Here is a 129700-nt window from a genome sequence, read left to right as displayed (position 1 = left end):
CGGTAAACAAGCGGTAGTAACGCGGTAAAACGAGTAAACAAGCGGCGATAGCGATATTTAGGAACAAGGCCTAGGGATTAGACTTTCACTAGTGGACACTCTCAACATTGATCACATAACGAAACGAGATAAATGCATACTCTACACTCTTGTTGGATGATGAACACATTGCGTAGGATTACATGAACCCTCAATGCCGGAGTTAACAAGCTCCACAATAATGCTCATATTTTAGTAACCTTTAGTGTAAGATAGATCAAAAGACTAAACCAAGTACTAGCATAGCATGCACCTTGTCACCTTCATGCATATGTAGGAGGAATAGATCACATCGATATTATCATAGTAATAGTTAACTTCGCAATCTACAAGAGATCATGATCATAGCATAAACCAAGTACTAACACGGTGCACACACTTGTCACCTTTGCACACGTGCGAGGAGGAATAAAACTACTTTAATAACACATCACTAGAGTAGCACATAGATAAATTGTGATACAAACACATTGCAATCATAAAGAGATATAAATAAGCACCTCACTATGCCATTCAACGGTGAATAAGTATTACGTGAAATATGGCCTAAGAGACCCACACGGTGCACACACTTTGTCACCTTTACACACGTGGAACAAGGAGTCTCACGGAGATCACATAAGTAAAACTCACTTGACTAGCATAATGACATCTAGATTACAAGCATCATCATATGAATCTCAATCATGTAAGGCAGCTCATGAGATTATTGTATTGAAGCACATAGGAGAGAGATGAACCACATAGCTACCGGTACAGCCCAGAGCCTCGATGGAGAACTACTCCCTCCTCATGGGAGCGGCGGCGGTGATGAAGATGGCGGTGGAGATGGCAGCGGTGTCGATGGAGAAGCCTTCGGGGGCACTTCCCCGCTCCGGCGGGGTGCCGGAACGAGAGACTCCTGTCCCCCGGATCTTGGCTTCGCGATGGCGGCGGCTGCGGAAGGTTTACGTGGTTTTCGTCGAACGCCCGAGGTTTTTAGGTCGGGGGGCTTTATATAGGCGGAGAGGCGGCGCGGGAGGGCTTACGGGGGCCCACACCCTAGGGGGCGCCCCCCTGGCCGCGTCGGGGTGTGGTGTGGTGGCCCTACCCCCCTTCTGCGGCGGTTCTCGTGTGTTACGGATGCTTCGGGTAAAATAGGAACACAGGCGTTGATTTCGTCCGATTCGAGAATATTTCGTTACTAGGATTTACGAAACCAAAAACAGCGAGAAAACGGGAGCGGCACTTCGGCATCTTGTTAATAGGTTAGTTCCGAGAAAATGCACGAATATGACATAAAGTGTGCATATAACATGTAGATAACATCAATAATGTGGCATGGAACACAAGAAATTATCGATACGTTGGAGACGTATCGGCATCCCCAAGCTTAGTTACGCTCGTCCCGAGCGAGGTAAAACGATAACAAAGATAATTTACTGGAGTGACATGCCATCATAAACTTGATCATACTATTTGTAAAGCATATGTAGTGAATGCGGCGATCAAAACAATGTATATGACATGGGTAAACAAGCTGAATCATAAAGCAAAGACTTTTCATGAATAGCACTTCAAGACAAGCATCAATAAGTCTTGCATAAGAGTTAACTCATAAAGTAATAATTCAAAGTAAAGGTATTGAAGCAACACAAAGGAAGATGAAGTTTCAGCGGTTGCTTTCAACTTATAACATGTATATCTCATGGATAATTGTCAATGCAAAGCAATATAACAAATGCAATATGCAAATATGTAAGAATCAATGCACAGTTCACACAAGTGTTTGCTTCTTGAGATGGAGAGAAATAGGTGAAGTGACTCAACAATGAAAGTAAAAGAATGGTCCTTCAAAGAGGAAAGCATCGATTGCTATATTTGTGCTAGAGCTTTGATTTTGAAAACATAAAGAGAGCATAAAAATAAAGTTTTGAGAGGTGTATGTTGTTGTCAACGAATGGTAGCGGGTACTCTAACCCCCTTGCCAGACAAACCTTCAAAGAGCGGCTCCCATTTTATTTTATTTTTGGATGGCACTCCTTCCAACCTTTCTTTCACAAACCATGGCTAACCGAACCTCGGGTGCCTGCCAACAATCTCATACCATGAAGGAGTGCCTTTTTATTTTAGTTTTATTATGATGACACTCCTCCCAACCTTTGCTTACACAAGCCATGGCTAACCGAATCCTTCGGGTGCCGTCCAACAATCACATACCATGGAGGAGTGTCTATTTTTGTTAATTAATTTGGGACTGGGAATCCCATTGCCGGCTCTTTTTGCAAAATTATTGGATAAGCGGATGAAGCCACTAGTCCATTGGTGAAAGTTGCCCAACAAGATTGAAAGATAAACACCACATACTTCCTCATGAGCTATAAAACATTGACACAAATCAGAGGTGATAAATTTTGAATTGTTTAAAGGTAGCACTCAAGCAATTTACTTTGGAATGGAAGGAAATACCATGTAGTAGGTAGGTATGGTGGACACAAATGGCATAGTGGTTGGCTCAAGTATTTGGATGCATGAGAAGTATTCCCTCTCGATACAAGGTTTAGGCTAGCAAGGTTATTTGAAACAAACACAAGTATGAACTAGTACAGCAAAACTCACATAAAAGACATATTACAAGGATTATAAGACTATACATCGTCTTCCTTGTTGTTCAAACACCTTACTAGAAATTATCTAGACCTTAGAGAGACCAATTATGCAAACCAAATTTTAGCATGCTCTATGTATTTCTTCATTAATGGGTGCAAAGCATATGATGCAAGAGCTTAAACATGAGCACAACAATTGCCAAGTATCACATTACCCAAGACATTATAGCAAATTACTACACGTATCATTTTCCAATTCCAACCATATAACAATTTAACGAAGAGGAAACTTCGCCATGAATATTATGAGCTAAGAACACATGTGTTCATATGAACCAGCGGAGCGTGTCTCTCTCCCACACAAGCATGATGTAATCCAATTTATTCAAACACAAACAAAAATAGAAACAAACAAACGAGACGCTCCAAGTAAAGCACATAAGATGTGACCGAATAAAAATATAGTTTCAAGAGAAGGAACACGATAATTTATCGATGAAGAAGGGGATGCCTTGGGCATCCCCAAGCTTAGACAGCTTGAGTCTTCTTGATATATGCAGGGATGAACCACCGGGTGCATCCCCAAGCTTAGAGCTTTCACTCTCCTTAATCATGTTGCATCATACTCCTCTCTTGATCCTTGAAAACTTCCTCCACACCAAACTCGAAACAACTCATTAGAGGGTTAGTGGACAATAAAAATTAACATGTTCAGAGGTGACACAATCATTCTTAACACTTCTGGACATTGCATAAAGCTACTTGGACATTAATGGATCAAAGAAATTCATCCAACATAGCAAAAGAGGCAATGCAAAATAAAAGGCAGAATCTGTCAAAACAGAACAGTCACGTAAAGATGGATTTTATTAGGCCACCAGACTTGCTCAAACGAAAATGCTCAAATTGAATGAAAGTTGCGTACATATCTGGGGATCATGCTCGTAAATTGGCGTAATTTTCTGAGCTACCTACAGGGAGATAGATCCAGATTCGTGACAGCAAAGAAATCTGTTTCTGCGCAGTAATCCAAATCTAGTACTTACTTTACTATCAAAGACTTTACTTGGCACAACAAAACACAAAACTAAGATAAGGAGAGGTTGCTACAGTAGTAAACAACTTCCAAGACACAAATATAAAACAAAGTACTGTAGCAAAATAACACATGGGTTATCTCCCAAGAAGTTCTTTCTTTTTAGCCATTAAGATGGGCTCGGCGAGTTTTAATGATGCACTCGCAAGAAATAGTATTTGAAGCAAAAGAGAGCATCAAGAGGCAAATTCAAAACAAATTTAAGTCTAACATGCTTCCTATGCATAGGAATCTTGTAAATAAACAAGTTCATGAAGAGCAAAGTAACAAGCATAGGAAGATAAAACAAGTGTAGCTTCAAAAATTTCAGCACATAGAGAGGTGTTTTAGTAACATGAAAATTTCTACAACCATATTTTCCTCTCTCATAATAACTTTCAGTAGCAACATGAGCAAACTCAACAATATAACTATCACATAAAGCATTCTTATCATGAGTCTCATGCATAAAATTATTACTCTCCACATAAGCATAATCAATTTTATTAGTTGTAGTGGGAGCAAATTCAACAAAGTAGCTATCATTATTATTCTCATCAAGTGTAGGAGGCATAGTATAATCACAACAAAATTTACTTTCCATAGTAGGTGGCACCAAAAGACCACTATCATTATCATCATAAATAGGAGGCAAAGTATCATCAAAGAAAAATTTCTCCTCAATGCTTGGGGGACTATAAAGATCATGAAAACCAGCTTCCCCAAGCTTAGAACTTTCTATATCATTATCAACAATGGTGTTCAAAGCGTTCATACTAATATTACTACCAGCATGCAAATAAGATTTCATAGGTTTTTTAATTTTCGCATCAAACAATCCATGTTTTAAATCAGGAAATAGAATAAGAAGCTCACTCTTGTACATTATGCCAAACTAGTGTAAACAAGAAACAACAAGATGCAATTGCGGGATCTAAAGGAAATAGCTTCGAGCACACACACAACGGTGCCGAGAAAAATACTTTACACGAGACCGTAGTATGAGAGCCTTTTACCTTTCCTCCCCGGCAACGGCGCCGGAAAAGTGCTTGATGTCTACGGGAGCTTCTATTCTTGTAGACAGTGTTGGGCCTCCAAGAGCGAGAGGTTTGTAGAACAGCTGACAAGTTTCCCTTAAGTGGATACCCAAGGTTTATCGAACTCGGGGAGGAAGAGGTCAAAGATATCCCTCTCATGCAACCACTGCAACCACAAAGCAAGAAGTCTCTTGTGTCCCCAACACACCTAATAGGTGCACTAGTTCGGCGAAGAGATAGTGAAATACGGGTGGTATGAATAAGTAGTAGCAACGGCACCGAACGAGTGCTTTGCCCGGGACGGTAAACAAGCGGTAGTAACGCAGCGGTAGTAACGCGGTAAAACGGTAAACAAGCAGCGATAGCGATATTTAGGAACAAGGCCTAGGGATTAGACTTTCACTAGTGGACACTCTCAACATTGATCACATAACGAACGAGATAAATGCATACTCTACACTCTTGTTGGATGATGAACACATTGCGTAGGATTACATGAACCCTCAATGCCGGAGTTAACAAGCTCCACAATAATGCTCATATTTTAGTAACCTTTAGTGTAAGATAGATCAAAAGACTAAACCAAGTACTAGCATAGCATGCACACTTGTCACCTTCATGCATATGTAGGAGGAATAGATCACATCGATATTATCATAGTAATAGTTAACTTCGCAATCTACAAGAGATCATGATCATAGCATAAACCAAGTACTAACACGGTGCACACCTCTGTCACCTTTGCACACGTGCGGGAGGAATAAAACTACTTTAATAACACATCACTAGAGTAGCACATAGATAAATTGTGATACAAACACATTGCAATCATAAAGAGATATAAATAGCACCTCACTATGCCATTCAACGGTGAATAAGTATTCCGTGAAATATGGCCTAAGAGACCCACACGGTGCACACCTTGTCACCTTTACACACGTGGGACAAGGAGTCTCCGGAGATCACATAAGTAAAACTCACTTGACTAGCATAATGACATCTAGATTACAAGCATCATCATATGAATCTCAATCATGTAAGGCAGCTCATGAGATTATTGTATTGAAGCACATAGGAGAGAGATGAACCACATAGCTACCGGTACGGCCCCGAGCCTCGATGGAGAACTACTCCCTCCTCATGGGAGCGGCGGCGGTGATGAAGATGGCGGTGGAGATGGCAGCGGTGTCGATGGAGAAGCCTTCGGGGGCACTTCCCCGCTCCGGCGGGGTGCCGGAACGGAGACTCCTGTCCCCCGGATCTTGGCTTCGCGATGGCGGCGGCTGCGGAAGGTTTACGTGGTTTTCGTCGAACGCCCAGAGGTTTTTAGGTCGGGGGCTTTATATAGGCGGAGAGGCGGCGCGGGAGGGCTTACGGGGGCCCACACCCTAGGGGGCGCCCCCCTTGGCCGCGCCGGGGTGTGGTGTGGTGGCCCTACCCCCTTCTGCGGCGGTTCTCGTGTGTTCTGGATGCTTCGGGTAAAATAGGAACACAGGCGTTGATTTCGTCGATTCGAGAATATTTCGTTACTAGGATTTCGAAACCAAAAACAGCGAGAAAACGAGAGCGGCACTTCGGCATCTTGTTAATAGGTTAGTTCCAGAAAATGCACGAATATGACATAAAGTGTGCATATAACATGTAGATAACATCAATAATGTGGCATGGAACACAAGAAATTATCGATACGTTGGAGACGTATCAATGGCCGGGATGCTTGGTAGTCTTGATTGCATGCATTGGACATGGAAAAGTTGTCCAAAGGCATGGCAAGGCATGTATTGCGGTAAAAGCCGTGATGCAACCATTGTGCTTGAGGCCGTGGCATCGGAGGACACATGGATTTGGCATGCATTTTTTTGGTTTGCCGGGCACACTCAATGATATCAATGTGCTCAATAGGTCTCTTTTGTTTGCAAGCTTAGTTTCCGGGGATGCTCCTACTTGCAACTACAAGGTCATGAACAATGAGTACTCAATGGGATACTATCTCACCGATGACATTTATCCCGAGTGGGCAACTCTTGTGAAATCCAAGAGAAAAATCGGGTGCCATTAACCAAAAAAGAGGCTCTTTTCACCAAGGCACAAGAGGAAGCCCGCAAGGATATTGAGAGAGATTTCGGTGTTTTGCAAGCAAGGTTTGCCATAGTTCGGGGTTGTTATCACCAGAATTTGACCGAGTCAGAGGTGGGCCGCGATCGAGATGGACGTGGAGAATATATATATAGAAGTATGTGGATCGGCCTTTTATACCAAGTTGGGCTTAATTGCCCGTGTATCTGTAACATATTAGATCGCATCTTAGTTTAGAGATAGAATCTTACTCGTGCACGGTTTAGTGCACGCCCACATTAGAAAGTCTGCTGGACTATAAATATGTACCTAGGGTTTATGGAATAAACAACAACAAACATTCAACCACAACAAATCTCGGCGCATCGCCAACCCCTTCGTCTCGAGGGTTTCTACCGGTAAGCATCATGCTGCCTAGATCGCATCTTGCGATCTAGGCGGCCTAGCCTGCCTACGTTGTTCATGCGTTGCTCGTATCGAAGCCTTTTTGATGGCGAGAAACGTAGTTATCTTAGACATGTTAGGGTTAGCATTGTTCTTCATGCTTGCATGCTTTCGTAGTGCAACCCTTGCATGTCTAGCCGCCCTTACGCCTATCTTAGGCGTAGGGGCGCACACCCGCTTGATCGTAGTTTAGTAGATCTGATCCGTTACGATTGCTCCTTGTTCTACAAGGATTAGTTTAATATCCGCAATAGTTAGGCCTTACGAAGGGGGAGGATCCGGCGGCACGTAGGGTGTCGTTCGTTGGCCCTAAGCGAGGATGTTCCGAGGATCAACCTCGTGTTGGTTTTTAGGCCTTGCTTAGGATCGGCTTATGATCACCGTGCGTGGCCGCGAGGCCCAACTCGGAGTAGGACGATCCGATTATGCGGTGAAAACCCCACATCGTCGTAGATCTCATCGGCTTTACCATGATCAAGCGGGACCACCATATATTCGGACACCTCGTCCGAATCATGGGTGGATCGGCTCTTTGAGCCGATTCACGGGATAACTCGAGAGCCGATCGAGGCTCGTATTTAACGTTTACGTGTGTGCCCTGCGAGAAACTAAGCGAGGCATCATCCACACCTTCACGACCGGGTATAGGTCAGGTGGCATGCCCTTGTGATAAACATCGGTGCGTGCGACCGAGAAGGCTTTGCGGGCCGTCGCTCGAGAGGACTAGGGCCGGCCGCAACCCTAGTTGTTCCCGGCTCTACGGTGTTGCCCGTCTCTACCCGCCGGTGGGTTTCGACGTCAACACATTCACGGCACGCCCGGTGGGACGGTCGACGACATCCACGACATCGCCATCTACATCCGAGATGGCGGAAGACACTCCGGTCACCTACGCGGATCCGCACGATGAGCTCAAGAAGAAGCATGACGAGATCAAGGCAACCCTCGAAGCCGAACTCATCGGCTCCTTCCACCGAACCCGCTCCCATGGCGTCGGGTGGAAGGGTTTCACACCTGAAGGCGCGCTCGATGGAGTGGACCTGTCCGCCCCGTCAGAAGAACGCACCAGGTCGCTGCGGCAGGAGATCAACTACATGGTGGCTCATTCGCTGCACCGCCACTCTGAGAGCCTGGTGAACACCTTGGAGCGTGTCGCTCTGCGCGTCGTTCAGGAAATCATGAGTCACCGGTACTCCCCGTCGGGACCGGCTCTGGGGACTTTCAAAGGAGAGATGCCGCTCCAGCCCCGGCCGTTCGCATGGGTAGCACCGGAGCTGCCGAACTCATCGGCATACGTCGTCTACAAGATTGGTGGTGATCCTAGTGACTACCAATTCCTGCCTGAGCCACCTAAGGAGGTCCCGCACGGATACGCGTGCGCATACGTGCCAGACAGCAATGCCTTGGCACACTCTCGAACCAGGCTGCAATAACGGCGGCCTGCGGAACGGCGGGAGGAACGTCGGGAGCCGATCTCGAGAAGCGATCGTGGCTGGCTAAGTACGCCGCCCCGACAAACCTGCAAAGCCCAGCTCCTGCGGTTGGCTTAGAACCGAGAAAAACAAGCATGGCTGGTCAAGTATGCCACCCCGGCGAATCTTCGGGGTTCGACACCTTCGACCATCTCGGCGGATCAGATTTGTGCAATTCGAAAGATCGGTTCGGCATGATGCCGAAAAGGAAGGCGTTCGGCTACACCAAGCCGTACCCCAACAGCTACGAACCGATCCCGCTGCCACCTAAATATCGGCTCCCGGACTTCACAAAGTTCGGTGGATCGGATGGGTCCAGCTCCATCGAGCATGTGAGCCGATATTTGGCACAGGCTGGGCACGATCTCGGCGTCGGATGAGTTGCGCGTGAGGTTCTTCTCGCGGTCCCTCACGGGATCGGCTTTCGGGTGGTACACATCGCTACCACCGAACTCCATCCGGACACCGGAAGCAATTGGAAGAGCGAGTTCCATGCGGTACCATTCGAAGCTTCCGAGTCTAGCATTGCCGATCTAGCACAACTACGTCGAAGCGCGGAGAACGCGTGACGGAATACATCCGGCGCTTCGAGAATCTTAGGAACCGATGCTTTTCGGTTCGTGTAAATGAGAAAGAAGCGATCGAGTTGGCGGTAGCGGGCCTTGCAACACGGCTCAAAGACACGGCCTCCCAAGCGGATTATCCCTCGCCGGCGCATATGGTTCGGAAACTTTCAGCATATGAACGGCGCCACCCGGACTCTGTACCAAGACAAGTTCAAGCGTGCGGTGGCCCCGGTCGATGCGGAGGAAGACGAGGTTCCTGCGGGAGACCAAGAAGTAGCGATGGGTGAGTGGACTCGGGGAGGAACCCCGATGTCCCGCAAATGGGTAAAGCCACCGAGGCCCGCCCGGGGGATTTGATTTTGACGTGACCAAGGCCGAGCAAATCTTCGACCTCCTACTCAAGGAAAAGCGAGTTGAAGATACCCGAAGGTCTCAAGTTCCCCACGGCGCAAGAGCTGAATGGAAAGCCATACGCAAATGGCATAACTCGCTCTCCCATGGCACCAACGACTGCGGGGTGTGGCGTCGGCACATCCAAGCGGCGATAGAGAACGGGCGTCTAATTTTCAACCGGTACGCCATGAAGGTCGACACACACCCCTTCCCCGCCGTAAACATGGTGGAGTATGCTTGCCATGCGGGGTGCCAGCCGGGTTTCTGTGCAATATCAACATGGTAGATCTTGGACACCACGGCGGCAAGGATGGAGATGAGGGCAGCAGCTCTCATAGCAAAGATACAGAGGGAGCCGCTCCACGCGATCGGCTCCGCCAAGACGGCAAGCGCTACGTCACAGAGGGAGAAGTGAAGAACATAAGATATCAGCGACCTCTCTCTGGTCACCTCCTCAACAAGTATGTGGGTCAGTACGACCAACGCCGGCGGTCCAGCGATGATGATGGAAGAGTTCGTCTGGCCAGAGAGGCCAGAAGACACCGTCGGCAGAATCGCGATGAGGAGGAGCACGAGCGTTGTGCCAAGGGAAAGGCAAGGGAGCAAGACGACGAAGATAGGCACTGGGATTGTCCTTTCTTCAGGCACTGCTGGGGATTCGAGGAATGAGCCGATTGCCAACAATCGGCAATTGCCCGAAATGCAACCGGAAGAAGAAGGAGGCAGCTAACGTGTCCGTGTTCGAGCGCTTAGGACCTCTCCCGCCACGGAGCAAACGAGCTGAGTCCCCTCGGTTGGAAGATCTCGAAGATTCGAGAAGACGAGGGAGAAGAAGAAGACGGTACCACCGGCCAAGGTGGTGCCACGACGGACTCAGCCGTTCCCGAAACGCGAGGGTTCAACGATTGCGCGGCCCGGAAGAAGCCGAAAGGTTATACTTGCATACATTGAGAAAGGCAAGGCCTGACACGGCTGCAAAGGTTCGGCGAACCCTGGATGAGGAGGGTCGTTCACGGAAAATGGAGTGGCGCCCCAAGCAAAGGAAAGCCGATGATGAAGCATCGGGCTGGCACAAACATGGTGCTCGTTCTTCCGGCGGAGCTTAGCGCTCCACGATCACACGATGCATTCAAGGTGGGCGACGGCAAGCGTGCCAACACGATGAAGTCGGAGATTGGGCTGGTCTTATCTACCGGCACTGAACGAGTAACAAGAACACGTCAATGAGCAAACATGGCGAGGCTGATCCTTGTGATCGGCCCCAAAAAATTCATGAAGGGACATCACAAAACCTTCGCCGAGCAAACGAGTGTGGAGGCCGATTCCGGCAATCGGCCAAAATTATCCTCACCCACCGTTCTGTTTGGGTTCAACATGTTATCCAACAAAGCCGATACCATCAATCCTCTTGACAGAATCGGCTCGGGGGGCACCCAGGTGGATAAAATACGAGGATATGCAACTAGAAGCGTCTCATCCTTTGGTGATGGGTATTGGAATATGGGGGCCGATGCACTAGTCGGCCAAATTTCTGAGAATTCGAAATTTTTCGAGCACAGCCGATGCAGCAGACATCGACTTGAGGATATGAAAGCCGATGCGTCGCCATCGACTCAAGAGGAATAACTGTTACGATCAGAGGGTTAATGGAGCGCTAATGAAAGAGCTCCTCAATGGAGTAGTCTGAGCGCTTAGATCCTCTCTTCAAGAACGATGCCAGGAGCAGCCTGGACGTGCGGATCTGGTCAAGGATGGATTGCATGAAATCCGCCCGCCAAAAGAAAAGAGCCGATCTAGCCGGCAAGTTGCAGGAAGGACTGAAGAAGCTCGGGGGGCAGCTCGCCTTGAAGGCTCTCTGCTTTGAGAAGCCGATTTATGTTCAAATCGGTTGGCTCTGCATAAGGAATTTCCCCACACATGATCAAACCCAGGTCCATACAGCTAATTTGCGTATCCTCGTCTCCGTTCGCGCTTGGCCGAGACTCGGGGGGCAATAGGCCCGGTAGATGCTCTATTGAGGAACCGATTGGGGTACCATCGGCTGATCTCCTTTGCAACCTTCTTCACAAAATGATGAGCGCTCGCTAAGAAGGATCGCTGAAACTGGTGGGAGAAATTTAAGGGCTCTCTTGGAAGTCCCACAGTATTTACCGGAAAGAGAATCATCAGTTGAAGAACAGGAGAGTAAATATCGAAGGACCGATGCGTTGCTATCGGCTCGTTACGCATTGGCAAAGGGGACGAATCAGCAGGATCAGTACAAAGGACAATCGGCTAAATTGTCCTGAAGGAAATCGGCAAAATCGAATTGGGGAAAGTTCTTCATTGGTTGATTTCTTACATAAGGAGCTGATTTCTCCCAAAAGGAAGCACTAGGGGATACATGGCCCCACCTACTGCTACTAGTCCTATGCTAGATGTCCTATCTATGGGCCGTCGCTGCCCTCGCCGTCGCCGTCGTCACCGCCGTCGGCGCTACTCCCGGCAGGCTCTTCGTCGCTCCAATGGCCGCCGACCGGACCTTCGTTGTCCTCGTCTTCTTCGTCAGCGTCGTCTTCATCACTGTCGAAGTCGCTGAGGTTTCCCGGCCAAGGGCAGAACCGTTTGGCCGGGGGCTCGTCGGAGGAGGTGTCGTCCTCCGCCTCCTCCTCCTCCTCCTCTTCCTCCTCCTCCTCCTCCTCGGGAGAGGAGAAGTCGCAGGAGAAGCGATCGTCGTCGCTCTCCTCCTCCGCTACCCCATCGACGAGGAAGCGGAGGTCGCTCTCCCCGTCGGTCAAGGACTTGTCGTCCTCTGACCAAAGGGAAAAGTTATGGCTAGACTCCTCCCCGGCCGCAATGGCACGACGGGTGTTCGCTGCGTGGACCTCCGCTGGGCTCGGCTCCGGCGTCGGCTCGCGAGACGAAGAGGACTGGGCGGAAAGATCCGATGAAGCAGAGGAGGAAGAGGACATGGTGGCACGGGAGGGCTTTTGGACCGCTAATGCGAGGGAGATGCAGGGCGAAGCTGTTCATAGCGGTTAAATAAAAGGGGATATAGTGGAAATTCAATGCCACAGCAGTTCCGAGGAAGTGGTGCTTGAAAGAAAGAGAAAAGACTGCCAAGTCACGCGGAGAAGTTGAGAAGGCAAGTCATCATGATAACGGATACTTGCGACGTTTACGCCACGACATGACCCGATGAAAGAAAGGCATAATGATTTTGGAAATGTCATTTCCAAAACCAGGGGGGCATGTGTTATCACCAGAATTTGACCGAGTCAGAGGTGGGCCGCGATCGAGATGGACGTGGAGAATATATATATAGAAGTATGTGGATCGGCCTTTTATACCAAGTTGGGCTTAATTGCCCGTGTATCTGTAACATATTAGATCGCATCTTAGTTTAGAGATAGAATCTTACTCGTGCACGGTTTAGTGCACGCCCACATTAGAAAGTCCGCTGGACTATAAATATGTACCTAGGGTTTATGGAATAAACAACAACAAACGTTCAACCACAACAAATCTCGGCGCATCGCCAACCCCTTCGTCTCGAGGGTTTCTACCGGTAAGCATCATGCTGCCTAGATCGCATCTTGCGATCTAGGCAGCACAAGCCTGCCTACGTTGTTCATGCGTTGTTCGTACTGAAGCCTTTTTGATGGCGAGCAACGTAGTTATCTTAGACATGTTAGGGTTAGCATTGTTCTTCATGCTGCATGCTTTCGTAGTGCAACCCTTGCATGTCTAGCCGCCCTTACGCCTATCTTAGGCGTAGGGGCGGCACCCCGCTTGATCGTAGTTTAGTAGATCTAATCCATTACGATTGCTCCTTGTTCTACAAGGATTAGTTTAATATCTGCAATAGTTAGGCCTTACGAAGGGGGAGGATCCGGCGGCACGTAGGGTGTCGTTCGTTGGCCCTAAGCGGGATGTTCCGAGGATCAACCTCGTGTTGGTTTTTAGGCCTTGCTTAGGATCGGCTTATGATCACCGTGCGTGGCCGCGAGGCCCAACTCTGGAGTAGGACGATCCGATTATGCGGTGAAAACCCCACATCGTCGTAGATCTCATCGGCTTTACCATGATCAAGCGGGACCACCATATATTCGGACACCTCGTTCGAATCATGGGTGGATCGGCTCTTTGAGCCGATTCACGGGATAACCCGAGAGCCGATCGAGGCTCGTATTTAACGTTTACGTGTGTGCCCTGCAGGAAACTAAGCGAGGCATCATCCACACCTTCCCGACCGGGTATAGGTCAGGTGGCACGCCCTTGTGATAAACATCGGTGCGTGCGACCAGAAGGCTTTGCGGGCCGTCGCTCAGAGGGACTAGGGCCAGCCGCAGCCCTAGTTGTTCCCGGCTCTACGGTGTTGCCCGTCTCTACCCGCCGGTGGGTTTCTGACGTCAACAGGGGTCCAGCTCGTTTTTGGGACAAAAAAAACCTTGGAGAACATCATGAAATGTTGTGTGATTCTACACAACATGATCCTCGAGGATGAGAGAGAGGGTTAAACCTGCCTTGTTTCTATGACAATGTTGATACCCGTGTGCAACCGGAAAGAAACAGTTCTCGCGTACAAGCTTTTCTTGAAGCACATCGTCAGATTGAGAATGAAAAGACTCATGCCCAGCTCCGGGATGATCTAGTAGAGCACCACTGGCAGTTGGATGGCCGGCGGCAAGGCCAATGATCTACCATTGTTTTACTTTTTCTATGTCCTATTTGATTCGAAATATTATTGTTATTTGCAAAAACATTGTTGTAATAAGTTGAATGATTTTATTATGTGTTTGAAACTACTATTCGGTGTTGTAATAATAATTAGAATGATTATTGTTTCTTTCAAACTGTTGTTGAGATGATGAAATTTGTGATATGTCATATGACAGTTTCAAGGGTATGGGTTGGGGCAAAGACTAAAACCCTCAAACCCAACCCTTACCCAGTTTTTCAACCTCTACACGTGTCAAAAAATGCCCATTCTCAATCCTTAAAACGGTTTGAGGGTTTGAGGGTTTAAGGGTACTACTAGTGATGCTCTAAGAGATCTGTTCTGGCCATTTTGTTGGTCCAAAACCATATGCAATCAAAAATTTAACGGTTTAAGAGATGATCGATATTTTAACGGCTAAAATTTTAACGGTTTAAGAGGTCTGCTAGATGCTCTTAAGCGCTGCCTTTCGCTGTTTCAGTGCACGGACAAATTGAGTTACAGCATCTCTAGCTGATCCTAAACCGCAAACCCCAAACAAGCGTATCTAGGCCACTCTAAATTTGTTTTGGGATTGAAAAATGGTCGCGCAGTACAGACAAACGCGGACCGCATAACAGCATATTCGGGAATAGGCTGTTATGCGGGTCGTATTTGGCACGTTTGAACTGCGCGGCCATTTTTCGGCCTGCAAGAAAAACCACAACAAAGAGTTTTACAAAATATCACAATCAACCAATCGATACAACAAATATTTCATAAAATAAAACAATAATTCAAGTTATTACATAAAAATTACAAACAATACAAATTAGAACAAATGTTTTGAAACAATATGAATCAAATGATACAACAACAAATTGAACAAATAATAAATGGTTGAAAATATAAAATAAATCTAGTTACCGTGCCTCTGCCAATGGTGACGAACGAGATCTTCCTGAAGCTGTTTTGCATCATTGTCACTCTAAATCAGCTGGTAAGTTTCAAGAAAGACTTGCACAGTATCCGAATTTTTTGAAGGTTTGACCCGGATGCCAACATTATCAAAGAAAAATGATAAATTCAAACCCCTCTCATCCTCGATGATAATATTGTGTAGAATCACGTCATGATATCTTTGAGTGTGTCCATATCCTAAAATCGGATTGGTCCTCAGATTATTGCAAATCTAGCTTGCAAAAGACCGAAAGTCCGCTCAATATCTTTTCGAGCTGCCTCTTGTGCTTTTGCAAACTCAACTTCAGCTTTGTTCTCTGGCTCCTTGATGGTTTTCACAAATATGACCCATTCCGGGTATATACCGTCAGCAAGGTAGTACCTTATTATGTACGTAGTTGCAAGCTGGGGCATCAACTAGCCAGCTGGGTAAAAAGATGGGATATATGAAACACATTGATATTAATGAGAGAACCGAGCAAACCAAAAAAAATTGTGCCAAATCCAAAGATCTTGCCTCAAGAACGATTGTTGCCTCAAGAACGATTGTTGGTTCTTTGCTCCGGCCGCAGTACAAGCCTTGCCAAGCTTTTGGACAAATTGTTCATGTCCAATGCATACAATCTATGTTGCCTAGCATGCCCGGCCAACCCGTTGTTCGTTCTCCGCCATTAATTTAGCGGTATCTTCATCATTGGGAGCTCCAAGATATGTTGGTCCGTACATGCGCATCATAACCTTGCAAAAAGGATGGACAGATTCCATCGTCATATGTTCGCCTATACGAAGATAATCATCGGTATAGTCCGCTGGAATGCCGTAAGCAAAGATGCGCATGACGGCAGAATTTTTTTAGTGCGCACTAAATTTCATGAGCCCGGCCGCATTTCTCTTGAGCTTGAATTAGCGCGTGTTGTTCTCACACATAGCAACGATATTGTTGAACAAAGATTTTTGCATTCGGTACCGGCGGCTAGATTTGGCGGGTATGTTGGTATCTCGGCAAAATAATCGCGCACGAGCAGGTTGTGGCTGAGGGCGCGGTTCCAGGGGATGCACAGCCGCCCCATGGTTGACCCCTTCCGCTTCTTTGGCCGCACGTCCGTGAGCTCCTTTGCCGCGAGTATCACCGCCGTCTACTCCAAGTCGTCGTCGAGCAACTCCTCCAAATCGGAGTCATCGGAGGAGGACGACTCCTCTAATAGAAATAAGCACGCACGGGTCCATCTGTAAGGCGCAACAACCGCGGCGAATCATGAGAATAGCGGCGGATCCACGGCTGGAAGGAGCTAGGGGGGGAACACGTACCGGTCGACGACAAGGCGTGCGCGGCAGCGGAGATTCCGACCGATTGCTCGGGGATTCGCATGCGCCGGCGGGCGGAACGGACGCGGCGTGGCGCGCGTGTTCCTATCGGTAGGAATCAAAGGGGCTGCCTGCGTAGTCCGGGATCTGCAGCAGTGCTTGGCGGGAGGAAGAGGAAAGATTAACGACTAAAACTTTATTCGCGCCAACGGGAAAACGATGGGGGGTGCGCTTGCACAGCCTCTCCAATCCGAAAAGTTGGAGTTTCCGTGACGCGAATTGGGGTAGCCCAGAAAAAAATGGTATTGAGGTCCAATATGGTGTTTAAACCGTCCATTTTTTTCTTCTCTAAACTCGAAAACGGAATGCGGGATCTGATAGAGATGCTCTTAGTACCAAGCTACTCTGCTGCTCTTGCTGAACAAAGCTACTCTGCTGCCGTTCGTCCGGCTCTAGACGTGCGCGGGTGGTGTGTGTAGGAGGTGGCGGCGGAGCACCCGGAGCACGTCGAGGAACCCGACGACACCCACCAGCTCCTCCTCGTCGCCAAGCACCCAGACTTGCGTCACACGGTGCGCGACGGCCTGCGCCATCACCGCCACCAACGAGCTCCCGCGCCTGCACGAGATGGGTTCCCTCGCCGCGCGCCTCCCCTTGCGCCCCGAACCGTGCCTGCCTGTCGGCCTCGCGTTGTAGACCGCCTCGTCGTCCTCGTCGTCCTCGGAGGAAGAGGAAAATGGGGAGGATGACGACGACAACGAAGACGGGGACGACAGGTCATCGTGGCCATCGAGGAGATCGAGCATGCCGTGGAGGTTACGGCGGCGGAGGCGGGACCTGACTACGCGGAGGGCGGCTTCTCGCGTCGTCGGGACACAGCCGACGAAAGACGCGAGCTCGCCGGCCGAGAGCGCGGCAAAGGCGGCTGCCGCGAGGGACGGGTCGAGGGAGCAGAGCGTCGACGGCGAGATCTCGCCGTCGATGCGGCCGCCGGACACCACCGCGACGGAGGCGGTGCGGAGGAGCGGCGCGACGGCTGAGAGCGCGCCGTCGGTGGCCGCTACGGAGAGGGCCGGGCTGACGACGCCGAGGTCGGAGACGGAGCGCGAGGCGGTCGAGGAGAAGAGCGCCACGGAGCCGAGGAAGAAGCGCACCACGTCCTCCACCGTCAGCCAGCACATCCGGTTGTGGTGGATGGGCACCACGAGGCAGTGCGCGCCACCCAGCAAGGCGTCCACCGCTTCCAGCACGCTGTACGACGGACACGACAAGTTCAATCAGATACCGTACACTTACGTGGAAGCCCAAGAGAGTGGCACGCGACGCGACTGTGCGACCAACCCGACCTGACGTGGGGCTGGACGCAGCGGACGGGCGGCGCGTTGGCGCCTGCGGCGGCCACCAGGAGGTCGGCGAGCGTGGCCTGGAGCGCGGCTGCTGGCGAGGCGAGGTTGCTGTCGGCGCAGAGGAAGACGACCACGTCGGACATGCGCACCCTGCCGGCTACTGCCGCCGTCCCCGTGCCGTCCCACACGGCCACGCACGCGTCCGGGCCATGGCCGTCGAGCTCGGCCACCGCGTGGGCGACGGTAGACGACGGCGGTAGCCACCGCAGCGCCGGCTTGCCGATGCAGAGGTCGGAGACGTCGTGCGTCAGGAGGAACCTCCCCGCCATGGTTGCATGCAACAAGATGCCACACCCAGCGACCGACGGAGTGGGCGAGTGGCAAGCTAAGCTTCAGTGATGGATGGTCATGGAAGCAAAGGGAAAATGGTGTTGCTCACTGAGCTCACGCAGAGGGGGAGTATGTAGGAGTACTGCACAGAGTGCAGGACATGACATGACATGTTGTGTTTGGAGAGAATACATTTTGGCGCACGTCAGTTAAATTAACCTTTGCTCCCGCCCACTTTCTCCCTACTACAAACTTGGTCAGCTACCCATTGCAGTACTTTTGAAGAGAAGAAAATCAGTTAAAGTTGCTCGTCTAGGCGACTAGGAGGCCAGCACTTCAACTTGGATCTAATTTTCCTGTTCCACTTGTTACTTGTGTTAGTGAAAAGAGAAGATCCGACGACCGCGATCAAGATGCGAATCCGCGCCGGCCAACGCAAGAATCTCGCAAAACAATGTCAACTTGATCGTACTTCGCTGCAATTAGCTACTAGTTGCATACAGTTATCACAGATCTGAGCAGAGCATCCGTGCACACAAAACAGGGCGTCGCTTACCCGAGTGGCGGCCATCGATCCTTCACATACTAGTACTAAACACGCCACATCACTTTACCTCTAACTAAAAGGTAAATAATGATTAAGCTTATCTATACGTTTTATTATTAGTCATATATGTTATGCAAAGTTTGGCGGAAATTCAATTTGTTTGGGTCCTTTTTTCATGTGCCTAAACTTAGATAGAGATTTAATTTTCACTATTAACATGGAAAGTTAATTTTCTGTGATAGGCATTTGGACTCTGTTTACTTACAGAAGGTTGTTCTTTTTGTTTGCCGTGGCACCGTAGGAACGCACATTTTTGTGTTAATCTATATAAAATTAAGCCATTTATTTTGAGCGCTAGCTATACTAGTCAGGGAAAAAAGGTTAAGTACGATGGTTGCTGTTCATCTGATCGGTGAGACGAAATAAATTTAAGTAGAGTTGTCATCATGAAGATTCTTTGGGGATAACATGGTGCCAGGTCAGTGGAGATGAGAGAGAGAGCCAGCACGGAGATATGAGTCAGCATGTTATCCTCTTCTCGCCACAATATATATATAACCCTCTCCATATAAAAAAATAAGACACAACCCTCGATAATTATCTACACACAAAAGTTCGAGTGACCAAAATAATAGTCGAGCCCCAGCCTACTCCCTCACGTGTGGACAGTAGAGGTGGGAAAGAGTCACAGGAAGTCACAATCATGCCTAATGATCACAACATGCCCAATCAGATCACATGAGTCCACCACCCACGGATCACCCATCAATACCTGATCTGAACCGTCAAAGACCCATCCATCCAAGAGCCCTCAACTCACCTGCCCCACTGCTGCTCCTGACGAGTATCAAAGTGGAGCAGCTAGCTTTCCCCCAACCTCTCGCCGCTCTATATATTCGAGCCTCTTGCCGGTAGAGCCGCGTGCGAATTGCGCGTGTGATTTGTGACTTTGGACTTTGGTGTGGGGTGGGGTTGGGTGGGGTGACTCTCTCCTCTCTTTCTCCGGTAGATCTAGCCGGTGGCATGCTACAAGCTGTTTATTCTACTATGTTTCCAGGGAGAAGAAGTAAGTATTGCATCCGTTTCTCACAAGTGGGCTTCCTGGCTTTTCTCTTGGGCTAGCCTCTTTTTTCCTAACATTTAACCTCTCCTCTATCTCATGTCTTGACTTTTTCTGTCGAGTTTTTCAGTGCTAGATTTTCCAGCCAGTTTTCTTTCCTAATCGTGGGTGGTGACGCCCTAGTATAGTCTTCATCGTCTCCGGCCTCGAGCAGCGCTGGGAACGAACTCAGAGAGCAGTTCTTTGTCCCGCTCGAGTTTTTCAATGCTAGATTTTTCATCCAGTTTTCTTTCCTAATCGTGGGTGGAGTATAGTCTTCATAGTCTCCAGCAGCGCTGAAAACAAACTTGGCGAGCAGTTCTTTGTCCCACTCGCATGTATTAGGCAAACTACTTCTCTTTGTACATGCATGGACTAGAGCAAAGATAGGTGCCTCAAATGTGCATGTGCAGCACGAGTTTTTCTTTGACCAAAAGGCTCAATCCTAATCTAGATAGCTAGAAAAACTAATAACAATATGACAGAAGATAATGCATCATATCAAGAGAAAACACGAACATAAGATTTCCTGACGGGGCACCTATGCTCCTCTGACATGTACTACTACTACTGCAAGCTAGTTGGGTTTTTTTTTTTATACACTGCAAGCTAGTTGTTGAGTATGCTGAACTGTGCAAATAGTAGACATAGTCGAGCCAACTAATCAGAAAGAGCATCAGAAAAAATTGGCATAACCCACTTTGTTTGTGGGACATCCACAACACATAGCAACATAGTGAGAAACAAATTCGCATAGGCCGGCATATCTAAGCATTTTAAGACTCAAAACCCAACCACCATAGCCAGCACATCGAAGGCAAAGGCAGCAGATGCACACACGACATCAAATATGTTTCATTCTTGGGATGCAGACAGATGTTTAATCATTACAACCAAACATGAATTACAAAAATTCTATCGGCTCTGATATCTTGGCTGGAAGGAGCGACCAACGTTGCAGCATGCATACAGATGGGTTCTTCTTCCAGCTTCGGCGGGTGACAATGATGTACCAGGTAGCTGCTGCTACAAGTGTGCCAGCTGCTCTTTTAACATGGATGTCCTCTTCCTGGTTATCCTTCAACAACAACACACGCTGGTTGTCAGCTCTAGATCAGAAGATTTAATTATGAAACAAAAGCATTTGCTTCAGTTTTAAATCAAGCAAGGGTGTTCATAGTTTTACCATGACCGTGTTACTTTACTTGCACACCCAGACGACAACTCAAGAAAACAAAACAGTGAGAGCGCACAAATAAGTTTCAGTTCTACGGCAGACTAATGGTTAACCATTACAACAAAACATGGATTGCGAAAATTCTTTCAGATCTGAGATCTCGGCTGCCTGGCGCAACCAAGGCTACCGCATTCATACAAATGGGTCTTCTTCCAGCTTCCAACAAGAGAGAATGGTGCACCAGGCTGTTGCAGCTGCTACAGGTCTGCCAGCTGCTAACCTGGATGTCCTCTTCAACAACTGATAAGTGTTACCATGACCTGGTTACTTTACTTGTACATCCAGACCACAATTCGAGAAACAAAACAGGTGCTTATTTTGATTCTCAAGCCAAAGTAAATAGCAAGGATTTAAGTCTCATTTAATCCCAGCCTATACAGGAAAGAAAAAAAGAAATCGGGTGCATGTTATCATCTTTAAAAGGCAGCATTGTGTTTGTTGGATCAAGAAACCACAGATCAACACCAAATGATTTATATAATGATTGTGGTTAACTTCATATCAAACTTACATATTCATGTAAGTTAAAAACCTGGTACCGCTAGGACAAAATGGCAAGGTATATACTAACTAAAGACAACAACCAACAAGTACCGAAAATTTCATCATGGCATTCCCTCTTTTTTGGACATTCAAACCTGGACAGAAAATAATATACTTCAGTTCAGACAATACTAGTGCATACAGCACAACCCATGTCGCATACAAACATCATCGAGAATTTCCGCAGAACCCAAAAGAAACGAATGTTGATGCACACCAGAATGCACCATCGACGGCTGAAACAACACAAAAAGGGAACCGAGGGAATCACCTGACAAGCCACAACTGCCACAGTAGGTAAAGCGGCGCTGCTCCCTTCGCCTAGCTCCAGCACTCCATGCTCAGGACAAGGCCTTGCGAAATAAATGTACAAAGTTAATACTGTGCAAACCAGTACAGATCAATGCTACTGAAGATTAAAAGAACAATATGCATGGAAGGTGAAACATAGCAACCAAGGATAGAACATTTATAATTAAACTCAAGTTAAAATAGTCCATGGAGCATATTTCTGAACTAAAATAGCATAGGTGATATATAAATGTAGCACCGAAAATTTATAGGAAATGCAAAATGCATCTCTGTCTCATGGGAACCAAGTGATTCAACTACGCAGTCAACAGCACATTCCAGTGCCAGAAAAGCACCACATATTCGTAAACTACATAATGAATAAAACACACCAGTAAAGAAGAGCTATTATCTCGCGAGATACCATATCTCTTAACAATCGCCAAAAAATGCACCATTCAACAGAACCTGTATCCCAGTACATGCAAGCCAATGTAATCCACTGAGAGCATCTTTCTGCTTATACCTGAAACTGAAATCTAATGTTCCAGTTTGCATGTGTCAAGTGAATAATTCTTAAACTGCACATGATGTTTCAGCTAACACTCAATCAGGTGTAGAAAATACTAAACATTTCAGCTTAGTTAACTAGTTAGGTGCTCATACAGTAGTATAAATGTCTTTTCTCAATTTCTCACTGAAACTCACAGCTCACTAACACCAAAAAATTGCACGATTAATATGCTAATCAGAAGCAGACTAAATGTCCTTTCACAATTTCTCAAACTGCACACAACTAAACAGTGAATGTCAAGCAAAAGTAAGATGCACAACATGGAAGTCATAAGAAAATGACAGTTACCATCAGAATCAAACCATAGCAGCACCACTCCATAGTGTCTAGAAAAAGGAAAATGACAGTTTGATATGCAAGAATCATCCCCACCTCCTACATCTACTGCTGCTTGCTCGTGCTGCTGCTGTCCCCTGGCACCACGCCCACCATCGCTCTCCCGCAGCTGCTGCTGTTGTAGTACATCTGCGCACATGTGTTATGGTTTCAAATGTTTTGGATGAAAATTACAGATGGGCCAAGTGGGAAATTCTGGCCCAAACAGCTAGGACAAAATAGCAAGGTATATACTAACTAAAGAGCTGATGTCCTAAATAACCGAGTAGCTGCTTTGAGGGCAATAGAGTCCCAGAAGGTACAATAAGAGTTGAAATTTGTGAAGACTCAAATGGACACGTTAATTAAAAACTTCGAAGGCAATTCATCACTGGCCAGAATTCAAAACTTGAACAGTACAACTCAGCAATGAGGAAAGCAGAACTGAGTTTACTTATAATTAAAATGAATACAAAAGTTCTTATGTACCACAAATTTGAGACAAAGTATATGTTGAAGGGCTGGGAAGGGGGGGAAGTACTGCTACTGTTGTTGAGATACTCAGAATCCGAAGTTAACTAGTTAGGTGCAAAGGACAGCTCACTAACACCAAAAAAAGTGCAAGATTAATATACTAATGAGAAGCAGACTAAAATATCCTTTCTCAAATTCTCAAACTGCACATGTACAGAAGGTTCGCATATAATATGATATTTTTTAGAGCAAGCTATAATTTTGCAGCTGCACACAGAAGGTACAGAGATATCAAGTGGCTAAATATTTTGCACAAGGGCAGGTCTAACATTGCTGACCATGAGCGTCCAAGAGAAAGGAAGAGCTAGATGGACTGAACCCTACTGGTACATGTCATTGGCATTCTCGGGCAATAAGCAAATCCATTTTTGCACTAAACAAACGTTGGTTTGCTTAGCAACTATCAAATAATAATCATCATTCCATCAAGATAAGACAGACCAAGTGTGATAAATTTAAAATAGCTCATCGACACTTAGCACAAATACATGCCTATCTAGCTACACACCATACATAGCCTACAAAGGACCAGAGCAAAATAGGGACAAATCAAGTGATGAAGCCATACCACAGATCATGCACAAGGCTGCAGATTTCGAACCAAAGCCTTCTCCGAGGGCGCCGACACGGACGAGGCAAGGGAGGAATGGTTTGCCTCTGCTTCGGGCTGCTCGACGATGAACTGTTTCTGAATTCAGGTCGAACTGGGGCACATCCTCCTTCCAGCAGGCCAGCTCTTCTTCAGACATCTACACACCATCTCGTGAGCAGTAGACAACAGAACAAAAAATCGCAAATGGCATTAGTAGTGTAGCAACACGTTCTTGGAGCATAGCATGGTTTTTTTTTTGGAAGAACTAGCATAGGAAGAAAAGAATGATTAACTTACCGAGGAACTCGACTTGGAGGCGGCCATGACCAGGAACGGCCTGAATCCTTCAGCTGCACCTCCTCCTGGTTTAGATCGATCTGGAACAGCTCCTCCTTCTGGTTGGCCATGTCCAGACGTCGTCGATCACCTCGCGCGCCCTCGTCGCTGTCCAGACGCCCAGCCGCAGCAGCTCCGGCGACGACACAGGGACAGGAGCTGGGGGGAGGCCGGTCTTGACCTCCTCCTCTTCATTTTCTGCACTGGAGCGGGCTTGAGTAAGACGAAATCAGGTGCTGCTGGCGGAGAGGAGAGGGGGTCGAGAGCTTACCGTGGTCAGCGAGATCGACGCGGACGCCGTGAAGGAGATCCAGCGCCGTCTTCATCCTCTGCCGATGTGCTAGTTTGTCGGCATGGCCGGCCGCGACTGGTGCATCTCCAGCCGGTCGAGGGCCTCTCATTGCCCCTGGACGGCGGCGGCGGCCGACGAGGGCCAGCGTCGGGCGGTGGTCTTCGACGCCGGACCAGCAGCCGCTCCGCTAGGGTTTCGCGGAGGCACGGGGCGGCGCGAGTCTGGGGGAGCAGGGAAGGTGGTGTGGTAGATGAGAAGGGCGGCGTGGCCGGCGAGGTCGTCGGGGAGGAGGAGGAGGCGGCGCCGGCGTGGGGACGGAGGGAGAAAGGGGATCGCGCTAGGAAAGGAGAGGACAGAGGAGACGATGTTGGATGATTTTGACTACCAAAGTTCGGCTCACGCGCCAACCCGAATATTTTCGGGATAGGATTTTGTCTCCCGCCTTTAACTCCAAAAGTTTCGCCCCAAAGATCCCGCTGGCGCCAATCCAAATAATTTTTGGAAAGCTCCCGCTGATGCTAAGATTCTAGAACCTTCCACGGGGTCAGGTCTATGGAGCATGGGATCACAAATTCTTGTAGGTGCCTCTTCCGCGGCGTGGGATCTCAAAAAACCATTTGCTTCTCATTTCCTTCAGCCTGTACTCCAAAATCTTCATGAAAAGCAAACTTAGAGTAAGAGACATTTTACTATGATATCAAACACCACTAATGTAAAATTGACCGTACTCACTTATTCCGAGCCTAAAGTTAATTCACGAAGCATTTGCGAAATCATGCACTGATCAGTCAGAAATCAGCTACCGAGGGACGATACCCGTTCGCTCGCTCGCACCCCCGTGGGCGACGAGCGAACCCTAACATGCGCCACCCCTAGTCCTCCTCCTCCCTCTTCCCCCGGCCGTCGCCGCCGGCGTGGGCCGCCGGGCGTTGCCCGCGCGGTGCCGGCTGCGGCGGGGCTGACTTTTTCCCGCGGCACGGCGGGGGCTCCTTGGCGGCGCGGTGCGGCTCGGCTGGCGGCGGTCCGGCGCGGCGGCGTGAGACCCGCGCATCGGGTGGGAGGAGGGACGGCGGCGGAGCGGCGAAGTCGGACGGCGCGGGCGGGGCCTGCTCGGCCCAGATTGGGGCCCAGTTGGGCTGGGCGGGCTGCCTGCGTTTGGCGCGCCGGCGGTGTTCCCTGGAAGCGGAGATGGTGCGGCGGCGGTGGATGGGTGGCGGCAACGCTTCGGCCGGCCTGCTACAGCTTGGCAGTAGGGCTTTGCGGGCCAGTTTGGGCCCGGCCGGGCCAGATCGGGCCTGGTTTGCCCTATTTGCCATGTCCGGTCGGCGACCGCGAAGGCGGTGGAGGTAGTTCCCTCCCGCTCGGCCCTCCCGTCCCTGCTGCATGTCGTCTCTTCCTCTAGGCCCTGTTCCGGTGACCACAGTGCGACGTCGAAGGTGACTGCAAGACCGTGGTGCCGTATGCTGGTGGGTGGCATGTTTGGTGGAGCACGTCGGAGCGTTCAGGGTGGTGGGTTTGGTGGTCGGGAGAAATCCTTGTCGGCATGTCCGACTCCGACGCGGCGACGCCTGCGGGTGCCGCCTTCCTTCCTGAAGGGCGTCGGATGTATCCCTCCCCAATCCCTTCCGCGTACCGGGGGAAACCCTAGGACTAGTCCGGGCAGCAGCGGCGTCTTCGTCGCTCCCTTGTTGAAGGTGCTACTTGGTATGCAGCGTCTCGGCGTGCTAGGAGCATGGTGGTACTTCTCCGGAGTGCGCAACGGTTGCGGGGTCATCCTCGTTTTCGTCAATCCGCCGGTGTCGGCATTAGTTTCTTTTTCTTTGTCTTTTCGTTTGGGCTTGGTTGTACTGCGACCCCAACTGTTTCGTTGCATCGGGTGGTTGCTATATTAATATAGCGGGGCGAAAGCTTATTTCGAGGAGAAATCATGCACTTAATGAACTTAAATACGTTTTACAAACAAAACTTCAAAATGATGTATATGTTGACTATTTTTGTCTCCTCAAAGTCCACTTTTATTATTTCCTAAAGGTATATTTTGCACAAAACATTATTGTGATATCCGGTTGCGAGGTTTTTTTTTTTAGAACATCCGGTTGCGAGGTTGTTGTGCGGCCGGTCAAGTACAATTAACGAAAGTGTTTATAAAAAAAAACCAGTTATCAATGGTTTTACATCCTACTACTCATATGTAAAATTGGGTTGATCATGTTCAGGTAGCTAGAAGGATGCGATTATTTTTCAGTGCGAACCATGATCTCCCGTTTCGGGACACTCACATGTTTTACTCTCTTTTCTACTAGATTTATTTTCATTGCATCAATCGAAGGCAAGAGAAAGGCCATAATCATCGAGTGACGTGTCATTGTGTTGCAGGGTTTTCGAGTTTCGGCTTCAAGAAACTTATCGACACCCACCGATAGCTTTAACTCATTTCAAAATAATTTCATCTCAAATGTAAATGCAGTTTGATACAATTTTGAATATAACTACTATGACAAAACGGTAACTTTTCAAGCAGCAATTAATGCTTGCGTTGGTCGGAACTGATCATAAGTATTTTCTCTGGATCGGCCATGCACGTAGTTTAAAAAATTGTTTTGACCATTATTTTAGTCAATAAAATATGAAATATATGTTATAAAAAATATATCATTGTAAAGCTTTTTCGAATATGAATCTAATGGTATGGATTTTGCAGACATAAAGTTACATTTTTTGATCAAATTAGTGCTCAAACTTTATCTTAAACTGCATGCGACGCATGTTAAACCGATCCGGAGGGAGTACTAACCATCTATATCCATCGAGCTTAGGCTGGTTTTCTAGCAAGGAGAACAAGCTAAGGTTAGCGTCACATCGTGTACTGACATAACTGTGACTTCTACTAGTGAGCTACCTTGCTAGTTAGTCAATTTTGCAAGCCAAATTTGACCATTTTAAAATCGGTAGCATGGCCAAAGCTGGAAAATTGGTATGTTACTTTTTGTGTAGATATCGATTGATATAAAATTGGTCGCAATTGGACACTACGCAATAGTTAGGATTGTTTTACCGAGATCGGGTGTTTTCGAAATTGCGAGACTTTATATGGGCAGAGAGAGAGAGATGTCTGGCATTGTCCCGCCCAGAATTTAGGGGTCTATGTCGCTCTATTCCCGCTCTTGGTTGCTTTCCCGCCGAAATCTTCGCCCAGGTGTTTTCCCGCCCAAATGTCGGGACACCGTTCCCATCGCGTCAGTTCTCCGAGACCAATCTTTCGTCACGGTTTTTTAGAATCTCAATGCAAATTTGTGTACAAGATTTGTTTAGCATTAAATTTACTCTAATCTCCTCTCTCATCCTTAATTAGCTGCCACATCAGCATTTTTGTGAGACCGATATGCATGATACTAGCTATGATACTAGCACTATGGCTAGCCTAAGGGATACCGGAGGAAGTTGACATAAAAACAATATGGATGCCATACTTCCTCGGACGATGTTAATACCTCCCTCTCGTCATTTTTAATGCTCTTCTCTTTATTTCTTCTCATATTTTAATCATATACGTATTTGATGAAGTTTTAAATGCAACAAGAATCACTTGATTCGGAGTTCGAAAGATGGGTCTAGAAAATGAGGGAGTAGTCCGGAGAACATAAAGTAATGGTATTCCAGAACTGTAGACGAGGAAAAGTCAGGTTTCCACCCAAACTTTGGAATGTTGTTATTCTTCGAGACTAATTTGTTATCTAGGCTTGGTTTCTCGCTCGTACTAACCATGCATGAATCAGACATTGATACTCTGGCCTGCCACCACGCACCACGTGCTAAGGCCATCTCCAGCGGGCCAACCCAAATCAGCGACCCAAACGGTTTGTTTCTATCCGTTTGGGTCGGCTTGCGGACAGTTTGGGGGTGGCTATCCATTTTGGTTGGGTGGTGCATCCAGCGGCCCGACCTAAAGTGCCACATAATCCCCGCCCGTTGTCAACGATGACGCTCTACCTCTAATGGCGATGGGACGCTAATGGTCGTCGCCGGCTTCCCGCACGCGCCGTTGATGATTCCCGCGCTTACGGTTGGTTCCCGTCCACAGCGGCTCTGGTTTCTCGCCCGCGCTTGTTTCCTGTTCCCACCACGACCGGAAAACTCCACGCGTCCGGCGACCATTTCCCACCCAAGACGACGGCTATAAGAACGCCCACCAGCGTGGCGACGACCACCACACCCAATCGACGCCAAAACACATGCCTCGCCGAAATATCGCCAACTGAGGTCGAGATCATGGTCATGGAGATGGCCCGCGTACATGCGGAGGACCAGGTGTCCGCCTTCGAAAACGAAGGCGACGTGGCACAACAAGCGCCCGTGGAGGTGGTCGAGGCGGCAGGCTTAGCATGCATTGCAACAGACGGAGCAAGCGGTGGCCAAGGAGGCCGCCGCGGTGGCCATGAGTGTCGAACGCCACGAGGCGGCCATGGCTCTCTTGGGGTCGGCGGCGCGGAATGCCGCCAACATTGGCGTGCAAGAGCGTTGATGCACATCGGCGATGACTAGGGAGGCAGCGGTAGTAGCGGTTGATGCCGCCGCAGCGAACGAGGCAACGGAAAAGGCGGCGCGCGACAAGGCCTACCACGCCGCCAACGATGCAGAGGAGGAGGAGGACCGTGTGGCGGAGGCGGCGGCCTTAGCTATGGCTTGGGGCCTCCTAGGCAAGGAGCAGGAGGAGGACGAGGACGAGGAGGACGATTGGTAGGTGCGCCGCTGCAAGAGACCTCGCCCGTCGGGACGAGGAATCGTCCCCGGCGAGGGCGGCGGCGGTAGTGTTGCGCGATGAGGCGCGGCTGGCTGTGGAGGCAGCTGCGGCAGAGGCGGACAGGTGGGCGCACTGGGCGGTCGAGCTCAACGCCGCCTTGGCCCACCGTCAGGATGAGCGGGAACAAGCACGCCATCGTCTCAGCGGCGACATCATTGACAACGTCCCGGAGTCTAGGAGCTTATGCACCATCGGCTTCGAGGGACCCGAGCCACGTCCTCTCCGTCTTCAACAACTCCGCACACATTTTTGTAGCTACCCAAGATTCGATGGCCAATCTAGTCTAATCAAGTCGCCTGTTCGGTGTTGTCCCCCCGCCGGCCTCGTCGTTGTGTGCCATCGTCGTTGGGTGCGTGAGTCTATATGTGTACCAGTGACTTATAGCACACATGTAATTATAGGCATGAAATGCCACTCCGGTCAAGGAAGATCTAGGAAAACTAGGGTGTCTAATGGCATTGTGTAGCTTTGGTTTTGATGGCCTATACTTTTCATTGCCGCAACCCAACCGCCTCCACTAGGATTTATCCCGCGGTCAAATACCTACTTCAACTGTCATGCCCTTCCCACCTTCACCGGCCTAATTAATGCATTCCCAGCCGCCATCGTATCTTCTTCGTTGTTGCGACAAGTCCGTCTCCACCATCCTAACTGCCTCCGCCTCCCCCACCCCCAATTGGCGTTGTTGCCTCGCCGCCGCCACCCCTATCCATCCATCTAGGCTTGCATGGCATTGATCTTCTCCCAACAGTGTGTCACGCTAGATCCAAAACCCTAAGTTTCAGGACATTGTTCCCATCATGGCAGTTATCTAAATCCACTACTTTTTTTTGTTATGCATAGGCCGCAACACACGTACTCTCTGCATGGTCCATGCAGGCCCAACTTCATGTTTCCCGCCAAAAGTTGTATTGTGTGCCCTATCTTTCGCATATGGTTTCCTATATGGCCAGTTCCGGCGACATTGGAAAGCTCTCATTAAGCTATGGCTCTCAAAGTTGCATGCATGCCAACAATTTGTAGTGCACATGGAATTATAGGCGTGAATGCCACTCTGACCAAGGAATATATTTAGGAAAGCTATGGTTACGGGGGAAGCTAGGGTTTCCATTGGCCGTACATAAAATAATGGTATTCCAACATGGATGCAATGTGGTCCCATGTGCATAGCGATGATTAGAATGCACATAAGAGGGTGATCATGAATGACATGCGTGTTCACGGGCGTGGGAACAAGGGCTACCAAAGGAAGGTTACACAAAAATAATATGGATGCCACCCTTCCCGGGAGATCGTTAATACCGAAGGAAGAAATTTAACTCCATCTACTCGGATGGGAGGCGAAACAACTAATGTGTTTTTTACATGATCATTAGGATTATATTTAGAAAATTAAACTATTAGTAATTAAGCTAGCTAAGAGCATCTCCATCAGTCCCCCCAAAGGCCACCCAAACGGCTTTGGAGGGTGCCAAATACAAAATCTTTCTCAGCCCCTCCCCCCAAAGCCCGTTTTCATCTGGCGCATGCCCTTTTTTTCATCGACCGGTGACCCCCAAGCCACACCCAACCTAAGGGAGGCGAGCCGGGGCGCGTGATGGAGCTAAAAAGCTGGTGGTCCAACGGTATTGGTGAGACAAGGTAAAATCCTCCCTCCACAATTTTCTCCCACATTTCCCCCACTACCCCCCAATTCCACGCACTGTCTCGCCCTTCCCGCCGTTTTCCTTCTCGCATTCGCTCGCCTCCTCACCGCATCAACCATTCAGAGTTGCCGTTGATGAAATGCGCCGACCCTCGCTCCAACGGCGTATCACTAAAGAAGACGAGGCATCCAAAGCAACGTTCACTCGACGTTAGCAACACCGACTGGACGACAGGCGTCGCTGGGTTTTGGTCTCGAGCGACCAACTTGTGGAGGATATCAAGGACAAGGTGTCGATGAAGAAGATCTTGTAGGGGGTTGCACCATCGCCACGCAACGGCCGGTACTGCTCTGGTCTTTGGGGGAGCCATCAAGCAATTCGTTGGCGACCATGGCGCTTGAAATCACACAACAAAGATTCAGAAACCATTATTATTACAATTGTGATACAATATGGGCATATACCATCGGTGTAAAGAAGAAAGTCCAATACAATACTTTTGAAGTGACACTTGCTTCACAAAGAGGACAATACCACATGAAGACTATGAACTTATAGTCAGAATATGGGTATATAATGTTGGTTTGGTGGCGAGGACGGGGTGGAAATCATTCCCCTTAGGCATGCTTCATAATATGGGTATGTAAAGGTGGTTTAAATAGGAAAATTCAACACACAACTTTAAATTGGCACTTGCTTCACAAAACCGACTATCCCACAAAAGATTCTAGACTATCCCGCAAGGCGGTGTGGTGTAGGAGCGGCATATGAAGGCGCGGCGGCACGGCGGTGCGGCGCCAGGATGCTTCGCGGCGTGATGGTGCGACGCACCTGCTCGAGGCAGGGGTGGGACCCGATCTAGGCTTGATCTGACTTTGATCACAAACAAGAATATTCCACATGAATATTAAATACTAAATGTGCAAAACTCCCATTTCGACGCCATCGGGCCCACTTTTTAAGAACTTTGCCTGTTTTAGGGGGGTTATATTTCTATGACCAGTTTGAACACAATCAGAGTGGAAGTTACATAGAATCACCACTTTTGATTAAAAGCTATGGGTCGACATCCTTGGGCATACCGAACAAAAGTGAGCTTGAAATCACATGACATGGAGTCATAAACCATTATTATTTCCAATTGGGCCATAATATGGGCATATTAGGGTGGTGTAAAGAAGAAAGTCAAACACACTACTTTCAAAGTGACACTTGCTTCACAAAGAGGACAATACCACGTGAAGATTGTGAATTTATAGTCCGATTATGGTCATATGAGGTTGGTTTGGTGGCGAAGTGAAATCGCGCGAGGAAGGATCAGAAATCGTGTCCCTTGGGCATGTGTCCTAATATGGGTATGAATATGAACTACTTCAAAAGATGCTAAGTTATTACAAAAGATGGATTGGTGGAGAAGTGGGAGTTTGTGGGGGGGGGGGATAAATAGAGAGAGAGAGAGATAGAGAGAGAGAGAAAGCAAGGAGAGAGTCGCCCCCACGCCACAGTCACAACATAGAGGATGGATTTCGATGAAAACATGGGGAGTAGATGTTGCGGTGGCTAGTCGGATAGGGGACACATGCAATCACGAGTAAAGATCGGAAATCTCCCCCCTCCTCAAGCATGTGTCCTAATATGGGTATGTAAGGGTGGTTTAAATAGGAAATCCTACCACTACACAACTTTGAAGAGGCACTAACTTCACAAAACGGACTATCCCACAGAAGATTGGAGACTTATAGTGCAAATTCCCACTTCGCCACCAACCCAACTCTTGTAACAACTTGTCCACTTTTGCAGTTGTTCATGTACATATAACATATTATAACATATAAATTGTAAATTCACATGGAATCACCACTTTTCGATGGAAAGCTAGGGACAGATGCCACAAGCCCCAGCGAATAGGGGGGCACATGAAATCATGTCAGGACATCTCTGTATCGGTCCCGTTGGTCATGTGTCATAATATGGGTGTGCAAAAGTAGTTTAAACAGGAAAAGTCATTACACAACTTTGATTTGGCACTCGCTTCACAAAACCGACTATCCCGCAAAAGATACTAGACTTATAGTGCAAAACTACCAATTTGAGACCACCGACCCTACTCTTGTAAAAACATGGCGTCCTTTTGGTTCGGTCTTGTTCCTATGACATATTATAACATAAAAATAGTAAAGTGACATGAAATCACCACTTTTAAGGAAAAATATGTGGTGTAGACATTGAGGGGTCTACCCGACAGAGGGATAGAGGGTCACATGAATGGTATATATTTTTAGAAATTATGCATGGTACTTTATTAAATTTATGCAGAAATAGATAAAATCTGTTTTTTTATCTTTTTTGTTTGATAAGATTTGTCCTCACAATGATAAACCCGTGATGTACCAATGTTGATGATTATTATTTCATGTGTATCATTCGTCATAATAACATTTCTATGCCACGTACTCCCTCTTAGTCACTAGTCACGCGCCCTAGTGTCCTGTCTCTCTTTCCCTTTCATAAACTTTACCATCTTTGACACATCTCTCTCCTACGGAACCTTCCACCCTTCACTCCTATCTCGACGGGAAGTCTCCCATTGTCGATGTGGCCTCCCGTCACCTCGGACAATCTTACCCTCCCACCGGTCACCGATTCACCACACATCTAGGTCCGCCGTTCTTCCTCCGCGCCCTGCTCCTCTCCTCTCCTCGCTACTCACCTCCCTCTTCCTCCGCCTACCAGTTGTCGCTGCCGCCTGATCCGTCGTCTTCTAACCCAGGTAACCTACTTTACTCAAAGTCCATTGGATCGATTTGTGGAGGGTGCTGATCCAAGTTTTAATCTGCTGCGCCCTGCAGGAACGTGCCCCTAGCACGTCGGCGCCTGAGATGAGCACCACCAGTGGAACCGCAGCGAAGCACGCCGGGATGACGCTGACGGACGCGGAGGCCAGCCCCAAGCGCGCGAGGAGCAACCACCATCCCTCCCTCTCGCCCTCGCCCCCCTCCAAGTCGCGGTTCCTGACGCCCTCGCCCTCTCTGTTGTCGGCTTATCTGGCGCGGACCCCATCCATGGGGCTTCCTAGCGTCGGCGCAGTGGCCAATGGTGGCGGCAGCATGCCGGGGTTCTTGGGGAGGAAGAGCAGGTACGTCCGCATGGACGACGTTCTGCCGTAGGAGCAGGAAGGGGTAGAAGATTCCGGCGGTGGTGACGGTGTTGTTAGATCCTCAGTGGAGCTATTAGAGTCTAGCATTTCAGCTGTAGAGCTTCTCCAAGCGTCGACTCGAGTGGTGACTCCTTGTTTTACGCAAGACTTGACATTGCCTTTATGTCGGTGACATGGTCATCATGCCGACACACGTCGCGCAATCTCGACTCCGTAGGTCCTCTCCACCTGCACGCTATGATTTCCCATGTTAAGATTTCCGCGCCTACCCGTGTTATCCCGGGACTTGTCGCGCCTTGATGTATTTTTTCCGTGGACCCTTTTGTGGATTTTTTATATCGTAAGTTATACCTACGTGAAAGTGTGATGGTGTGTGCGTATATATATGACACAGGTGCAAGTTTGTGACACGAAACACATATGATAATGAGATGCTACTACATGCATTCACATGCATAAGTGAATTGTAAGTCCGTATGCACACAAACTCGTGGAGCAAGACATAACCAAAATGAACGGATTTTCGGAACAAAATCTTTGTATGCCTGTTTTTTTGGATTTTCGACGCTGAAGTGGATATTTTAGGCTGAGAGAAAACACAAACTTCATGAGCCGTTGGATTGGAACAAAATGAATGGACGAGATGGAGTTGGGGAGCCGATGCCGCGGATCGAGGACCTGGCCGGGCGAATCTGCGGAACCAAAATTTTGCAACCCCGCGGAACCAAAATTTGAGTCAAGAGGCGCGAGACCAAATTGTGGTCACGGACCAAACCAAAACCAAAACCAAAACCAAAACCAATCGACCAAGTCCCATACTGTACGCCCAACCCAACGCCGATTCCTCCTCCACCCACCGCTTTCCTCAACCTCGTCGCCGGCCTAGATCCCGGCCAACTCCGGCCACTCCCTTGCCCGCCGACCACCGCCCCAGAACCCCCTCCTTCCCCTCTCTCTATTCCACCGAAGAGAACCACCAAATCGAACCCTAGCTCGGTATCCCGGCTGACGGCGCCATGGCGTCCATGGCGACGGCGGCGCCCGGAAGCGGGTGGCGGGCACCCGGATCGACGAACTGCATCACCGTGCGGTGCAGGTGCGCCGGGTAGCAAGCCCCGACCTTCAATGGTGGCGCTGGCGACCTCAGGGCCGGCCGCGCGCCGGCAACCGCGTCCCTGCGCTACGGACGGCTCCAGCGCCGGCCAGACCTCCTCCTCGTTGTTCCCCTTCATGGCCATCCTGCACCGCCGCCCTCGCGTCCGGCGGCAGCAGCCACGCCGTCTGTTCGTGGCGGGGGACAGAGGGCTAGAGCGGGAGGTGCTGACTGTCCTCGCAGAATGGGCTCGACCAGGACATGCTCGACGACGAGCTCGTCCAGCCTCGTCTCGAGGGAAACGTCCTCGAATCTTACCATGATGGCGCCCTGCAAGAAGAGACATGGCGACCTGTTCATCGGTGCTCCCTGGCTCTGTTACGGCGTCGACTACTGCAGGAGGAGCAAGGTGCGATTTACCTTCTAAGACAGCTTTTTTATGGTACTGCAGGGACAAAACAATGTTGAGATGAGCTTGGCGCTTAGATTTCCCATTGCCCACTCATGATTTTAGTAAAGGTCTCGATATATACCCTGTAGATTGACAATACAACTCCATATACATCTTCCTGGACAGTCCGTTCCATGTTGTTGCTGCTGAATCGATGCTTATGAAAAGATGATATTCTTTTTGCCAAATTATTGGCTGACTTGGAAATTGCTGCAGGGCCGCCTTGAGCATGGGAGTGAAGGAAGTGTTGCACCTCCATGGTTGCAGCAGCGACGAAGCAGTGTTGTGCAGGTAACTTAAATGACATGGGCTAGTCTTGTGGTGAGGTCCCGGACCTGGGAGTTGGGTAGCATTTAGTTGATCTCCATTTGATTCTCTGTTCACTTGGTAGGTAACTTTGGATTGTGTAATGCTTGTCTTCCCTGTGTTGGGGGACAGCCATTACTAGCAAGCAAGCAAGCAAGCTGGCATGCAGGCAGGCAATGGTGTCTTGTTTGTGTAACAATGGCCGAGGTGAGCTTGTGCTTCTTACCTTGTCTGAAGTTGGTGGTGTTGCTATGTTTGGAATGTTGAACCTGGAGCTGGAGTTGTTTGTATTTGAAATTTTTCAATAATGTTGCTGGGTTGTAATTGTTTGAGAGCTGACGGGGACTAGATCTCCATTTGTCTGTGTGGTCTTTGCAGCCGATGATTGTAGTAATGACATGTGTTGATAATAATTTCGAGTTTTTTGCTAGCTGTAGAACTGGACATTATAATTCGTTTGGTCCTACTTAGCATCATGCAGGGCAACTTGTGCTCATTTTTTCCAGTTTTGTTTGCTGCTTACTATGCAGTAGATGTATATGCACTAGCTACTATGTGCTTAATTTTTTTTTGATTTTGCTTGCTTCTTATTTATTTGTCCTTATTTGGTTTGATGGTTTACTGTTTGCTATGGACAGTAGTAATAACCTGTACGTTTTCTTTCAGGTTCAGAGCGCATCAGAGGAGGTGGAGCAAAGCGGTGGTACAGGGAGGTGGCCTCTGAGGAAAAAACATGATGAGTCACTGTGGTGAACATCATTGGCGAGACTTGCACAAGTGCACCACGTAGGCGCTCTGGTATCAGCTTTTCTTTCTATTTCTTTGTCTGAAACCTTGATTCATTCCTGTCTACGCATGCTAGCAACGGATTTGTGTTGATTGTGTGTGGTGATTTGATTTTGTTCAGGTTACCTTGCTGTTTCAGTGGTGTTGCGGTGATGGTGCTACCATTCGGTTGTATTCTGGTGGTGGAGGTGCCCTCAGCTGGTGCTGCGGTGGTGGTGCTGTGCCCTGGAGCTGCTGCCGGTGGTCCATGGAGCTCTGTGGCTGCTGCTGTCCTTGGACGACAACGATGATGCTGGGGCTGGGCTCCTGATGGTTGAACCCATGCTGCGACAAGGATGACTGAGGGCATGGACATGAATTCAGGTCATCATCTTGCACATTTTGTGTGTAAATTATTGCTTGCAGGCTGAAGTGTAGGCTAATATGCATTCAGAATCCAGAAAATTTGCATTAAAAATTTATCAACAGTTGTGCACTATGTGTGTAATGCTGCTACGGAATATGGCTTATTGTTCATTGATACCGGGCATATCCAGCTCTACCTTTCTATCATTCACTGCTTAGGCTACTGCCAATCGCCCTTTCTTTTGTGTAACATGTGAGGTGATGCTAACTTCAATTTTGTAGTTTCGTGTCTCTACATGAGGATCTGAAGGCCAGGTGCAGGAGCTTGTCCTCAAGGCCCATCGCGATTACCTCGACGTAGGCGGTCAGGAGATCGTCAACATCAGCAGCAAAGGTCTGCTCTTTTCTTCTCCTCTGGTTCAAGTAGTAGATAGTACATATTAAAGTGCTAGATTTGGTTCAAGTATTTTTTGCTGGATCATGAGTAAATGAATGGATGAAGAATACAAGTCTGTTTATTAGCCAATATAAACACACTTGAACTCTTTCCCAGCCAGCTTAGAAGAGCAATATATGCTCCTGTGGTGTTTAAAGAGCACTGCTATTTCGTTTGGTTAAAATGGCTTTTATCCAATATGGAGGCACCATCTCTGTTTGTTTTGCTGCCAGTGGGTTAATAAGATGCCTCAACGCACACAGCATTTTACCTCCGTTTTGCTGTAGCATATTTGTTATTGGTCTATCCAAGTTGTAGGTTTCATTTCCTCACTTTGCAATTGGTCAGTGTTGCAAGTGGACTGACTTGGATCCCTGGTATTTGTTGCAAATGGGCCTGATTGCTGTTGGTCTGTGTTTTGGTTCAAGCACTTACATGCATATATTGGTTCCTCTCAGGTTTCTCAGTCTTGTGTGAATTGCTCATTGTATTTACTGCCGTGTTATCAATGTGGATGTCTGAGAATTTGTAATAGGCCATTCTAAAGAATTTATTGACCTGCTGTAGCCGATACATTAGGTCCTTAGGTAAATTTTGTGTTGGCAACTGTGTATCATGGTTGTTCTATGTGCCAATGACCAGATGCGTTGTTTTGGCGAGTGTTCGGTTAATATGCATTTGACTGTTTTTTTGAGTCTTGTGTGTGCATGCCCTGCCAAGAAATTCAAGTGTGGATTTTATTTGCTGGGCTGTGTAGTTACCTTCATTGTTTTGAGTATTAACCGGTTGTTGTTGGAAATCTACAGAATTGGTTCACTGCCTAATGTAAAAGATGCTGTGTTGTTTGTGTTTCAGGTGAAGAAGAAGAAGATCGATTCTGCTATATTCTTCTACTTTCTGAATTTGTGCAACCCGCTTGGGGAGGGTGTTGGCGGACGCGCTTTGTGGCGGCATGTTGGGCTTCTTTTGGTAAAGCTGGTGGTGCTGCTGGCCGTTTAATTGGTTCCTGAATGATGTAGGTGGTGTGTCTTTTTTTTTCTCGATAAAGGATGCTTTATTACAGGCGGTGTGTCTTGTGTGTGCTATGAACCTGGTTACTAGTTGTGCTGCTGGAGTCTTATTTTGTAGGACTTGATCATGTGTTTAACTGTCAATGTTCAGTAATTGAGAAAGCTCATTGAGGTAGGGGTTGCGTTGGTTACTGGTATTTGATTCATGTGCTGGTGACATAGTGTTTATTTTCTTTTGCAAAGCAAATGTTGATTGATTGATGGATTTAGTAGAGCAGGCAGTAAGATGAGATGCATTTGCTGTTGTGTATATCTGGCTGGATGGCAGCTGAGTTGGTGTTGTGCGAATTGCTAGTTAAAAGCATTGGTGTAGATTAATTTGGAACCCACGTTGAGTGTATGAATAAGAGGTGAGCGATGCAGTAAAAAGCAGCTTTGGTTAAATAAAAGCAGCCTGTATATAATGATTACCTTGTATCCTGGGAGATGGAATCCAGTCGAGTCGAGAAAAGGAAGGCCTAGCAAGAATAGGGAGCTGATGGATCCAAAATTCTTTCCATGCGCGCTGTTAATAGTCGGACGCTAAATGTTTGTTTGGGAGAAGAAGAAAAAAAAAAAAAAGGAGAGAGGGAGAAATGCGGAGCGAGGGATTTCTTTTGTTTTGTTTTGGTTTGACCGCAGTAGCAGAGCCCCTCCGTGCTTCGGCCGCGACTCTCTCTGCTACTTTGACCGCGACAGCGACAGGTGCCTCCTCCAGCAAGAGCGACGTACGGAACGCCCAGGACGACCCGCCGAATACGACCGCAGACGTGAGGTGCTCCGGGCCTGCCAGGAAGAGATGTCGAGAGCACTACACAGAGATGCCTACTCCGGGCCCAACCGTCCTCTTTCTATCCAAATTGTTCTTCGGTGCGCGAATCCAACTGGCATCGTATTCGTAAGAATCCGAGCCGACTTCTTTCTTCACCAAATCAAGTCGACTTCTTCTTCGCACATAACAAAGAAAACACAACCAGAAATCGATACAGGCGCTGCTCTGCACAGAAAAATCGGCGGAGTTTTCTCGCAAAAAAAAAGGAAAAAATCGGCGGAGTTCATTCCTCTTGCTGAACAAGCTACTCTGCTGCCGTTCGTCCGGCTCTAGACGTGCGCGGGTGGTGTGTGCATTGTAAACTTCTATGGGAGGAACGATACCCTTGTTCGAGGGTTCGGTTACGTGTTATATTGGTGGAAAGAGCCTCCACCGTGGCTTGTACAGATTGGATACGTATCCAATTGGTGTACTACACCATATTGGATACATATCATTATACATGTCTAATACCCCCCCTTAATCTGAGCCGGACTAAGGTTCAGATTACGCTTAAACTCATCTAGTTTCTTAACACATAAAGGTTTGGTAAAACCATCGGCAATCTGATCCTTGCTAGAGATAAACCTAACATCAAGTTGCTTGCGAGCAACCCGTTCTCGAACAAAAAGAAATCTATCTCAATATGCTTGGTGCGTGCATGAAACACTCGGGTTTGCAGATAGATATGTAGCACCAAGATTGTCACACCATAGACTTGGACGTTCACGAAGAACCACACCAAGTTCACGAACAAGAGTTTCAAGCCAAATAAGTTCAGAAGTGGCATTGGCAAGAGCTTTGTATTCAGCCTCCGTGCTAGACCTGGAGACAGTAGGTTGCTTTCTGGCACTCCAGGAAATGAGATTAGGACCAAAGAAAATGGCAAATCCTCCAGTAGACCGTCTGTCATCAAGGTCACCAGCCCAGTCTGCATCTGAATACGCACTAAGTAATGTAGAGGGGGACTGCGAAAAGTGAGTCCAATAGTGCGAGTGCCATGAATATATCGAAGAATCCTCTTGACGAGCCGTCCAATGAGAAGTTGTAGGAGCATGAAGATACCGGCAAACCTTGTTTACCGAGAAGGAAATATCGAGGCCCGGTCGGGGTCGGATACTGAAGTGCACCAACAATGCTTCTGTACCTCGTAATGTCCTCAGAACCAAGAGGAGAACCATCATACAGTGTTAGCGTGTCTGTGGTGGATAGTGGTGTTGGACAAGGAGTACAGGAACTCATACCAACGCGATCCAATAAATCTGTAGCATATTTTTCTTGATTCAGAATAAGAGCACCAGACTTCCGATGAACTTCAAGACCCAAGAAAAAATGAAGATCACCAAGGTCCTTAAGAGCAAATTCCGAGCTCAAATGATGAAGAAGGGCGGAAATGGCTTGATCAGAGGAGCTTGTCACAATGATGTCATCAACATAAATAAGAATGAACATAGTGATACCTTGCTTGTCAAAAAGAAAAAGCGAAGTATCGGCCTTTGATGGAAAGAAACCAAGCATGCGAAGCTTGGAACTAAGGCGAGAGTACCATGCTCGAGGTGCTTGTTTAAGACCATATAACGCTTTGTCAAGCTTGCAAACATAGGTTGGGTTAGCGGAAGACTCAAAACCAGGTGGTTGTTTCATATAGACCTCCTCTTCCGAACACCATGTAGAAACGCGTTCTTTACATCTAGCTGCCGTAAACTCCATCCTCGGGAACCGATATAGAAAGAACAAGCCGAATGGTTGCAGCCTTGACAACAGGACTAAAGGTGTCTTCATAATCGATGCCATACCGCTGTTTGAAACCCTTGGCAACAAGACGTGCTTTATACCTGTCAATTGTACCATCCGCATTTTTCTTGATACGATAAACCCATTTGCAGTCAATAATATTGCGACGAGAGCTTGGAGGAACAAGGTGCCATGTGTGATTAGCAAGTAAAGCATCATATTCATCTTGCATGGCAAGCTTCCAACGTGCATCTGTAAGAGCCTCAGAGAGATTTCTTGGTTCTCCTGTAGATGTGAGTAAAGCATAGCGAATAGTACCATCGGTATATTTTTCGGTTGTCGTATACCTCGTTGGAGACGTGTTTGCACCCCAGTAGCGAGGAGGAGGCTGCACGTAAGATCCAGGCCGTGGAACCCGAACCAGGTCGTCGGGCGGAGCGGAGCTGCTACTGGTAGGTGTAGGCACCTGGTCGGGTGATGATGAGGGAGCAGAGTCTCCAGGCGACGTGGCGGACGCTCGTTGGAGCGGAGAGTCCACGGTCGGGGAGCCAGGGGACAGCTCCGGGGACCGCACAGCAGGGGAGGGAGCCGGCCCGGGAGACCGCGGCGACGTGGCGCTCGCAGACAGGTCAGGCGGAGGAGATTCCTCGCCACGCGCGAGAGGAGAGCGGGAGCGCGGCGACGGGACGCGTGCAGCGCGTCGACTGCCGCGCACAGGCGAATCTGAGGCAGGCGCATCAGGAGGGTGATCCAAGACAGATTCTGCAGCATTGGGATCGGCGCCAGCTGCTGTTGTTTCAGGTGCTTCGGCTGTAGCATTATTTGATGTGCTGTTTGCACTGTTTTCACCAGAATTTTGCCCGAAAACCGTGTTGTAACTCGCGGAGGATCAACAACAGGAACAATGTGCAAATATTGATCATTAGCATGCACACCCCTATCATCTGAAGCCAGTGATGGTGTAGTGTCTGGGAGGAGCATTATTTCTTCGCGGAGGCGACGACCAGCATTGGGATGAAGAGATGCAAACGGGAAGATATTTTCATCAAATACAACATCTCGAGAAATATAAACTCGCCCTGTGCTGACATCTAGACATTTTACTCCTTTATGACGGGGGCTATACCCAAGGAACACACAACGTTTGGAACGAAAGGAGAGTTTGTGTTTGTTGTATGGGCGGAGATTAGGCCAACATGCACAACCAAAGACACGTAGAGGCTCATAGTTGGGCTTGACTTGAAGAAGTTTTTCAGTGGGAGTGGAGAGATTGAGCACCTTTGTAGGAAGCAGATTTATGAGGAAGGTGGCAGTAATGAAAGCATCATCCCAGAACTTGAGTGGCATGGAGGCGTTGGCAAGTAAAGCAAGACCAACTTCAACAATATGACGGTGTTTACGCTCGGCGGAGCCATTTTGTTGATGGGCATGGGGACATGAAACATGATGAGCAATGCCAACGCGTTGAAAAAAGCCATTCAGTTTTTCATATTCACCACCCCAATCAGTTTGCATGGTGATAATTTTACGATTAAATTGGCGCTCAACATATTGTTGGAAATCAAGAAACACTTGATAAACATCAGAACGCTTCTTAAGCAAGTAGATCCAAGTAAATTTACTAAAATCATCGATGAAACTTACATAATATGCATGTTTGCCTACGAGAGAGAGGGCGGGACCCCATACATCGGAGAAAATCTGTTCCAAAGGAACTCGTAGAAACACTAGTGGATACGGGATATGGTAGCCGATGACTCTTGGCCTGTTGGCATGGATCACATATGTAAGAATTTATTTCGGAGAATATGAAAGATTATTCTTCCTAAGAACTTGCTGAACAATAAAAGAGGATGGATGCCCTAAACGACGATGCCACGTGGATGATGATGGCTTGATGGTGACTAGTGCATGCTTGGATGACCCCGACGAAACTGGAACAAGGGGATATAAGCCACCATGACAGGGACCTCTAAACACGACTTGCTTGGTTGCCTGATCCTTAATCAAGAAAAAGAAAGGGTGAATTTCAACAAAGGCATTATTGTCTAGGGCAATTTTATGTGCAGAAAGAAGACTCATAGAAGCATCTGGAACATGAAGAATATTACGAAGTTGGATAGAACTATGGGGGGTGTGCAATGTAGAATGACCAATATGAGCAATGTCCATACCTTGTCCACTAGCATTGTGAACTTGATCACGCCCTTGATATGTGTCATGGACACTGAGTTTGTTCAGCTGGCCTGTGACATGATGTGTAGCCCCTGTATCAATATACCAATTGGTATCGACGCCATATGCACCTTTGGTGTCCTTCGAGGTATCATCATCATCATTGTCATCCCCATAACGCCACCAACATTCATCGGCGGAGTGACCCTCTTTCTTACAGATTTGACAGAAGACCCCTTCCTGCCAAGGTGATGCAACACGTCCACGCTGGTCCTTGCGCCCCCCCTTTGGACGACGCCCTTGAGGTTGGGGCCGCGCCGGCTCTTGGCGTCCTTGAGGCTGTTGAGGCGGGCGAGGGGGTCTGTATTGGTTGGCTGGGGCATAGGGCGGATTTGGGAGGGGAAGAAGGGGAGGCTGGTAGGAGGGCGGGGGATAGTGGGATTGGTAGGGCATCATGGGAGGTTGATAGGGAGAATAAGGAGGTGTATAGGGCTGTTGTGGAGGGTTGTAGGGAGGTGTATATGGCTGCTGTGGAGGGTGATATGGGTGTGGCTGCGGCGAGGAATATCCATATGGCATAGGAGTAGGTGGTGGCCGAGGCTGCGCCTGACTTGGACGGCGAGGAGCAGCATTAACCGAAGACATGAACGAGGAGCCTGATGATTGTCCAGTAGAGAGCAACATAGTATCACGAGTCTCACAGGATAACAATTGGGAACACATGTCATTGAGAGAAGTGGATGGAACAGCATTGATAGCAGCCACAAGAGCATTGAAATTCCCATCGAGACCATTAAGGATATAGTCTTTCAACTCATCATCATCAACAGGCTTGCCAGCAGCAGCAAGTTCAGAGGCAAATCCCTTCATCTTGGTTATAAATTGTTGAGCGGTCATGTCCTGTTTCTTTGTGTTGGTAAGAGCACCGCGGAGAGTTGAAACCCGCGACTTGGATTGAGAGGTGTATAGTTCTTGAAGGGCACGCCAAACATCAGAGGCATGTGTACAGCCAAAAACATGAGGAAGAACTTCTTCGGAGAGAGAATTGACAAGAAAGCTGACCACCTGCTGATCGCGGGTGATCCAAGTATCATAGGCGAGGATTGGGGATGGACACCTTTTTCTTGTTTTCATCTTCGACCTCAAGAACCTCGGGCGGAGCAGAATCCGACCCGTCGAGTAGACCCATGGCACGGGCACCACGAAGGGTAGGGAGAACCCGAGCATGCCAATACGAAAGTTGGCACGGGTCAACTTGGTGGCCGGTGGCGCGCCGATGATGGCTGCAGCTGTTGTAGACGAAGAGGACGCCATGAAGGAGATCGGCGAAGAAGGGTTTAGGGTTGGGACGGTGTGGGATCTGTCGGGTTGGGGAGGTTTTGGGAGACCTGGAAGATAGCGAGCAGGGGGGATCAAGGAGAAGACCTGATGTCAACGTCCGGAGCTTGGAGTATCGTGGAGGAGACGACGGTGAGAGTAGATCACCGGCGGCGGCGGCTAGGAGGGAAGGGAGGGGCCTGATACCATGTAAACTTCTATGGGAGGAACGATACCCTTGTTCGAGGGTTCGGTTACGTGTTATATTGGTGGAAAGAGCCTCCACCGTGGCTTGTACAGATTGGATACGTATCCAATTGGTGTACTACACCATATTGGATACATATCATTATACATGTCTAATATGCATTAGGTGGCGGCGGAGCACCCGGAGCACGTCGAGGAACCCGACGACGCCCACCAGCTCCTCCTCATCGCCCAGCACCCAGACTTGCGTCACGCGGTGCGCGACGGCCTGCGCCATCACCGCCACCAGCGAGCTCCCCCGCCGGCACGAGATGGGTTCCCTCGCTGCCCGCCTCCCCTTCGACCATGAACCGTGCTTGCCTGTCGGCCTCCTGTTGTAGGCCGCCTTGTCGTCGTCGTCGTCCTCGGAGGAAGAGGAAAATGGGGAGGATGACGACGACACCGAAGACGGGGACGACAGGTCATCGTGGCCATCGAGGAGGTCGAGCATGCCGTGGAGGTTACGGCGGCGGAGGCGGGACCTGGCTACGCGGAGGGCGGCCTCTCGCGTCGCGGGGGCACCGTCGACGAAGGACGCCAGCTCGCCGGCCGAGAGCGCGGCAAAGGCGGCTGCCGCGAGGGACGGGTCGAGGGAGCAGAGCGTCGACGGCGAGATCTCGCCTTCGATGCGGCCGCCGGACACCACCGCGATGGAGGCGGTGCGGAGGAGCGGCGCGACGGCCGAGAGCGCGCTGTCGGTGGCCGCGACGGAGAGGGCCGGGCTGACGACGCCGAGGTCGGAGACGGAGCGCGAGGCGGTTGCGGAGAAGAGCGCCACGGAGCCGAGGAAGAAGCGCACCACGTCCTCCACCGTCAGCCAGCACATCCGGTTGTGGTGGATGGGCACCAGGAGGCAGTGCGCGCCACCCAGCAAGGCGTCCACCGCTTCCAGCACGCTGTACGACGGACACGACAAGTTCAATCAGATATCGTACACTTACGTGGAAGCCCAAGAGAGTGGCACGCGACGCGACTGTGCGACCGACCCGACCTGACGTGGGGCTGGACGCAGCGGACGGGCGGCGCGTTGGCGCCTGCGGCGGCCACCAGGAGGTCGGCGAGCGTCGCCTGGAGCGCAGCGGCTGGGGAGGCGAGGTTGCCGTCGGCGCAGAGGAAGAGGACCACGTCGGACATGCGCACTCTGCCGGCGACGGTTGTCGTCCCCTTGCCGTCCCACACGGCCACGCACGCGTCCGGGCCCTGGCCGTCGAGCTCGGCCACGGCGTGGGCGACGGTGGACGACGGCGGCAGCCACCGCAGCGCCGGCTTGCCGATGCAGAGGTCGGAGACGTCGTGCGTCAGGAGGAACCTCCCCGCCATGGATGCATGCAAGAATCAAGATGCCACACCCAGCGACCGACGGAGTGGGCGAGTGGCAAGCTAAGCTTCAGTGATGGATGGTCATGGAAGCAAAGGGAAAATGGTGTTGCTCACTGAGCTCACGCAGAGGGGGAGTATGTAGGAGTACTGCACAGAGTGCAGGACATGACATGACATGTTGTGTTTGGAGAGAATACATTTTGGCGCACGTCAGTTAAATTAACCTTTGCTCCCGCCCACTTTCTCCCTACTACAAACTTGGTCAGCTACCCATTGCAGTACTTTTGAAGAGAAGAAAATCAGTTAAAGTTGCTCGTCTAGGCGACTAGGAGGCCAGCACTTCAACTTGGATCTAATTTTCCTGTTCCACTTGTTACTTGTGTTAGTGAAAAGAGAAGATCCGACGACCGCGATCAAGATGCGAATCCGCGCCGGCCAACGCAAGAATCTCGCAAAACAATGTCAACTTGATCGTACTTCGCTGCAATTAGCTACTAGTTGCATACAGTTATCACAGATCTGAGCAGAGCATCCGTGCACACAAAACAGGGCGTCGCTTACCCGAGTGGCGGCCATCGATCCTTCACATACTAGTACTATACAGTACATACGTCTGACAAGTCAACAACCCGTCCATCGATCCTTAGAGCATCGTGATACCCATTTTGAACACAACAAAAAAAATTCATTTATTCAAAATGGGTCGTCTCTGCTCCTTGTCCCTTCATTGTTCCGATGCGTGCACGGTAGACCCATTTAAACAAAAATTTCTTCATTCTATTCAGTCAATGACAACCGAACCCACGTGTTATGGACAACAAAATTAGTCTCAGTATTTCCCAAACAATTGCAATCAGTGCTAGTGCTACTAGTAGCTAATATTAGCTTAAACATATTCACTAAACTTGGGATGAATCCTTTATCGAATGTTGCTGGAAATGTTATTAAGCCTACACAAATTGCTTTTATGCCCCGTAGCCATATTTTAGATCAGTGTAATTTGGGTGCAATCAAAAGTATTCATGGCCGAAGACGGCTCGGCTAAAACGGCGTTTCGCTACCCCGGTTTCGTCGTTTTATTCGAGTGGACAGTAATGACCTTCAGGTTAAAAAATGATGGAGCCACCTATCAGAGGGTGGTATGGTCTTCTTGGAGTCGTGCTAGAGGTCTACATACTGCCAAGTTATCTCACTTAGCTGACTTACGTTTCACTTCGAGAGAATGAGAAAGTACGACCTCAAGATGAATCATCTTAAATGTGCCTTTGGCTGTGTCAGGAAGATTTCTAGGCTTCACCATGCATGAGAAGGGCATAGAAGTCGATCCGGAAAAGATAACCTCCATTTAGATTATACAAGAACCAACTTGCAAGAAGGCAATGCAGAAATTTCTAAGCAAGGTAAATTGTCTTAGGAGATTCATTACTAACTTTTCTGAAAAAGTTGGTGCATTTACTCACATCCTTCGGCTTAAGAATGATGACGAGTTCACTCCGAGGCATAGCAACAAGATGCATTCGAGAAGATCAAAACTTACTTATCCTCTCCTCCGGTCATGTAGGTGCATGTGTACGGAAGGCCATACCGACTTAAAATCGTAGTCGAGCAGAAGGTCATTGGCGTCATCTTAACCCAATAAGTCAAGGGTTCTGTTTCAGTGGTCATCTTCGTTGTGAAGGGTATGGCGGCTGAGATTTGTCGGTACCCCTGTCGGGGGGATGATCCCGGGTACACCAGACTTGGTGATCTAATAAATCAATAAAAGGAAAAGATAGATAGGCTATAAAGAATAGATTAAATAAAAAGAGAAAAAAGCCTTTTGGTGGTGCTTGTTCTGCTATTACAAGGAACTGGTCACAGTGGACTCGTTGATTAGGACGATGATGACAGCTTATGAACTGTTTCCTTTTTGAAAAAGTGTTATAGTTGGAGTTGATGGATTTCTAGTACTCTTTTGGTGGTGATTGATCTGCTATTACAAGGAACTGGTCACAGTGGGATTTTATTATTTAAATTTTTTTATATGCATCCGTATTGGGGAAATGCACTTTGGCTTATAGGAGCATTTGCTCTCATTGTGTGAATCCACATTTCGAAGTGTCAAAAAATTCTAAACTAAATTTTGACATGTACATCTATACATTTTATGTTGGTACACAAATTTTCAAAAAAAGAAAAAAAAAGTATGTGGCTCCGTAAAAAAGATAAATTTTGATGTTGTAACACGACTACGTACAACACATTTTTTTATCTTTTTTGTACACACCACACAAAATGTTTTTTTCCACGAAAATTTGTGTACGAACATAGAATGTCACGATGTACACCAAATATTTTATGTCAATTTTTTTTGACATTTTGAAAATTAATTTTTAAATATTTTGTATAATGGAAGGATATGCTCCTATGAGCCAAAACGGAACCTCCAGGTAATTAATATTTTCTAGATATTAGTATATTTCTTTTATCAAAAAAGAACATCGGCCCCGCGCTCAGTCTCTTAGCTTAAACCCACCTCTCTCGTGACCCACATGTCAGCTAGAGACAATAAAAAAGAGGAACACCTGTGTGACCCCGCGTGTCAGTTGGACTCCCTCACGCCTGGCTTTTCTCCCTCCGCCCACGCAACGAATACAACACAGCAGAAACACCGGCCGGGCGGGCGGGCGGCGGAAAAGGGGAAGACGACGACGCCAGAGCGACCCGGCTTTCGGTGGAGTGGAGTGGAGTGCCGAGTGGAGCGGAGGGGCTGTCGCGGTCGACGGTTTCTCGCGCTCGCGCGCGCGCCTGGGTTTTGTCTCGGCTCGGTAGGTACGTTTGCTCGATGGTGGCGGCGCCGAGGTGAGGAGCGCGCCCGGCGGCAGCGGCCTTTCTTTGGCGGTGAAGAAGATAGAGAAGCAGATGGTGGCGGCGGCGGCGGCGTGCTCCACGCGCAGGTCCTTCAGGGACTCGCTCAAGGTGCTGCAGGCCGACATCCAGCACGCCAACACCTTGTGAGTCTCCTCCCTCCCCGCCCTCCCCTAAGAAAATCCCCTTCACTTTCCCTGCCGCCCGCCATGGATCGTCCAAGCTCGTCCGGGGCGTCTTGCTTACGATGCCTCGCGCGCGGCTGAATCCCCCGTCTGCATCTGCAGGGCGTCGGACTGCTCCAGGGACTACGACGGCGCCTGCCTGCAGATGCGCATGTCCTACAGCCCCGCCGCGCAGTTCCTCCTCTTCCTCGTGCAGTGGACCGACTGCAGCCTCGCCGGCGCGCTCGGCCTACTCAGGATCCTCATCTACAAGGTTCTTTCCCTTGTCCGTGCGTACTGTTTCGTCTTATCACAATTCACGGTGTCCTCTGGCGACTCTATGTTCTGTTCTCAGGAACCCATTCCAGCCTGAACCTCTGCTTTTGTTGGCTGTGCCTGCAGGTCTATGTGGATGGAACCACCACCATGTCCACCCACGAGAGGAAGGCCAGCATCAGGGAGTTCTACGGTAAAATCTCACACTCCTACTGTATTTTTATTCTTTTTCAAAGCTCAGCTTTTTTCCGAAAAGGGAACACAGCCCAGCCTATGCATCAAACTCAAGGGTCACTGAGTGTCGATACATGAATCAACCACTCAAAGAAAGATACAAATATCATCTTTTATTATGCTTTCAAAGCTCAGCTGAACCCAAAGGTGTTTGGTGTTTGGGCTTGAGAACTGAGACTACCAGATACTCACGGACATTGTTTGCTGCAGCCGTGATATTCCCCTCCCTCATGCAACTGCACGGCGGCATAACCGACGACGACGACCGGAGGCAGAAGGCGGCCTGCTCGGAGCGTTACAGGAGGAGAGACGGCGCGGCGGAGGAGAGCAAGAGGCCGGTGGACGCCGAGATCGACGAGGAGTGCGGGATCTGCATGGAGCTCAACAGCAAGGTGGTGCTGCCCAACTGCAGCCACGCCATGTGCATCGAGTGCTACCGTCAATGGTGAGAACCGGATGGATCCTCTGGCGTGTGTAACTTTAAATTTCATCCCTTGTTCAACCAGAACAGGGCAGGTTTTGATTAATGCCCACTCAAAAGTAGTAGCTTAGTGGATACTTCATCTTGGTGTTATTAAGTGCTCACCGGTCACCACTAAAGTGTTTTTTCTACAAATGGGTAGTGCACTAAGTAAGCTAGTTTTACCTAATTTATGGACTGTACCTGGTCAATACAGCAAGGCTCTGCAGGTATGCTGCAACCTCTTCATTTGCTTGCCAAATTTGTTGTGAAGGGCTACACACTAACCTAATACATGGTCAATTTTGTTGTGAAGGGATACACACTAACCTAGTACATGGTCAATAGTAAGCCTAGTGTCACCAATGGAGCCTTTTTTGTTCAGAGGGGATATGGCTATGCACTAACCTAGTGTCACCTCATTTATGGATTGTACCAGATGGCTGATCCTTCTTACAGCTTACTGATATTGGACATAAAAAAACTTAGGAGGTTAGTGTTTTCTCAAAATATGCAGAAGGTAGTTCATCGCCTACACGTCGGTACCTTGCTGATATTTTGAACTTCAAAAATTGCGGTGGAGCTTTTAACAGAATATTTTTAGGGAACTCTTTTATCAACTATATGATCAATATAGTGCGTCTCTGCGAATATGCAGCAACCTCTACATTTGCTTGCCAGTTTTGGCCTGATTATTCTGTCACTTACTGCTATTGAGCATCGCCAGGTTAGCCCACCAAATGCAATAGTTACCTTCGTGAGATCTTAGTGTAAACATAAGATCCATTTAGCTTCTGCCAGAATGATTGCTGGCAGAGTATTACAGCTCTTCTCTCAAGCATGGGGGTGCCTTTTAACAGAATGAGTATTGAAAACCGCTTGTTAATTACATGAGCCCATGAAATGCACCAAACTGTTACCAATTTATACCTTAAACTGCATAAATAGATGAGCTTTCTCTGCAAATGAACAATTGTATGTTCACTGAACAGTCAGCTGCCAAATGAATGCCGCAATCACTGAAGCATGTTTCCTTGTTGCATGCAGGCGCTCGAGGTCGCAATCCTGCCCCTTCTGCCGTGATAGCCTCAAAAGAATCAACTCCGGTGACCTATGGATGCTCACAGATCACCATGACGCCGTCGACATGGCGACGGTGACTAGGGAAAACATTAGACGTCTGTTCACCTACATCGAGAAGCTGCCTCTCATCACACTGGATAACATCTTTGATGCCTATGATTCTCATGTAAAATAACTAGAGCTGTTGATAATGATATGACTTGCTCGCAATTGTTTTGCTGGGATCGTTGACGCATGGCTTATTGATTCATGCAGAGGATGTTCCTTGTCCTAGGATGTGGCTGACCATGGAGCAGCTTGTGAACTCTGACAAAGAGACCTTGTGAGCTCTGACCAAGGTGCCGTAGAGTTGTGCCCAGTTTTTGTAAATGCTTGTACAGCTGTATAATTTGCATGGAAATGTCGGGATAGTCGAACAATATGTTCTACAGCATGCTTTGTACATATTTGTAATTTGGGTGAGAATTTTTAGTGTATGCAACTTATTTATGTAATTATGTGGCTATTTTAGTGCTAATGTGATTTGTCGATTCAACTGCATACATTGCTGCCAGTCAAATTTCAGATCCCTTTCTTTCTCCATGTGGTGTGATAACTGCCAGCGAACTTTCAGGTTATTTTAGTCTTTCTGATGATGCCGTAAAAAAATGTTCTGTAGAAAATTACTGGCTAGGGCAACTAAAACGTACCTGGAGATTAAGTGGTATATCAAGTTTTCAGTAGTACACTAGTACTACATAGATACGGTCGGGTAAGCTAAGCGTACTGACTACGCAACAACTACCAGACCTTGTACCATGCTACGATTGCTACAGACTTCACAGTACGCTGATTTAATGATATGGTGGCTGGATTTGATGGACCAGACATAGCAGGTGAGTGGTGTACCACAATCAGATCCAGGTACTCCGTTAAAAATATGAAGTGTTAATCCAGACAACAGTTAAAAATAAGTACTCCGTGGTACTATGAAGTGTTCATCCAAACTTCAAGGCCCCTCATGAAACCTAGAAATTTCGCACATAATAGTTCGATTCCAGCAGGAATCAGGAGAAAACCCCACATTCTAATAAAAAAAAAGTAAACAGAAACAGAGAATGCTTGACACTGAACAATCAGGTTGTTTCCCTTTTTGTCTCCATTAACACGAGGCATCAAGCCATCATCTCTCAGTGAAACGTTTTTACAGTATTATTCCCATACATCAAGGTGCTGTAAGATTAGTTACATGCTACTCAAATACTTGCGCATGTTGAAAGACCATAAAACTAGCCTAGCCGTTAGGTACCACGCCGTCATATGAATCCTCACTACTTCAGAGAAAAGGTATCATGCATCAGGTCGGCTGTAACCCACAGGGACGCACTGGTGCTCTTTCCGAAGGGTTAGCCATGTAGTGTTAGAAATCCTTATTTGTTAGCCTGAAAAGAAACAATCGCAGGGCTTTATTAATGATGCACAGGTTGACAGCAAAATGGTGCAAAGAAAGAGGAAATGCTTGTTGGTAATCATCTCACCTTATCTAAGATTCGCAGAGTCCATGAATCACTCCTGCGAGGTAAGTTAGTTTCAACATAGCTTGAACCATGCTGGGCCTGGTTTCTTAGGAGAGGCAACCTTGCAGGCACTGCATCATCATCGCTGTCGTAGTCAATTTCGCGTTCAGGACCAAGGGCCCTGAGTACCATTGCAAGAATGATTGATAGTGCCTGCAAATAATCAGGCAATTTATATTTATAGATAAAGTTAATTATGCCCAAAGCTATTATTTTCTCTGGAAAGTACAGTGGTAGTTGGCCAAATCCACAAATGTGAAAGGTAATTAGATGATATCATCTGAAGTCATACTTGCACAAAGCAGGCAGCATTCCATGTAAGATAAAATCTACTACATGCGGCCACCATGCTTATAAGTCGGTAACAGTCCCTTTCAACCTTAGCATAACTGCTATACAGTATTACTATAATTTTACACTGTGTGGTGGTGTCTAATTTGAAGCATAGCAAAATATCGGAATCAGTACATGTGCTGGTGTATTTTTACAAAGTGTATATTTGAGAAAATCACAGCTGTTTCGTTACAAGAGTAAGAAGCAAGAAAGAATGAAGGATTGAAGTTCAGTTCACATAATCTCTCACCTGAGCACCCACCACCGAGAGGCCTACCCATTCACATATCTGAAAATTTGATCTAACAAACTCTTTGAACTCGGCAAAATTCCCAGATGGATCCTCGGGGAAATCCTGAAGGTTTGGAAACCCATCACAAATCAAATAGCACATAAGTGGGAACTAATAAAGTATAGCAGATGAAGCGGTCATTTACCTCCTCCCAGTTGCTATTCAGAAATACATCAGCGGTGGTCGCACCTTCCAGTATTACAAGTAAGAAAACGAAGATCATGTGCTGCATGTCAGGTTAAGGTAAAGTAGTTCACATCACCACGTTATAGAGCTCCAAGAACATAACCCATAATTGTGACTCGGATGTTTCAGTAGGAGCCAGCACTTCCATAACAGAACTTGTCTACTAGAGATATGGTTTAGCAATTTCATTTTTTTGTAATATCATTTATTTGAAACATGGAGATATCCTGGAAAACGAAAGTTTCTGCTTTGTTTAGAGATGTGAAATTTCCTGAGGAATTCTGCCAGTAGCAGCTGCCATTTCAGCATAACTGAACACCCTAATCCAACTCCATGTATCATACAGTTTCAAGGATACGCAGGACAGGCATGCACCGTTGGCAGTTTCCGCGGCAATATGACCAGAGCAAGTGAGCAAGCACATGACGATTCCGAGGCCAAGAAGAGTGTAGATAAACCTGCACAAACAAGTGGTATTTTTTCAACAAAAACCACCAATCCATATCAAACAGATGCAAAGCACTTCGAATGCCTCAACATCAAAATACGATGATGTAAATGCCTCAACATCAAGTACGATACGGATAAACCATCCAGCGCACGCATGTCGCCTTCTACGTCTTGGCATGACTACACTACAGACGTGCTTAGGTTTGCGAAAGCGATTGTTCAGCACAATCACTATTCTCCCTTTATTATCCATCCACCACAAGTGGCCGAGCCCGTCCCATTCCCACCACACCATCCTTTTCATTCGGACCATCCGCTGCACCACCGTCTTGATCCAACATGACGCCACATCCCAGCCGCCACCTACATTGAATTCCAAAGCACCACAGGAAAGGAAAGCCGGTCGCCGTAACCACCGAACGGGACTCGTTGCATCGCGTCCGCTGCTTTTTTTCTCTCTTTCTTTCTTCCCCTGTGCGTCGTCATCGTCACACGCTGCACCGAAATTCTTGCCGCGGTAGTGGTCAGCAATCAGGAAAAAAGCGGGAGGTTCGGTTTGGTTCCTACGCCACCTCCCAATCTCGCTCGTTCTTGCACGGAACTGATCCGCCATGGCTGGCAGACGCGTGGTCCGATGGAACAGTGCCGTGGCGTGGACACATTTCGGGTGCGAATTCGGCGGGAGCTAGTAGATGCGTGTAGCGGAGCCGCGAACGAAATAGTGATAGAAATCAGGAGATGCGGAAGGGGGGAATTCAGGGAACCGCGAATCTGCGCGCCGACAGAAAGCAGAGAGGGCGGCGCTGCTCAGTCAGCGAGGCATGCTACGGGAGATCTGTCTGCCGAGGGAGGAGGAGGAAGAAGGGGAAGGTGGTACCAGGGGACGGGGAGGTGTTGGTGGAGGTGAGCGGCCTGCGCGGACCAGGCCCGGAGCATCCAGAGCGCGTAGAGGATGACGGCCATGCCGGCGAGGCCCACGAGGGAGTTGGCCGCCTTGAGCGCCGTCTGCACGCAGCTCCGCGCCACCCCGCGCCCCGCCATCCGCCGCCGCCGCCGAGGTAGAGCAAGAAAAGGAGCCGGCTTTGACGAACAGCCCCCGCTCTCCCGTGCCGGCGTAGGGGGGACTTGCTCGCGCTTGGTTTGGTTTGTGGAGCGGGGGCGGCCGCGGGCTGTGTGGGAGGAATGGGAGCGGGAGCGGGGAGACTGCCGGTGCTTGTGGGAAGTTGACGGCGGCGGTGGCGTGGGGTTTTGGGGAAAACAGGGACGGGCAGGCGGTGGTGGAGCGGAGTGGGAGCTGCGTGCGGCAGGGCACGAGTCAGTCGCTGTGGGATAATATGTGGATAATAATGTGGATTGGAATTTCCTTTGACAGGGAAAGGAGTAGGATTAAAACAGGAGTATTCGTTGACAAAAATGCTCAGCTGGAAATGTGGATATGTGGATTGGAATTTCCTTTGACGGGGAGAGGTATCATTTGTCACGATAGTAAAATGGGTAGGCGCTGTGTTTCGATTGGCTTGGAATTGAATTGGAAGAAAAAAATCAAATCCAGGATGGAAATGAATTGGCTACCAATTCGAATTATGTTGTTTGGGTGTGCTCGGACTGTTTTGTTCGAATCATAGGGTGGCACCAGATTCCAATTCATGTTTGGATATACAAAACATAGAATTGAATGATTTGTTGTGTTTGGACAATATAACATTTCTACATGTACAAAAGATATCATGTGTATATTAGAATGTATAGATATTATTTTCCACACATAATAAACCATTAAAATAACCGGAATAAGGGGAAACTACAACACACACGACACAAAGTAGTTTTGAAGTACACACAACAATTACCTCCGCGTCGTTGTCGCGAAGGGAAGGCCAACCTCCCGAGCTTCTGTGCTCGCTCGCGTTGTGACGGAGGGGTACGGGCGTAGCGTTTCTGAGCTCCCTCCCTCTGAATACATCGATTTCCCCTGCCCCATGTGTGGACCCGGTATACCCGAAACAACAACACACGTTATTCCTTCTACTTCGTCTCCAACACATGTGCTCGCAAGACATCAGTTGAAAGCTCTTGTTATATGCGTGTCACGCAGAACTCTGGCGAGGAGTTCGCCGCTAGCTAGAGCAACGCTGGCGGGATCTCGTATCACTGCCCACCTCTGATCGAAACACCGACGTTGGATGGCAGCACCCCTGATTTCGGAAAGCATCACCTCCTATTCTGGCTAGCAGCAATTTCCATGGGCGCTCATAGCACTGTCGCTATCCCTTGGAAGCACCATCACTATCTCTTAGAAACACCTACCATAACAGCTCACGGAACCGACGCCATTCCAATGGAAGCACACCCGCCATTAGTTGGCAGCGCCGCCCCTATCCCATGGTAGCACTGCAACCCTTCCATCGCAATAACCGCCGCCCTCCCTTTGAAGCATCTCCCGTGAGGGTTCGCAACATCTACCCTATCCCATGGTAGCACCGTCGCCCTTCCACGGGAGCACCGCCACACTTCCTTCGAAGCACCTCCCATGAGAGGCACCGCCAGCGATGGGGAGAAGGTAAAGAGCAACATCGCGGGCGAGGAGTGGGGCACCGGAGCACATGAGTAGAGGTGATGTGCTGGTAAGAAGTCCACCAGATGAGGGGGTACGCGTTTGACGCAACGAACGGGAGGATCGAAACCGCGGGGATGCGTGTTGGGTAGGAGGTCCACACGATGGGAGGAGCATAGGACGATGCCCGATCGGAAGGCTGCGTCGCTCGTAGCCTCCGAAGGAAACCAGTCCTTCTCCTAGTAAAATATTTCGTTGACAATGCGCAATTGCATTTCACCGATATCAGAAAACTTCAATCGGTTCATGGTTTCTAAATTTGTGCTAGAACAGATATAGGAAATTTATACCGGCCATTTTAAAAAATGCATGCCAGATTTTTTTTTTATCTTCGATCACATAGGTTCAATGTAGTCCCTCTGTCATACTCCCTCCATTTTATCATACTAGTTCTCTATATTTCACGAGCTAAAAACAAGTTTTAAAACTTCTTATACCTAAAACTAAATTGGGAGCACTACCCATTGGTGTCGTGCCACTCCGTTATTCACACGCCTGGTGAGGCTTGTCTGGACTAGTAACACTTCCCACCATCCCCCCTCCTCGGTTCATTCCCGCGAATGCGAGAAGAGCTCGAGTATGCAAAGTTATTTGCAAGGATTGACTGTCTCTCATCGTTGACCCCTCCCCCCCCCCCCCCATGGAGAGGCGCTATCGGCTTCACACTTCGACATGGTGAAGCCCTAAGCCACTCCCCTCCCCCATGGTTTTACCTCTTGCTTCTCCGTAGGGCATACATCCTCTGGGTGCACTAAACAACCACAGTCGAAGCAAAAGTGTGGGATTTTCTAATAATTTAGATTGAACCATGTGCCCTCTACTCTTCTTCACACTACTTCGCTCTAACACCACGATGGAGTGGTTGATCCACTCGCACCGTTACCCTAATCCTGAGATCATTTTCCCATTCCAGCCCTTCCTCATCCACGTCTACCGAGATATTTTCAGAACCAAGAACATCTTTTTAAAGACAAGACATTTCTGCGAATCCATGAAATAAATTTCTTTGAACCCATTAATAAAATTTTGAACCACGTGAACATTTCTTCGAGTTTGTGAACCTATTTTTTAACCATATGCATTATTCAGTCCATATTTTTTTTTAAACTATATAAACACATTTAACATGGAAACGAACATTAAAAAATAAACAAAAATGAGAAATAAAAAAGAAAATAAGAAAAAACAAAATAAAGAAAAAGGAATATAAAGAACATGAAAAGGAAATAAAAAAATGAAATTAAAAATGAAATAATAAAAGGATAAAAACCAAGTGAGACAAATAATAAAAAAATTATGCGAAATTTAGAAAATAAAAATACACAAAAGTGAAAACTCTTTCGACGCAAAAAAAAGTCGTCGTGACCGTGCCGCAAGGTCCTCCTATATAGGGCCCGGTGCGTCCACTAGAGATACAATGCGTGAAGCAATTCCGGTCTGGGCCGCGTCTAAGCATGGCCCGTTTAGTGAGCACCAGTATTTCCCATTTTTTTTGTTTTTTGTTGTTCTTTTTCTCTTCCTTTCTTTTTTCATTTTAAACTTTCCTTTTTAAAAGAAGAACATTAGTATTTATATTTGTGTAACACATGCATATTTTTTGAACTAATGAAAAAAATATTTGGAATAGTGAACATTATTTCTCTCTATGAACACTTTTTTGTTACGAGAATTTAAGAAAAAAAGTTCACAAAATTTTTGGAAAATATTCATATAGTTAAAGAATAGTTTGCGAGTTAAAAATGTTTGCAAGAGAGGAAAGCATATTTTTAAAATTAAATTAGAATGTTCGCGTGCTTAAAAAGTATTCTCATTCTTAAAAAAAAAATTGTTCACGAGCTAAAAAATGTTCACGTTGTTATGACGAATTATTCACAAGTTCTATAAAATATTTGCACAATTTTGAAAATGTTCGTAAGAATCGAAATATATTATCTTAATACAATTAAAAATTATTCATATGATTTTTTGAAACCAAATAAAATAAAAATGAACAAAAAATAAAATAATAAAAATAGTAAGAACAAATAAAATAGAATAGTAAAATAGGAAGAGGGGGGAAAGAAAAGGAAGGAAAAAAGAGTGATAAAAAATATGAAATGAAAAGAGGAAAAAAAACCAAGGAAAAGCCCATGAAAGAAAAACAGAAATTGTACCCGGGCCGGCCCCCCACCAAGAAGCCTGCAGGCGCCGACGCGCCGCCGGCCACCCTCGTTCTTCCCCACCGTAGCACCTCGACCGCCACCGCCCTGCCCACCTCCTAGCGCCGCCTTGGCGCCTTGCCCATGCAATACCTACCCGCGGGCCCACCCTCAACATCTTCTTGGTGTCCGCCTCGCCGGTTGCTTCAGGGCTCCGAGCTGATTTCGAGGCCAAGGAGAGAGAAGGCAAGTCGGCAACCTCTTCTCCCTCGTCCAAGGCCAGCCCCTATCGCCGGCGTCCTTCAAGTCGTCCTCCCCGGACGACCACCATCTAGCAGTTGGATTTCGCATTTTGTCCCCTCCAATATTGATTCGGTGGTATAGATGTTTACATATAGTACAAACTTTTTTGTGAATGATGCATGTCCATATCTTCCTTTAGAACATGAACATACATGGTTAAGTGAAGTTTCACTGGAGCTATAATCGCATAGAAGAACTGCAAATTCAGCAAAAAGAAATAGTATTAAGGGCTCGTTCGGAATGTTGGAGTAGAAAACAGAGGAACATATGGAAACAGATTGCCGAGCCATACGAGGAACCACATCGGGATAAAATGGGATTTTTTTTCGCCCCTATTTACTTGGCACCTCTACAATTTGCCCTCAATTAGTTTGAGCTTTCCTTTTTGCCACGGTTTAGTTTGGTATTACTCCGTATTTTGTCCTTTGACAGGCTAGCCCCACAAGCTATGCCGAAAATACCCCCAGTGCTAGATCGATTAATCCCCCCAAATGCCGATATAGGCTTCAATTCGTTGGGTTAAACTGCACACTGCCTAGACCTACTTCTTTTGGGCTCCTAGAGCACCGTCCACCGCCTACCTAGCCGGCGCGCTGCCCGCAGCCTCTCCCGCCCATCGCCGCTACCGCCCCCGCCCGCTCGCGGCCGCCTCTCCACCTGCACGGACCGGTGCCGGTCGACATCTCGGCCCATCCGCCGCCGCCGGTGGACCACCTCTACATCTTGCCCGCCGCCGCTCCCGGCGAGCTCGCCAGCCGCCCTACTCCACATCTCGCCTCCGGCCAGTCCATCTTCGGAGTTCCGCCCTCCAGTGCAGCTCGACCACGCCTGCTGGTACCTCGTCACTCTGACTTTGATTTTGCGAAAATTGTCATGCGTGGAGTGCAAAATTTGGGCGGGTAACTCACTGTGTTGATGATGTGGAGATGTGATTTTGTGACATTTGTGTTGGATGCAACTTGATCCCGTGTAATAAAATTCAGAAACCTGCACATGTGGTTGTTTGATAATTTTATTTTGCAAACTACAGCGTAAGCATTCTCCCCACCGAAAATTCAGAAACCTGCAATTTGATACTGTGTAATAAAATTCAGAATGGCCTAGTTCTCATTTTCTTGCTTATATATGTGTAAAACAAGCAACAATACAATATTATGCATTGACAAAGGCACAATTGAATTTTAGGGGCTTTACAGTCTTTACACAACACAACACAAAAGATAAGCTCAATTTCCATAAGCCAAAAACAAGGGTCCAAGACAGTTTCTCTGAGCTTCTCCTCACCGGAGTTTATCCCCACATAAACTGCACACTGCCTAGACCTACTTACTTCTGGAATTTCTACAGCGTTACCTTCTACAGTTCTAGGTTTCCTTTTGTTTGTCCTGAAACAGATAGTTTTATTTTTTGTAATATAGTACCCATGTCAAGGTAGCCAGGTACTACCTAGGCAATAGCTAATCTAGCAATTCCAGTTCCAGAACATTAATACTATGGTATTTGTTGAACGCTTTTTATTATTGTTCAACCCAGGTGCGGAATTACCTAGTCCTTCTTACCCACCTTGCTTGTTCCCTGCAGGCACTGCAAAGATGCCTCAGGTAATGGTCGTGGCGCGGAACTTCATGGACATGGTGGCCGCACTGCCTGCCGCCAAACTCGACATGCTCTATGATTCCGCATTCATCTGCGAGGCCGTGCTCAGGTCTCCGATCCGTTGGCTATGCAATGCGTTTGTGAGGTCTTGTTGCTGCCATCATGATTTTTCACATTTCCACCTCTGCAGGTCGTTCCCGCCGCTGGCAAAGAAGTACGTAATTCAGATGTTGTATGTGTCGGCACCAGTACCCGCTGCAGCTATCGAGGAGTGGGTGCTGGATGAGTATGCCTCCAAGCACAAGGTTGCCATCGATAGGCTGGTCCAACTTAGGGTCTTTGTCGAAGTACGTGATAGGTAAGATCTCATCCGCCTCCATCCAGTGCTGGGTATTGATGGCTGAAACTTTCGAGCAGACCATTTAATCATCCTGGATTTGACCAACTAGCAATGCACCAGATAATTTGACTCAGAAGCTAGGTAGAACTATGTTGTTTGTTTTACCTTACTGAGATAGTGGGTGCGATAGCACATGTTGTATTTTTTGGCAGACATGGGCGATTTGATCTGTTATGTATACGAAGTTTCTGAAACTTTTTCAGAACAGCGATTCTTCATTTGCCTCTTTATTGAAATAAAATCTAAATAGAGGTAGTAAATGATGTCGTGCCCCGTATTTTTTCAGTCTCCAGTGTTTTCCCTTGATATTTTAGGTCTCTATTAGTATGTATGTTTATAGGCATACTTACTGATAGGAATTCTTTTGTTTACAAAGTTTTTTGTTGAACTATGTATTTTTAGTTCACCTGCTGTTGTACTATTCGTTTGGTCTACACTATGAACTATGTAATTACTAATTCACTTGGTTTTTCTGTGGATACAGAAGAAAGGAGGTGAGCTACAGGATGAACAATAAGTTCCAGGCGAACATGCAGAAGTATTTGGTCAGCGGGTAAGCTTTCTTAAATACTTTTTCGAGAACATGGACATGGTTGTTTGTTTAGTCAGGAAAATATCTACCATGGTATTACTGAAGCCAGTGATACAGTTCAAGGTTTACTACTTTGGCTTTTGTCCTGTAAGTTCCTCCTATTGAGCATATGAAGTTATGATACAGTTGATCAAATTACTTTTTTATTTTGCTGCAGTGGAAGTTTACCAAGGGAACCGGTACCAACGAGTATTACTTCCAGATTGCCTACAGTAACAGAACTAGAAATCTATGCTCTTGAGCAATGGGAGGTTAGAACAACATAGCTTAACTCAAAATCATGTTATCGATGTATGTTCACATTGTCATTTTCCTTTTTGCTCATGGGATCACACTCTTCGAACAGTTGGAAGACTTTTTGTGTCTAGTTACCCTTGTAAAGACTTATACTCGTTGATCTATTTTATGGCAAAACAGTGTTTTTTGCTGCAATTGATCAACTCATCCCAAGTTGAGAAAGGGACAAGTTTCAGCTCGTCTATGATGAGAACGTTCCAGAGAGGTCTTCTGAGTTCAAGGTTGAATAATTGCCTCCTTGCTTTGACCCTGAGTTATTGAGTTATGTATAAACTAGTGATAGTCAAATTTCCATTCAATAACATGGCATCCAAATTTAGCTCTTTCCCTTGCTAGTACAGTTAGGTATTAAATCCAGTGGCAGTGTTGACATAGTACTGCCCTAACAAAAATTAGAAAGTAAATTTAAGACAGCAAAATGTTGTTGGTTTAGTTTGGTTGTGTTCCTTTTTTCTTGTAGAAAATGGTATTAACTACTGCTCCTAACAACCGATTGGTTTCAGCATCTTGAGATTTTTGTTTTTTAGTTCCATGTGGAACTTCTAAAAGCTAATACTTCTTTTTTTCTGCTGCATATTGCCATATTCTCTTGACTGGTTCTATATCTCTCACTTTTTTGGTATATTTATTTCACTGAATCCGCAAGAAAGAATTCAATATCATGAGTTCCTAATTTGAATATATTTTGCAGGGATAATGAAGCTCCCAAGTTATCTGAGAATGGCTTCCAGTTTCTGGTGTGTGTTTGGCTCTCAGTAGATCCAGTTATCTGACAGACTTTCATCTTTGGTTCTCATTCTTTTCTATTTAACCAGCTAATGGAGACAAATGCACAACTTTGGTACATAATGCGGGAATACATTTCATCAGCAGAGGTACCACTTTATATAACTCCTTTGATTGGAACGAGTTTTATTTTGTACTGACTATTTCTATTATTTAATAGGAACGTGGAGTGGACCCCACGGAGTTGATATCGTTTCTCTTGGAACTTAGTTTCCATACACTGGGAGATGTAAGAACCATTCGAAAGAAACGTTACCAACCTTTATCTGCAATTACCATGACTTCCTATTTTTCATAGCGCCATTTTCTTCGAAAACAGTAGTTTATATCTATGGCATATGAAGTGGACCATCTCAAAGACACAGCAAATTTGTTGTATTTGTTTTTGTCTATCTAGCAGGATAGGGACCAAGACCATCAAATTTTTTTAATTCTGATTAAAGTGTTTAATTAGATATCATGTTGTAGCGCTTGAAAGAAGTTAAAGGGCTGTAGGACTAAAGTAATCAGATTAGATTGGTTCTTTTGTGTTCATATTTTGCTGCCTGGTAAGCTTGAGTACAAATTAACAACCAATTTCATGCGTCCCATTTGGTCATGCTTCAGGCTTATAGCTTGAATACTCTGACCGATGTCCAAAGAATTGCCATTAGGGATCTGGCTGAGCTGGGGCTAGTCAAATTGCAGCAGGTAAGAATTTTGATTTATTTAATTTTCCCTGTTCAACATGATGAATATGAATTTCAACATTTAATGAATAACAGGGTCGAAAAGATAGCTGGTTCATACCAACAAAATTGGCTACAAACCTTTCATCGAGCTTGTCAGATTCATCTGCCAGCAAAGAGGTTTCATTACATCCCATGGCCTTTGCTATTCCTGTTTTATGCTCTTCAGATCATCATAAGTTCCATCTGCTTGTTATCTAAGCAACATTCGATGAAGAGGGTCTACTTTCTACGTCAGAGTTCATACTGTATGTTGTTGTGGCAGGGCATTGTGGTGGTGGAGACAAACTTCAGGCTGTATGCCTACTCTGCTTCCAGATTGCACTGCGAAATTCTACGGCTTTTTTCGAGGTACATTACATGTCAGATGAGTGAACCTAGCTCACCCCTTACTTTGGGCTACTGCTTAGTAGTTTCTGTTGACCGTGTCTCTTTGCTCTTGTTTGTGGAATGCTTTAACGGTTACGTGTTCCTAGGGTGGAGTATCAACTTCCGAACCTCATCGTGGGAGCTATTACAAAAGAAAGTCTTTATGGCGCTTTTGACAACGGGATCACTGCTGAACAGGTATCAGCTGAATTATACACTTGTACAGGACTCATTACATAGACAGACACAGTTACGCTTCTATTGTTTTTCTGTTAGATAATCGCGTTCCTTCAGCAAAATGCCCACCCTCGTGTTATCGACAAAATACCTATAGTCCCAGAGAATGTCACAGATCAGGTAAGCAGCGACCCATCCCCCTCGTACATAGACCAGATACCATCTGTTCAAAAGATCACAAAGTGAAGAATGCCAATTCTCCGGTGCAGATCAGGTTGTGGGAGAACGACCGTAACAGGGTTGAGATGGTCCTGTCACATGCGTACGAAGATTTCCCGAGCAAGGTAAACCCTCCATTTATCAAATTTGGGCAGTCCCATCCTCCAAGTTAAAACACCAAGCATATTCCCGAAAAATACACTCAGCATATATATATCTGGATGCCTCTTCATTGCGCAGGACATGTTTGAGCAGTGCTGTGACTACGCAAGGGATAATGGGTTCTTGCTGTGGGAGGACGCGAAGAAGATGAGGCTGATAGTGCGGGGAGAGTTTCACGAAGAGATGCGGGTGTTCCTTCGTAGGCAGAGATGAATGCCTTGTTGATCCAAGGAATTAGAGAGACCAGTTGGAGAGAAGAAGTTACATCTCTCTCTGTACAACACTTGACGGCTTGAATTCTTCAGACAACTCTTGAACGATATTCAGTTGCAGCAGGCCGATGCAGATGTGGAGAGCACTACTGAGCTCAAGAGTCTCAAAGCAGTGTAATCTTGTAGTGAGCTGATAGGCTTAGTTTTTGTTTTCTTTGCGCTTAGTTTGTTTTTTCTGTTGGCTGAATCGAATTAGGCAAAGAGAAGCTGTTAGTCTAGAGTACTCTTCCTATGATTTATAGCAAAAATGTCGCAATATTTTTTTCAACTTGGAATAATCTCAGAATATGTTTCTTCTGTGGTTTGATCAACTGAAAAACTGCCTGATCATTATTAAAAACTGCCTGATTTGATCAAAGAAAACGAAAGAGAATCCAGCAGAAAGAAGAAAACCGGAACAAAACCCGTAGAAAAACGGAAGAAAACCAGCTGCGCCGCTAACAGGGCCCATTAGTGTTTTGGAATGGGCCGGTATGACATAACACCCAAGAAGAAACCCCATCAAAACTGGCCCTAGGGTTTTACCTCGCAGCTCGCAGCCGTCTCCTCCCCGCTCTGCTCCGCCGTCTCCTCTCCTCGCCGACGCCATGGCCGGGAAGAAGCGCAAGTCCTCGGAGAAGCAGCCCAAGGGAAGCCGCCTCCCGCTCGGAGCCGACGCCGACGCGGTGGCCGACGCCGGGAAGCGCCGCCGCTCGGGCGCCGCCAAGCGCCACCAGGCCGAGGAGGAGGCCTCCGTGCCCTCCTCCATCAGCGCCAAGATCCTCCGCGAGGCGCTCAAGCAGCAGCACGAGGAGGGCCTCCCCGACTCCCGTGAGCTTCCCCCCTCCGACGCCCCCGCAGCAGCACCGTCCTTCGTCCCCATCCCCGTCGACGACGATGACGACGACGAGGAGGACGTCGACGAGTTCGACGGCTTCGACGCGCAGAGCGAGTACGACGGCGGCGTGGTGCGTGCTGTTGCTTCATCATCACAGTAAAAAAAATGGGACAGTGTTTCGGGTGCGCGACTTTGATCCTTTTGTTGTATTTGCAGCCGGAGATTGACGAGGAGGACGAGAAGGCCCTCGCCGCCTTCATGTCCAAGGACACCTCTTCCAAGCAGTCTCTTGGCGACATCATTCTCCAGAAGATCAGAGAGAAGGACGCCACCGTCTCAACAGGTGGGCATCCATTCTCAACTTTGCTCGCTCTTATCTGATACTTGGACAGTACTATGTCAATCATTGCACCAATATGAACAAACCAATTAAACGCATTACTCACCGAAAAAAAATAGAGCCAAGTTGACTATCAGATTACTGAGCCCATGTATCCTTCTGCAGAAGGACGGCCTGCTGTCAAGCTGGACGACAGAATAGTCGAGCTCTACAAAGAGTACGTGCCTCGCCTCTCACTCAACCCATGTACAGCGACACAGCCTCCTCCATTCCTCTCTACACAACGCTCATTGTTGACCTTGCCGTATGCAGGGTTGGCCAGCTCCTGAGGCGATACACCAGCGGGAAGATTCCCAAAGCGCTCAAGCGCATCCCGTCGCTGGAGTGCTGGGCGCAGGTGCTGCAGCTGACCCAGCCTGAGCACTGGTCTCCTAACGCGGTGTACCAGGCGACGCGGCTCTTCTCTTCCAACATGAACGCCAAGAACGCCGTGAGGTTCTACGAAGCCATCCTGCTCCCGCGCATTCGCAATGATATTAAGTACAACAAGAGGCTCCATTTCGCGCTTTATCAGGCTATGAAGAAATCTCTATACAAGCCTGCTGCCTTTTTCAAGGGCATTTTGCTGCCACTCTGTCAGGTAGTAGTTCTCTTTAGATTAGAGGATTTCCTAGAATGCATGGCGAGTTCATTAGCATATGTTTCCTTTTCTCTTCACTCTTATGATATAATTTCTTATGTTATGGCTGTAGGAAGGAAATTGCAATCTGCGTGAAGCAGTAATTATTGGTAGTATTCTCGAGAAGTGTACCATTCCTCCACTCCATGCGAGGTTAGCTGAATATAGTAGTATAAGATTCTTGTCTAAGATGGTTTTGCAGTTGATATCTTATCTCTACTTCACGTTCTATGCAGTGCGGCATTAATGAAACTAGCAGATATGGAGTACTGTGGCACAACTAGGTAAAGTGTGACACCTTAGATTTTTTTTGTGTGTGTGTTTGCATATAGTATAAGAACTTCAACATTTATTTTTGCCAATGAACTTTATACTTCTGTGACTAAGCATTATATGTTTTAGTAGTTCAAATAACCAGTTAAATATCATTTCTTGGTATGTATACAAAATGTTGCTACTGTAACAAAGATTATAGCTGGTCAGATGTTACCCAGTGTAGATACCAGCAGTACTTTTCCGTTATCTCTCCTCTTGTTTGTGTCTGTCTGCCAATTTGTAATTTTATACAACAATTTTGGCCGAATGGTTTTGCATAAGCTGGTGCTCACAATTTCCCAAATAGAGGCCACAATACCACAGGATTTTCATCCATTGCGCTCTTAAAATTTAGGAGTATACTTGTATATGCTTTGGTTGAATCCTTGATGTAGCTATCTGGATGAGCATTGTAGCTTCTTGAGTTTATGGCTTTATGCCACGGGAGGGAGCGATCATGTTGTGGCAATGTTAAGATTTCAGTTATGTAGCCAAGTCCTCCTGTCATGGAATATGATGGACTGAAATGTTCTATTACTTCCTAAGTTGCATAGTTCGAGTGATGTTTAGCTGGCAACTGCATTGAATGTATAGCTCTTGTGTCTTGTAGTGTGGGTTAACTGGTACTATCATATTTTTATATAGATGTGGCATCTACCTGCAATTTCTTTTAATAGCTTATTACCTTGAACATGCTGTAACCTATATACCTCTTGCAGTTACTTTATCAAGATATTTCTGGATAAGAAATATGCTTTGCCGTACCGTGTACTTGATGCAGTTTTTGCCCATTTCATGCGGTTTCTTGACGATGAGAGGAACATGCCTGTTATATGGCATCAGTCACTGCTCGCCTTTGTGGAAAGGTTAGTGATGGACGTGTAAAGTTCAAAGGCATATTTTGGTTAACCTGAAAGGCATCGCTCTTAATGCAGCAAACACAACCACTATGCTTGTAGTATAGCTATTGTCTTTATCTGGTTTACTTCATGGTAAACCTTTTTCGTTAAACCTGAACTGTGGAAAGTGTGAAGTTACAAATTGAGCAGTGACCAGCTTCTTTGCTATTTATAGCTCAGGGGCCTGATGATAGATATATTCTCATTATAAGTGTTTCCTTGGTAGTGTCCTTCAAAAGTTTTCACTTGCTCATTCATCTGTTGATAATATTTTTTATCAGATATAAGAATGAGCTGGAGAAGAAAGATAAGGAGAAGCTTGCACGCTTGTTGGATCACCAGAAACATTATCTGGTATGGCCCTCTCATTTCACCATTAGCATGTCTGCATGAATTTTCAAAAGGGTGCCATTTAACTGAAGTATGCTCGTCGTTATCTCTGTATGTACAGGTTACTCCAGAAATTCGCAGGGAACTTCGGAGTAGCACCAACAGGGGTGAAAAGGCGACCGATATGTCGATATATATCCTTTACAATCCGCATCTTTCATTTTCAGTCTTTTGATTTGCATGTTAGTATCTTGTCAAGCAAAAGATTTATTCTTGTGCAATCGAACTTTTTCTACAATACGGTTGTCCTTAACTTTGTTCCTACGTTCACCTGTTTCTGTGATCACCAAGCCAATCGAAGAAGACAGGTGGAATGTTCCTGAAGTACCTATGGAGGAGGATTAAGTGCTGCAGGAAACACCGTAGTTACTGCATGAACTACATCTGCACTCCAGTTTTGATCATAACTTCAGTTCTTCTGGGCAATTTGTACCTTTTCTTTTTTTGTTGTTGAGAAAGAGATATATACACTGGTTTGTAAGAACGGCTGGTATGCAAGTTCAATTATATTTAAAAAATATTCATGACTGTCGTAGTTCAGAATGTTTCATCTCATAGATACTTATTATCTAAGTTGAACGTTGGGGATGTATATGAAGGCTGAAAGAATTTCATACAAGTTTTATTTGTTGTTGAGGATATTAAATTTGAACACAGAAGATAATGGCATGAACGATCTGAGCAGAACTTTCAATATCATTTGAACACAGTAATCACCTGACGTCGTATGTTGTAGCTGTTCTCGTTTGGACATGGCATGGCTCATGGATGTAGTCTATTCATATGAATCGGACACTAAGTCTGAGCCGGGTATCCAAGTAAGAATGGCTGGTACAAATCCTTCAACATAAAAACATGCACAATTGCACAGAAATAACCTCTTGATGTCATGAGTCATGAGTGGAACAGGAGCAGCCCAAGAAACAACAGATTGCAATGGGATTAAAACATTTCCTCCATATACCCCAGTTAGCATCTTAGCCCAGGATGAGTCGGACTAAATATTTGAAGCATACATCGCAACCTAGAAAATCGGCGACAATCTCAGGTTTACAAAATTTTGGGACCCATAAGCTACGCTGATGTCCCAGGCACATTGTCTTCGCCCTTCACCACAGGTTCTGAACCAGTAGCCTGTGCCTGTTCTACCACAGGAGGTGGTGGCTTGGAAGGTCTGTTCGGCTTGATTTGCCCGACTTTCTCCGCTGGTACATCAAACTGTCATACAGCAAAACAGTGCTGTTTATGAGATTTCTGGTATGATATGATTCATATCACAACAAACAAAAAGAAAGCTAGAATGGACACACAAAACATAAGTTGTTATCGAGGAAACTGTTATTTACCCTGTATCCACATCCAGAAATACAAGCATTGAAGCACTCCTGATGAGAAGAAAATTCAAATTTAGTATGAAAGAAAGACTGCACCTGAATTATTAGAAAAATCACAATAGAAATCATCAAGACAAACATGGCTGTTATTTCCATGAGCAATCACATCAACTAGCAAACAATTTCTTGTTTGACATACTATTTAGTCCAGAGAAAGCTTAATACCCCACGCCATGTTTTCAGCAATAAGACAAAACTATACAAACATGCAAATACTGAAATTACCAGCTCTCCAGGAATTACAATAAAAAATCTTGCACATTAAACTGGCAGATAACTATGTATAATAGTGATCTCAACAAGTAACCAGCAAGATGGTACTGAGCAAACTATCTATGTCACATTAACACATTTGCATACACGGTTTTCTAAAATAATCAACAAACCCCACCAGGGGCATTCTAACTTGACTGTAAGTAACAATTCAGAGTTATCTACCTCCTGACTTGCTTTATGCCTGTTAAGAAACAAACTGAGGGTTCATTCTATTACTTAGCATAGGTTTTAAATATAAGGAAACCAAGGATTCAACGATCCCAACTAAAATCACAGAAACTAACATAAGATGCATACTGGCATATCAATCCTTAGGGTATGTATCTAAGTGATCCGATCATGAATTACTATGTGTTCCCAAGGAATAACCATAAGCAGGAGGGCAGTATTTTGATAATGTAGGAAAAAATTACTTCACAACACATACTATAGAATCAGGACTGTCCTATTGATGGTCTTAAATGCAAAAGATATATGAAATCCTAAAAGTATCCTAAATTTTACACATTTCCACATCACACTCCTATTGAATCGTATGCAGCTGATGGCAAAAAAATGTAAAATTTTGGAAACTATCTCACAGTCGGAGCGCAGCTTAGTGTTTTGAGAGTGGGCCCTACCAATACGAGTGTGCATAATTCTCACGAGTTACCTAGGAGTTAGGATCAAGGGCAAGCATGACTGCATGAGTATAATCTGAACATGTATTGCTAATGGGTTTTCCCATATCAGAGTTTGAACTTAAGATGAGCAGGTGTGTGCTGATGAGAAGACAAATGAAACAATTTACAAGATGTTTGTTGCTACTGACAAATCAAGAACTCACCAAGGAGTAACTGTCCTCTCCTGGCGACCGATCGATGTAAGCGCTCCACTGGCGATCTTCCAACACTGGATCTTTGTAGCATATCTCAGTGCATTTGCCTATGCCTGAGGATTTTACAGCGTGAGTTAGCTTGCACATTCACCTAGTACTAACAGAAAGACAACAATCTGCTACTTTACAGTCACCCAGAATCAAAATTTTGCATATAGGAGTAGTAAAGATGGCCTTCCTGCGAAAAATGCTTCAATAACAGAAACAGGTTGTGTGAATAACAGAAATAAGTTTTCTCAATAATAGAGAAGATACAATTTAATAAGCAAACCAAGGAACCAAATAATGTGTCCACTGATTACAACTACGTTGACAAGAAGAGCCCAATTTACGGTTATGGACGTTTACATTGTACGACCTCGGACAGATTCCTGTTAATCACGATTGTTATGTGTGAGGATTGCAGTACCAACAATGTCGAACACCGCTAAACTCTGAACAATGCCAATTTAATCGCACACACATAAATTCAGTATATTTCAAGCGCAATCACGGCTTGGAGACAACAGAGAACAGTCTAACACATTTCGCCTCGTTCCTTGTATCAGATTCGAAACTCACGAGGAACTGAACCAGAAAAACAAACCAAAAATGGATCAACCAAACAATTTGGCCAGGCATTCCATGGCTGGTACTTACACTCCTCCCAGGTGTCTCCGTCCGCGTTGCACCCCTTCTTGCAGAACACCCTCCCTGCACGGCGAAACGACGGCAACCAACCGAAACAAAACAAAAAAGAAATCGTCAGTGTCGATCAAGCAGACAGAAATCCGCAATCGCGGGGACGAGTGCGCGAGAGAGGGTACGCGGGGGAACCGACATGGGATTTGTACGAGCGTCGCGTACTTCTTGGTGCAGCAGCTGCCGCACGGCGGCGTCCATTCCCCGGAGAACATCTCCTCGTGGCGTCGCCGACTCCTCCACTCCGGCGTGCGCACGGTTTGCGGATGGGAGGTAGGGGGACGGAGGTGGCGGCGCCGGTGACGGGAGGAGGATGAATGGGGGGTGGAGGCGGAGGGGGGAGCGGAGGCGGCGGAGGTCTGTGCGTTTTGAGGTTGTCTGGTGCGGAGGAAAATGGGGGGAGGCACGCTCTGCTTGCTCCGGAGATTGTCGAAAATGCCCCTCAAAACTTCTGTGTTCAGATCGACACCCTTTATTACCACAGGGGAAAAGGTGTACCAAGTTTAGTGCTTTTTATAGGGATTAGAACACAAATGTGCCTTACCTATTTTGTCAAGAGTTTACCTTTTATAAAACTATTTTTTTGATACCTTTATAAATAAAACTAATAAAAAGTATCGGGAGTTTAGTTCAACTTTGGATCGGAGGGAGTAGCTCAAACAACCTAGTTTAGCAACATCATTCTTTCGGGAAGATCCACTCAACCACCGGTTTATTCTTTGCGGGGAAGATGATGCCGGTTTGGATGAACTACAATTTGGGTGCTACTGCCTTCTACTACATATAAAGATGTTCTGGTAAAGAAAATTGACTACCTCCATTTGAATAGCAATAAAGTAAAGGTGAATGTAAATATATGAGTTTTGAGTACTGAAAATATAATAAAATAAAGTGCATAAAAGTAAATAACTATTGGAAAATGTAATGAGTTTCTGCAGATGAAAGGTTAGACGCAGGGAGATTCAGTTCATGGTGACAGTGAATGTGCCTGGTGGAACAAATATGATAAGTGAACATGATTCTTTCTATTTATATCTGAGTAGGCAAGCAACTCAAAAGAGATAAAAAATTCTCTGGGTAGATTTCATCTTTCTTCAATGATCCTTTTGCCTGTTACCAAAGCCATGTTCAACACATCTATTAAGATGGCTAAACCAGATCAAAGCTTTAAGTTTGGTGGTTTCTCGTTTGTCCCTGAGTATTGTTAGATCCTCTTTAATATCGACTGTGTCACTCGGGGGTCGCCGGTTCACTAGCAAACAAGTTCGTGTCTATGAGTTCTTGAGATCATGTTATATGGGCCCTTAAATTAGATAACAACATTAGGTGCATGTAGACATTCATCCTCATGCATAATCATCTTAATCATAATTTACAAATGGATGAAATAGAATAGGCACAACACATCTCACTAATCCCCTACATCTCCCACTCATATGGGATCTACTCACACATGAGAGGAGAAATGCACAATGATATCATAGCAATGTAAATGGAGTTCATCTTGATATTATCGTATCAAGACACAATAGTTAAAGATCAAATACAAACCGAGATGGAATAGAGGTTTCAATTCCTAATCTTACAATTATAAATCTCTATATCAGTACAAGTGGAATGTGATGGATGAGTGGATGATCTAGAGGGGGCAGATCTTCGCGAGAGTCGATGATGGTCTTCTCCTTCTTCAGATCTGATCTCCTCTATTTTGATGCATATGGTGGTTGCGCCTCTGCTTTTTTCGACCTCTCTCCTTTACAAAAAGGGTTTGTATTGATATGGGGAAGGCGGCGGCGCATAGTACGGACGTGTGGTACGGTAGACCCTGCCCGTACGGATGCCCGCTAAATACCTCTTGCGCCTCGATCAATTTGGCTTCAATAGGAAATCTTTATATTTTGTTGCAATCAACTCATAAATGCCATGGGATCTTCCATAAGTGATGGTTTTTCCTGAAAGACATAATTCAAAACAAGGTTTTACCTGGATTGCAATATTAACATTAGTTGAAACGCAAAATCTAATGAAATCAGATGATAAATAGTGAAGAATCCTCAGTAAAAAGCGTCAATATTTGGAGCTATCAAAACAACTGCCACATGGCGGCCTCTAGTCACTGGAGAACATCGCTTCATCGCATACCCTTGCTTCTCGCGGCGTCGCCGACTCCTTCGACCCGCCGTGCACGCGGTCGGCACATTTGTGGGTGGGAGGGAGGGGTAGGTGATGGAAGGAAGTGGCGGTACCAGTGAAAGGGGGAGAAGGAATGGGGTGGAGCAGAAGTTTATGCCTTTTGAGGTTGACTAATATAGAGCAAATGGGCAAGGCATAGTCTACTTGCTCTAGAAACTATCGGGAAAACACCTATGAACTTTTGTGTTCACATAGACACCCTTGATTACCACTACGAAAAAGTTTACCCAAGTTTGTGCTTTTTACAGGGAGCAAATTATGAATGTGTCTTACCTATTTAGTCAAGGTTCAGTTTTTTGAAGGTTTGGCAGTTCATTTGGTACACATTGCTATTAATTTATGGTCATGCTTTTGGTAATGCAACTTTCAACATGCTCTTTTAAAGCGCATGCATCTCTTTGTTATTGAAAGTGCATAGAGCCCCCATGTGTGGTTTTGGTAATTAATGATAATCCCTATAGACTAATGTTTGCATTAAGTTATATGTGTTGTTGTCCGTAGGCAATGCTTGAACGATAAGTTGGCTTCAAGGTTGCAATACGAAGAAATGAGGTGCAAGTTCAAGATGAGTCAACTCAAAGAGCTCACATGCTTGAATCTTTCCATTCATATGTGTTCATGGATATGTGAAGTTGCACCGAAGAAGAAGCTCATCCATAGTGGAGTATGGGGGAGCAATCAGCAAGACCTCATCTTTATCAAGCAAGCACAATCAAGAACGGTATTTCATCTTGTTGCATTCAAGATCATCATCATCGAGCTCAAGTGGAAGGCGCAAGTTCAATTTTTCTCTTGATAGGGCTTCTTTCTTACCTGTCTCATGGTTTAGTTGGGAGACCGGTTTATAGGATAATGGTCGTACTATCAAGGGGCTCTCGAGTGAGTAACTCGATCGTATCGTTCGGAGTGCGGTCAAAACTTTGAATCCTTGCATCATCTTTCTTGGTTATTATTTGGATCTTATCCATGTTGTGTTTTAGAGCTTGTGGTTATTTCCATGACAAGCTCTAGTTCATCGAAAACGGATTTCGCGTATATCACTTGTTGCGTTTTCGAGTTGGGTGATTTTCTCGGTTTCTTGTATTGAGGGGTTGTACCACTAAAATTCATGGACAATCATCCCCCACTAGTTTCCATATTTTCAACAAAATTGGTTTCACTTAATTCGGAGCTCCCAATCTTAAGTTCTTGATTTTACAAAATTGCCATATTTGGTTTAAATACAAGTGTTTGGGTTGGCCGGTAGTACCGCCCTAGCTGGGCCGGTACCACCGCCGAGCCCAGCCCGACACCACCGCCCGCACTACCGCTTTCGCATGCATGCTCCCAGTAGCCTCGAGACCATGGTCGGTACCGCAGCCGGTACCAACGCCGGTGGTATCGCCCCGGCCTGGCCGGTAGTACCGGCCAGGCGGCCACCAAGGGCCGGTAGTACCGGCCTTCCTAGCCCGCGCGCGCCTCGCTTGGCTGCTTCCCTGGTGGTACCGCCCACGCGCGGCCGGTCGTACCGGCCACCACCCACCGGTACTACCGGCCCAACCGAGGCCATGCCTAACAGGCAGATTTCCCCTTTGCCTTTTAAGGCTCTTCCTCCTCCTCTACTTTGAGTGGCTTTTTCTTCTTCCTCTTGGCTCCCTCCATTGTTGACCTTTGGTGAGCTTGCAATCTCTCTCCCTCTCCAATGATTTGAGCATATTTTTGAGAGAAATATAGAGGAGATCTAGGTCCACTCTTTGACCAAACCAAATCACCTCTTTGTGAGGGGAATTTCTTGGGATCTAGATCTTGCAGAATTGGTGTTCTCCTTCTTGTTCTTGCTCTCTTATTCCCCCAATAGCTTTAGTAGTTTTGTTGGAATTTGAGAGTGAAGTATTTGGGCATCTTTGTGATGTTCTTTCCATTGCATTCGGTGCATCGGTTTGACTTCTCCGCGGTGATACGTGAAGGTGAAAGTTCATGAGATATTATCTCCGGGAGCTTGTTCCTCTTGGGTCTTTGGACCCTAGATGGCTTAGTGGTCTTTGTGGTGTTCTTGGGGACTCAAATTAAGTTGTGGAGATTCTTCAAGGGCAAGGCCTTTGTGGTGATTTATTGGGAGCCTCCAATTAAGTTGTGGAGATAGCCCCAAGCTTTGTGCGGGTTAGGTGACCACCCTAAGGTTCCATAGTGGATCAAGGTCTTCCCCTTTGGTGGGAAGGGTCGAGGAGCATAAGGTGAGGCCTTCGTGGTGTTTGGAGTGCTTTGTCCTCCACACCGCTCCAACGGAGACTAGCACTCGCAAGAGTGTGAACTTTGGAATACATCATCGTCTCCGCGTCACCTCGGTTATTCCTATACCCGAGCTATTTACTTATGCACTTTACTTTGTGATAGCCTTCTTTCTTGAAGTTATATATCTTGCTATATCATATTTGCTTGTATTGCTTAGCATAAGTTGTTCGTGCACATAGGTGAACCCTAGTTATATTGGTTTTGCGGTTAACAAATTAAACATTAGTTTTATTCCGCATTTGTTATGCCATAATCGTAAAAGTTTTAAAAAGCATATTCACCCCCTCTAGGCAACATCTGTGTCCTTTGAGTTACTGAACCGGCTCCTGTTCAGAATTCCATGTTTGTTTAACAAAAATATCATCAGGCGTACAAGTAACAACAATTTCGATGAAAATTGAATTGCAATTTCATTGACAACAAAAATTAAGTTGCATAGTCAAGAAACATTAACTTCTATAGTTTATTAAAATTCACCTGATCTTACAACCATAAACTTTAGGCACGTGATCATATGTAGTGTCCATCACTTCCTGCTTGGCGTTGTCAATAAATTGAATAACAACAATTCCAATATGAACAATAGTCCTTCTTAGGGTCAAAACCCTTCTGGTAGCAAGTAAGCTTGCACTAATAATATGCGACTGGGCTTGGTAGAAGAAATGTTAGAAAATCAATAGAATTGTCTTCCATGACAATGATACCCACCCACAATCAATACATCATCCCCGGTAGAATTAACATATATAGTAAAAATTGCGCAAGTTACTCGAGATTTTCTAAATAACCTCGGAGTGCTCATATATTATATAAAATAGGACCCATTTAAAAAAAGTGTACCTTTGTTTGAAGTGGTCACATCACACGGCAATAAATTGGTAAGCATCATCAAAAGAACTACCAAGCATTGAACCCTTATGTTATTATTGATAAGTTACATTAGGACTGGTTTCCTATTTTCTTTTGCTCCTACACCTCTATGTTATTGAATATGTCTCAAATTATGACATTTACCTATCTAAGTTTGCCTTTGGGTGCTACATTTTGTGTCATACCTTAGGCCACTTGTATCAAGACTAGACCAAATATTATAAGGTATATCATCACTAATGTCATAGACATGCAGACTTACCCTATTGAACTTAGTAAACTCTATGTCCATGTATGCCATGTGTTCATTTAAAGTCCCTATCACTATATTTATTCACTTTGAAATTACTGGGTGACAGTTCCTATGGTATGAGTAGGATAACAAGAAGAAGGGAAAATGTCTTGCAAGTTGGGAATTGCTATGTACACCCAAGGAATAAGGAGGGATGGGTGTACTTGACCTCTGGACACAGAATAAAGTTTTATTACTAAAAAATCTACACAAGTTCTATAATTATTAGGATTCCATGGTCATCTTATAGTAATGGCCATGTTCCTCATGTTGCCATCCCAAAGGGCTCATTTTGGTGGAGAGACTATTTCTCTTTATCTTACATCTACATCGGATTCACATCATGCTCTGTCAATAATGGAAAGTCAATCTTACTTTGGAAAGATAATTTGGATGACTCTATTAGAGAAGATGATTATCCACACCTCTTTTCCTTTGCAAATGATAGAAAGTTATCCCAGAAAAGGCATAGAACGCAAGAAACAATGACATTTATGAAATGTTCGAACTCCCTTTTGTCAACAATTGCATATGAGCAACTTTATGATGTACAAGATGAAATACAATCACTGAATATCAATGAGGCTCATGATAGATGGAACTTCGGCGGGGGAAACTATTTCTCTACCTAAAAACTCTATAGAAGAATGATTGGAGACATGAATCACCACAACCTATATTTGGTATATGGAAGACATGCAGTATACCTAGGCAAAAATTATTTGCCTGGCTCCTTCTACATGGAAGATTAAATACAAAGGATATGATGATGAGGAAATCTTTTTTATGTGCCGAATGTATCCTGTGTCACACATGCCATGATGAATCTATGCTACACGTATTATTTGAATGCAGTTTTAGCCAGAGCTTCTATAGTGGACTATTGGTTTGGACTGGAACAGAAACTAAATATAAATGACTATATTTAATGAAAGGATCCATCCCTTAAGATATGTATTACTAAATTAAAAGTTTATATTAGTCTAAATATGTATAGAGCTAAACCTAGCTTAAAAGATGGACTTCAATCATGGCTTCATACTCTATAAGCATGTAATAAGATCAAATGATCACCCGTTGTAACTATCCCTTATTAATATTAACAGAAAATGACACAGTTGGGAGTCTTTCCCTGTTGCATCTGTGTCAAAAAATGAGCTTATGATGGTATCAAATAGAGGCACAATCAAATCTTGGAGGATCTTTCCAGTAAAACAAAATATCATAAGATCTAGTTGATCTTGATATTCTATTCCATGTTAATGTTTTCATCCTTTATTTCTGTATAAAATGAAATATCATTACTCTCAAACACCATATGTATATATTATTGAAGTGTGTACCGTACATAAACTTATTATTGGCTTCAGTTATTTGGTATACATGTAAATTTAATCATTGGTATTTAACAATATCCTTATGACTTCTTGAAGCATGCTTTTAGATTTGCTTGTTATTAATTGGCTCTTGAGCTACAAAATCTTCAATATAACAATACATTAATTGCCGAATGCAAATACAAATTTAGGATTGGAATCGGATGGGTTGGCTTGATGGGTCGTAGACCCGACCCAAAAATTTAAGGCCAATGGGCTAGATGGGTCAGCCTCAAATGTGGTTTGCGTCACTTGTGCCGACACCAAATGACCCACTGGGTCGATTGGACCGATGTACCTTGTAGTTATGTACCTCATGGTGGTTGTGCGTTACCCGGTGCCCTAGACGATCTTTGCCGCATTCGCGTTGCACCCCTTGCAGAACACCCTCCATGCGTGACGAAATGGAATCAACAACCATCAGTATCGACCAACCTAAATAGAATGCATTTTCTCTAGAGGAGTGTGTGGGACATGGAGAGAGGGTAATCATGGGGACCAACATGGTATTTTGACAAGGGTTGCATATGTCTTAGTACAATATCTTCTGCACGGGGACATCCATTATCCAAAGAACATCGCCTCGTAAACTACCCCTTGCTTCTCGAATCGTTGCCGACTTCTCCGCTTTTCCATGCACACGGTCGGCTTATCTGTGGGTAGGAGGGAGGGTCTAGGTGGTAGGCGGAAGTGTCCGCGCCGGTGAAAGGAGGAGGGTGAATGGGGTTGGAGCGGGAGTTCGTGTGTTCGGAGGTTGTCTGGTTTAGTGGTAATGGACGAGGCACGGTCTGCTTGCTCTAGGAACTATTGGAAGCACTCATGCGAACTTTTGTGTTCACATAAACACCCTTGATTACCAATGGAAAAATTGTACCCAAGTTTGTGCTTTTATAGGGAGCAAAGTACAAATGCAAATTAAATTTTTTTCAAGGTTTACATTTTTTATTTTTTTGCAGTTATTTTGGCACACATTGCTGTTAGTTTTTGGTCATCCTGTTCGTAATGCAACTTTCAACATGCCCTTTTGAAGCCCATACATCTCTTTGTTTCTTTAGCTGCTCTTGTTTCCCCTCTTTTTGAAAATTTCAGAATTCAATATTGTTTAACGAAAAAATCATCATGCATACAACTACCAACAAGTTTAACGAAAATTGAATTGCAATTTCATTGACAAAAATTGTAGTTGCATATTCATGGCAGAACAAACTTGTATAGTTTATTGAAATTCACCCAATCTTACAAGCTCAAACTTTTGGCACATCATCATATATAGTTTCCATTACTTCCCTCGCATTGTTACTCAGGTGGACAACAACAATTCCATTCTGAACAATAGCCCTTGGTAGGGGCAAAACCCTTTTGGTAGCAGGAAACCTGGCACTGATAATCTGCCCTTGGGCCTGGTCGAAGACATGGTATAAAATTTGTACAAATGTCTCCCATAATATTGGTACCTACCCACAATCAAATATAGTATCACCGTTAGAATTAGCATATATATTACAAATTGTAAAAATTACCCAAGGTTTATTGAATAACCAATATGTGCTCATATGTTATATAAAATTTGACCGATCTAAAAGACTAAGTGTACCTTTGTTTGTCGTGGTCGCATCAGACGACAATAAATTGGTAGACAACATCAAAAGAATTACCAAGCATAGACCCCTTATTTTGTTCTTGATAAGTTCCATGAGGCCGGAGTGGTGTCCTATTTCCTTTTGCTCCTACACCTCTATATTCTTTCTTCTTCACTATTTATTAGATTATGACCTTATGGTGGTATTTAAATAGAGGCACAATCAAATCTTGGAGGATCTTTCCAATAAATGAAAGTATTAGGGTATCTAGTTGATCTTGATATTATATTGCATATTAATGCCTTCATCCTTTGTTCCTGTATATTTAGGTGATGTTCACCCTACCATTATAATATTAGATACATACCACAATATATTGTGTGGATATCATGTATAAATGAATATTTTGTGAAAAACTTATTATTGAATAGATACAAGATTTCCAAACTAAAATATCAGTACTCTCAAATACCATATCTATGTCATATTAAAGTGTGTATCGTACAAAAACTTATTATTGGATTCGAAAATTTAGTTCATGTGTAAATTTAATTGTTGTTATTAATGAATATCCTTTGAAATATTTTCTTGTTATTAATTTGCTCTTGAGCTATGAAACCTTAAAGATAACAATACATTTATCGCCTAACTCAAATACAAATATAGGATGGGAATGAGTCAGGACGGCTTGATGATTCACTAACCTGACCCAAAAAATCAAGGCCCATGGGCCAGATGGGTCGGCCTTGAATGAGGTTGGGGTCAGTGGAGACAATACCAAGTGACCCATTGGGTCCATGGGACCGGACCACATTGTAGTTTTGTATCTCACGAACAGAAGCTATGCATTAGCCGTCTCCCTGGTTTATCTTTGCTGCGTTCAGGTTGAACCCTTTCTTACAGAACACCCTCCATGCACGTTAAAATGGCAACAACGACCATCAGTATTGATCAACCTAAACAAAATCCGCTTTCGCTGGAGGAGCGTGTGAGACATGGAGAGAAGGTTATCAAGGGGAACCAACATGGGATTTTGACGAGGGTCACATACTTCTTAGTACAACATCTATCACACGACAACTTCTAGTCACGACTGAACATCGCCTTGTCGCCTACCATTGCTTCTTGCAGTGTCGCCAAATCCTCCGGTCCACTGTGCACATGATCATCACAATTTTTTGGCGGGAGGGAGTGGTTAGGTGGTGGGTGAATGTGGTGGCACTGTTGAAAGGAAAATGAGGAGGATGTGGTGGTGGAGGAGGAGGAGGAATGGTGGTGGAGTGGAGGTTTGTCTGTTTCAAGGTTGTGTGGTTTGGAGGAAATGAGAGATTCATGGTTGATATCCGAAGGAGTTATGCCCTAGAGGTAACAATAATAAAAGTTATTATTATCTATAAATCCATGTTTATTATTAAGTTTATACATTTTGCTATAATTGCGGTGTTCCTCGGATATGAGATTCGAAGAAAAGCGCACTAGCAGGTGTAGAGAGATAAACAAGAAATACATAGTTCCTAGTTATGCCTCTAATAAAACTAACTCTTTGTTGTGAGATGATCAAGCTTTTCTGATCATGAGCATGGCTATGCTAACAACGATGAGGGTGGTAGTTTGGCGAGACGATCGCACTGAACAGACCCAAGTTAGTGATATGCTATGAGACATTCTTATGGTTAGTGATGACCCACAAGTACAGGGGATCGCAACAGTCTTCGATGGAAGTAAAACCCAATTTATTGATTCGACACAAGGGGAGCCAAAGAATATTTGTAAGCCTTAATATCGGAGTTGTCAATTCAGCTGCACCTAGAAACAGACTTGCTCGCAAGAGTTTATCAGTACTAACAGTTTTATAGCAGTAGCAGTAGTGAAATATCGGCTACAGTGTAACAAAGACAGCACTAGTGATTATAGTAAACAGCAGGATTAAAATACTGTAGGCACAGGGATGGATGAACGGGCGCTACATGGATGAGAGAAAACATGTAACAATCAAGGTAGGGCATTTGAAGATAATAATAAAACGGTATCCAAGTACTAAACAATCCATATGCATGTGTTCCATATTTAGTCGTATGTGCTCGCAATGAGAAACTTGCACAACATCTTTTGTCCTACCAGCCGGTGGCAGCCGGGCCTCTAGGGAATCTACTGGAAATTAAGGTACTCCTTTTAATAGAGCACCGGAGCAAAGCATTAACACTCCGTGTACACTTGTGATCCTCATATCACTGCCTTCCCCTCCGGTTGTCCCAATTTCTGTCACTTTGGGGCCTCGGGTTCCGGACAGCAATATGTGTATACAACTTGCGAGTAAGATCATAAAACAATGCATATTATCATGAAACAATAACATGTTCAGATCTGAGATCATGGCACTCGGGCCCTAGTGACAAGCATTAAGCATAACAAGTTGCAACAATATCATAAAAGTACCAATTGCGGATAATAGGCACTATGCCCTAACAATCTTATGCTATTACATGACCAATCTCATCCAATCTCTACCATCCCCTTCAGCCTACAGCGGGGGAATTACTCACACATGGATGGGGGAACATGGCTGGTCGATGGAGAGGCGTCGGTGGTGATGATGGCGATGATCTCCTCCAATTCCCCGTCCCGGCGGAGTGCCAGAACGGAGTTTCTGGTCCCGAGACGGAGTTTCGCGATGGCGGCGGTGTTCTCGACGTCTTCTGGCGATTTCGTCTAACCCCCGTGCGTTTTTAGGTCGAAGCCCTTAAGTAGTCCAGAGGGGGCACCTGGGGCTGCCCGAGGCGCCGCCACCATAGGCCGGTGCGGCCCAGGGGTCTGCCGCGCCGCCTGGTGGGGTGGCTGCCTCGTGGCCCCCCTCCTTCTGGTCTTCTGACTCCGTTATTCTTCTGCAAAAATAGGCCCATTGGAATTAATCCCGGGGATTTTCCTGAAAGTTGAGTTTACGCACAAAAACGAGACACCAGGGCAATTCTGCTGAAAACAGCGTTAGTCCGTGTTAGTTGTATCCAAAATACACAAATTAGAGGCAAAACAATAGCAAAAGTGTTCGGGAAAGTAGATACGTTTTGGACGTATCAAGGAGATTTCCACTATGCTTGCTAATTACTCCTTCAATGGCAAAGTTCCAAAAAAGCTGGGCAACCCAGGTATACAGACTATTCCTTGTTCCATCAAGACGCGCGGGCGCGGTTTGGGTCGCCCGGTTGGATATGCCCTAATGCGTCGCTACGGACGCTGCCGGGCGCGCCAAATAACCGCTTCTTTTTTCACCAGACCCGCTTGGCACTGAGCCATAGGGCTGTATCGAGCACATCGCTTCCGCGGCCGCCGCTTCCGCGGTCATCGCCTCCACGTTTGCGTCTGTGTCGCAACCTTCGCCATCAATATCGCGACTGCTTTTTCTGCACTGGCAGGCGATGACAGGGCTTCTGCGCCGTCATTAATGACATCGTGTCGCGCCACGCGCCTGACCTTTAAAAGTTGACCGACATCGTTCCTGCCATCGCCCACACCACCGACACCTCCGCTCCCACCCGCACCACCGCGCGCTGCCGCATCACCATGGGGAAGAATAAGAACGACTTCGACATGTCCGACAGTGGCACCAAGGAGGCGCGACCGAACAGGGTGCCGCTGCCTATCGAGGTGGCGTGGCTCATAAACCAGAGCTGGACGCCGTACGACGTGACTGTCCTGAGCCAGGCAGGAGAGCCGAGATCCAGCGCAGGCGGCGGTACCTGCCGCCGGACATCTGCACCGATCCCGCCTTCGCGATCGACTCCAATAGTTGGCACAGCTGGCGCGAGACTGAGGACGATCCGAGGAGGCAGGTACTTCCTGTTTGAGCGGCCACCGCTGCCTCGTCGTCGAATACTGTTGTAAATGCGACAAGCAAATAACGAAGAACGGTAAAAGAAAACGCAGCGGAGACATAAGATTTAACGTGGAAAACCCCTTCTAACACAGGCGCCAGCCAGCAAATACTTCACTATATTGGGGAGTGTTTACAAACGCTGTGGGTTATCTTATAATCTGATAAACCCTAGTTCGGCTTACAAGATGTATATATAGGCGGTGGCAACGATCCGTCTCGCGGGGGGCTGCCGCCCGCCCCCCCATACCCCCGTCGCAGGCGTCCCCTTCGGCCAAGCCTACTAGTGACGGGCCAGCCTCCATTAAGTATATGAATTTGGATCACAATATAACAAACACGGCAGACGACGATGCTTCCACCGGACGACGATGCCGACATCGACGCGCTGAACTACCACAACGAGGAGGTCAAGTACGACAATGATGACTTCGTCGCCTGCATTTTCCACGAATGGCATGCGGCCATGGCGGAGGGCCGGAAGTTCAACTTCCCGCGACGATGACCGACAACGAGATCGAGAGGCTCGGCGTCCTCGTCTCGGAGGTGGACCGACCGATGCAGCCACCGCTGCCCCGGTACGCCACCGAGATCATGCCGCCGGGCCTCAGGAAGGAAGAGGCCCTACAACGGGCGCTCCAGAACTCGGCCCCGCAACCGCCGCTTCCGACTCCACCTCCACCTCTGACGTACAAACCGTCGGCGACGTCCACCTCCACCACCAGCGTGGGCTGCTCCACCCCCACCTCCACCGCCGGCAGCACCGGCGTATGTTCCACCAGTTGCCAACTGGCTGTGGCCGAACCGGATTTCGTCTTGCTCGACGACGACTAGGAGTAGGCGCAGGCGTTAGTTTTTATATTTTTATTTTCCTTTCTTCAGAGCATCTCCAGTCGCGTCCCCCAAATCGTCCCCCAAAACGCGCCGGATTGAGCGTTTGGGGGACGTGTTTCGTTCGTGCCGCGTTTGGCGGGCGTCGCTCCCCAGTCGCGTCCCCCAAACAAAATTTCGGAAATTTTAAACTTAACGAGATTTGATTAGATTCGTCCAAACTTACATAGATTCGAACAAAATTTGACTAAATTTAAACTAAACCTAATCTAGAAGTACTTGCGGCGGCCGGACCTCCTGCTTGACGCGCTCGTCGACGGGCTCGTCGATGGGCTCGTCCTTCACCAAGCCGCTTGGTCCTGCCTCGTCGTTGTCGGTGAGGTCCACGAGCGGCTTGCCGGAGTCGCGGATGGACATGGCGATCGCCATGTTGACGTCGCCCCTCCAGGCGTCCTTGTCATTCATGGACGCCAAGAACGCCGCCCGCAGCCCTGGGCAGTCCTCGGGGTCGTCGGTGCAGGCGATGAGCCGCTGCTGCCGCTCGTACTCCGCTAGCAGCGCCGCCTGCGACGCTTCCTCCGGCTCCTCCTTCACCTCCGACTTCGGGATGAGGAGGGCGCCGCCGCGCCTCCTTTGCTGCCGCTGCCGCCACGCCTCGTGTTGACGGGCGTCGCCGGCTCCTCCTTCACCTCCCATTTGGGGACGGTGTAGGGCGTCGAGCGGTACGACGAGGACGGCATCGATCGCGTCGGTCCCGAGGAAGAAGAGTGCGAGGAGGACGAGTACGTCGTCCTCCTCGGCTGCCATTGCGGAGGTCCTCCTCGAGGAGACGGTGGCGGTGACGACGACGTCTCCAACCTTGGAGCGCCGTTGCGGATGCCGCGGATGACGTTCTCGAGGGTGCGCCCCGGAACTCCCTAGAACAGGGCGCGACCGCCCTTGTTCCAGTTGTTGGGCCTGCCGACGAGCCCCTAGGTGCTGTGCATCTCGACGTCGTACTTCGCCTTGAAGTACGTCTTCCACCAGTCGTCGTTGTTGTTGTTGGCCGCCCACGTCGGATCCTGCCGCTCGGCGGCGGTGAGTTGAGCCCGCTGGGCCCTGATGCCGTCCCTCCATTGCTCCGTGCCCGGCTTCGGCGGCGGCGGGACGCCAATGCCGTTCACGGCCATCTTCCGGCCCGCCGGCGCTGGCGAGCCACATGTCCGGCGGGACCGCATAGCCGGCGTGGTACAACGCCCACGCCTCCGCCACGGTTAGGCTGCCGCGGCCGAAGCCGTTCGCCGCGGCGATCTTACGGGAGGACGATGTCGACATTTTTGGAGCGGCGAGGAGAAGATCTGCGAGGGGGGAGGCGGCGACGAGAAGGTTTGGGAGCGGTGAGAAATTGGGACGAACTGCAGGGCGTCTTAATTTACATCGGCGGCAGCGGGGTGGTTGCACGCAATAACGCCGATGCGGACGGCCACGCGGCCATGCACGACGAGACGCGTCTGTGCGTCGCCTGGAAAAACAGGGACGCCATTAACGTCGCTTGACCAAAGGTAGGCGACGGGGTTTTAGCCTTCCGAGCCGCTGACGCGTCGGGCCCGCGTCGGTTCGCCTCGCTTTTCGTTGTGTCCGGCGTGTGGGACGGGGACGGGATCGGGGTGCCGGACACCGTATCGGGCCGCGCCGGACAAAAATGGACTTTGTGGGACGCGATTTTTTTTTGGTCCGGCGCGCCCCAAATTGCTTTGGAAGATGCGGCTGAAGATGCTCTCAATAAGTAAATTATGTTTTATGTTTAAGAAAGAAAAAATCTAAAAAATATATGACATGCCGCTGGGGACGCGCCATCAATTTCAACCATTTAAGCTTACGCAAATGGATGCACCTAGATATTTTAGACGTTCCAAATAGCTTCGTGTGGGAGATGCCGTGAGTCTCGAAGTAGGCGCACAGCCAATCCCCGACCGTCACCTCCATGCCCATACCCACCGCCGCAGAATCTCCAATTGATTTCTTGGACTAAAAAAGAATCTCTACAAGGATCCGCAGATCCAAAGTCGCCAGCCAATTGGATCCATTCAGCCACCCACTATCGTCACGGAACGAATATCCCCACCAATTACGATGTCCCAGCACCCGGCCCCACAAGACCAAGTCACTGCCGCGGCGGGCCCACAGGAATCTCCGCCCCCACCGGTCCAGTGCACCCAGTCTACGATACCCGCTGCCCCGATTGGATACCTGACACGTCCACGTCAGCCGCGCACGCAAGTCGCCAAGCGGAGGCGGCACGCACGGAAAGGGACGCCACTGGCGCTCGCGCCCGCACTCGTCTCGTCGTCATCGTCAGAGAAGAGGAGAGGCGATGGCGGCGTCGGCGGCGTCCGGGAAGGTCCTGCCGCTGCTCGCCGTGGCGGCGGCGCTCGCGGCCGCGCTCCTCTACGCCGCGCCCTTCTCCAAGGTCGGCCCCGCCCCCCGGATTGATGAATCTGTGCTCCGCGGCGGCGGCGACTGACCGACTGTTCTTGTTCTTGTTTCTTGTTGCGGTGCGCAGAGCCTGGGCGGCGAAGGGTGCAGCCTCCTGCCGCACGACCACTACTGGATCGCCAGCGAGCGGGTCGTCACGCTCGGCCGCGTCGGCCCCGCCGCAGGTCCGTCCCGCCCCGCCCCGCTTCGCCGCAGGCGTTGACCCCCCTCTCATTCGTTCCATCGAAATGCACGGGAAAAAGGCCGAGCTGATGACTTGACCGTTTTTCTGATTGTGTGCGCAGTGGAGGTGAAGGGCGGGCTGATCAACGCCATCGCCGTGGGGGACTACCGGAGCTTCGTGCTCCGGCGGCCGCTCGTCGACTACGGGGACGCCGTCATCATGCCCGGCCTCATCGACGTGTAAGCTCCACCTGCTCCGCATCCATTCACTGGATTAATCACTGCGGTGGTGGTAGCAACTCTGAAGATTATTAACTGCGCTTTCATGTGGTGTTCTGCCTTCAGGCACGCGCACCTCGACGAGCCTGGGCGAGCGGAGTGGGAGGGGTTCTCCACCGGCACCAGAGCCGCCGCTGCAGGTGCGAATTCATTACTTTAGCTCAGTCATAAGCCTGCCTAAGTTAGTTTAGCATGATATTGACATAACTGTCATGTCCCACTGAATCCTTTTAGAAGACCACTTCCCCCACTGATATTTGCAATTGCATTCTAATATTGGAGTTGATCCGATCATATGTAGCAGGCAACGTTACTGCCTGCTCGCTAATTCTTTGACTCGGATTAAGATTGTGTTACCAAAAACACGTAGTTATCAGATGTATCCTCTCTTGCTCCATAACTCCACAAACTCCTCCATTGCAGGTGGAATAACAACGTTGGTAGACATGCCCCTCAACAGCTTCCCTTCAACGGTTTCTAAAGAGACTCTCAAACTCAAGGTTCAGATTCTTCCTTTCTTGGACGTATCAGTACCACATAACTCTGTGATTACCACTGACAGTGTATACTTGCTTGCTTGATTATCAGTTGGATGCGGCTCGGGATAAACTATATGTTGATGTCGGTAAGTGGCATGATTCAGCATCATACGCAAACTAGCAAGGATTTCACCATTTTTTTCTATTTTCTGAACAGTATTGCTTCATCTGAAGTTCTGAACCTGTTCCACGTCCAGTTGTGAACATATCTGACTTGCCCGCTCTTATTCTCATGTAGGGTTTTGGGGAGGCCTTGTACCAGAGAACGCCTTGAACCCAAGTAAATTGGAGAGCCTACTGAATGCAGGAGTGTTAGGACTTAAGGTATGTTTCTCAACTAGTACCACATTGCTGCCTCCCTCTGTTTCGTCTTTTCTTTTCTAAACAAAAGCAGACACTAGAAGGAGAAACTTACTTTTTATTCTTTTCTAGTCCTTTATGTGTCCCTCTGGTATCAACGACTTCCCCATGACAAATTCAACTCATATCGAGGTGCGCCCGCTGCTTTGTCAGTTCTGCCATATATTACACAATTCTGCTTATCGGCTACGTAAAAGAGTTCATTGTCCTGTTTTCATTACTATAGGAGGGCCTGGTTACGTTAGCAAAGTACAAGAGGCCCTTACTTATCCACGCAGAACGCATACCGGATGTCGCGAGTGATGATGAGCTTAATGGCGAACTAGATCCTCGATCTTATGCAACATATCTCAAGTCAAGACCAGCAACATGGTAATGTAAATTAGTAGTACTACTCTGTATGAGATGGAGAGTGCCATATGTCCAATTTGTACTTTTAAGTATACAATTCAGAATTAATGTATTATTAGAGATTCATTCATTAATTGATGCTATGATATCTTGTACCCAGGGAGGAATCAGCTATCAGAGATTTGAAACGTGCCATGCAGGACACAGAAGTGGGTGGTCGGTCAGAAGGAGCTCACCTTCACATTGTTCATCTCTCAGATGCAGAAACCACCCTCGACCTTCTAAAGGTGTGACGACATGTCACATACTACTAGTTTAACTTTCATTCTCCCGGTTCTCTTGATCAGTGTATCACTGATAAGTTTGTGCTTTGTAGGATGCGAAACAGAGTGGCGCAAGACTCAGCATAGAAACCTGTCCACATTACCTCGCATTTTCGGCCGAAGAAGTTCCAGATGGGGATACTCGTTTCAAGTGCTCTCCTCCTATACGCAATGCCACCAACAAGGAAAATCTCTGGGGAGCTCTGCTTGTAAGCCACCCCTATCCTTCCCAATTCTGACTTTGCTATGACCTGGTGATCGATAGTTCTAGCTAGGCTAACTTTTGTATGAATCTATGAATGAATGCCAGGATGGCCACATCGACATGCTCAGCTCAGACCACTCGCCGTCTACTCCTGATCTCAAGCTGATGGAGGAAGGCAACTTCATGAAGGCATGGGGAGGTATATCATCTCTGCAGGTTAGTTTGCATTACAGTTTGTGTAAGCATGCACATTCTTCTGCAGAACTTGCTAAACTACTGCATACAGAGCAGATGCCAATTCACTGTCTTTTTGTTCCACAATTTCTGCAGTTTGTTCTCCCCGTAACATGGTCACACGGGAAAAAGTACGGCATCACGCTGAATCAGCTAGTCTCGTGGTGGAGTGAGAAGCCCGCTGAGCTTGCGGGGCAAAAGAACAAGGTATATAACCAGTTCATCTCCGGATGCAGAGCTTGGTGGGGAGTTTTCTTTTCCATTGTCTTAAAACTTAAAAATCGCCAACTAAAAATTTACGTTTTACTATTTTACCATGTTTTGCTAGATTTCCTTCTGCTGTCTTACTTGATACTTAGCTACATAGTATACATTTGAATGCTGTCCCAAAGTAGATTGAAATGGATGGATTGAAATCGCACAACTCAAGTGCATCACCGGCTTTGTGCAGGGGGCTATTCTGCCGGGTTACCACGCGGACATTGTGGTCTGGAAACCTGAGGCGCAGTTCCATCTCGATGACAGCCATGCCGTATACCACAAGCACAGGGTTCGCTTCTTGACTTCTGGGAAACTAAATTAAACGAATCTTTATACCGTGCCAACAGTTTTGTCAATTTGAGCTGAAACTGAACTGATTTCGCATTTTGGTTGCAGAACATTTCGGCGTATCTAGGGAAAGAGCTCTCCGGCCATGTCTTGTCAACGTTCGTGAGAGGGAACCTGGTGTTCGCCGAAGGGAAGCATGCCGGGGCTGCTTGCGGTGTCACCATCCTCGCAAAGTGAATTTAAGAGCTACCGTTTGCTGATTCGTAGCGTATATGATCGTGTGCGCTGTATATGTCGACTTGGAGTTGTTAGTTTCCGCTTGTGTATAGCTGCATCCATAGAATCCCCAACACCATTGTTGTATACCCACCCATTGCTCGGACTGCACTGCATTCTGCCTCGCTTGGACAGCACATATGCCTAGGATATCTGAATTTGCTTTTGCCTGAAATATTCAGATGTATACTACTCCCTTCTATTTGTTGTATGTGGAAGTACAGTTCTAACAATATATTTGCAAGGAAAATGAAGTATTCTGCCACATTTTTTTTTTGAACCAACATCGGAAGGGGGTTGACCCCTACCTCATACCATTTTTATAGAAAAACTTGTCAGTGAGCTAAGGCAGCTCATAGTCTTACAACCATGCAAAGTAAAGGAGGAGCCGACAGGAGGTTCTTGAAGAAAAAAGAGTCTAGAATGAAAATTACATTGTCCAATCCGAAATCCATTTTCGGATCTCGGTTTTTTCTTCATTTCTTGCTCTAAGAGCCCAAAGTTTGCAGAAATCTAGCCCTTGCCTTGCAGGTTGGCCGGTAGATCTATGTTATCAAACACCTTTTTATTTCTTGATAACCAAATGCTCCAAAGCATGGCAGTAATAACCGTTCCCCAATCATTTCTTTTATGGGTTGTCCATCTGATTTCCTGAATATTTTCATACGCTCTATTTCTACTGTATCTGAATTTGCGAAGCTCAAGCACGTACAGACTACAGACGTATGTTAGCTCTACGTTGAGCCCTGAAGGAAGCGTATTTTCCCTGTACGTGAAGGCCCCTAGGAAACGGTATTTTCTTTTGTATTTTGGATAAGGCTGAGCGCAGCCGCGCGTTCCAGCTCCCACCTCCGTCTCCGGCGGGAAGCGGAGACCTCCCGCTTCCACTCCGACGGCCATGGCCGCCACCACCGCCTCAAACCTCGCTCTCCTCCTCCCATCGACACTCCATTCCACGGTTCGCCTCCCCACCCGCCTCCTCCGCGTTCCACGCGCTTCCCCGTTACGCCTCAGCACGGCCGCCGCCTCCTCCGGCTCCCGAACCCTAACGTCCCCCGCCTCGTCGGAAACTCCGGAGGCGGCGGAGGAGCTACGCCTGGAGACGGAGTCCGCGCTCGAGTGGGGCGGCGTGTGCGCGCGGCTGGCCGACTTCGCCGCCACCGCTGCGGGCCGCGCTGCCTGCGCGGAGGGCCGGGTCCCCGTCGGCCGGAGCCGGGAGGATAGCGAGCGGCTGCTCGAGCAGACCGCCGCAGCGGTGGCGTTGCTATCGTCGTTGACGCCGCTGGATTTCGGAGGCGTGGGCGACGTGTCGGCCGTCGTCGCCGCCGCGGCACGGGGACGACTGCTCGCGGTGAGGGAGATATGCGGCGTCGGGCGCAGCCTCCGGGCCGCGCGAGGCGTGTTTGAGCAGCTCAACGGGCTCGCCGAGGAGATGCCAGATGGGAGGTAAGCGCGCTGGTTCATGCTAAATTGTGGAAATGCAGTCGAGCTAATACTATATGCCACTATGCCAGGTGATTTGGTAGAAATACAGCACTGCTAAATTCTGAATTACGAATGCAGTGCCCCCTATGGAAAAAAATTATCAAGTTATGCAAGTTAGTTTGTGCTGCATAGTTTCACTGATCGCATAGAATCTGAAGATATTTAGTTGATTCATGCTCCTACAGGTACTCTCCTCTTGTGGATATACTGCAGGACTGCGACTTCTTGACAGAACTTGTACAGATGATAGAGTTCTGCCTCGACTCCAACCTTTCGATGGTCCTCGACCAGGCCAGCGATAAACTAGGAGCGATCCGCAAGGAAAGGAGGATGAACATCGACGTGTTAGAATCTCTGCTGAGAGATGCATCCACGAAGATCTTCCAGGCCGGTGGGGTTGACAGCCCTCTGGTCACTAGGCGCCGCTCTAGAATGTGTGTTGGTGTTAAAGCTTCGCACAAGCATTTGGTCCCTGGTGGAATTGTTCTGAGTTCCAGTGGCTCTGGTGCGACGTACTTTATGGAGCCCAGAGATGCTGTCCAGCTGAACAACACGGAGGTAAAACTTGCAGGCGATGAGAGAGCCGAGGAGCTGGCAGTATTGGGCTTGCTAACTTCAAGGATAGCAGCTTCCCGACTGAAGATCAGGCATTTGATGGGGAAAATATTGGAACTGGACCTGGCTTGTGCTAGAGGTTCATATGCCCTACAGATAAATGGTGTGAGGCCAGCCTTCAGTGACAGGGACAATAGTACTCGATTGGACCCAAGCAGCGCATGTTCAGTATTTATCGAGGGCATTCAGCATCCTTTGCTTCTTGAGCAGTTCCGTGGAATTGTGAAAGAATCAGATGCCGAAGTGGGGAATGGACAGCTTTCTGATGAAGTCTGTGTCTCTGCGATGCCTGTTCCGCTGGACATGCGTGTGAAGAACGATACTAGGATAGTTGTGATCTCTGGACCCAACACTGGAGGTAAAACCGCTACTATGAAGACCTTGGGATTGGCCTCTCTGATGTCAAAGGCTGGAATGTTCTTCCCAGCCAAAGGGAAGCCTAGGCTTCCGTGGTTTGATCAGGTTCTTGCAGACATTGGTGACCATCAGGTAGTTTCTGTCTTTTGAAGAGAGTTTGTCTTATCACTTGCCGGACAAATATGCTTATTGATGCAAACTGTTTTCTGGATTGAAGTCGCTGGAGAATAGCCTCTCTACCTTCAGTGGGAACATATCACGTCTTCGCAAGATTGTACAAGTTGTATCGAAAGACTCTCTTGTTCTTATTGATGAGATTGGCAGTGGTACTGATCCATCAGAAGGTGTATCCCTTTCAACCAGCATTTTGAAGTATCTTGCTAGTAGACTAAACTTGGCCATCGTGACAACCCATTATGCTGATCTAAGTCGTCTCAAATCTGTTGATGATCGATTTGAGAATGCTGCAATGGAATTTTGTTTGGAAACTCTGAAACCAACATATCGAATCTTGTGGGGCAGTACTGGTAATTCAAATGCATTAAGCATTGCAAAGTCAATTGGTTTTGATCAGAAAATACTTGATCGGGCACAAGAATGGGTCGAAAAATTATTGCCTGATAAACAGAAGGAACGTCAAGGTTTACTTTACGACTCTCTACGAGACGAACGGAACCTTCTGGAGTCTCAGGCAAATGAAGCAGCATCTGTTCTTTCAGATGTTGAGGGTCTGTACAATGAGGTGCACATCATTTACTCTTACTATCTGTTTTAACATTAGCATTGTATCGTATTGAAAAGGACACTCTTGTTTTTGCTTGAAGTTTTGCTATATAATAATTTGATTTTCCAGATTCTTTCAGAAGCTGATGACCTAGATAACCGAGTAGCTGCTTTGAGGGCAATAGAGTCTCAGAAGGTACAACAAGAGTTGAAGTTTGTGAAGACTCAGATGGACCTGATAATCAAAAACTTTGAAGTTCAGCTTCAGAATTCGAAACTGGAACAGTACAACTCAGCAATGAGGAAAGCAGAAGCTGCGACTGCTTCATTAGCTGCTGCCCATCAGCCAACTGAGTTTACTTTCAGTGACGATGAAAACAAGAGTTCTTATGTTCCACAAATTGGAGACAAAGTTTATGTTGAAGGGCTGGGAGGGGGAAGTACGGCTACTGTTGTTGAGATACTCAGTGAAGATGGGAGCTGTATTGTTCAATATGGGAAAATAAAGGCCCGGACCAAGAATAACAAGATGAAGTTGGCCCAAAGAGACACAAAGGAAACATCAGCTTCTTCCGTACAAAGAAAGGTGGGTTTTGCATCTGCTCTTTAATAGATCATTCACTTAGATTTATTTTAATTTTAATTTTCACTTAGCAATGCAACATAATATGATCTGATATGTTTTAGAAACCACTTATATTTTAGCCACTGTCATGCTTTATCTGGTAGTGTATTTTATCGAGATAATTGTGGAAAGAATCCATGGTGTCCTCTCCACTGTTGTGGCTGCCAAATGATACACCAAGTGATATTTTGCCGGGCCATTCACTCACATCTAGGTTGTTTCAGTATGTGTAGGCTGAGCTGAGCAAGCATGTCTAGTTAGCACTCAACAGTTGGTCCAGTGTGTACTGTTCTGCATCGACACGGGGTGTATTCTTGGGCTGCTTGTTCCTTCTAAAAGTTCTACTCCTCTCAGCAAATCTGGGTTGCAGATGCTAGGCCAGTGAATCCAGTTTATTGATATAGGGACTCAACTTTAGGCTTGCATATATCATCCCTTTTTTATTGAGTTTGGCTGGATGACCCGTAAGACTGATATCAATATCATGCTTTCCCCAACAAGCTGGCCATTATCATTAGAACCACACACTGAGGGCACATATACCATCCTACTTTATGTCGGCATACTCTCCATCCTCCACGTGGCATGCTAATATGGCAAGCCAGGGAAACCAAGTTAGCTCGAGCCCTACAGGATGCATTGAATCTGACTTGCTGGTGTTGATGATTTAGGATTTAGTTCGGGTAGATGCAGCAGTGTGGAACAAGCTAGGCTGGCCAGAGATCGGTCCACTGCAAGCTAAGATAGACTGGTGCATGCATCCACCTTAATTGAACTGCACTGTCATACATAGCGTATGATTGGCGTGGTCAACATTATCTATTATCGTGACCTGTTTTAATCTTGTCCCGGTAGGACCAGTCCTCGTTCTGATGGGTTAATTTTGCTTCTGTGCTGTCAGGGACGGACAGTGAAGCGGTCTCCGGCAGAGGCAACGCAGGGCGCCAGCATCTCCTTCACCCCGGCCGTGCAGACGTCCAAGAACACGGTGGACCTGAGGGGACTGCGGGTCGCTGAGGCGTCCCACGAGCTCCAGATGGCCATCGATGGGTGCAGGTCTTACCAGGTCCTCTTCATCGTCCATGGTATGGGCACCGGCGCGGTGAAGGAGTGCGCTCTGGATATCCTCCGCAGCCATCCCCGGGTGGCCAAGATCGAGGATGAGAGCCCCCTAAACTACGGCTGCACTGTCGCCTACATTGAGTAATTAAACGGACCGCGCGGGTCCGTCGCAAAGATACAGCAGCAACACTTGTACTACATTCCAGATCATCATACACAACAGAGTTGGAACCTATACAGTAGTGCATACAATGCGGTGTGCAGTCGAATTTGAGCTCAATTTCTTAGGATTGCCGAATTTTACCCCGATTTCTGGCAGAATAGATCTGTTACATTTGGAGACTCAAAACCGGCCTGAAGGCAGGTAGCACAGGAGGGAGAGGTTGTTGCTGGGACATGGATGGCCCAGGAATTAATCGATACTGTTGTGCTGGTTATTCTGGTGGATATATGATGGCGCCATTCAAGTTTGCCCGTGTGGGCAACGGATTCGTGCATGCACGCACGCGCATGTGGATCAAGCCCTGTCCTACAAAATCGCAGCAATGCAGATGGTGGGTGCATGCATCGGGCCATGAGCACATGGATGGGCACACGCAGTTTTATATACTGGGTGAGGTCTGGAGCTTCTTCAGCCGCTCTTGACCATAGCATGTTCGGGATGAATGGAGATCCCACGACCAAAAAGGTAACTATTATTAGCATCCTCAGTGCCGGGCCAGTTGCTAGTTCATATGACTGCAAGGGGAGAGACATTAGATATGCTTCAAAAATGATGTTGCATAGCTTCCACTTCAAAGTTCAAACACACTCCGAGGTTCTTCTCGGAGATTCATGTGTTCCAAAGGGCGGCCGGTCGCTTTTGGGGAACACGGTTTCTGAAATTCAGGGCTGTTCTTTTTTGGAATGGTTTGAAACTTTTTCATCTACGGATTAATTTGGGGGATTGTGTCCCTTTCTACTCAAAGCTCGTTAAACAAATCCGAATTCATAATTTCTAATCCATCAGCATGAAAATTTCGGAATATTTTATGATTTGCCACACTTTTCTTTGAAGTGTCTATTATTTGCCACGTGACCACCACATGTCAGTGAGACACAAAATGACAAATGATAGAAGTGCAAAGAAAAGTGTGGCAAATTTCTAAAATTTCCCGAAAATTTCAATTCTTATAGGGTCTGAGAAAAATAAAATAAAAAACTAAATGGGCCCAGATTTGTTTGTTTACGCCATCAAATCCCGGCCAAATTCCTGGAGCACGTACGCCTAGGCCGGTGGGGGTGGGCGAGCAGTACACAACTCGAAAAGCCTTGGGTCTGATAGGCGGAGCAGAAATCAAACAAAAGGGGTTATTTAAGGCGCGCATCCCGTCTCCAACTGCCACACCGGACTGGGTACACATGCAGCGACTCTGACATCCCGGGCCCATCTGGTACCAGCCCCACCTGCCAGCGGGAACACGTCACCCTCTACGTAGCTCCTCGTGTGGTGGAATGGAGTCATGTGCCCGCGCCCGCCCCCTCGTGCCTGTGTCAGAGTTCGTGTACTTGCTGTGAAGCAGCGAGGAAGCAGAGCTGGCCAGCCCGAATCTTCTCATGCTTCTCATTTGTTTAGGCGCAACTGAGCTGCTAATGATTCATTCGTGGGAGATGAGATGAGAGGATTATGACAAGGTGAAGGTTCCCCCAGATACCCACTTGCCAGCTTCCAGTGATCTATCTGTTCTTCTTCTTCTTCTTCCTCCTCCTGTCGCATCTTGTTGATTTTTCTTCAGCTCTGTTCATTCTTTCGAGGACTGCTCCTGCTCTGCTTCTTCTTCAACCTCGCACTGTTGGTGTGCACTGCTGCTGTCTTCGTGCTCCCGTTCATTGAAACCTATCCAGGAAAACTGGAAAGCATTTCTGCTCTGCTCATAGTTCTGCATTCTGCTTCTTGGCCGTCTTCCTCCGGCGCCTCCCAGCTCCACTGCGCGAGGAGGAGCAACAGCCAGCCTAAATATAGGCGCCGCGTTCCGCGTACACTGATCGAGCTCAGGGAATAGAGAGAGAGAAGAAAATAAAGCGAAATACTGGTACTCCTTTTTCTATTGTTTTCTCCTTCCTCCTAGATCCCTATTACCCTTCTCGTCCCCGGAGCTCCTCACCGACTGGCGCTAACTAATGGCGACGCAATGTCGTGCCTGATTCTCCTGTTCCAGGCCAGGGAAGGAAAACGCGCGCGCCTCTTGAATCCCAGCTCCCGCGCGCCGCAGCTTCCTTTCCGCGGCGTCTCCTTGACCGCTGAGCTCTCGCTGCTGCTGCAATGCGGCGGTGCCTGGCGGTTCTTGCAGAATAGGAGGCGTCCGCGGTCCGCCTGTCTCTCTCTCCGTTAAGTCGCGCGTGCCGGGGAGAGAGAAAGATGGCCGGGCCCGAGGGTACCGGCGCGGAAGCGACGGGGGAGATGCGGTCGCTGGCGCTCACGCCCACCTGGTCGGTCGCCACCGTGCTCACGCTCCTCGTCGCCAGCTCCCTCATCATCGAGCGCTCCATCCACCGCCTCAGCAATGTCGGTACCCCCACTCCAACTTTGCCCCTCTGCAGTTTTTTTTGTCTGTTTCTTTCAACAGTTGGTCTGAACTCTGAATACCGCAACTGCTCAAGCTGCGTTTTTTGTCCTGTTCTACTCGATTTTGTCCTCTGCTTTGTTTCTACTAGAAAAGGAAAGAAATTCCCCATTAGTATTACTTTTCCTGGTGCTGTACTGTATTCATGCTGAATTCCACACAGAAATGGGCAATAAGCTGTGCACAATCCACATGGTTCCGCTCAAGCTTTTTTTTTTTTCTTGGATAGTCATGTTGTCCCCTGCACCGTTGCAATGAGATACTGCACTCAGATAACAGCTGCCGCAGCTGGCACACACATTGAATCAGATCAAAAATTTGCTCATTACCAATTGTTCGATGAACTCACGGTGATCTTGTACTTGTTCAGTGGTTGAAGAACACTCACCGGAACCCGCTCTACAAAGCAATGGAGAAGATGAAAGAAGGTATCCATCTCTCGTTCGTCTGTCCCCACTCTTCAGTTCTAATCTATCTTTTTTGCACTTGTGCCAAATGTGGGCTAACTATTCCCTTTGTTCTGCTGTAGAAATGATGTTGCTTGGCTTCATATCTCTGCTCCTGGCAGCGACGTCGAGGATCATCTCCGGTATCTGCATCGATTCCAAGTACTACAACAGCAAGTTCTCCCCATGCACCAAAGAAGAGGTCGAAGAGTCATTGAGCGCCGAGCATGCCCTGATTCGCAAGCGCAACCACATAGTCGATGCCATTCTGCACCATTCTTTCAGGAGGAACCTTAAAGCGCAGTACCATCATGTTCAGACTTGCCCTAAGGTGTGTTCGTGAAGTTGCTTATAGTTTGTTCAGACTTGCTAAACCTGTTTGACAATCCTTTCAGTAATTTCGGAAACTTGCATGGTTTGCAGGGCTACGAGTCGTTTGTTTCGCATGAAGGTTTGGAGCAGCTGCATCGCTTCATATTTGTCATGGCAGTAACCCATGTGACGTACAGTTGCTTGACGATGTTGCTAGCTATACTCAAGGTTTTGGCTCTTTATCATGTTTATTATCTCTGTTCCACCTTCGTCTGTGTTTTGTCGGGAGGAATGCCAAATGACGCTTGCTTTCTGCATCTCGAATTACGAAATACTAAATATATGTGCTTAATCTTTGGATGGCGGTAGGTCCATACATGGAGAAAATGGGAAGATGAAGCATTTAGGGATAATCACGAATCTTTTTCCCGTAAGTGTACTTCTCTTTACCCCCTTCATATCTCAGAAGAAAGGGTAGAATATACAACACTGAAACACTGCAGAACTCGAGGAGCAGCGATTGCGAATGATGAAATCAGTATTAGTTCCTTAGACATTCGTATTGAAATGACAGGTCCTGAGATAATATGCCTTAGCAGTTCCTTTCAATTTTGCATTCATTTTAATGTCTTCTCTAATATAATTCGGCCATCAATTTGTTCCACTTTTTTTTTGCTTTCGAAACTCTAGATACGGAAAACATTCTGGTGCACAATTAAAGTATACTTTTTCTTGCTTCTTTAATTGGAGAAATCGCCTTGTGTTATTGCCTTATTGGTGCTGCTGTATATATTTAACCGTGCTGCTGTTAAACTGCATCTGATCAATCCTCTTCCAATTTACATTTAACAGAGATTGCCTATGTATCAGCAACTAGAAGGCAACCACCAGCACTTACCAAATCATATTCGTTCCGTTTTTGGAGTCAAAATAATGCGGTGATGTGGGTGGTATGTTGAGGGAAATAGTTCTTATTGATCAGCTGAGGCATAAAGTTCTCCTTTCATGTATAGAGCCCAGATATATACTGTTACTTCACTGTTGCAACCACCACTTAAGATTTTTATTGTGTCATCATACAGTTTTGCTTCCTCGCGCAATTTGGACAATCTGTTGTCCGAGCTGACTACCTTATCCTCCGCAAGGGTTTCATTATGGTAAGATAGTTATCCTGGGACATTTTGGGTAGGAATGCTCCTTTGCTTGTCCTTGAATATGCTTATTCTCATATATGGTGTTGGACCTTACTTAACATGCTGATCCTACCTTGATTTGTTTTGTTACAATTTGTTCATTATGAGAAAGATATATTCAAGTTACTTTGAAGTTTCTATTTGTTAGCTGCACACTTTTGTTTGACTTAATAATAATTGTAGAACCACAATCTTCCACCAACATACGACTTCCACAATTATATGATACGCTCAATGGAAGAGGAGTTTGAGAAGATTGTTGGAGTGAGGTTAGTGTCTCTCTGCATGCTTGCCTGCTTAGGTATATGAACTGTGTTCTACTTCCTTGCACTGGAGAAATCTCTTTAACTAACTCGATCATTTGATGCAGTGGAGTACTGTGGGGCTTTGTTGTTGCTTTCATGTTATTTAATATTGACGGTAAACTTTGAAGTACTTTTCTCCCTATAGTGATATATTTATGTTTCCTTGTTTTATCTAACATCAGACCTGGTGATTTGTTGCAGGATCTAACCTGTACTTTTGGATAGCCATCCTCCCTGTTGCTGTAAGTCACAGCCTGCTTCTTGTACATAAGGCAATGTAGGTAATGTTTCCGAAAATTTTAATGGTCTCAACTGGATTGAAATGCTCCATAGCTTGTTCTTCTAGTCGGTGCAAAGCTGCAGCATGTCATAGCGACTTTAACATCAGAGGGTGCAAGGCTGACTTCATATGGACCAAGGATAAAGCCCCGTGACGATCTCTTTTGGTTCAAGAAACCAAAGTTTCTCCTGTGGCTGATTCATTTTGTTCTCTTCCAGGTAAACTTGCACTGCTGGTTAATGTGCTAAAATTATAGAAAAATTGAGCACAAACTTGAGCTTATGGATGTTGTGGTCTACTAATTTTGCAGAATGCATTTGAGCTGGCTTCTTTCTTCTGGTTTTGGGTACCATTTCTGTCTCGGCTACCGTTAACAACAACATTTTTGGGAAATTCAAGAAACTAACATAAATTTGTGAAGTGGTATGAGGCGTTAACATAGCTGTACCATTCTGCTGCAGTGGCAATTTGGTTATGATTCATGCTTCATCAAAAACCACCTACTGGTTTACTGCCGCCTTGTGTTGGGGTAAGCGGCTTCCAGAATCTACTTATTTCTCCTCGTTCCATTAATTTTCTCATACTCATTGTAGCAATAAAACACAACAATCTATAATTTCAGGTTTGCTGGACAGTTCCTCTGCAGTTACAGTACATTGCCTGTTTATGCCCTTGTCACGCAGGTAATCATTTGTTTACATGACATGCCACAAGAACATTTTTTAATTTATTTCAGTGAATCCGTAAGATCTCAAGATCCATTTGAGGATGCAAAATTTTCACATTCATGTTTGCTATTTTTTTCCAAGAAATGAAAAATACGGTTAACACACTTGCTAGTATCACAACAGATGGGATCAAAGTACAAAGCTGCCCTGATACCAAACAGGATCAGAGAAACAATGCATGGGTGGGGGAAGGCCGCGAGGAAGAGGAGGAAGAAGCGACGCGGTGACGACTCCACCATCCGCACGGAGACCAGCACCGTGTGCTCCCTCGACTATGATGATGAAGACGACGACGACCATGGTCATTCTGATGACGCCACGCCACCCAGGCTGCCGCCGTACATGAAGATCGAGCTTCGGCCAATGCGGGGTGGTGGCGGCGGTATTCCAAGGCCTGGCACACCGACCCACCATATTCCGATCGGCATGCTGCCCGGTAGCAGCTCGACCCCGCACGGAAGCTCCCAACACGCTCTTCTCCAGCGCCAGTCCTCGGCCTCAGCCTCCGCGCCATCATCACCGCCACGGAGCAGCCATGGCCGCGGTGTAACGAGGTCGGCGTCAATGCCCGGGATAGCTACGCTGGTGACGACAAGTGGCGCTGGCACTCCTGCTCGGTTGAGCGACGCCCATGCTTAGAACTGTACTGGACGTTGTGTCACTACCATAGGATGATGATGACTAATGATTGCAATGCTAGGACCATAGATGAGAGAAATATATACTTAATTTTGTATCCATAGTACAATGGTGTATAACATGATCGATTATACTAGTGCACATGTTTGAGGATCTTCACGGTGCTAGGAATCTCAAGTTTGTTTTGTTCATTTCTGAACAACTCACTGGTCTGAAAATCGTTTTCTAGAAAAGTGAAGCTACACAATAAAAAAAGACATGCATGCTCATATTTTTACGCCATTTAGATATATAGGGATTCCTATGCATTTTAAGAAGTTAGTTAATATATAGTTACTGGAAGGACACATAGAATAAAGGTGGAAACAAAAATAGTAGTTTCCTGCACGCGTGGAGAAGAAATCGGCCCATTTGGTTGGCCTGCTTGCACCGTTTTCCTGCCCCGCACGAGTTCTAAAGCAGCCCAAATGTTGGCCCGCCAGACACGCTCGATTAGGGCGTTGTCGCGCGTAGCGCTGACAAGCGCAACGTGCTCTATCAATGTGCTCTAACAAGTCATCATTGATGTTCATGCCATGGAAATGTTTAAGAAGGGGTTCAAATATGGGGGTAAAATTGCTGCAAGATTTCTAGGAAATGATGGAGACAAGAACTTCTCCATCGAAATGTTTAAGAAGTGTTTCAAATATGGGGGTAAAATTGTTGCAAGATTTCTTGGAAATGATGGAGACAAGAACATCTCCTTTTTGAAAGTCTTTCAACATTGTTTGAAATCTAAGTGTAGAAGTTTGTAAAATGAGAGTTTGCAATATAGTGGGACCAACCCAGCTTGTAGATCCCTACAAATTTTATAAGTACTCAGTTTTAAATTTTTGTGTGTGTCAAAATAACTTGACTCTTTGTTTAAGGAAAGTGAAATCACTTGAAATAAGAGAAGTTGCCAAAATGATGTTTTTATCAAATAGATAGTAGTATTTTCAATGAAATGATCATTAGGGCATAAGGATTATTTTGGTTTACAATCTTGTTCAACAATCTACTCAAACAAACATATTTAACGCAACGATCAAGACAAACATGCAGGAGACTTTAGTCATTTGATTAAACATAATTTTTTTGTTGGCCCACAATTTTCACAGCACCGGCTTTCCTTAAACTATGTTATAAAACTTGAGATGTCAACAATCCACTGACTAAACTGAAGACCAAACAATCAACACTTCTTCATCTTAGCACTTACCCTGGTTGAAATGAGTTTCTTGGTGGTCAAGGGATAGTAGTGTGAGTCAAACTGTGTGATACCACACTTATAACTTGTCATGAAAATTTATGTGATGGATGTACGTATCAAAATTTATTAGGATCGGTTCTGCTTTTTGTGGTGCTACCATGTATGAGTCTAATACTATGTTATGTGATATATTCGAGTTTGTAATGGGATTTCGTTATTTCCATTATGACTTTTTATGATTTCTAGTAATTAAACAAACCATAAATATATATAAAAAAGAAGGCTAAAATGTAACCCCGAAAAAGATCATAGGGGAGGACTAATTTTGTGTCCGGCACACCTAATAGTGGCATCCCACACACCCCGGGCACAACACCAAATGTATGCCGCCCCAAAATATGTAGCGTTAGCTGTATCTCTGGAGTGCCAGAACAAACTCAGCGGATCGTCATGCGCTGCGAGAAAAAAATCGCCATGTATGCACCATCCCGACGTAGTTACCCCTTACAACTTTTATTTGTTGTCTCAGCGCAAGCAAGGTGATTAAACGCGCGCCTTGGCATATAAGATCGTAAGGGCTTGCGTGTATTGTTGTAGTGATCCTAGATCTGAAAGTTATTTATGTGTAAAAACAAATATAATATTATTACTTTAGTTGAACATGTGCATTATTTCGATGATATCTTTTATACAAACCCAAAATAGTTCTTGTTTCAATAAAATTCAAAACACGATGAAATGTCACAATATATTTCGCAACACAATGAAACCCAATAAAACATCATTAAACAGATGCAAAATATAAAGACTTTTCGTATATAATAAATTTACAGACCACGTCTAATACAAGTTTAAGATATGGTGAAAAACATTCAAACATGATGGTGCACAAAAAATCTCTATAAATAGATGTTCCTTCTGTCCTAAAATAAGTATACTTCTACCTTTTGCCTTAAGTCAAAAAGTAAAAATTGACCAGACCTATACAAAAGAGTGAAACTAAGATATGGCATCATCTGTATATTATGAAACTATATTTTACAATGGATCAAGTGATACAAATTGAGTGCAATAAATGTGGCTATGTTTTTCAATAAACTTGGTCAAATTTGACAAAGTAAATTAAGCTTTGACAAAGCTTAACTTATGACAAAGGGCACAAGTACACTTATTTGAAGCTGGAGGGAGCATAAGGTATTGTGCCTTCGAGTTGTGGTCAATATGGTTTTATTGTATCCATTATGTATTTGCCTCGAAATTCAATATTGTTTTTCTTTTTTTCATCGATATATATTCTATGGTTTGAACTCTAAGGCATTGCCAAATGTTTTCTAAATACGACAAGCCAAGTTTGAAACATAGTGCAACAATGTGTCTTAGCAAACAATTCATCATGTTTCATGATATTTTTCAAAGTTCCATCAAGTCTTAAAAGTAGATTTTCGAATATAGTCAAATTCAATATTACTAGTATCATTTTGAAGCTCTCTTCACTAGAAACCCGAATATTAAAATGGTTCATAAACTTAACTTCTAGTCCAATATCTGCATAAGTTCTACATCCATTGCAAAATAAATGACATGTGTAGATACTCCATCGTTTTTAGTTACTTCACGTTCTGGGTTTAGGCAAAGTAAAATTTTGCCAAGTTTGGCAAAGGATATAGGAAAAGACAACAACAACGATAACACTAAAGACATATAATATGGATATATAGTTTATGACGATTTTAGTACTATAGATTTTATGTTATACATGTTGGTTTTTTTCCTAATTATTTAGTCAAACGTTACGAAGTTAGACTTTGACTAATTCTAGAACGCGATCTATTTGTAAACTGAGATAATACATCTTATCCAGACAAAAGAGTGTCACTTAATTTGGACCAGATGGAATAGTACTATGTGGAGGGAGAGAGTGCAGAGTATCCCGTAAAATATAGAGGAGAGTCTGTGTGCGACATGCACGCTGTATATGTAGCATGCATAGCGTGCACGGTAGAAATGCCGCTCTTCAATTCACATGGATGGGTTCTTGTTCCTTTCTTCTTCCTTTCCCTTCGTTTCCTCGGGTCCAGCTCCTGATCGATGAACAAGCTAGCTAGCCATGGAGATCTTGAGCTTCTTTTTCCCATTTCTCCTGAAATGGAGAATCTAGTCCTAACCCACGAGCGCACATGGTGCCGTACTTAATTTCATCAACTAAGTTGAGAGAACGAGCTAGCAGCGGGGACGCAGGAACATGCATTCTCGGAGAGACGAGAGAGAAGCATGGCGGTGAACCCTGTGATACGCCGTTCACGTCCCTCTCCTTCTCCACCATGGCTGAGTGACCCATCGCCGTTTCAATTCCATGGCCGCGTCGTGTACGTACATGATCATATGGACAGCATGCAGTCGATCGTCGCCTTCTCCAGCTCTCTTTTCGGTCCGGTTGCGACTTGCGATGCGGCAGAGTCCATCGAGATGAGGGAAGCCACGCAAGCCTTGCCGCTTTGGGAGATCCTTCAATAATCAATCTCCACAATTTTGTGGATCGACTCCTCTGCTCCGAAGGTCGTCATACGTTGGCGTACGAGTTCCGTGCTTCTAGAACCTACCACGAGTCCACGACGCAGACAAGGATGGTATCCGGAATCTCAACGAGGCCGCCGGACAGCTAGAGATGGAGTCTTGATTTGATTTTGGGATGTAAAATGCAATCGTCTATCTCCATGCATACTACGATAGCCACATACCGACATAACTACGTCGTATCTCCATGAGTCTCCATGCATACGAGATAGCCACCTCCCTAATATAAATACCGGCGCGCCTCGTCTGCAAACATCATCAACGCACGCCCACCAGCAACGCCTCCCTCCATGCCAGCCACCATGAAGATTCTCTCGATCATCTGCATCCTCTTCCTCGTGCTCAATGGTACGTGCATCGCGTGCTTTATTTCTCTCTCTCTCTAATTCGTGGATCGATCTGCTCTTGAATCTTGATACGATCTATGGTGAAACAGCTGCTCGTGTGGAGTCTAGGCCGAACCCTGACGATCGTCCCAAGCTGCGCCACCTCTTCGTCTTCGGCGACTCCTTCGGCGACAACGGCAACACGCGGAAGCCGCCGGTGGATCCCGTCCTGGGCTCGGCCGTTGAATCAGAGGATTCACGCCAGTGGTTCTTCCCGTACGGCTCCTTCACCGATCGGCGCGACAACCCCACCGGACGCTTCTCCAACTATATGGTCCAATCTGATCTCGTCGGTACGCACGTCTTGGTTACCAATCGAGCTACCTCTACACTCAAATCTAGCTAACAAGTGCACATCATCATATACATCCCATCCTAACAGTTGTTCACATCCTTTGATCCTTGCAGCAAACATCATGGGGCTCGACGTAGCACCTCCGGCGTACATGCTCACGGAGAGGAACACCTGGGACAAGTCTGGCATGACCTTCGCCATCGGCGGCTCCACCGTGTACCACCCTCCTAGTAATAAGAAGAGGGTGTCCACCCTCCGCCACCAGGTCGATAGGTTTGAGTCCCTCATCGCCGACGGAACCATCTCCAGGAAGCACGTCGAGCACTCCGTCGCCCTCATCGCCTTCTCCGGCAACGACTACGTCACCGTCAGCGACGCCGGTGGCATGAACATGGGCATCAACGATTTTATCAGGGAAGTGACGACGGAGATTGTCACTAACGTGCAGCGCCTGCAGGAGATGGGGATGGCCAAGGTTCTCATCAACAATGTTCCCCCCGTCGGCTGCGCGCCGTCGCAGACCACGCCCAACGGCTTCACCAGGTGCGACCGCGGAGGCAACAATTTCGCTACTGTCCACAACAGGAACCTCAAGAGGCTGCTTAAAGAGATGGAAGATGTGCACATTATTGATCTCAACAGCGCCTTCACCAACATTGTTGACGGTACATTATCTATACATGCATGCAACATTAATACCCGTTACTTTTTAGCTTGAACTTTGCATATAGTGATGATAAACCTCTGATGCCTATATGTGTAGGCGGCAACACGGAGGTCTCAAGCTTCTTCGACGAGAGGTTGGCGCCATGCTGCCAGAGTATCGATCCGAATGGGTATTGTGGTCAGCTGGGCCAGTCTGACACGGACTACCGTTACACCCTTTGCGAGAAAGCTGACAAGTATTTCTACTGGGATGACATGAACCCCACCCAGGCCGGATGGGAGACAGTCATGGAGCAGTTGGAAGACCCCATCAAGGAGTTCCTAGGACTCAATTAGATCCACCCAGGCCGGATGGGAGACAGTCATGGAGCAGTTGGAAGACCCCATCAAGGAGTTCCTAGGACTCAATTAGATCTTGCTTTAGATAGCCATACTCAATTAGATCTTGCTGTAGAAAGATTTTTTTGCTTTAGAAAGTTTTCGTTAGGTTTTGGGCACTTATTAGTGCCATATCTAACTAGTTTAGCAGTTAAGAGTTAAATATCTCCGTGTGTATATGTTGGATTTGAATAAAAGTTTTGGGTGAACATCGTGCCACTAGTCATGAGCTTGTCCTCCTTTTAATAGTACTCCCAACAGGTTTTGGTTTCCTCCTCACTATTTACCTTCAATAACGGAAGCACCTATACGACGTTTTCTACCCGATGCATGTACTGACTCGATGGCTAAATAATCCGTTCTTTTAATTTCTCTTCTTCTGGGACAAACATCGGTGCATGTGTGCTTCTTCTGGGACAAACATCGGTGCATGTGTGATGCATATGTGAGTACACACTACACTTTGTACAAAAATCAGATAGAAAACATCCTATGTATAGCATTAATCTTTTAATAAAGTTTTTAGAAATTAGAACTTGAACGGAATGTTATCTATGATGAAGCCAGTGGAAAAATAATCAACTGTAGAACATATTTTGTTTCAGATTTCAGAAGTAGCAGTTAGGAAAATTTTGCAATGAGCATATGGAACCACGAACTAGCTAGCTAGGGTTGAGGTAGGGATGGATGCACCGCAAGCTCCGCCACGCCTCACCTTTTCAGGGACGAAGTCCCCATCAGACATCCAAAGCGGATCGGAGATTGTCTTGTAGCTATTGGAAGACCCCATCAAGGAGTTCCTATAGCTCAATTAGATCCCTTTAGAAGGTTTAGATAGCCATACCCTGTTCACAGTTAAACCTCCAGAAGGTTTCCGTTAGGTTATATCACTACAGGAATGGCCGGCTACGCCGACGGCCACCACGTACGCCGAGGGATTTTTATCGGGGCCGTCGGCGTATGCCCCGGCACGGCCAGCCAGCCATCTGACCCTCGGCGTATCGTGGCCGTCGGCGAAGCGAAGTCTACGCCGAGGGCAGCCCTCGGCATATATTTCGCCCTAGGCGTAGACAGGGCTATGCCGATGGCCACCCTCGGCGTAGACTATTTTTCAAATTTGTCTAATTTTGTAAAAATCATAACTAATTCATATGATGTCAGAAAAATGCGTATAAGGTATCAAAATGTTCAGAAAAACATCCTCTATCCGTTTATGTCAAAATCATGCATATTTGAATCATGTATATCATGTTAATATAGTAACAATTCAAACACTTTCTTATATGTCATCGGGTTCCTGTTTTGGCCAGATGGCGATTTAAACGAAGTCGGAAAATCTCGCGAGCCGCATGGCGTCATTTTATCTGTCCTAGTAACCACTCCAAAAGACGGAATTGGGATACGGCAGTTATTTTGGAACACCCTTCACAAACAGGGCTATCAAGTCCGGAGTTCTATGACTTTTAGGGGAAACGAGTAGGAAACGGTCTGTGACACCGCATAATTTGTCGGAACGAGGCCATATTTGGCACGTGCGTGGTCCCTGGGATGGGAAGCAATGCCCCGGAAGCGGATTTCCAATCCGACCCATGGCCGATGGTTTTTTCATTTTCGGGGTGCCAAAACGTTTTTTTTTGTGAAGCAGCTACATGGGGCGAGACCTCCGTGTAGTAGTAGGACACCGCCTCCGCACCACATATCACATGCCATATGTGCGTGCTAGCTATCTGGGAATCCCTGCGGCTTCCTGTTGTGTCCCGCTGAATCCGCTGGAAAGTGACCGGATTTGAACTAGGGGTACACTTTCCGTGGCTCAATAAATTCCGGGAAAAATGTTTTTAGGTCTACAACTCATCACTTTATGTGCTAAATTTTTTCCGTTTAGCGCGATGGTGAACGGGTGCACCAGCGCGCTCGGTACGGCCATACCGCATCTCCGTGGGGCCCGTTTTGGCCGGATGGCAATTTAAACTAAGTTAGAAAATCCCTTGGAGCCGCATGGTGTCATTTTATATGTTCTAGTAACCACTCCAAAAGTTGGAATTAGGATACGGCAATTATTTTGGAAAACCCTTCACAAACAGAGCTATCACGTCCGGAGTTCTATGACTTTTAGGGCAAATGAGTAGGAAACGGCCTGTGACACCGCATAGTTTGTCGGAACGAGGCCATATTTGGCACATGTGTGGTCCCCGGGAAGGAAGGCATGGCCCCGGGAGCGAATTTCCAATCCGACCCATGGGCGATGGTTTTTTCATTTTCGGGGTGCCAAAACGAGTTTTTTTGTGAAGCGACTACATGAGGCGTATTTTAGTATTGCGCGAGACCTCCGCGTAGTGGTAGGACACCGCCTCTGCACCACATATCACATGCCATATGTGCGTGCTAGCTATCTGGAAATCCCTGCGGCTTCCTGCGGTGTCCCGCCGAATCCGCTGGAAACTGACCGGATTTGAACTAGGGCTACACTTTCCGTCGCTCAATAAATTCGGCGAAAAATGTTTTTTGGTCTATAACACATCACTTTGTGTGCTAATTTTTTTCCGTTTAGCATGTTGGCGAACGGTGCACCAGCGCGTCCGGTACGGCCATTTCGCATCTCCCGAGGGGGCCGTTTTGGCCAGATGGCAAGCTGGACGTCATATTTGGATTACTCTAATTTTTAGGTTCAGATGATGATACGGATGTTATATTTAGATTCCTCTCATTTTTCTGATCGATTTAGACATATTATTTGTGGAATTTCGATTTTTCGATTTAAAGATATTAATTATTCCATATTAAATAGAAAAAAACTAAAAAATAAAATCATTTTATTGTTATTTGAATTCAATATTATTATTCATTGTTACTTATATATTCATTGTTGTTTACTTAAGTAATTTTTTGGAATTGAAAAATAAAGAGTTGTGACATCACGGTCCAAGGGTTAATAGGGTTGATAGGCTATTATTATCAGTAAGGTGTCAATTTTTTAAGGGAAGCTCATCCAAATGGAACCAAGAAGTTAAGCGTGCTGAGGTTGGAGTAGTGTGAGGATGGGTGACTGGCTGGGAAGTTTAACCATGATTGTAATTTGACCTAGGATTAAGTGTACTTAGAGTTAAAAGTGTATGGGTGAAAGATAAACAAGTAAAAAAAAGAAAAAAAATGGTGTAAAAAAATTAAAATATGAAAAATTTTAAAACTCTATGCCGACGGCATAGCCCTCGGCATATAAAAAATTTATTTTTTTCGATTTTTTTTTAATTTCTTTTTGGAAAAATGAAAATTCAAATTTTTAAAATTTGTATGCCGACAGTTTTGCCGTCGGCGTAGCGTGCTACGCCGAGGGCCGGGCTACGCCGACGGCAATATTGTCTATGCCGAGGGACCTAAACGCCGACGCCATACGCCGAGGGCTGCCGTCGGCGTAGCCTACGCCGAGGGCCAGGCGTGGCTACGCCGAGGGCAGCTTCCTGTAGTGTATCTCTGCTAGTATTTTGGATTTGAACGTTTGGGTGAGCATGGTTCGTTGGTCATGAGGAAACCAGTTTAATCTGTACCACATCTTGTCCTAGATGTGCAAATTAGTACCACATTTTGTAAAAAGTGCAACCGGGATATCTAAATTTTCTTAGCCGTGACAATTTAGTTAAATTAGTTCGAAATGAGCCACATCGGCGCTAGGCTAGATGGTAATTTTGCACATAAGCCCACGGCGGGCGAAAAAATATCATGTATGGTTCCTTCTGTGTGACTGGTCGTTAGATACGACGGAAAGGCACCGCTGATTCGGGTATATACTTTCTTTCCTTACTTTTTTGACTTAGTTTTGGGCGCAGAAAAAAAGGCACCGTCTTGGCGACGAGCTCAACCATGTTGTCCGCCAAAGATTTGCCGGAGATGCGCCACCGGCAGTTCAACATAGACTCGCCAGAGTACGTTACGGCAATTTTTCCCGTCCCCAACCTTCCTTCTCTGTTCATCACCATGGGGTTTGATAGGGTTGAGGTGGGCGTTTGATTAGGACGAAATTAGGTGATTTTAACGACTAATAATGATGGGAGCGTGCATATATAGTGCTGGTACATGGTTGAGACGTATAAAAGTTTTGTATTATTGCGCATGTAATTGATCTATTAGTCTCAAGTCATGTCCAGGTCTCTGCTGCTGCAAAAATTGACACTTTTCTTTTGTTGGTAGTCGCGGTAATGTTGTGTACATCACAAATTTAGCCTTTATGTTGCTTCAATAGTGATTTTTACACGAATGAAATGTATGATTTTGCAATTTTGTACAAGAGTCTGAATCTGTAGTCAGTGTTATCTGAATAGTTAAATGAATAATTACGATTAGACAAGCATCTGAATCCCATACATATTAATTTTCTTTTTTATAGTGTGTTTGTAGGTTACAGTTGTGCATACATATTAATTTGTGATGCTACACACATTTTAGTAGTTAGTGTTATCAGTACATGTTGTGAACATTACCATACATTGTCTGATTAATTCAGGAGAAGGCAATGATCTGTTCACTATTGAAGCCGTGCACAATGGGTTTTACGGTGGATTAAGAGAAAATTTGACACATGTGTGTGTATCTTATGATCAGTTTGGCTACTTCACTACCAAAATAAAGCTTACCAGTGACATACGTGTTTTCTGCACTGCTGACGGTAGAGGCCGACGTCACCAGTGTATAGCCACTCATAATGTACACCACTGACGGGCTCCATATATGTCGGGAGTAGGATGCAACGATGACGACAAAATCGAGTTCGGCCATCTCTGATAGTTGCTCATCTGGCGATCGAGGCACAACATCGACATTCAAGTGGCGATTAAAAAATGTTATTTACATCTACAAGGTGCTCATGGGTCACAATGGATGAGATATATGGCGTCATTGGTTAAGCAGTGACGAAAAAAATGCAAGGCCAACTATCGTCGGTTGTTCGTTCAGCTGACGAGGAACTCACTAGAGATTTAGAGTGATGTACACCATCATGTGAACGACGTCATTAATGAACTTCAACTGACCATCAGTTTTAAGGATCAGGTTGTCATTAGAAAAGAGCAATAATGTCTAGAAATTGTTTCTGACTGTCATTACTAACTTAGCACAGATGCGTGTATTTTATTTCCAGTTGTCATTTGTAGTTGTATAGTGATGCAATCATATGTACAATTCAGTGACATTCTAATTTCTCAGCATGTTGCTAGTTACATTATCAGGAGTAAAAAATGCTAATTTAATCCTTTTTCACTCAATGATTCATTCTAATTTTCTGACCAAAAATTCTATATCTAGCTTTTCATGATCATTTTTCTTCAATCGGATACATAGCGGTCGGACCAATTCAACTAGATGAGTCCATCATTTACTTAAGGTATGGTTGTGAGAAATAATAAAATGCAGGATGACATTCGTACAAATGCACTCGAACAAAATCATAATAGAGCCATTACATCCATACAAATATCGATATTAAGATGTTTGCAACTCATCAAGTACATGGATACATAAGTGTCACTTAAAAAAAATAGAACATGAATCCTTGTCTTCACGTTCCAAATATCCCGATGATCCGGATCTTCCGGTAGTGTCACTGTTGCAAGCAAAACATAACAAGATTATGGTAGAGATAATCAACTGGCTGCCTTGGAAGATGTTGGCAATGATAAGACAAGTAGTAAAGTGAATAATGTAAGATGCATAACAAGGACACCTGGCTTCTAAAGAAAATATTCAGACTATAGTTGAACAAAGAACATGGTTCAGCTATAAAAAAAAAGAAATAACTTGCTTCCCAGAAACTAGACAATTGTTTACAATAGAATTTTGAGACATGATAAGTAAAGTAGCTACAAAATAGATCTTTGGTGCTAAAACCTTAGAAAAATGTATGACATCAGATCATTATGGTGCACAGATGATGGATTGGAAAAACAAAATATACTGCAAATATTTAAGCTATTATATTATATCAGATAATTTTGCATAGATGCCTAGATAGATTGAAAGAACATTTTCTGGACTGACCTGCATACCTCATGCATTCAACTCATTCTTCTCATTGTGGTGGCCTGTCTCTGGGACACTTTAATGTTCTACAACAGCCTCTGTATTCGAGAAAGATGTGTTTATTCTACAAAGAAGATGAAAGTATTCATCTAAATGAAAATAGTATAAGTATCTAACCTATTAAAAGACTAACCGAGGGGATGTAGCATATATAGGTGTTCAAGAAGTTCAAAATTAACAAAGCAACTAACCGTGAGGATATCGCATGAAGATCCTAAACCACTTTTAGCAAAATAGTCAGCGATAATCTTTTCCAACCGCTCTTTGAACTCCTTCGTATCCGAGTAAGATGTGTCCACTCTACAAATAAATTTAAAATACGGAGTAGTTATCTCAAAGAAATTAGTAGAAGTACCTAACCTGCTAATACACTATGAGATTAAGTAAAATATAAATGAGTAAATATGGCCATCTACAATGCCCCCAGAAAGGATCGAGAGGGTAACCTAGAGGGGGTGAATAGGTTCTACAAAATTTATTAAATTCTTTTGCAATTTTTGGCTTTTGATGATAAATAAATTGGCTACCCAGTGTGTCTTCCTTTTCCCATTCTCCGCTCCCCACCAGTATCTGTGGATCATTTTAGTGTTTTCATCACACAACTCCCTAGGTAGCTTAAACACGCTCATGGCATACACAGAAATAGCCTTATGCAATTGACTTGATAAGAATTTTCTTTTCAGCCTGTGACTTGTGATTATCATCCCACGCAACAAGGCATTTCACTAATTTAGCTTACAAACTCTGGAATTTTCCCTTTGTCATTCTACCCTCTGGAGTCGGCAAGCCTAGGTATTTTGCTTCAAAGGATTCTTGTGTCATTTCCAATGCAGCTTTCATCTCCACACGCTGGTTTAGTGGGCATGAGTCCCCAAACATAATGGAACATTTGCTTTCGTTAATTAGCTGACCTGTGCTTGATGCATATTTGTCCAAAACTTACTTGACTCGAATTGCTTGGTCCACTTGGGCCTTAAAAACAGTAAACTGTCATCTGCGAACAAAAGATGAGAGATGCACGGGCACGCCTAAAAATTCTGACAGGCTCAATACCATTAGTGCACACCGCACGATGTGTAGTAAGGTAGATAAACCATCCGCAACAAAAGAAAACCGAAATGGTGAAAGGGGATGACCTTGTCGGAGGCACCGAGAAGGCGAAAATGATTCCAAGAGGGTTCCATTAAATTTAACCTGATATCTCACCTAGGTGACGCATGACTTAATCCAGTCAATCCACCGATGAGAGAACCCCAGCCTTTGCATCACTTTCCTTATAAAATCTCAATCCACCATGTCTTATGCTTTGAAAAGATATAACTTGTAAGCACATAAATTATTTGACATATTTATGTTATTCTCAATGAAGTGCAAGCATTCAAAAGCAACAAGAGCATTATCTATGATTAATCACCGTAAGGATGTTGTTTGATTGCGAGAGCAAACTAATTGTTAATAATCGGCCCTCGATCAATTTATACAAGATTGTGCTTGCAATTTAGGGTGTGTTGTTTGATTGCGCCTTAGCAATTGTTTTTATGCTCGCTTGATTTATCTATGTTGTGCTTTTACTTACCAGGCCAGGGAAAGCAATAGAAGCAAGAAGCTTTCAAAGATGCCTCCAGCAGTTTTAATACTGCAAAAGCCGCAACAAATAAGGGTATTTTGGCATCTCTGCCAAAGGAGATTCAGATATTGATGTCGTATGATAAGCAATCTCATTCCTCCCCTCCTCTCAACAGCTAAGGTATGTGTTGTTTTATTGCGGTCGCAAACTAATTGTTATCATGCTCGGTCAGGAACCACATTCGTGTATATATGCGTTGGAAGAAGTACCGCCAAGACCAAGGGTTCCTCTGTGACTTTTACGAAAAAGTGGCGGTATTTACACACTGCATTCTTTTGCCTCCCTTTACTAGTTTATAAAAGTGTTATTTCTCAGAACTTGTCATTCTTATGCATGTTCTTCCATATCTCTAGGGTAAATTTTCAATGGACATGAAGTCATCAGTAAAAGGTGCATGCAATAAGCATTTTCAGAATAACGTGCAAAATCTGGTAAGTCAATACCTGTGTTGTTTACAGAATGATAGAGTACACAGTTCCATCAACAAGCTGGATGGGTATTTACTATGTAGCTTGTATTTTCCTGAACGCATGCACTGGTCTTTTAAATCACTCATTGCGTTCGTACATGTTTGGCATAGATAGTTAATATATGTAACTCGTGGTATCATTTCCATGATGCTCACTTTGCCAAGAAGGTACATTGCTTAGTTCTGTGATGGATAGCTGATACACGTGAAGCACACGTCCGTTGGGAACCCCAAGTGGAAGGTATGATGCGTATAGAAGCAAGTTTCCCTCAGTATGAAACCAAGGTTATCGAACCAGTAGGAGCCAAGAAGCACGTGAAGGTTGTTGGTGGAGGAGTGTAGTGCGATGCAACACTAGTAAAACCGGCGCCAACGTGGAACCTGCACAACACAATCAAGATACTTTTCCCCAACGTAACAGTGAGGTTATCAATCTCACCGGCTTGCTGAAAACAAAGGATTAAACGTGTATCGAGTGGAAGATGGTCTTTGTTTGCAAAGAACAGTAAAGAACATTGATTGCAGTAGATTGTATTCAGATGTAAAAGAATGGACCGGGGTCCACAATTCACTAGTGGTATCTCTCCAATAAGATAACTAACATGCTGGGTGAACAAATTACAGGTGAGCAATTGACAAATAAAGATTCAATACATATCAATGATGATTACTATGAGATTTAATCAGGGCATTACGACAAAGTACATAGACCGCTATCCAAGCATGCATCTATGCCTAAATAATCCACCTTCGGGTTAGCATCCGCACCCCTCCGAGTATTAAGTTGTAAACAACGGACAATTGCATTAAGTATGGTGCGTAATGTAATCAACACAAATATCCTTAGACAAAGCATCGATGTTTTATCCCTAGTAGCAACAAGCACATCCACAACCTTAGAACTTTCTGTCACTGTCCCGGATTAAATGGAGGCATGAACCCACTATCGAGCATAAATACTCCCTCTTGGAGTTACAAGTATCAACTTGGCCAGAGCCTCTACTAGCAACGGAGAGCATGCAAGAACATAAACAACACATATATGATAGATTGATAATCAACTTGACATAATATTCTAGATTCATCGGATCCCACCAAACACAACATGAGCATTACAAATAGATAATCTTGATCATGTTAGGCAGCTCACAAGATCTAAACAATGATAGCACAAGCGGAGAAGACAACCATCTAGCTACTGCTATGGACCCATAGTCCAAGGATGAACTACTCACGCATCAATCCGGAGGCGGACATGATGATGTAGAGCCCTCCGGTGATGATTCCCCTCTCTGGCAGGGTGCCGGAGGCGATCTCCTGAATCCCCCGAGATGGGATTGGCGGCGGCGTCTCTGGAAGGTTTTCCGTATCGTGGCTCTCGGTACAGGGGTTTTCGCGACGAAGGCTTTAAATAGGCGGAAGGGTAGGTCAGGAGGCGACGCGGGGGCCCCACACCATAGGCCGGCGCGGGCCCCAGGCAGGCCGCGCCGCCCTATGGTGACGGCCCCTCGCGGCCCCACTTCGTATCTCCTCCGGTCTTCTGGAAGCTCAATGGAAAAATAAGACCCTGGGCGTTGATTTCGTCCAATTCCGAGAATATTTCTTTTGTAGGATTTCTGAAACCAAAAACAGCAGAAAACAACAACTGGCGCTTCGGCATCTTGTTAATAGGTTAGTGCCGGAAAATGTATAATAATGATGTAAAGTATGTATAAAACATGCAAGTATTGTTATAAAAGTAGCATGGAACATAAGAAATTATAGATACGTTTGGGACGTATCAAGCATCCCCAAGCTTAGTTCCTACTCGCCCTCGAGTAGGTAAACGATAACAACAAATAATTTTTGAAGTGACATGCTACCAACATAACCTTGATCAACATTATTGTAAAGCATATGAGATGGATGGAGTGATCTGAAGCAAAAGATTGCTAACAAAAGATAATGACTAAACAAATGAATCATATAGCAAAACTTTTCATGAATAGTACTTTCAAGACAAGCATCAACAAGACTTGCATAAGAGCTAACTCATAAGCAATAGATTCAAAGTAGAATGCATTGAAGCAACACAAAGGATGATTAAGTTTCAGCCATTGCTTTCAACTTGTAACATGTATATCTCATGGATATTTGTCAACATAGAGTAATATAACAAGTGCAATAAGTAATCATGTAAGAATCAATGAACACAGTTAACACAAGTGTTTGCTTCTAAGATAGAAAGAAGTAGGTAAACTGACTCAACATAAAGTAAAAGAATGGCCCTTCACAGAGGGAAGCATGGATTACTATTTTTGTGCTAGAGCTTTTATTTTGAAAACATAGAAACAATTTTGTCAACGGTCGTAATAATTCATATGTGCTATGCATAATACTTCCTACAAGTTGCAAGCCTCATGCATAGAGTACTAATAGTGCTCGCACCTTGTCCTAATTAGCTTGGATTAACACGGATTATCATTGCATGACATATGTTTCAACCAAGTGTCACAAAGGGGTACCTCTATGCCGCCTGTACAAAGGTCCTAGGAGATCAATTGCATTTGATTTCTCGTTTTTAACAGATCTCAACTTAGGACATCCATACCGGGACAACATAGACAACAGATAATGGACTCCTCTTTTAATGCATAAGCATTCAACAACAGATAATATTCTCGTAAGAGATTGAGGTTGTATGTCCAAACTGAAAACTTCCACCATGATACATGGCTTTGGTTAGCGGCCCAATGTTCTTCTCTAACAATATGCATACTCAAACCATTTTATCATGAAAATCACCCTTACTTCAGACAAGACGAACATGCATAGCATCTCACATGATATCCAACAAAGGTAAAAAGTTGATGGCGTACCCAGAAACATGGTTACCGCTCAACAAGCAACTTATAATAACTAAGACACATAACTACATATTCATCACCACAATAGTTTTTAAGCTATTTGTCCCATGAGCTATATATTGCAAAGATAAAGGAATGAAATTTTAAAGGTAGCACTCAAGTAATTTACTTTGGAATGGCAGAAAAATACCACATAGTAGGTAGATATGGTGGACACAAATGGCATGGGTTTTGGCTCAAGGTGTTCGGATGCACGAGAAGTATTTCCTCTCAGTACAAGGCTTTGGGCTAGCAAGGTTGTTTGAAGCAAACACAAGTATGAACAGGTACAGCAAAACTTACACAAGAACATATTGCAAGCATTATAAGACTCTACACTGTCTTCCTTGTTGTTCAAACACTTTAACAGAAAATATCTAGACTTAGAGAGACCAATCATGCAAACCAAATTTTAACTAGCTCTACGGTAGTTCTCCATTAATAGATTAAACTACATGATGCAAGAGCTTAAACATGATCTATGAGAGCTCAAAACAATTGCCAAGTTATTCCAAACCATATGAAGAATTTTCTGATTCCAACCAAATAGCAATCAACGAAGCAATTTTCAGCCTTCGCCATGAACATTAAAGCACAACTAAGAACACACGTGTTCCATATGAAAAAGCGGAGCTTAATATCTCCAATATAAGGAGGGTGGGATCCAACTTTATTCAAACCAAAACAAAAATAAAAGCAAACAGACGCTCCAAGTAAAGAACATAAGATGTGATGGAATAAAAATATAGTTTCACTAGAAGTGACCTGATAAGTTGTCGATGAAGAAGGGGATGCCTTGGTCATCCCCAAACTTAGATGCTTGAGTCTTCTTAAAATATGCAGGGATGAACCACCGGGGCATCCCCAAGCTTAGACCCCTTTCACTCTTCTTGATCATATTGTACCATCCTCTTCTCTTGACCCTTGAAAACTTCCTCCACACCAAACTTCAAGCAAACTCATTAGAGGGTTAGTGCATAATCAAAAATTCATATATTCAGAGGTGGCATAATCATTCTTAACAATTCTGGACATTGCACAAAGCTTCTGAAAGTTAATGGAACAAAGAAACTCATTCAACATAGCAAAAGCGGCAATGCGAAATAAAAGGCAGAATCTGTCAAAACAGAACAGTCCGTAAAGACGAATTTTACAGATGCACTTAAATTGCTCAAACAGAAAAACTCAAAACTAATGAAAGTTGCGTACATATCTGAGGATCACGCACGTAAATTGGAAGATTTTTTTGATTTTTTTACAGAGAGTTCTGCGCAAATTCATGACAGACATCAATTCTGTTTCTGCGTAGCAATCCAAATCTAGCATCAACTTTACCATAGAGACTTTACTTGGAACAAAAACATGATAAGGAGAGGTTGCTACAGTAGTAACAACTTCCAAGACTCAACAATACAGTAGTAAGATAAAAACATGGGTTATCTCCCAAGAAGTGCTTTTCTTTGACGCCTTTCAGCTAGGCGCAGAAAGTGCAAATCAAGTAACATCAAGAGAAGAAGCATCAACATCATAATTTGTTCTAATAATAGAATCAAAAGGCAACTTCATTCTCTTTCTAGGGAAGTGTTCCATACCTTTCTTGAGAGGAAATTGATACTTAATATTTCCTTCTTTCATATCAATAACAGCACCAACATTTTGAAGAAAGGGTCTTCCCAGGACAATAGGACAAGATGCATTGCATTCAATATCCAAGACAACAAAATCAACGTGGACAAGGTTATTGTTAACCGTAATGCGAACATTATCAATCCTCCCCAAAGGTTTCTTTTTAGAATTATCAGCAAGATTAACATCCAAATAACAATTTTTTAATGGTGGCAAGTCAAGCATATCATAAATTTTCTTAGGCATAACAGAAATACTTGCACCAAGATCACATAAAGCATTACATTCAAAATCATTGAATTTCATCTTAATGATGGGCTCCCAACCATCTTCTAACTTCCTAGGAATAGAAGCTTCAAGTTTTAATTTCTCTTCCCTAACTTTAATGAGAGCATTTGTAATATGTTTTGTAAAGGCTAAATTTATAGCACTAGCATTAGGACTTCTAGCAAGTTTTTGTAAGAACTTTATAACTTCAGTAATATGACAATCATCAAAATCTAAACCATTATGATCTACAGCAATAGAATCATTGTCCCCAATATTTTGAAAAAAATCAGCAGTTTTATCACAAGCAGTTTCAGCAGTTTCAGGCAATTTTGCACGCTTTGCACTAGGAGTATAAACATTGCCAACACCAATTATTTTACCATTGATAGTAGGAGGTGTAGCAACATGTGTAGAATCAACATTACTAGTGGTGGTAATAGTCCAAACTTTAGCTACATTATTCTCTTTAGCAAGTTTTTCTTTTTCTTCTCTATCCCACCTAGCATGCAATTCAGCCAACATTCTAATATTATCATTAATTTGAACTTGGATGGCATTTGTTTTAGCAAACCTAGCATCTTTAACTTCCTCAGGCATAACTTTCAGTTTTAAAAGATCAACATCAAGAGCAAGACTATCAACCTTAGAAGCAAGAACATCAATTTTACCAAGCTTTTCTTCAACAGTTTTATTAAAAGCAGTTTGTGTACTAATAAATTCTTTAAGCATGACTTCAAGACCAGAGGGTACACTCTTATTATTGTTGTAAGAATTACCATAACCACTACCATTATTAGAAGGATATGGCCTATAGTTGTTGTTACCATAATTATTCCTATAAGCATTGTTGTTGAAATTATTATTCTTAATGAAATTCACATCAACATTTTCTTCTTGAGCAACTGATGACCCACAAGTATAGGGGGTGTATCGTAGTACTTTCGATAAATAAGAGTGTCGAACCCAACGAGGAGCAGAAGGTGTTGACAAGCAGTTTCGATGAAGGATTCACTGTAAATGCTCACGGACAAGTATTCGTGGGGTTTTGATATTGCAGATAAATAAAGTACAAGTAAATAAAATGCGAGAGAAATAATTGCAGCGAGTGGCCCGATCCTTTTTAGCACAAAGGACAAGCCGGTTTGTTTACTTATAATGACCAAACGTTCTTGAGGACACACGGGGATTTTAGTCTAGTGCTTTCGCTTCATACGGCTGATTAATCTTCATTGTTTTGATAAGTGTTGTGTGGGTGAACCTATGCTAATGCACCGCCCTTCCTAGGACTAATACATACTTGTGATTATACCCCTTGCAAGCATCCGCAAATACAAGAAAGTAATTAAGATAAATCTAACCACAGCCTTAAACTCGAGATCCTCGCTATCCCTCCTGCACTCGATATACTAACGGGGGTTTAGGTTTCTGTCACTCCGGCAACCCCACAATTAGCAAACGAATACAAGATGCACTCCCCTAGGCCCATAAGGTGAAGTATCATGTAGTCGACGTTCACATGACACCACTAGAAGAGTAACACCACAACTTTAAATATCATAACATTGAATACTACTCAACAATAATTCACTACTAACATCCAGACTTCACCCATGTCCTCAAGAACTAAACGAACTACTCACGAGACATCATATGGAACATGATCAGAGGTGATATGATGAAGAATAACAATCTGAACATAAACCTTGGTTCAATGGTTTCACTCAATAGCATCAATAACAAGTAGTAATCAACACCGGGAGAGTTTCCCCTATCAAACAATCAAGATCCAACCCAAATCGTTACAGCGGTGACGAGATGCAGCGGTGGAGATGGCGGTGTAGATGATGGAGATGATGGTGATGGCGATGGAGATGATGTCCAGCTTGATGACGATGGCGATGGCGTCGATTTCCCCCTCCGGGAGGGAATTTCCCCGGCGGATTCCTGCCCGCCGGAGAGCTCTTTTATCTCTGGTGTTTCTCCGCCCCGCAGAGGCGGCTACGTCAATTCTCCGTAACTCCCTGGGGCTTAGGTTTTCGGGACGAAGAAGTACGCGAAGGAGAGGGGGCCAGAGGGGGCTGTGGGCCCCCTCCCCACAAGGCGGCGCGGCCAGGCCAGGGCCCGCGCCGACCTATGGGGGGGGCCCATGGTGGTTCCTCCCGGCTCTCCCTTTTGGCTCCCTTCGTCTTCTGGAAAAATAGGAATCTTCGTGTAATTTCCGTCAATTGTTGATCTTCAGAAATATGGCGTCCTGACGGTACTTTTTCCAGCAGAATCCTGGCTCCGGTGAATAATTCTCCAATGATCACGAAACATGCAAAATAGATGAAATAACATAAGTATCATCTCTAAATATGAAATATATCAATGAATAACAGCAAATTATGATATAAAATAGTGATGCAAAATGGACGTATCAGCAACCAATGAAGCTAAAGGAACATTATTAGGATCAATATGAGATCTACCATTTGCAAGCATAGACATAATAGCATCAATCTTATCACCCAAAGAAGAGGTTTCTTCAACAGAATTTACCTTCTTACCTTGAGGAGTTCTTTCGAGTGTGCCATTCGAGTAATTGATCATCATATCATCAAGAAGCTTTGTTGCGGCGCCTAAGGTGATGGACATAAAAGTACCTCCAGCGAGCTGAATCCAATAGGTTCCTTGAGGAAAAATTCAATCCTGCATAAAAGGTTTGGATGATCATCCAAGTAGTCGGTCCATGGGTAGGGCAATTCTTTACCAAAGATTTCATTCTCTCCCATGCTTGAGCAACATGTTCATTATCAAATTGCTTAAAATTCATAATGCTACTTCTCAAAGATATAATCTTAGCAGGAGGATAATATTTACCAATAAAAGCATCTTTACATTTAGTCCATGAATCAATACTATTCTTAGGTAAAGAAAGCAACCAATCTTTAGCTCTTCCTCTTAATGAGAAATGAAACAATTTCAGTTTTATAATATCACCATCTATATCCTTATACTTTTGAATTTCACAAAGTTCAACAAAATTATTAAGATGGGCAACAACATCATCAGTACTAACACCAGAAAATTGCTCTCTCATAACAAGATTCGATAAAGCGAGGTTTAATTTCATAGAATTCTGCTGTAGTAGCAGGTGGAGCAATAGGAGTACTTATAAAATCATTATTATTTGTGCTAGTGAAATCACACAACTTAGTATTCTCAGGAGTACCCATTATAGCAGTAATAAAAGTAAACTAAGCAAACAGAATAAAATAAAGACAAGTAACTAATTTTTTTGTGTTTTTGATATAGAGCAAGTAAATAAGACAGAAAGTAAAGCAACTAATTTTTTTGTGTTTTTAATATGAAACAAACAAGACAGTAAATAAAATAAAGTAAAGCAAGACAAAAAAAAGTAAAGAGATTGGATGTGGAGACTCCCCTTGCAGCGTGTCTTGATCTCCCCGGCAACGGCGCCAGAAATTTAGCTTGATACGCGTGAAGCACACGTCCGTTGGGAACCCCAAGTGGAAGGTATGATGCGTATAGAAGCAAGTTTCCCTCGAGTATGAAACCAAGGTTATCGAACCGAGTAGGAGCCAAGAAGCACGTGAAGGTTGTTGGTGGAGGAGTGTAGTGCGGCGCAACACCAGTGAAACCGGCGCCAACGTGGAACCTGCACAACACAATCAAGATACTTTGCCCCAACGTAACAGTGAGGTTGTCAATCTCACCGGCTTGCTGAAAACAAAGGATTAAACGTATCGAGTGGAAGATGGTGTTTGTTTGCAAAGAACAGTAAAAATCAATAATTGCAGTAGATTGTATTCAGATGTAAAAGAATGGACCGGGGTCCACAGTTCACTAGTGGTGTCTCTCCAATAAGATAACTAACATGCTGGGTGAACAAATTATAGGTGGGCAATTGACAAATAAAGATTCAATACATATCAATGATGATTACTATGTGATTTAATCGGGGCATTACGACAAAGTACATAGACCGCTATCCGAGCATGCATCTATGCCTAAGTAATCCACCTTCGGGTTAGCATCCGCACCCCCTCCGAGTATTAAGTTGTAAACAACGAGATAATTGCATTAAGTATGGTGCGTAATGTAATCAACACAAATATCCTTAGACAAAGCATCGATGTTTTATCCCTAGTAGCAACGACACATCCACAACCTTAGAACTTTACATCACTGTCCCAGATTAAATGGAGGCATGAACCCACTATCGAGCATAAGCACTCCCTCTTGGAGTTACAAGTATCAACTTGGCCAGAGCCTCTACTAGCAACGGAGAGCATGCAAGAACATAAATAACACATATATGATAGATTGATAATCAACTTGACATAATATTATAGATTCATCGGATCCCACCAAACACAACATGAGCATTACAAATAGATAATCTTGATCATGTTAGGCAGCTCACAAGATCTAAACAATGATAGCACAAGCGGAGAAGACAACCATCTAGCTACTGCTATGGACCCATAGTCCAAGGATGAACTACTCACGCATCAATCTGGAGGCGGGCATGATGATGTAGAGCCCTCCGGTGATGATTCCCCTCTCCGGCAGGGTGCCGAAGGCGATCTCCTGAATCCCCCGAGATAGGATTGGCGGCGGCGGCGTCTCTGGAAGGTTTTCCGTATCGTGGCTCTCGGTACAGGGGTTTTCGCGACAAAGGATTTAAGTAGGCGGAAGGGTAGGTCAGGGGGCGACGCGGGGCCCCACACCATAGGCCGGCGCGGGCCCCAGGCAGGCCGCGCCGCCCTATGGTGCCGGCCCCTCGCGGCCCCACTTCGTATCTCCTCCGGTCTTCTGGAAGCTCCGCGGAAAAATAAGACCCTGGGCGTTGATTTCGTCCAATTCCGAGAATATTTCCTTTGTAGGATTTCTGAAACCAAAAACAACAGAAAACATCAACTGGCGCTTCGGCATCTTGTTAATAGGTTAGTGCCGGAAAATGTATAATAATGATGTAAAGTATGTATAAAACATGCAAGTATTGTTATAAAAGTAGCATGGAACATAAGAAATTATAGATACGTTTGGGACGTATCAATAGCTCAGGTGCGTTTTAAAATAAATTCATGTTTTTGGTAGGTAGTTGTTTGTAGGAGCTTTTGTGCACATCGCTGCTTGTGCAAAACTCTGTAGATTCTTTTTGCAATATAGATGATCTGCATCTAACTGCTCTAAATAGTGATTAACTTGCACATCAACATATAACATTGCACACATTATCTATTATTCACAAAATCCTTTATAGAATCTATAAGCTGGTTGCAGTGTATGTGCTTGTTTTCAGGGAGACTCGTACACATATAAACAACCAAGTTATGTGGATCTGTTCAGGGAGACACACCGCAACAAGGCCGAGCGCTACTCCCCTAAAGTAGAAATTGTTCTTATGAGTAAGCATTCAATGAGTTATCGCTAAAACTAATTAAGTTTATACTTTGCTTCATCTAACACCAATCTATCTTCTATCTTTATTGCTAAACAAGCCTAAGACTAAAAAAGATATGTCTCAGCCTACTCAATCAAATCTGAGCACCCAACCTGATTTACCGGAGACCGAACCGAGGGGAAAAGGAGACTTGCAAGATCTTGTCAACTCCCATAATGCTGATATGTTCGAGATTAACAGAAAGGTCCAGGAAGCGAGAGAGAAGCAGACTGCCCTTGAGGCAAGGCTTGAAACGTTAACCAGGTCCCTGCCCGAGTAAACATGGTGAACTGGTGGTGCTATGGTGAACAATTGAACTGTATTTTGGGCTAGTGGTCTTGCTTTGGTGCAAACTAAACTGTTATTATTTTGGAGGAGCTGAACTGTTATGTTATGGTGCGAGTACACAGGATAAACTTAAGATCGAATGTAACTTGATGCATAGTTATCTAGTTATTTTGTATGTATTTTTTGAGTGTTTATGTATTATTTATATGTAATAAGGCCGCCACAAAACGGCCGTTATTTGACACGCCGGATTTGACAGGGTGAAAGGAACGGCCTAGTTGAGTTAACCAGGCCGACATTTATCGGCTGAAAGTAACGGGTCGGCTGAGAAAACCAGTCCGGGCCATTCTAACAAGCCATTATTAACGCACCATCATTGATGGGCTGGAAGTAACGGGCCGTTTTTGCAATTAATTTTTTTGGGACGTTGGAACAGAATAATGGGCCAAGATAGTAAGGCCGCGCATTTATGTTGTTAAAAGGCCGGTCGTGAGTGGGCCAAGAAAAGAACCACGGTAAACGGGCTTGCCTTAATGGGCCACCACAAATGGGCCTTGTACATAGCTAGCCGCCATAAATGGACCATCCTTTAATGGGCCATAATAACCTGGGCCCAAAGTCCAGTTTCGTGCCACGTGTGTTCCGACATGTGGGCCCTGATGTCCAAGTGTCGGCATTTCATTTTTCCACGTATCGAGATGGTACTGGGCCTTCTACACGCACATGTTCGTATTTTGAGTGACACGTGTCGACATGCCAATGGCCATGCTCTAGGCACGTGTCAACCTTCGAATGCAATTCTACATGGCCACGTGGTGGGAGGAGGTTCGTCCGGAGTGGTCAGGTAGACGACAAAGATGACATCATGCGCCTTTAGTTTTTGGACCAACAGGTCAATGATTGGTCTGACACGGTGGTCTTGATCCGGGAGGCAGCCGCATGATGGTTATGCCCGTCTTGACGTACCGGTTCGGGGTGGGCTTTTGGTGTGGGCTAGGCCGTCACCGATCCATGACGGGATAATCTAACCGTCAGTATGGCCCTTTGTGACGCGAGATTCGCCACGGAATTCCAAACCGTTAGTATGAGGTCTCCATGACGGTTTTTGGCCATTCGCTGACGAATTAAAATCGTTGTGGACTAGCGAATTCTTTGTATTGTCGGGAAGTCATATATATAGGGGTTTTTAGGTCAAACGAAGTTTGTGGGAAAAAAGAATCAAGCGAATCGGATGACCGAGGAGGAAATGAGAGGGGGTGGCGCGCCCTCCTTGCTTCGGCGTGCCACCAGGCCTGTTTTGGCCCTCTTGGCGCATCTCATGAAGTCCAATCGCTCCATATGCTTCTCTTGATGAAATATCGACATTCCCGAAATCCTAGCTCAATTCAACTTCGTTAAGGTCTCTGAAAGTAAAAAAACACAAAACATGGTTTTTCCTGTCCTGGAGAGTTATAACCGAAATAAGGGGGGTCTTTGGTAAATCCCCAAAAATCAATATAAGAGATGGATATAACATCATATATGTTGCAAATATGTGGAGATATGTGTCAACAAACTACAAAGTTCACACATGAACATCAGGCCTCCAATCCTTTACCAACATTCTATGCAATCACAACACAATTGCTCCCGGCGATTGCTACCGCCTAGGAGTCCTCAACCTCCAAGAGTAACAGGATCGAAGCAAGAACTTGACATAAGTCTCAAATCCGAAATTTGTTCGGTGGAAAGAGAGAGGGGGAAGAGATTGTTCTTTTGATTGGATCCTCTCTCAAAATGGATGAATCACTCTCAAGAAATCAAAGGGATTTGTAAAGGAGATTGCAAGGGAGTATTGATCTAGATCTCAAAAGAATGGCCAAAATTATGATCCACGAAATCAACCTCTTCCTTAAATAGAGGAAAATGAGCCGTTTTTGTGCAGAAAGTGTATGGTTGGTATGACTGGCCGATGGCCCGTTCATACCAGCCTGATTTGATGGTTGGGGGCGTGTATGCCCGGTCATACCGGCCAAACACACGGTATGACCGGCCATACGTACGAAAACAGTAGGAACACTCGGTGCAAAAGATACAAAAACGTTTGCATCCGGACTCCAATTTCGATGATCTTGGGCTCGTTGGAATCACAACAACAAGATCTACAACTTTATGTATATAAACATCATAGTACAAGTATAGAGTAAGAACATCAATAAGACATATTTGACCTAACTAAAAAGATAAAGGGACAAAAACTCTAAACTCAAAAAACGCAAGAGAAGGTGTATACTTATTCTGTTTTCGATGAACTTGGGCTTGTTAAAAATCTAGCAAAAATCTCAAGAACCTCATAGAGAGAAACACCAAGATGAAAGTGGCAAACATTGATGGAAGAAGGGTGGCAAACTTTGATGGAAGTAGACAGGAAACAATTTAAGCCGAGTACCAAATAAAAACTGCGATTCCCTCTTAATAGTGCAAGGTCCTGTATTCAAGAGAGAAAACCGAAAAAGAAGAACTACCGAACTACCGTGTAGCGACTCCATCTTCCAGTCCCTTTCTCTTCTTTTCCTTTATATTCTTCTTTTCCTTTCTCTACTTTTCCTTTTGGCAAACATGAACCAACACCGTAAGAGGGAGAGGGGACTAGACCTATAGATGATCTTGAAAAAGTGTTAGTCCTCTCTAAACTTGTACTCACAAAACACCAAGTCAATATTAAGGTTATAAATACCCTTACACCCTCCCCCCCTCGTAAAATGGACGGCATTCCTGTCTGTTTTGGTCCGGAAGCGGCGGCCCGTGGCCAAGGTGCATATATAGGCTTGATGGTTTTAAATGAGGTCCTATACCTAAAATCAGGTTCATACATTGAAGAAAGTATGGTGCCTATTACAAATCTTGTATTTTACCCTAAAAGGTATGATGAGTCGTAGTGTTGGTGTACTTGTTATAGAGCAAAATTGGTGCAAATATTTTGGAATTGACTATTATTTTGACCACACAATCTAGGTACCCAAAAATGAACGAGTTGGATGTACAGCTGCCTGGGCCATGGGATGAGGCCCATGGCGCAACCCACCCCATGGTCGAGAAGCGGCCATCTCTGTCCTTGTACCCCTTTTGCCTCGGTTTTACCGCCATCTGATGATGTTTACCCTAAAACTACCTATATGAGGTCTTGATATTGTGAAGTCGTAGAGAGGCGGCCATCAATAGAAAAAATACACAAAACAGAGAAGCACATCGAAGATTTGGAGGTGAAACATCGTTGGAGGGTCCTCCGGTTACTCCTCCACCTCCAACAACACCATCACCACCACCACCATGATGAAGAGGGACCATTCCACCTCTGGACTATGGGTTTTTGGAAGTAGCTTATGTCAATCTCCCTATGTACTTCACTAATTAGAATCTCAAGAGTTGCCTACATCATTGTGATCATATTTTTAATACTTTGATGGTGGATCTTATGTTATGAGATGCATATTTTTCTTGATGTATTGATAGATGCATATGCTACCCCATTTCATGTATGCTTTGTTCTGATCAAA

At 45.7% G+C, this 129700-nt stretch overlaps 7 protein-coding genes, 2 long non-coding RNA genes and 1 pseudogene across 11 annotated transcripts; 7 read left to right on the top strand and 3 right to left on the bottom strand.

The window, feature by feature from the left end:
- Nucleotides 1–19845: 19845 nt before the first annotated feature.
- Nucleotides 19846–20320, top strand: LOC124669510. The gene is made up of 2 exons (XR_006992213.1): nt 19846–19922; nt 20047–20320. It is a non-coding gene; the product is annotated as an uncharacterized LOC124669510 (long non-coding RNA).
- A 320-nt stretch (nt 20321–20640) lies between these two features.
- On the bottom strand, nt 20641–24729 carry LOC124669509. 2 transcript variants are annotated; one of them, XM_047206119.1, is made up of 5 exons: nt 24649–24729; nt 24339–24575; nt 24018–24198; nt 22973–23065; nt 20641–22088 (listed from the first exon to the last, which is right to left on the bottom strand). In XM_047206119.1, the coding sequence occupies exons 2-5, from the start codon at nt 24363–24365 to the stop codon at nt 22057–22059; spliced, it is 333 nt and encodes a 110-aa protein (XP_047062075.1). In that variant the 5' UTR covers nt 24366–24575; nt 24649–24729; the 3' UTR covers nt 20641–22056. The 2 variants fall into 2 exon arrangements, 1 of the variants encoding a protein (XP_047062075.1); XR_006992212.1 differs by lacking the exons at nt 24339–24575; nt 24649–24729 and having other exon boundaries at nt 20641–21830; nt 22007–22088; nt 24018–24256.
- A 10889-nt stretch (nt 24730–35618) lies between these two features.
- On the top strand, nt 35619–38862 carry LOC124679391. Its single transcript, XR_006994967.1, has 7 exons — nt 35619–35775; nt 36034–36108; nt 36209–36330; nt 36790–36921; nt 37031–37272; nt 37537–37648; nt 38546–38862. It is a non-coding gene; the product is annotated as an uncharacterized LOC124679391 (long non-coding RNA).
- Nucleotides 38863–49484: 10622 nt separating this feature from the next.
- Nucleotides 49485–51834, top strand: LOC124677430 (E3 ubiquitin-protein ligase AIRP2-like). Its single transcript, XM_047213415.1, has 5 exons — nt 49485–49627; nt 49756–49822; nt 50074–50308; nt 51371–51572; nt 51662–51834. Exons 1-5 carry the CDS (start codon nt 49520–49522, stop codon nt 51689–51691), a joined length of 642 nt encoding a protein of 213 aa, XP_047069371.1. The 5' UTR covers nt 49485–49519; the 3' UTR covers nt 51692–51834.
- A 626-nt stretch (nt 51835–52460) lies between these two features.
- On the bottom strand, nt 52461–55264 carry LOC124678010 (tetraspanin-19-like). Its single transcript, XM_047213945.1, has 6 exons — nt 55101–55264; nt 54132–54231; nt 53733–53813; nt 53546–53650; nt 52924–53115; nt 52461–52827 (listed from the first exon to the last, which is right to left on the bottom strand). Exons 1-6 carry the CDS (start codon nt 55262–55264, stop codon nt 52816–52818), a joined length of 654 nt encoding a protein of 217 aa, XP_047069901.1. The 3' UTR covers nt 52461–52815.
- Nucleotides 55265–60858: 5594 nt separating this feature from the next.
- LOC124675616 (general transcription and DNA repair factor IIH subunit TFB2-like) lies at nt 60859–64923 on the top strand. Its single transcript, XM_047211683.1, has 15 exons — nt 60859–60983; nt 61065–61232; nt 61759–61827; nt 62024–62117; nt 62284–62384; nt 62855–62900; nt 62979–63038; nt 63110–63178; nt 63556–63639; nt 63714–63797; nt 63943–64028; nt 64154–64244; nt 64323–64403; nt 64493–64567; nt 64683–64923. Exons 1-15 carry the CDS (start codon nt 60871–60873, stop codon nt 64815–64817), a joined length of 1356 nt encoding a protein of 451 aa, XP_047067639.1. The 5' UTR covers nt 60859–60870; the 3' UTR covers nt 64818–64923.
- Nucleotides 64924–65463: 540 nt separating this feature from the next.
- On the top strand, nt 65464–68852 carry LOC124675615 (annotated as a pseudogene).
- Nucleotides 68853–69244: 392 nt separating this feature from the next.
- Nucleotides 69245–71759, bottom strand: LOC124675617. The gene is made up of 5 exons (XM_047211684.1): nt 71684–71759; nt 71503–71556; nt 70813–70916; nt 69663–69701; nt 69245–69534 (listed from the first exon to the last, which is right to left on the bottom strand). Exons 1-5 carry the CDS (start codon nt 71757–71759, stop codon nt 69391–69393), a joined length of 417 nt encoding a protein of 138 aa, XP_047067640.1. The 3' UTR covers nt 69245–69390.
- A 15608-nt stretch (nt 71760–87367) lies between these two features.
- LOC124671068 (endonuclease MutS2-like) lies at nt 87368–95794 on the top strand. The gene is given in 20 exon segments (XM_047207504.1): nt 87368–87464; nt 87585–87702; nt 87808–87881; nt 88165–88241; nt 88330–88366; nt 88519–88604; nt 88713–88772; nt 88867–89012; nt 89152–89278; nt 89368–89523; nt 89625–89735; nt 89850–89960; nt 90205–90303; nt 90411–90538; nt 91397–91742; nt 91744–92024; nt 92249–93167; nt 93253–93777; nt 93889–94344; nt 95285–95794. Coding segments are annotated over 19 exon segments (4065 nt in total). The 5' UTR covers nt 87368–87464; nt 87585–87682; the 3' UTR covers nt 95591–95794.
- A 98-nt stretch (nt 95795–95892) lies between these two features.
- Nucleotides 95893–102106, top strand: LOC124674527 (MLO-like protein 14). Of its 2 annotated transcripts, none has more exons than XM_047210571.1 (15): nt 95893–96133; nt 98419–98476; nt 98578–98825; nt 98918–99034; nt 99176–99236; nt 99659–99756; nt 99889–99963; nt 100183–100268; nt 100370–100419; nt 100506–100546; nt 100638–100802; nt 100895–100930; nt 101046–101113; nt 101207–101267; nt 101436–102106. In XM_047210571.1, the coding sequence occupies exons 1-15, from the start codon at nt 95942–95944 to the stop codon at nt 101949–101951; spliced, it is 1872 nt and encodes a 623-aa protein (XP_047066527.1). In that variant the 5' UTR covers nt 95893–95941; the 3' UTR covers nt 101952–102106. The 2 variants fall into 2 exon arrangements, with proteins under 2 accessions (XP_047066527.1, XP_047066528.1); XM_047210572.1 differs by lacking the exon at nt 95893–96133 and adding an exon at nt 97844–97990.
- Nucleotides 102107–129700: the final 27594 nt, after the last annotated feature.

The sequence above is a fragment of the Lolium rigidum genome, chromosome 7 (assembly GCF_022539505.1).
Source record: "Lolium rigidum isolate FL_2022 chromosome 7, APGP_CSIRO_Lrig_0.1, whole genome shotgun sequence".
In the NCBI taxonomy this organism is placed as follows: Eukaryota; Viridiplantae; Streptophyta; class Magnoliopsida; order Poales; family Poaceae; genus Lolium; species Lolium rigidum.
Note: the sequence above shows the minus strand (reverse complement) of the source record. Positions and strands in the feature narration are given on the sequence as shown.

Bases quoted from the DNA above. Each gene is read 5' to 3' on its own strand.
- LOC124669509 (XM_047206119.1), bottom strand. From the start codon at position 24,365: ATGGCCGCCTCCAAGTCGAGTTCCTCG. The intron at 24,199-24,338 runs GTAAGTTAATCA...GATGGTGTGTAG, and splicing joins CCTCCAAGTCGAGTTCCTCG to ATGTCTGAAGAAGAGCTGGC. The intron at 23,066-24,017 runs GTATGGCTTCAT...ACATGTGCGCAG, and splicing joins AGCCTTGTGCATGATCTGTG to ATGTACTACAACAGCAGCAG.
- LOC124677430 (XM_047213415.1), top strand. From the start codon at position 49,520: ATGCGCATGTCCTACAGCCCCGCCGCGCAGTTCCTCCTCTTCCTCGTG. The intron at 49,628-49,755 runs GTTCTTTCCCTT...CTGTGCCTGCAG, and splicing joins TCAGGATCCTCATCTACAAG to GTCTATGTGGATGGAACCAC. The intron at 50,309-51,370 runs GTGAGAACCGGA...TGTTGCATGCAG, and splicing joins ATCGAGTGCTACCGTCAATG to GCGCTCGAGGTCGCAATCCT.
- LOC124678010 (XM_047213945.1), bottom strand. From the start codon at position 55,264: ATGGCGGGGCGCGGGGTGGCGCGGAGCTGCGTGCAGACGGCGCTCAAG. The intron at 54,232-55,100 runs GTACCACCTTCC...TTGTTTGTGCAG, and splicing joins CAACACCTCCCCGTCCCCTG to GTTTATCTACACTCTTCTTG. The intron at 53,116-53,545 runs GTGAGAGATTAT...GATTATTTGCAG, and splicing joins TCTCGGTGGTGGGTGCTCAG to GCACTATCAATCATTCTTGC.
- LOC124675616 (XM_047211683.1), top strand. From the start codon at position 60,871: ATGCCTCAGGTAATGGTCGTGGCGCGGAACTTCATGGACATGGTGGCC. The intron at 62,118-62,283 runs GTTAGAACAACA...ATGGCAAAACAG, and splicing joins ATGCTCTTGAGCAATGGGAG to TGTTTTTTGCTGCAATTGAT. The intron at 63,640-63,713 runs GTAAGAATTTTG...AATGAATAACAG, and splicing joins GGCTAGTCAAATTGCAGCAG to GGTCGAAAAGATAGCTGGTT.
- LOC124675617 (XM_047211684.1), bottom strand. From the start codon at position 71,759: ATGTTCTCCGGGGAATGGACGCCGCCGTGCGGCAGCTGCTGCACCAAG. The intron at 70,917-71,502 runs GTAAGTACCAGC...TAAAATCCTCAG, and splicing joins CGGAGACACCTGGGAGGAGT to GCATAGGCAAATGCACTGAG. The intron at 69,702-70,812 runs GTGAGTTCTTGA...TCTTCTCATCAG, and splicing joins GAGAGGACAGTTACTCCTTG to GAGTGCTTCAATGCTTGTAT.
- LOC124674527 (XM_047210571.1), top strand. From the start codon at position 95,942: ATGCACGCACGCGCATGTGGATCAAGCCCTGTCCTACAAAATCGCAGC. The intron at 100,547-100,637 runs GTAAGTCACAGC...AATGCTCCATAG, and splicing joins TAGCCATCCTCCCTGTTGCT to CTTGTTCTTCTAGTCGGTGC. The intron at 101,114-101,206 runs GTAAGCGGCTTC...CTATAATTTCAG, and splicing joins TACTGCCGCCTTGTGTTGGG to GTTTGCTGGACAGTTCCTCT.